Source organism: Bubalus kerabau, chromosome 21 (assembly GCF_029407905.1).
Source record: "Bubalus kerabau isolate K-KA32 ecotype Philippines breed swamp buffalo chromosome 21, PCC_UOA_SB_1v2, whole genome shotgun sequence".
Lineage (NCBI taxonomy): Eukaryota > Metazoa > Chordata > Mammalia > Artiodactyla > Bovidae > Bubalus > Bubalus kerabau.
In genome coordinates this window covers 53,605,840-53,750,018 of record NC_073644.1, presented here as the reverse complement: position 1 = coordinate 53,750,018, position 144,179 = coordinate 53,605,840, and the positions used below count along the sequence as shown (strand labels likewise).

The 144,179-nt window shown below is 41.7% G+C and overlaps 1 protein-coding gene and 1 non-coding gene across 5 annotated transcripts; both read right to left on the bottom strand.

Moving 5' to 3' along the window:
- Positions 1 to 59,626: 59,626 nt before the first annotated feature.
- SMAD4 (SMAD family member 4) lies at positions 59,627 to 116,310 on the bottom strand. 4 transcript variants are annotated; one of them, XM_055559631.1, is made up of 14 exons: positions 116,001 to 116,310; positions 113,396 to 113,474; positions 112,570 to 112,788; positions 91,697 to 92,075; positions 90,669 to 90,843; positions 90,209 to 90,238; positions 85,212 to 85,424; positions 81,862 to 81,981; positions 81,649 to 81,765; positions 80,164 to 80,217; positions 73,823 to 74,006; positions 72,455 to 72,623; positions 62,679 to 62,817; positions 59,627 to 61,168 (listed from the first exon to the last, which is right to left on the bottom strand). In XM_055559631.1, exons 4-14 carry the CDS (start codon positions 91,943 to 91,945, stop codon positions 60,957 to 60,959), a joined length of 1,662 nt encoding a protein of 553 aa, XP_055415606.1. In that variant the 5' UTR covers positions 91,946 to 92,075; positions 112,570 to 112,788; positions 113,396 to 113,474; positions 116,001 to 116,310; the 3' UTR covers positions 59,627 to 60,956. The 4 variants fall into 4 exon arrangements, 3 of the variants coding, with proteins under 3 accessions (XP_055415606.1, XP_055415605.1, XP_055415607.1); XR_008706827.1 differs by lacking the exons at positions 112,570 to 112,788; positions 113,396 to 113,474; positions 116,001 to 116,310 and adding exons at positions 62,026 to 62,138; positions 111,674 to 112,092 and having other exon boundaries at positions 61,032 to 61,168; XM_055559630.1 differs by lacking the exons at positions 112,570 to 112,788; positions 113,396 to 113,474; positions 116,001 to 116,310 and adding an exon at positions 111,674 to 112,092.
- On the bottom strand, positions 73,617 to 73,780 carry LOC129636342 (U1 spliceosomal RNA). The gene has a single exon (XR_008706887.1). It is a non-coding gene; the product is annotated as a U1 spliceosomal RNA (small nuclear RNA).
- Positions 116,311 to 144,179: the final 27,869 nt, after the last annotated feature.

The window sequence follows — 144,179 nt, the reverse complement described above, 5'->3', positions numbered from 1 at the left end:
AAGCAGGAGCTGTTTATTGCCATCATCGTTACTCGGGCCTGAAATCTTAGTTTCTAGCGCTTTGTGGTTAATGAGTAAAGAGTGAATTTTGTGTGTGTGTTGTTGCCAAATGAAGCACGTGCAATGTGATTTGAACACTCACAAATCTCTGGAGAGCAGTTGCAGGCAGGTGAGGTCACCACCCAGGGGTGAAGCCAGCGCCTTGCCTCCACCCTGGGAACTGAAACCTCAAGGGCTCCCTCCGCCTCCTCCGCTGCTGGGTCGAGGGTTACCAGGTCAGGTCTGGTTGTCAGGGCCAGGAGAGCCAGGGCCACAGCTTGGTTCGGTTCATTCTCAGACTTCCCAAGGGTCCCGGTGTTCACAAGAGCAAAACAAGAAATGCAGCCGTGCGGGGGGCGCTAACGAAGGAGCCCATAAGGCAGCTGCGTCACCGCCACTGCGGTGTGGCGGCCCCAAGGGCGTCCAACCAGCGGCCCTGCTGGTGCTCCCCGCACAGCCAGGATCGCAGATCCCAGGTCCCCTGGGGTCGGAACTCCAGCGATCGGGGCTCTTGGCCCCTGAGACAAGAACTTGATAGAGTCTCCTCACTGGGAAGCGGGTGGTTGGTAAAGGAAGATGAAATAAGTAGAGGGAAGGAAGCCCAAGACTGCAGGACCAGGTAGGGGTGGGGGTGTTTCCCAGGAGGACAGAGGTTCTCAGCATCACCTTCCCATCAACCAAGAGAGGCTGTGACCCCAAGAGTATTTGTTGGCTAAGGCTGCCATATCAAAGACCCACAGCCTGAGGGCTTGATAGGAATTTGTTCCCAGTCCTGGGGGGCTGGAAGTCCAAGATCGAGGCTTGGGCAGGTTTGGGTCTGAGGCCCCTCCCCTTGGCTTGCAGCTGGCTGTCAGCTTCCCTTTCCTCTGTGCATCTGCATCTCTGCTGTCTCTCCACCTTCTCATACGGACCCCAGTCCTACTGAATGAGGGACCACCCATCCGACCCCGTTCACTTAATTACACCTTATCTCCAAATATAATTGCATTCTCTGGTATTGGAGTTCAGACTTCAACATACAAACTTTGGGGGGACACCATTCAGTTCGTGGGCTTCCCAGATGGTGCTAGTAGTAAAGAACCCTCCTGACAAGGCAGGAGACGTAAGAGACACAGCTTCGATCCCTGGGTTGGAAAGATGTCCTGGAGGAGGGCATGGTAACCCGCTCCAGTATTCTTGCCTGGGAAATCCCACAGACAGTGGAGCCTGGCAGGCTTCAGTCCATAGGGTCGCAAAGATTTGGACACGATTGAAGTGACTTAGCATGGACAGACTCAGTTCACACCACCAAGAAATGGCTTTGTGTGAGGTGTGGAGTCAGACCCGAGCTATGCCCTTGCCAGCAAGAGTCCTGCAGAGCACCCAGCTTCATTCAGTCCCAAGAAGATGATGCCAGAGCTCGAGGAATGGCCGGTCCCTCACCTTGCCTCAGCCCCGGCAAGGACAGCCTGACTCTCACCCTTGGCCCAGGTCTTTTAACATGCACTGAGCACTTGCTGTTTCCATCTTTGTGAAAGTGGAACAAAGAGTCTATTTTCGTATTGACCTGTAGAGGCCAGGGAGGCCCCCGTGGCACCAGGCCCTGGGCTCTGAGCCCAAATCTGCTCAGGACCGCGCCGGCCACCTCGGGTGCCCTTTTGGATTGTGTTTATTCAGGGAGATAAGCATTACGTGCAGCTCCTAGGACCGGCAGACACACACCCCCGCCCCAGAACAGCGTCCCCTGCTGGGCCTGTGGGTCACCTTTCCCAGACACCAGGGGTGTCTAAAGCTGCTCTGCAGGCAGTGTGCTGTGCGCTTAGTCAGGCAGTCCTGTCTGACTCTTTGTGACCCCATGGACTTTAGCCCCGCCAGGCTCCTCTGTCCATGGGATTCACCCAGGCAAGAATCCTGGGGTGGACTGCCATGCCCTCCTCTCTATAGGCAACAGCTGCCCTCATACTTGCCCAGTGGGTCTTCTTTGAGTACAGTATAGTTAACAGCACCACCTCCATGGCCGTTAAGGACAAAACATGTAAATCAGACCAGTTGTTTCATCAAGGACAACTAGAAAAGCAGGATTAGATATAAAAATCAATGAAGGCATCAGAGAGCTAACATGAGAGTGAAAAATTACTGGGCCAAGAGCTCAAGGAGACCAGAAACTCCCTGGGTGAGAGGCGTCCAGAGCCTGGGTGCATCTGCTGATCCACAGAGAGCAGATGAGAGACTGAACAAAGCTTTTCAAAACGTATAGGCTGTTGGGCGGGCCACCCTGGTGGCTCAGACAGTAAAGAAACTGCCTGCAGTGCAGGAGACCCAGGCTCGATCCCTGTGCCGGGGGATCCCCTGGAGGAGGGCATGGCAACCCACTCCAGGATTCTTGCCTGGAGAATCCCATGGACAGAGGAATGTGGTGGGCTACAATCCATGGGGTCACACAGAGTGGGACAGGACTGAAGCGACTTGAACAGCACAGAACAAACTGAAGGGCAGGGATCCATAAAAATAGTGAATCTCAGAAACGGAATAACTGGAATTGAGGTTTTTCTAAGGTATTCATATTGTCTAAAAAAGGTAAAAGTACTAATTTCTTTTAGAATTTGATAGCGCAAAAGAAGTATTGTAATCTCTAAGTTTGACCACTAAAAACCATGTATTATTTTAAAGAACTATAACTACCAAACTAAGAAATGAACAAAAAAATAATAATTTATAAAAAAGTAAAGAAGGCAAGAAAGTCAAAGGAAACATAGAGTAATTGGGACAAAGCAGAGCAAATAATAACATTTAAGCCCAAGTGAACTAGTAATTACATTAAATGGAAATGCACTAAATGCTCCAATTAAACTTGATAAAAACAAAACCCAGTTAAAAGCTGCTCATAAGAAGCACACCTAAAATAAAAGATACAGAAAGGTTAAAAGTTAAAGTACTATAAAAGATAGAGCAATCAAAAAACCTAAAGAAAGTCAGAGTACCCATATTAATATCAGAAAAAACAGATTTAAAATCAAGTGACCCAGTGTTTCATAATAATAAAAATGTTGACTCACCAGAAAGATCTATCAGTAACAAATCTAAATTTGTATGTATATGATAAAATACCCTTAAAATGTAGAAAGAAAATTTGACAAGTTAAAAAAAAAAAAAAGGCAAATCCAAAATTGTAACTACAGTTAGGAGATGGTAACATATTTCTCCCAAAAATTTTGGAGAAGTCTGAAAGGAATTAAAAGGATAACCACTTAAATGACCCCAGATAACCAATACCAAGACATATTCTAGTAAAATATTGGACTTTAAAAGTAAAAAGGAGAAAATAAAAGGAGTATAATATGTATTAACTATTTGTCGTTGTTCAGTTGCTAAGTTGTGTCCAACTGTTTGCGACCCCATAGACGGTAACACACCAGGCTCCTCTGTCCTCCACTGTCTCCCAGAGTTTGCTCAAATTCATGTCTAGTGAGTCAGGCCAATGATGCTACCTTGTCATACAGGATGGAAAAGAAGCTACAAAGACTCAGAGGCTTAGTAGAATTCCAAATGGCCAAATATGGGACAATGTGAGCATTCAGGATAATTAATGGATGAAACACATCAACTAGATTTTATTCTCTGAATAGCACTAATTTGATTTATACCTGAATGGTCTAGTGGTTTTCCCTACTTTCTTCAATTTAAGTCTAAATTTGGTAATCAGGAGTTCATGATCTGAGCCACAGTCAGCTCCCCGTCTTGTTTTTGTTGACTGTATAGAGCTTCTCCATTTTTGGCTGAAAAGAATATAATCAATCTGATTTCGGTGTTGACCATCTGGTGATGTCCATGTGTAGAGTCTTCTCTTGTGTTGTTGGAAGAGGGTGTTTGCTATGACCAGTGCATTTTCTTGGCAAAACTCTATTAGTCTTTGCCCTGCTTCATTCCATATTCCAAGGCCAAATTTGCCTGTTACTCCAGGTGTTTCTTGATTTCCTACTTTTGCATTCCAGTCCCCTATAATGAAAAGGACATCTTTTTTGGGGTGTTAGTTCTAAAAGGTCTTGTAGGTCTTCATAGAACCGTTCAACTTCAGCTTCTTCAGCGTTACTGGTTGGGGCATAGACTTGGATTACTGTGATATTGAATGGTTTGCCTTGGAAACGAACAGAGATCATTCTGTCATTTTTGAGATTGCATCCAAGTACTGCATTTCGGACTCTTTTGTTAGAAATGCAAAAAAGCAAAATGGCTGTCTGGGGAGGCCTTACAAATAGCCTGTGAAAAGAAGAGAAGCAAAAAGCAAAGGAGAAAAGGAAAGATATAAGCATCTGAATGCAGAGTTCCAAAGAATAGCAAGAAGAGATAAGAAAGCCTTCCCCAGCGATCAATGCAAAGAAATAGAGGAAAACAACAGAATGGGAAAGATTAGAGATCTCTTCAAGAAAATCAGAGATACCAAGGGAACATTTCATGCAAAGATGGGCTCAATAAAGGACAGAAATGGTATGGACCTAACAGAAGCAGAAGATATTAAGAAGAGGTGGCAAGGATACACAGAAGAACTGTACAAAAAAGATCTTCACGACCCAGATAATCATGATGGTGTGATCACTGACCTAGAGCCAGACATCCTGGAATGTGAAGTCAAGTGGGCCTTAGAAAGCATCACTATAAACAAAGCTAGTGGAGGTGATGGAATTCCAGTTGAGCTCTTTCAAATCCTGAAAGATGATGCTGTGAAAGTGCTGCACTCAATATGCCAGCAAATTTGGAAAACTCAGCAGTGGCCACACGACTGGAAAAGGTCAGTTTTCATTCCAATCCCAAGGAAAGGCAATGCCAAAGAATGCTCAAACTACCGCACAATTGCATTCATCTCACATGCTAGTAAAGTAATGCTCAAAATTCTCCAAGCCAGGCTTCAGCAATACGTGAACCACGAACTTCCAGAAGTTCAAGCTGGTTTTAGAAAAGACAGAGGAACTAGAGATCAAATTGCCAACATCTGCTGGATCATGGAAAAAGTAAGAGAGTTCCAGAAAAACATCTATTTCTGCTTTATTGACTATGACAAAGCCTTTGTGTGGATCACAATAAACTGGAAAATTCTGAAAGAGATGGGAATACCAGACCACCTGACCTGCCTCTTGAGAAATCTGTATGCAGGTCAGGAAGCAACAGTTAGAACTGGACATGGAACAACAGACTGGTTCCAAATAGGAAAAGGAGTACGTCAAGGCTGTATATTGTTACCCTGCTTATTTAACTTCTATGCAGAGTACATCATGAGAAATGCTGGACTGGAAGAAACACAAGCTGGAATCAAGATTGCCGGGAGAAATATCAATCACCTCAGATATGCAGATGACACCACCCTTATGGCAGAAAGTGAAGAGGAACTAAAAAGTCTCTTGATGAAAGTGAAAGTGGAGAGTGAAAAAGTTGGCTTAAAGCTCAACATTCAGAAAACGAAGATCATGGCATCCAGTCCCATCATTTCATGGGAAATAGATGGAGAAACAGTGGAAACAGTGTCAGACTTTATTTTGGGGGGGCTGCAAAATCACTGCAGATGGTGACTGCAGCCATGAGATTAAAAGATGCTTACTCCTTGGAAGGAAAGTTATGAGCAACCTAGATAGCATATTCAAAAGCAGAGACATTACTTTGCCAACAAAGGTCCGGCTAGTCAAGGCTATGGTTTTTCCTGTGGTCATGTATGGATGTGAGAGTTGGACTGTGAAGAAGGCTGAGCGCCGAAGAATTGATGCTTTTCAACTGTGGTGTTGGAGAAGACTCTTGAGAGTCCCTTGGACTGCAAGGAGATCCAACCAGTCCGTTCTGAAAGAGATCTGCCCTGGGATTTCTTTGGAGGGAATGATGCTGAAGCTGAAACTCCAGTACTTTGGCCACCTCATGCGAAGAGTTGACTCCTTGGAAAAGACTCTGATGCTGGGAGGGATTGGGGGCAGGAGGAGAAGGGGACGACAGAGGATGAGATGGCTGGATGGCATCACTGACTCAATGGACGAGAGTCTGAGTGAACTCCGGGAGTTGGTGATGGACAGGGAGGCCTGGCGTGCTGCGATTCATGGGGTCGCAAAGAGTCGGACACAGCTGAGCGACTGAACTGAACTGAGCACTAATTTATATACACAAATGAGCAACCCCAAAATGTGGGGAGATCTTGATGTGCAAGTCCACATAAGGCGCCAGTGAGAAGGAGTTTTTGGACACGGAAACCTTAGCCTAGACCCCTCCCTAACTGTTAGGGGAGGGGTGGGTGTGAGGGAGTAGTAGGAATTAGGAGATTTAAGGAAAAGGTCCTGCCCAGGGACAATATATACTTTCTGGTTTGGGGGGCTCTGCCTGCTCGCCATGTTTTATTAGTTTGTTTGTTTTATAATACGTTGAGCTGATTCAAAGGGCTCCGAGTTCAGCTGGGGATTATGTTTGTGAATAAAGATCTAACGATTCCTCAGTGACAGGTGAATCTTAAACAGACACTACTGGCAGTAGAATTAGAGAGGGCGGGTGACTGGAGTGGAAAGACTCTGGACTCAGACAATTCAGGTTCACATCCTGCTCTGTGGGACCTCGGAGAAGTGCATTCCTCTCTTCTGCCTCATCAGCAGGTTGGCAAAGCAAGACTTGGAGGTTTGTATTGAAGGTCCAGGTGAACAGGAAAGCAGGCCCCTGAGAGAGGACTGCCAAGTTTCCAAGCAGCTGGCAGCGGGCAGGGGAGGGGCAGAGGCCATGGAGACCCAGCAGAGGAGGAGAAGAAAGGCCAAAGAACCAAAAGCTCCAAGAAACGAGAAAGCAGCAGACAGGGCTTCCTGCCTTTCGAAAGGGGGTGTCTCTTTGCCCCTGGCTCCCACTGGGAGCCAAGATAATCTTGTGGCTGGCAAGTCACAAGCCCTCCCCACTCTACCCATCTCCCCACTCCACCCACGTCCCCACTCCACCTACCTCCCCACTATGATCTTCCTCAGCCTCTAAAGAAGGAGGCCGCAATGAATTCTGTGTTCCTGTGATGGATCTAAGTATTCCAAGAAAATTCCAATTTAATTAGCTCTAAATTATCATCCAGCCGGGCATTGTCTACCTTTATTGAAATCTGGACCTGGAAGCCTGCTCATCCAGACGGATGCTTGCACAGTCTGATGAATCCAGCTCTCACGCTGCCCTCATTTTCCAAAGTGAGTGACGATAAAGAGTTTTGTGTACTCATCGGCAAGAAGGCCTGGGAGGAGGGAGGGAAGGTATATGCTTGACCAGAAACCCTGAAGACACACAGGGCGGTTGTACACAATCCCTTCAGTCTGGCATCTCCTTTCCCATTCCTTTTTCTTCTTTTTTAAACTGGAAAATCTAATTTTGAATTTGTGGTTTGAGTCCTGGCTATGTTGCCAGGCAGGAGCTCTGGCCACCACAGGCTTCTGCTTCCTAATCTCTCTAGAGGTCTGAAAGGCTATATCATGGAGAGGGAGGCAAGACGGTGTTAGAAAGCATTTTGTAAACTCAAAAAGTGTTAAACAATCTTAGTTCACATATCAGAGTTTATGTTATTGGCCTCCAAAATCACTGAGGATGGTGACTGAAGCCATGAAATTAAAAGCCAAGTGCCCTTTGGAAGAAAAGCTATGACAAACCTAGACAGCATCACTTTGCCAACAAAGGTCCCCATAGTCAAAGCTATGGTTTTTCTTTTCTTTTTTTTTTTTTTTTAATTTTATTTTATTTTTAAACTTTACATAACTGTATTAGATTTGCCAAATATCAAAATGAATCCGCCACAGGTATACATGTGTTCCCCATCCTGAACCCTCCTCCCTCCTCCCTCCCCATTCCATCCCTCTGGGTCGTCCCAGTGCACCAGCCCCAAGCATCCAGTATCGTGCATCGAACCTGGACTGGCAACTCATTTCATACATGATATTTACATGTTTCAATGCCATTCTCCCAAATCTTCCCACCCTCTCCCTCTCCCACAGAGTCCATAAGACTGTTCTATACATCAGTGTCTCTTTTGCTGTCTCGTACACAGGGTTATTGTTACCATCTTTCTAAATTCCATATATATGCGTTAGTATACTGTATTGGTGTTTTTCTTTCTGGCTTACTTCACTCTGTATAATAGGCTCCAGTTTCATCCACCTCATTAGAACTGATTCAAATGTATTCTTTTTAATGGCTGAATAATACTCCATTGTGTATATGTACCACAGCTTTCTTATCCATTCATCTGCTGATGGACATCTAGGTTGCTTCCATGTCCTGGCTATTATAAACAGTGCTGCGATGAACATTGGGGTACTCGTGTCTCTTTCCCTTCTGGTTTTCTCAGTGTGTATGCCCAGCAGTGGGATTGCTGGATCATAAGGCATGTCTATTTCCAGTTTTTTAAGGAATCTCCACACTGTTCTCCATAGTGGCTGCACTAGTTTGCATTCCCACCAACAGTGGAAGAGGGTTCCCTTTTCTCCACACCCTCTCCAGCATTTATTACTTGTAGACTTTTGGATTGCAGTCATTCTGACTGGTGTGAAATGGTACCTCATAGTGGTTTTGATTTGCATTTCTCTGATAATGAGTGATGTTGAGCATCTTTTCATGTGTTTGTTAGCCATCTTTATGTCTTCTTTGGAGAAATGTCTATTTAGTTCTTTGGCCCATTTTTTGATTGGGTCATTTATTTTTCTGGAGTTGAGCTGTAGGAGTTGCTTGTATATTCTCGAGATTAGTTGTTTGTCAGTTGCTTCATTTGCTATTATCTTCTCCCATTCTGAAGGCTGTCTTTTCACCTTGCTAATAGTTTCCTTTGATGTGCAGAAGCTTTTAAGGTTAATTAGGTCCCATTTGTTTATTTTTGCTTTTATTTCCAATATTCTGGGAGGTGGGTCATAGAGGATCCTGCTGTGATGTATGTCAGAGAGTGTTTTGCCTATGTTCTCCTCTAGGAGTTTTATAGTTTCTGGTCTTACGTTGAGATCTTTAATCCATTTTGAGTTTATTTTTGTGTATGGTGTTAGAAAGTGTTCTAGTTTCATTCTTTTACAAGTGGTTGACCAGAGTTCCCAGCACCACTTGTTAAAGAGATTGTCTTTAATCCATTGTATATTCTTGCCTCCTTTGTCGAAGATAAGGTGTCCATATGTGCGTGGATTTATCTCTGGGCTTTCTATTTTGTTCCATTGATCTATATTTCTGTCTTTGTGCCAGTACCATACTGTCTTGATAACTGTGGCTTTGTAGTAGAGCCTGAAGTCAGGTAGGTTGATTCCTCCAGTTCCATTCTTCTTTCTCAAGATCGCTTTGGCTATTCGAGGTTTTTTGTTTTTCCATACAAATTGTGAAATTATTTGTTCTAGCTCTGTGAAGAATGCTGTTGGTAGCTTGATAGGGATTGCATTGAATCTATAGATTGCTTTGGGTAGTATACTCATTTTCACTACATTGATTCTTCCAATCCATGAACATGGTATATTTCTCCATCTGATAGTGTCCTCTTTGATTTCTTTCACCAGTGTTTTATAGTTTTCTATATATAGGTCTTTAGATTCTTTAGGTAGATATATTCCTAAGTATTTTATTCTTTCCGTTGCAATGGTGAATGGAATTGTTTCCTTAATTTCTCTTTCTGTTTTCTCATTATTAGTGTATAGGAATGCAAGGGATTTCTGTGTGTTGATTTTATATCCTGCAACTTTACTATAGTCATTGATTAGTTCTAGTAATTTTCTGGTGGAGTCTTTAGGGTTTTCTATGTAGAGGATCATGTCATCTGCAAACAGTGAGAGCTTTACTTCTTCTTTTCCAATTTGGATTCCTTTTATTTCTTTTTCTGCTCTGATTGCTGTGGCCAAAACTTCCAAAACTATGTTGAATAGTAATGGTGAAAGTGGGCACCCTTGTCTTGTTCCTGACTTTAGAGGAAATGCTTTCAATTTTTCACCATTGAGGATAATGTTTGCTGTGGGTTTGTCATATATAGCTTTGATTATGTTGAGGTAGGTTCCTTCTATTCCTGCTTTCTGGAGAGTTTTGATCATAAATGGATGTTGAATTTTGTCAAAGGCTTTCTCTGCATCTATTGAGATAATCATATGGTTTTTATTTTTCAATTTGTTAATGTGGTGTATTACATTGATTGATTTGCGGATATTGAAGAATCCTTGCATCCCTGGGATAAAGCCCACTTGGTCATGGTGTATGATCTTTTTAATGTGTTGTTGGATTCTGATTGCTAGAATTTTGTTAAGGATTTTTGCATCTATGTTCATCAGTGATATTGGCCTGTAGTTTTCTTTTTTTGTGGGATCTTTGTCAGGTTTTGGTATTAGGGTGATGGTGGCCTCATAGAATGAGTTTGGAAGTTTACCATCCTCTGCAATTTTCTGGAAGAGTTTGAGCAGGATAGGTGTTAGCTCTTCTCTAAATTTTTGGTAGAATTCAGCTGTGAAGCCGTCTGGACCTGGGCTTTTGTTTGCTGAAAGATTTTTGATTACAGTTTCAATTTCCGTGCTTGTGATGGGTCTGTTAAGATTTTCTATTTCTTCCTGATCGAGTTTTGGAAAGTTGTACTTTTCTAAGAATTTGTCCATTTCTTCCACGTTGTCCATTTTATTGGCATATAATTGTTGATAGTAGTCTCTTATGATCCTTTGTATTTCTGTGTTGTCTGTTGTGATCTCTCCATTTTCATTTCTAATTTTATTGATTTGATTTTTCTCCCTTTGTTTCTTGATGAGTCTGGCTAATGGTTTGTCAATTTTATTTATCTTTTCAAAGAACCAGCTTTTGGTTTTGTTGATTTTTGCTATGGTCTCTTTTGTTTCTTTTGCATTTATTTCTGCTCTAATTTTTAAGATTTCTTTCCTTCTACTAACCCTGGGGTTCTTCATTTCTTCCTTTTCTAGTTGCTTTAGGTGTAGAGTTAGGTTATTTATTTGACTTTTTTCTTGTTTCTTGAGGTGTGCCTGTATTGCTATGAACTTTCCCCTTAGGACTGCTTTTACCGTGTCCCACAGGTTTTGGGTTGTTGTGTTTTCATTTTCATTCGTTTCTATGCAAATTTTGATTTCTTCTGTGATTTGTTGGTTATTCAGCAGCGTGTTGTTCAGCCTCCATATGTTGGATTTTTTAATAGTTTTTCTCCTGTAATTGAGATCTAATCTTACTGCATTGTGGTCAGAAAAGATGCTTGGAATGATTTCTATTTTTTTGAATTTACCAAGGCTAGCTTTATGGCCCAGGATGTGATCTATCCTGGAGAAGGTTCCATGTGCGCTTGAGAAGAAGGTGAAATTCATTGTTTTGGGATGAAATGTCCTATAGATATCAATTAGGTCTAACTGGTCTATTGTATCATTTAAAGTTTGTGTTTCCTTGTTAATTTTCTGTTTAGTTGATCTATCCATAGGTGTGAGTGGGGTATTCAAGTCTCCCACTATTATTGTGTTATTGTTAATTTCTTCTTTCATACTTGTTAGCATTTGTCTTACATACTGCGGTGCTCCCGTGTTGGGTGCATATATATTTATAATTGTTATATCTTCTTCTTGGATTGATCCTTTGATCATTATGTAGTGACCATCTTTGTCTCTTTTCACAGTCTTTGTTTTAAAGTCTATTTTATCTGATATGAGTATTGCTACTCCTGCTTTCTTTTGGTCCCTATTCGCATGGAAAATCTTTTTCCAGCCCTTCACTTTCAGTCTGTATGTGTCCCCTGTTTTGAGGTGGGTCTCTTGTAGACAACATATGCAGGGGTCTTGTTTTTGTATCCATTCAGCCAGTCTTTGTCTTTTGGTTGGGGCATTCAACCCATTTACGTTTAAGGTAATTACTGATAAGTATGACCCCGTTGCCATTTACTTTATTGTTTTGGGTTCGAATTTATACACAATTTTTGTGTTTCCTGTCTAGAGAATATCCTTTAGTATTTGTTGGAGAGCTGGTTTGGTGGTGCAGAATTCTCTCAGCTTTTGCTTGTCTGAAAAGCTTTTGATTTCTCCTTCATACTTGAATGAGATCCTTGCTGGGTACAATAATCTGGGCTGTAGATTATTTTCTTTCATCATTTTAAGTATGTCTTGCCATTCCCTCCTGGCTTGAAGAGTTTCTATTGAAAGATCAGCTGTTATCCTTATGGGAATTCCCTTGTGTGTTATTTGTTGTTTTTCCCTTGCTGCTTTTAATATTTGTTCTTTGTGTTTGATCTTTGTTAATTTGATTACTATGTGTCTTGGGGTGTTTCGCCTTGGGTTTATCTTATTTGGGACTCTCTGGGTTTCTTGGACTTGGGTGATTATTTCCTTCCCCATTTTAGGGAAGTTTTCAACTATTATCTCCTCAAGTATTTTCTCATGGTCTTTCTTTTTGTCTTCTTCTTCTGGGACCCCTATGATTCGAATGTTGTAGCGTTTAATATTGTCCTGGAGGTCTCTGAGATTGTCCTCATTTCTTTTAATTCGTTTTTCTTTTATCCTCTCTGATTCATTTATTTCTACCATTCTATCTTCTAATTCACTAATCCTATCTTCTGCCTCTGTTATTCTACTATTTGTTGCCTCCAGAGTGTTTTTAATTTCACTTATTGCATTCTTCATTATATATTGACTCTTTTTTATTTCTTCTAAGTCCTTGTTAAACCTTTCTTGCATCTTCTCAATCCTTGCCTCCAGGCTATTTATCTGTGATTCCATTTTAATTTCAAGATTTTGGATCAATTTCACTATCATTATTCGGAATTCTTTATCAGGTAGATTCCCTATCTCTTCCTCTTTGGTTTGGTTTGGTGGGCATTTATCCTGTTCCTTTATCTGCTGGCTATTCCTCTGTCTCTTCATCTTGTTTAAATTGCTGAGTTTGGGGTGTCCTTTCTGTATTCTGGCAGTTTGTGGAGTTCTCTTTATTGTGGCGTTTCCTCGCTGTGTGTGGGTTTGTACAGGTGGCTTGTCAAGGTTTCCTGGTTAGGGAAGCTTGTGTCGATGTTCTGGTGGATGGAGCTGTATTTCTTCTCTCTGGAGTGTAATGAAATGTCCAGTAATGAGTTATGAGATGTCTATGGTTTTGGGGTGACTTTGGGCAGCCTGTATCTTGAAGCTCAGGGCTGTGTTCCTTTGTTGCTGGAGAATTTGCTTGTTATGTCTTTCCCTGGAACTTGTTGGCCCTTGTGTGGTGCTTGGTTTCAGTGTCGGTATGGAGGCGTTTGATGAGCTCCTGTCAATTAATGTTCCTTGGAGTCAGGAGTTCCCTGGAGTCAGGGATTGGACTTAAGCCTCCTACTTCCAGTTATCGGTCTTAATTTTACAGTAGTTTCAAAACTTCTCCTTCTATACAGCACCACTGATAAAACATCTACGTTAAAGATGAAAAGTTTCTCTACTGTGAGGGTCACTCAGAGAGGTTCACAGCGTTACATGGAGAAGAGAAGAGGGAGGAGGGAGTTAGAGGTGACCCAAATGAGATGAGGTGGAATCAATAGTGGAGAGAGTGGGCTAGCCAGTAGTCACTTCCTTATGTGCACTCCACAACTGGACCACTCAGAGATGTTCACGGAGTTATACAGGGAAGAGAAGAAGGAGGCAGGAGACAGAGGTGGCCAGAAGGATAAAAGGGGGAAATGAAAAGGCGGGAGACAGATCCAGCCAGTAATCAGTTCCTTAAGTGTTCTCCACCGTCTGGAACACACAGAAATTCACAGAGTTGGGTAGAGTAGAGAGGGGTTAGGGAGGAGATACAGGTGACCTGGTGGAGAAAATGGAGAGTCCAAAGGGAGAGAGAGCAGTCAAGCCAGTAATCTCGTACACTAGTGAAAAATGGGTCCTGAAGATTGGGTTCTTAAAGGTACAAAATTGGTAACAAATACATAAAAACAAAAATTAGAAATTAGAGTAGAGTTTGGAATTTCAAAAATGCGATGTTAATGAAAAGGAGAAGGAAAAGAAAGAGAGAAAAAACGAACAAAGAAAAACAAACAAGGTCGTGAAAGTAATAAAGAAACTACAGGTACAAAATTGATAACTAATACCAAACAGCAAAAATTAAAAATCCAGAGTAGAGTTTGGAATTTCAAAAATACAACGTTAAAAAAAAAAAAAAAAAAAAAAAGAAGAAGAAGAAAAATAAAGAGAGAAAACAAACAAACCAACAAAAACAATGTCGCAAAAATTATAAAGAAAATACAGGTACAAAATTGATATCAAATACCAAAAAGCATAAATTAAAAATCTTGAGTAGAGTTTGGAATTGCAGATATACGATGTTATATAAAAGAAGAAGAGAAAGAAACAGAGGAAAAAAAAAAAGTCACAGCAATTATGAAAAAAACTATAGGTACAAAATTGATAACATATATCAAAAGGCTAAAATTAAAAATCTAGAGTAGAGTTTGGAATTTCAAAAATGCAATGTTAAAGAAAAGAAGAAAAAGAAAAAAGAAAAAGAAAAAAAAAAAAAAAAACCACGGTCAAAAAATTATAAAATATATATATGAAGTTTGCTGAAGAAGAAAAAAAAAAAAAAAAATAGGGTCTTTTTTTTTTTTTTTGCAAAGTAATAGTTATAAAAGTGAAAATTAAAGGACAATAGAGGACTTAAAAAAATTTTTTTTTTAATTAAAAAAAAAAAGAAAGAAAGAAAGATTGATCGTAAAAATAGTAAAAATATATCTAGGTCTTTCTCTGGTTTTGTTGTGAGTATTGTGGGTTCAGTTCATTTTTGGCAGTTCCTTAGTCCGACTTATATTTCTCAAGATCTATAGGCCCCTTCCTATGTAATCCGTAGTAACCACAGGGTTTTAATCTATGGCCTGTAGCTTCCAAGGCGTTTCCCTCTGTTAGAGCTTCTTCTGTTTGCTGGTCTCTTCAGTGTCTGGTTCCCGCCCTGACACAAAGGGGACGGTGGAGGACCCTATTTTTTTTTTTTTTTTTTTTTTTTTTAAATTTAGGCTCACTTGTTCAGCCGCGCTGTGGGGAGGGAGGGAGGGATGCTGCAAACAGATAACACTGGTGTGCGCTCGAAGTGCCTCAGCCACACTGGGTCTGCCCCCGCTCACGGCGTGTGTAACCTCCCTGCCCACACTGCTTGGGCTCTAGGTTGTTCCGCCGGGAACAATCAGAGGCCGGCCCTGGACTGAGCTCCCAGGTCCAAGCCGCTCAGGTTCAGGCACTCGGGTAGTCCTCAGAGGCGCAGACTCGGTTGGGCCTGCGTTTTGTGTTCTTCCCAGGTCGAGCAGCTCAGGCGATGAGGTGCTTGGCGGGCGCCAATGCTGCGACTTATCGCCTCCCCGCCACTCGGTTATCTGGGTGTAAAACCGGCGCACCTTCTCAGGCAGATGTTGACCGTCCAGACCCCCAAGAAGTTTTAGTTAGCAAAGAAGCCTGCTTACAGTTTTATAGATAGTGTCTCTCTGGGGCTGCGATTGCCCCCTTCCGGCTCTGGTTGCCTGTCACCGGAGGGGGAGGTCTGCAGCCGGCTATCTCTGTTCAGTCCTTTGTTCTGTGCGCGGGCCTGGCGGTGTCTTAGGTTAGGGCTGGCTTTTCGCGTGGTAGATATCCCACAGTCTGGTTTGCTAGCCCAAATTATTTCGCTCAGATAGCGCTCAGGACATTCGGCCCGATTCTTACTCTAAGGGACACAGCCCGCGCCGCACTTCCCTGCCCAGCCCCCGCTTGCTAATGCCGTGTGCAGGCGTCTGCGCTGCTTCTCCGCTGGGGGAGTTCCCGTAGGGCTCACAGTCCGCGATTTTTAATTGTTTATTTTTTTTTTCCCCCTCCCTTTTATGTTGCCCTCTGTGCTTCCAAAGCTCGGCACAGATTCGGCAGTGAGAGGGTTTCCTGGTGTTTGGAAACTTCTCTCTTTTTAAGACTCCCTTCCCGGGACGGAACTCCGTCCCTCCCTCTTTTGTCTCTTTTTTTGTCTTTTATATTTTTTCCTACCTCCTTTCGAAGAGTTGGGCTACTTTTCTGGGTGCCTGATGTCCTCTGCCGGCATTCGGAAGTTGTTTTGTGGAATTTACTCGATGTTTAAATGCTCTTTTGATGAATTTGTGGGGGAGAAAGTGTTCTCCCCGTCCTACTCCTCCGCCATCTTGGCTCCTCCCCCCTCTATGGTTTTTCTAGTAGTTACTTACGGCTGTGAGAGTTGGTCCATAAAGAAAGCTGATTGCTAAAGAATTGATGCTTTTGAACCGTGGTGTGCTGGAGAAGACGCTTGAGAATTTCTTGAACAGCAAGATCAAACCAGTCAATCCGAAAGGAAATCAACCTTGAATATTTACTGGAAGGACTGAGGCTGAAGTTGAAGCTCCAGTACTTTGGCCACCTGATGCGAAGAGCGATTCATTGGAAAAGACCCTCATGCTGGGAAAATTGAAGGTGAAAGGAGAAGGGGATGACAGAGGATGAGATGGCTGGATGGCATCACCGACTCAGTGGACATGAGTTTGAGCAAACTCCGGGAGATAGTCCACGACAGGGAAGCCTGGCATGCTGCAGTCCATGGGGTCACAAAGAGTCAGACGGGACTCAGTGACTGAACAACAACAAAGCTCATGTCTCTGATGGACTCTGCAGGGCCACCGAAGGAAAGATTTGCTAAGCCAACGAAGAGTGTGGCCGCGCGGGCCGGGAGGAGAGACGGGTTACACAGAAAAACATCCTCTCCCACTTTGAAAGATCTGACCTCATCACAAGTCATTCTTACTCAGGGCTTCCCTGGAGGTCCAGTGGTTAAAAAATCCACCTGCCAAAAATCCCACATGCTATGGAGCAACTAAGCCTACACGCAACAATTACTGAGCTGGAGCTCCCTGGGGTCCAGGCTCCACAGCAAGAGAAGCCACCGCTACACTCCTACTATAGAGAAGGGCACACACAGCAACGAAGATCTGGCACAGCCAGAAATAAACAACCAATCTTTAAAAGCAATTAATTAATTCTTAATCAATTCTTCTCCCAGGTCACCCAAGACCCCCTGGTTGGCAGGGGTCACACGTCACCGGACATGTATCGGAATGTCCCGTAAGAACTGCCCTGCGACTAAACTCTTCCACGACCTCAGCTGGGAGCCTCACCCCAGAGTCTTCCCACGCATCCGGCACTTTTTGGTCTGTCTGTGTAATGAGCCTGGTTTCCTGACGCTCCCTGAAAGGCGGGCTTCCACAGTGGTTGCTGGGCTGTGTGGTCACAACTCACTCCCTTTTTGTCCTGGGACAAGTCACTCACCAGAAACCTCTGGGCGCTCCTATTTGTCATCTATGCAGCGTGCGTGCATGCAAAGTCACTTCAGTCGTGTCTGACCCCAGGGACAGTAGCCAGCCTGGCTCCTCTATCCATGCGATTCTCCAGGCAAGGATCCTGGAGTGGGTTGCCATGCCCTCCTCCAGGAGATCTTCCCGACCCGGGGATCAAACCTGAGGTTTTCACATCTCCTGCATCGGCAGGTGGGTTCTTTACCACTAGTGCCACCTGGGAAGCAGGGAAATGATAATCCCCTCCTCACAGTGTTCCTCTGCAGATGAAATAATTCACACAAAGCACTGGACAAGGCCTAACACTCAGGATGTCTTCACAAAGTATTAGCTATAACATTCAGGAACAAAAGTCAAACACTAAGTAAAGTTTCTTTCTCAGAGAGGCGGAGAAGTCCACAGAGGCCCGGGCTGTGGGTTTCAGGGACAGGTGCTCCAAACGGAGGGAACTTTGTGCACCAGGCTGCTCACTTTACACGCATTTAGACATTTTATCAAGCGTCCCAGAGCACTTCAGCTGACCTCTAGCCACCACCTCCCCGCTCCAGGCGTGATTCGGTGTTTGAGCTTATTTATGGGAGAGCGTTGAGTTCATTTCAAAATGTCAAATGCTCCCTGGTGACTAATGGCCCCTGCTGTGCTCAATATCTTCACAGGGGTTGTCCTTCCGTGACCCAAGGGCCTCTGCACTTCAGGAACATCCATCTGAGTGTCTGCCACAGGAACTACTGTGTCACAAAACCATCCAAAATATTGGGGAGCCCAGGCCAGCTGGGGTGAGCACTCGGGGAGTCAGCCAGAAGGCACAACCTCAGGAGTGGGGATGGTTGGAGGGCGAGGACCTATAAATTCCACCAGCCCACTGGACAAGTGGACCTCATGAGATGTGCCCAGAAAACAATTTTATTATTTTACAATTCTGGCTCATGTTTTTCACCCATTGAAACCTGCTCTGATCTGACCCCATTAAGTGAGTCTCCAGTAGATTCTGTGCCTATCCTGTTCATTCCCAATTTCAAAAAGTCCTCTGATCACCTCTAAAAATTTATATTATGGAGGGACTCCCCTGGTGGCCCAGTGATTGAGAATCTGCCTTGCAAGGCAGAGGACTCGGGTTCGATCACGGCTCAGGGAACTAAGATCCCACATGCTTCAGGGCAATGACGCCCAAGTGCGGTAAGTCCAGAGTCTGTGAGTCACAATGAAAGGATCCCTCGTTAGCGCAACTAAGACCCGATACAACCAAATAAATAAATACTTTTTAAAAAATTGTATTTTGGAAATTTTCACACACCTCCCAAACTAAGGAAAATGGTCTTACGAATCCCCACATACCCAATCACCCTGCTTCAACAATTATCAACAGTCCTACTTGCTTTATCAATTCCCATTTCCCCACCCCACCCCTCCCACTGCCAACACACACACTTTGTCTTTGCTGAAATATTTAAAGCAAATCCTCTGATTACTTTCAGAAACAAAAGTAGCCTTATTTCAGGAAATAGTACCCCGTGCAGTGGAACAATCAAGGACTTCAAAACTCCATTTCAATTTCAAGCTCACTCTCCTATCCAGTCAATCCTAAGGGAAAATCAGTCCTGAATATTCATTGGAAAGACTGATGCTGAAGCTGAAACTCCAATACTTTGGCCACCTGATGCGAAGAACTGACTCCTTGGAAAAGACCCTGATGCTGGGAAAGATTGAAGGCAGGAGGAGAAGGGGATGACAGAGGATAAGATTGTTGGCTGGCATCACTGACTTGATGGACATGAGTTTGAGCAAGCTCTGGGAGTTGGTGATGGACAGGGAGGCCTGGTGTGCTGCAGTCCGTGGGGTCGCAAAGAGTCAGACACAACTGAGCGATTGAATTGAACTGAACTGAACTCCCATCCAGGGTTGCTGCTGGCTGGGAGACTGTTTTTGGGAAGGAGGTGTGGTGGGGGTCTTCTCTGTTCCCCATCTCAAGTTTCTTCTCCTCCCACTCGGAGCTGCCTCTGGCTCCTTCAGGGTTCACACTGGTGGGGTAAGGGATGGGGGAGAGGTTCCCAGTGGCTCTCAAGGCTAGAGGTGGTGGAAGGCTAAACACCCTGAAGTGGACACTCCGGCTCTTCTCTGCAGGGCTTGCCTTCCCAGAACTAGTCCCAGAGCTGATGGACAGATGGTGGAAACAGACCCCTGCCTGGGTTGCAGAGCACTGCATGCTGGGTAGACTGAACATGGTGTGTCTGCCCGGCACTGTGAAGACTGTTTTTCATTGGGAAGGAAAAATCTTGTCAGAGGAGGGGAGGGTATGCGCTGTCTTCCCTCTCCCTTAGGTGACCTGGCATCTCACTTGGGAATGGGGATGAATAGTTGGCACGTCTTGCCTCAACGCCTCGCTGTCCAGTATGGCAGCCACTGGTCACATGTGGCTACCGGGCACATGAGACGTGCCCTAAGCATGAAACACTGGCTCTCCACGACTCAGTATGAAAAAGAATGCAAAATATCTCGTTAACAATGTAAAATGACAAAAAATATCTTATTTGCTATATTAATTACATGTTGAACTGATAATATTTTTATATTGCATTAAGTAAAATGTATTATTAAAATTGATTTCAACTCTTTCTTTTCATTTTTTAATGTGGTTATTCAGTTCAGTTCAGTCGCTCAGTCGTGTCTGACTCTTTGTGACCCCATGGGCTACAGCCCGCCAGGCTTCCCTGTCCATCACCAACTCCAGGAGTTTAATCAAATTCAAGTCCATTGAGTCAATGAATCTATTAGAAAATGTTAAATTATATCCATGGTTCACCTTATATTTCTGTTAGACGTAGCAGCCTCAAGGACTCGGCTAAAACCATGAGTGAGATTTGTTGCATTTTAATTTTGTGTTACGAAAACTCCTACTCCTCCCCCGCCCCACCAAAAAAATTGGTCCTAAAGCGAACAGAGAGGTTTGATCTGGATAAGTCTCTAGGTGAGGGTCTGTTCTTCATTCTACAGATGGTGAGACTGGGGCCTAGAGGGAGTGACAGGCCTGGCTGGAGGTCACCAAGTGTCACTGCAGAGCACATCCGCCATTTCAAGCGGCTCCTGTGAAACCGTGGGAAAGACAGGCACCAGCCTTCCAGAAAATCCTTTAAACACGTGTGCCTCAAAGGGCTTTCCCCAATGGCTCAGCAGGGAAGAGTCTGCCTCCTATGCAGGGGACACAGGAGACTCGGGCTCGATCCCTGGGTTGGGAAGATCCCCTGGAGGAGGGCATGGCAGCCCACTCCAGTATTCTTGCCTGAAAAATCCCATGGACAGAGGAGCCCAGCGGGCTATAGTCTACAGGGTCACAAAGAGTTGGACACAGCTGAAGTCACTTAGCACACATGCCTCAGAATGGAGTATTTCATAAGTCAGACTGAGAAGCACAAACCCTGGGTGATATCATTTATATGTGGAATCTAAAAATACAACAAATTGGGAATATAACGAATATAACCAAAAAAAAGAGGCAGACTCACAGATACGGAGAACTAATGGTTACCTGCAGGGAGACGGAAGCGGGGAGGGGCAATGCAGTGGTTGGGGGATCGAGCAGTACAAACTGTCAGGTGTAACATAAGCTCCAGGGAATATTGCCAATACTTTATAATAACTATAAATGGAGCATGGCCTTTAAAAAGTGTAAACCACTGTGAAGACCTCACTGTATTGGGCACCTGTAGCTTATATAATATTGTATAGCAGCTAGACTTCAACAAAAGTAAGTAAACTTTTTTAATAGTAATAAATAAATAAAATGCAATATTTCAGTGTCTCATAGCTCAGAGTGGGGAGCACAAGGCCGCGGACCTTTGCCCACTGCCGGGGGGAGAAGGCTGGGTTCCTGCCCGCAGACATGCAGAGCCTGAAGAGGTCTGGGTCTGAGGTCGATGAACTGGTGGCCTGAGGCCTAAATCTGGCCCTCTGACCTGTTTTTTTGCTTTTTTTTTAAATATTTGCAAATCATTTAATGTGATATACCATGTTAACAACAGGAAGGATAAAAATCACATACTCATCTCAATACACAGAAAAAGGATTTTCCAAAATTCTACATCCATTTAAGATAAAAATTCTTATTAAAATTGGTTTAGAGGGATGAAAAGTTGGTATAGAAGTTGAAATACATATTTTAACACAACAAAGGCCACTTATGAAAAACCCATGCTAACATTATATTTACTGCTGAAAAGGTAAAAACTTTTTCTTTTCTTTTTTATTTTATTTTTAAACTTTACATAATTGTATTAGTTTTGCCAAATATCAAAATGAATCCACCACAGGTATACATGTGTTCCCCATCCTGAACCCTCCTCCCTCCTCCCTCCCCATACCATCCCTCTGAGTCGTCCCAGTGCACTAGCCCCAAGCATCCAGTATCGTGCATCGAACCTGGACTGGCAACTCGTTTCATACATGATATTTTACATGTTTCAATGCCATTCTCCCAAATCTTCCCACCCTCTCCCTCTCCCACAGAGTCCATAAGCCTGTTCTATACATCAGTGTCTCTTTTGCTGTCTCGTACACAGGGTTATTGTTACCATCTTTCTAAATTCCATATATATGCGTTAGTTTACTGTATTGGTGTTTTTCTTTCTGGCTTACTTCACTCTATATAATAGGCTCCAGTTTCATCCACCTCATTAGAACTGATTCAAACGTATTCTTTGTAATGGCTGAGTAATACTCCATTGTGTATATGTACCACCGCTTTCTTATCCATTCATCTGCTGATGGACATCTAAGTTGCTTCCATGTCCTGGCTATTATAAACAGTGCTGCGATGAACATTGGGGTACACGTGTCTCTTTCCCTTCTGGTTTCCTCAGTGTGTATGCCCAGCAGTGGCATTGCTGGATCATAAGGCAGTTCTATTTCCAGTTTTTTAAGGAATCATCCACTCCATAGTGGCTGTACTAGTTTGCATTCCCACCAACAGTGTAAGAGGGTTCCCTTTTCTCCACACCCTCTCCAGCATTTATGTAGACTTTTGGATCGCAGCCATTCTGACTGGTGTGAAATGGTACCTCATAGTGGTTTTGATTTGCATTTCTCTGATGATGAGTGATGTTGAGCATCTTTTCATGTGTTTATTAGCCATCTGTATGTCTTCTTTGGAGAAATGTCTATTTAGTTCTTTGGCCCATTTTTTGATTGGGTCATTTATTTTTCTGGAGTTGAGCTGTATGAGTTGCTTGTATATTTTTGAGATTAGTTGTTTTTCAGTTGCTTCATTTGCTATTATTTTCTCCCATTCTGAAGGCTGCCTTTTCACCTTGCTAATAGTTTCCTTTGTTGTGCAGAAGCTTTTAAGGTTAATTAGGTCCCATTTGTTTATTTTTGCTTTTATTTCCAATATTCTGGGAGGTGGGTCATAGAGGATCCTGCTGTGATGTATGTCGGAGAGTGTTTTGCCTATGTTCTCCTCTAGGAGTTTTATAGTTTCTGGTCTTACGTTTAGATCTTTAATCCATTTTGAGTTTATTTTTGTGTATGGTGTTAGAAAGTGTTCTAGTTTCATTCTTTTACAAGTGGTTGACCAGTTTTCCCAGCACCACTTGTTAAAGAGATTGTCTTTAATCTATTGTATATTCTTGCCTCCTTTGTCAAAGATAAGGTGTCCATATGTGCGTGGATTTATCTCTGGGCTTTCTATTTTGTTCCATTGATCTATATTTCTGTCTTTGTGCCAGTACCATACTCTGACCTATTTTGATTGGCCTGCAATGTTTGACAGTTTTTTAAATCATTTGCCAATGTTCCAACTTTAGGAAACATCAACAGAAATGGGGTTCCAACGTCACCTAAAAACTTAGATCTGGCGACAGTGGGCTCGTGGTCCTGCTTAGCAGCCGCCTGCCAGCCCCATAGCCGCGGCCCCTTCGGGTGTGGGGTCACACGCTCCGTTCCCCATGGTCTTCGTGCCCCCCGGAGGCCCAGCTGTAATCACTGTGACCTCTGCTTTCCTTAGGGCAGAGGTAAGAAGCAAGTGGGGCTTCCCAGTGGCACTAGTGGTAAAGGACCCGCCTGCCAGTGCAGGAGACCTAAGAACTGCGGGTTCAATCCCTGGGTTGGGAAGATTCCCTGGAGAAGGGAGTGGCAACCCATGCCAGTATTCTTGCCTGGAGAGTCCCATGGACAGAGGAGCCTGATGGGCTCCCGTCCATGGGGTCACACAGAGCCTCACACGACTGAAATGACTTAGCACACCTGCACACAAGACGAAAGTGCTGTGCTGTACTTAGTCACTCAGTCACATCCAACTCTTTGTAACCCCATGGACTATAGACCTCCAGGCTCCTCTGTCCATGGGATTCTCCAGACAAGAATACTGGAGTGGGTTGCCATGCCTTCCTCCAGGAAATCTCCCCCGACCCAGGGATCGAACCCAGGTCTCCTGCTTTGCAGGTGGATTCTTTACCATCTGAGCCACAGAGGAAGAAATAAAAGCCAGGTCAAGATGGCATCATGTGAATGGATAAGAAAGCTGTGGTACATCTACACAATGGAGTATTACTCAGCCATTAAAAAGAATACATTTGAATCAGTTCTAATGAGGTGGATGAAACTGGAGCCTATTATACAGAGTGAAGTAAGCCAGAAAGAAAAACACCAATACAGTATACTAACGCATATATATGGAATTTAGAAAGATGGTAAAAATAACCCTGTGTACGAGACAGCAAAAGAGACACTGATGTATAGAACAGGCTTATGGACTCTGTGGGAGAGGGAGAGGGTGGGAAGATTTGGGAGAATGGCATTGAAACATGTAAAATATCATGTATGAAACGAGTTGCCAGTCCAGGTTCGATGCACGATACTGGATGCTTGGGGCTAGTGCACTGGGACGACCCAGAGGGATGGTATGGGGAGGGAGGAGGGAGGAGGGTTCAGGGTGGGCCACACATGTATACCTGTGGTGGATTCATTTTGATATTTGGCAAAACTAATACAATTTTGCAAAGTTTAAAAATAAAATAAAATTTAAAAAAAAAAAAAAAAGACGGCATCATGTTTCAGAGGGGATAATATCTTTTTTTACGGACTGTTGCCCCCATTTGCATCACCTCCCTCCTCAGCAGGAATACATGAGTTTGCCATCTGATCTGATCTACTTCTGCTGCGCCCTAGGACAAAAGGGAAGGCGGCTGTTTCACCCACTTTCCAGGAGGAAACAGAGGAACCATCCACTGAATACAAGCAGCTGGCTGCAGAGCCCAGCCCCTGAGGGGCTTCTTTCCAGCTGGCCAGCATTCCAAGGCCAACTTATCCGGGTCTGTCAGCCCCAGGCCGCAGGTGCCTCCTGTCCTGAGGACATATAATGTACCTCTAGGGGCAAATTCTGTATAGTCAGCCTCCCCAGGGCTCCTCCCCAGAGCCAGATCCTGGCACAGGAAAGAGAAAGACACAGCGGTGCTGAGGTCGGGAAACAACAGAGAGGCTGTCCCTGCTGGCATTTCTGCTGCTTTTGGGCAGCAGTATTCTTGCCCGGAGAATCCCCATAGACAGAGGAGCCTGGAGGGCTACAATCCGCAGGGTCGCAAAGAGTCGGACACGATTGAGCGACTAACACCGTTCCTGGTATCAGGCCGCCTCCCTCCGTCCCTGATGGCATCCTGCTGTCAGCATCCTGGAGCCCACACCTGTCCCAGGGTGTGGGACCAGCCATGCCCAGACTCCCCCGGCATTCAGAACCTAGATCCAGACAAGGCCTGCGCTGGGGGGCTTGGCACCCTGACCGGAACAGGGCGGCCAGGGGTGCCTCTCAGCTTCCCCACCAAAGGGCTTGGAAGCCCTTACCTGTCCCAGGAGACCGATGGATTGGGATCGTTTCTTTACCATGGGCACAGGCAGGAGGGGGCAGGCTGCCTTGGTAGGAGAGGAGAAGCGGGGGAGAAGGGGGTGCTAGCTATAATTAAGGCCGCTCTTGTGGTTCAAAATTTGGGGGGATGGGGGCAAGACAGTAATGACAAGGCCACGGCAGAAAGATGCACCGGCAGCTGGCAGAAACCCATTCACCTCTGTCCCCAAACCTCACAAAGCAACATGGCCACAGATACCTGCCCAGCTCTGTGGACTGGGCCCAACACCTCCAGGTAAATGGGAGAGAATGGGAGTCCTTCGTTTCCCTAGGAAAGGAGGGGGAGAAAGATGGGGAGTGGAGGGAGGTGGCCTGGACTCTGCCAACCAAGGCAGCCGCTAAGGGCCTGACCCAAGTCTGCTCGCTGTGTTAGCAGTCACAGCGCTGACACGTGTATGCTTGTTCGGGTTTTCCCCTTTGTTCATTTGTTTGTTTTGATAAAAAGGTAACATGCAGGGATTCAGAAAGATTGCTAAGTGGAAAAAAAAAAAAACAGAAACAATTCATTTAGCTCCATTTCTACAGTAGAGGGTAGAAAAATAAGACTCTTCCTCAGGCTTGCTTGGATTGACCCCAAGAAAACATGCAAGGAGACACTAGAAGCAAACAAAAGTGGCTCCTGGGGGGGAGGTGCAAGGAATGTATCTCAGATCGTATGTTTAGAAAATAAAATGAAATTTAAAATGAATACAACCACAAACAACTTCAGACTTTAAAAAGCAGAAGAAGGACACGTGCCCTTAACTCTACTGCCGTCAAAGCACAGATGCATGCGTTCATTTGTGCCTGTCTCCTTCCTGCTGTTATCCACATGCATTTACGTTTTACATAAAAGACACAACCACAAGACCCAGAAATTTGTCTCCTAATTATCTCATTGTCCATCATCAGTGTTTTCCAGGTTGCCGGGTAGGATTCATTTGGGTTGGACACGGAAAATTCCATCACCTTGGGACTTCCCTGGCAGTTCAGAGGTTAAGACTCAGGCTTCCACTGGAAGGGGCTTGGGTTCGATCCCTGGTTGGGGAACTAAGAGCCCACACACCTAGTGGTGTGGCAAAAAAAAATTATTTTTATTAAAAAAAAAAAAGAAAATTCCATCACCATTCTTGCTTCTAAAGACCCACAGTGTCTATTTCTCTATTTCTAAAGTTCACCGGGTTGATTAGCTGAAGTTCATCACCCGGCACAATTATGGCTGCAAGTAATGGAGCTAGTGGTGAAGAACCCGTCTTCCAATGCAGGAGACATAAAATACGTAGGTTCAATCCCTGAGTCAGGAGGATCCCTTGGAGGAGGGCATGGCAACCCTCTCCAATATTCTTGCCTGGAGAATCCCATGGACAGAGGGGTCTGGCGGGCTATGGTCCACACGGTCGCAAAGAGTCAGAAACGACTAAAGCGACAGCATGTAATGTTGATGGGAGAGCAAAACAGAGGCTTCCTTCTCCCAGGACACAGGCAGGAAAACACAGCCAGGACCCATGCCTCCGCCTCAAGGCAACGATGACTGTTCATTGACTTAAAACCGGAGGCCCCACAAAGACTGCTTTTGTCCTCTCAAAGCAAAAAGCTCTTTAAGATCTGCTTACTCTTTATTTTGAAATAATTACAGACTCACAGGAAGCTGGAAAAATAAGACAGAGAGGTCCCAGGTACACTTCACCCAGTTCCCCCCAATGGTGATGTCTTACGTAACTATGTGCTAAGTCGCTTCAGTCCTTTCTGACTCTTTGCTACCCTATGGACCATAGCCCACCAGGCTTCACTGTCCATGGGATTCTCCAGGCAAAAATACTGGAGTGGGTTGCCATTTCCTTCTCCAGTGGATCTTCCCAACCCAGGGATTGAACCTGCATCTCTTATGTCTCCTGCATTGGTAGGCGGGTTCTTTACCATGAGCGCCACCTGGGAAGCCCTATACGTATCCAGACATAGCTATCAGTCAGTTTACTTCAGTTCAGTCGCTCAGTTGTGTCTAACTCTTTTTGACCCCATGGACTGCAGCACACAAGGCTTCCCTGTCCATCACCAACTCCCAGAGCTTGCTTAAACTCATGTCCATCGAGTCGGTGATGCCATCCAACCATCTCATCCTCTGTTGTCCCCTTCTCCTCCTGCCTTCAATCTTTCCCAGCATCAGGGTCTTTTCCAAGGAGTCAGTTCTTCATATCAGGTGGCCAAAGTATTGGAGTTTCAGCTTCCGCATCAGTCTTTCCAATGAATATTCAGGACTGATTTCCTTTAGGATGGACTGGTTGGATCTCCTTGCAGTCCAAAGGACTCTCAACAGTCTTCTCCAACACCACAGTTCAAAAGCATCAATTCTTCGGCACTCAGCTTTCTTTATAGTCCAACTCTCATGTCCATACATGTCTACTGGAAAAGTCATAGCTTTGACTAGATGGACATTTGTCGGCAAAGGTAATATCTCTGCTTTTCAATATGTTGTCTAAGTTGGTTATAGCTTTTCTTCCAATGAACAAATGTCTTTAAATTTCATGGCTGCAGTCACCATCTGCAGTGATTTCGGAGCCCAAGAAAATAAAGTCTGTGCTATAGCTATAGTAGACCAAATACATAGCTACAGAAGATCAAATACATCAACGCCAGGAAATTGACATTGAGACAACATGTGTGTAGTGCGATGCCATTCACCATGTGGACTGGTTCCCATAACCACCACCCCATCAAGATAAGGACTCCAGCATCACAGAGGTTTCCCTCGTGGTACCACTCCCACCCACCTTCGTCCCTAGCCCCAGGCAACCAGCAATCTCTTCTCTATCTCCCTAATTTTCTCATCCAAGAATGTTGTAAAATTGAACAGTGTGTATTTGAGACTGGCTTTTGGGGACTATTCCAAATAAACTGTTGTGAATATTCATGTACAGGTTTGTGTGTGGGCATACACCTTCATTTCTCTAGGATAAATGTCCCTTTGCTGGGTCATAGGCTAAGTGCTTGCTTACATGCGTGCTCAGTCATGTCCAACTCTTTGTGACCCCATGGAGCCTGCCAGGCTCTTCTGTCTATGGGATTCTCCAGGCAAGAATTCTAGAATGGGTTGCCATTTCATTCTCCAGGGGATCTTCCCAAACCAGGGTTTGAACCTGCGGTTCTTACATCTCCTGCATTGGCAGGCAGATTCTTTACCATTGAACCAATGTGGGAAGCTTAAGTGCTTAGTGTTTTGAGAAATTGCCAAACCATTTTCAGAGCTTCTGTACTATTTTGTATTCCCATCAAGAAAGGATGAGAAACCCAGGTTTTCCCTGTCCTTCCCATGCTGTGGGTCTACGCGCATCACAAGAGTGGGCCAATCAGAAACCCTCCCAGATGCCAGTCAGTGATGTTGAGAGAGGCAAGTCTTTTGTGGGGAGGCTAACTGTCAGCTGTACTCATTAGAGTTTTTTTTCCTTTTCATATTTCTGATGCTTTGACATCTGGGGCCTTGCTGACCCTGACATGACTGCCTCTCCCAGGGCTAGCCAGTTCCGAGAGATGGTAAACCGGTGTGCCTTTCATATGCAAATTAACCAGAGCCCACCCTACCCCCACCTCCTTCACTGGCTCTTACACTCCGGGGCCTTGTGGTCCCTCTTCTAATCATCCCAAGGATAGGTGTCAGACATCCAGGGGCAGCCCCTCTGAAGTTATTCAAACTAGCCAGTGCTTGCTTAGCCTGCTCACCCCGGTTATCCATTCGTTCCCACAAACACCAGAATACAGGCTCTTGTTCTCATGTTTGTTTTCCGGCTACAAACAGGGTAGACACTGCAAAGGTGTCTTCCTGACCCACGTGATTCTTCCCCACATGGTCCTGTATGATGCAGGAAGCTCCTCTTAGGAGCTGTGAGAAACAACGTATCTTTTCAACAGTGATTGTGGCGGGATCTGTTGCCTCCCCATATCCAATAATAAATCCTACATATTTTATTTTTCTTATTGGCGTATATATGCTCCACAATGTTGTGTTAGCTTCTGCTGTACAATGAAGTGAATCAGCTCTGTGTATACACATACCCCTTCCCTCCCACGCATACCACCCTCTCCAGCCCTCTAGGTCACCGCAGAGCATCGAGCTGAGCTTCCTGGGCTTTATGGCAGGTTCCCACTAGCTAGCTATTTTATACACAGGAGTGTATATGTTCAGTCCTAATATCCCAATCCGTCCCATCCTCCCCCACGTCCATGGGTCTGTTGTCTAAAGCTGCATCTCTGTTCCTGCAAATACCTTCATCTGTTCCATTCTTCTAGATTCCACATATATGTGTTAATAGACATGAATGGACCTAGAGTCTGTCATACAGAGTGAAGTAAGTCAGAAAGAAAAAAACAAAGCCTACCTTTTAAACGCAAGGACAATGTGAGCTTAGAGTTGCAGGTGGTCCCCCATACCTCCCACACGGAAAGCCCACCTGAGGAGGAAGCCCCCCTACAGAAACACAAAGGAGAGACAGCGGCCGATGGGATCTCTTCACACCCAGGTTCCCCTGTGCCTGAAAGGTACCTCAGACTCCTTGGTACAGGAGCAATCATCTCTTTTTCTTTTTTTCCTTAACCTGTTTTGAGTTGGATTGTCCATCCCAAGTCTTCCCAGCTGGCACTAGTGGTAAAGAACCCGCCTGCCAATGTAGGAGATCTAAGAGACTCTTGATTTGAAGACTGGATCAGGAAGACCCCCTGGAGGGGGAAATGGCGACCCACTCCAGTATTCTTGCCTGGAGAATCCCATGGACAGGGTGTCCATCATAAGCACCGTGACTGATTCACAGCAGGCCACGGTGACCCTGCCCAGGTGCTGCGTTTCAGCAAGACCCAGTCCCCCAGAGTGCTGTGGAGGCAAACCTAGCGGTTCAGCAAAGAAGGAGCTGGTGGTGGGCGTGAGGCTGGAGCATCCACACAGGGGCCGTGGGGAGAGCAGCTCTCTGGGCTCAGATTGCTCACCTGTAGAAGAGATGGTTAGGCTCGGGGTCTCTGTGGCCGCTCTGTTCACGTTCCCTAATTCTCTAAGTATTCATTCCAAAGGAAAGATAACACTAGCTAGCACTCACAGAGCCCTCAGCACAAGTCAGGCACTGCTCGGCGATTCACACACATGAACTCATTTCATCCTTGTAACAGCTCTCCGAGGGGTATGACCATCCCCAGATGAAGAAACTGAGGCACAGATGCTTGAAGGCCAAGCTTGTAAGTGCAAGAGCTGGGATGAGACCTGGGTTTCCCTGATGGCTCAAGAGGTAAAGAATCTGCCCTCAATGCAAGAGACTCAGGAGACTCGGGTTCGATACCCGGAAGATGTCCTGGAGGAGGAATTGGCAACTCACTCCAGTATTCTTGCCTGGGAAATCCCATGGACAGAGGAGATTAAAAAAAAAGTAAAATAGTGGCAAAATATACATAAAATTTAGGGACTTCCCTGGTTGTCCAGGGCTTCCAGGTGGCACTAGTGGTAAAGAACCCACCTGCCAATGCTGGAGACATAAGAGATGCAGGTTCAATCCCCGTATGGGGAAAATCCCCTGGAGGCGGGCACGGCAACCCACTCTAGTATTCTTGACTGTAGCTTGGCGGGGGCTACTGTCCATAGGGTCACAGAGTCAGACAGGACTGAAGTGACTTAGCATGCACACACTGGTGGTCCAGTGGTTAAAAGACTTCACCTTAAAAAAATGGTCCACATCAAAATACATATTAAAAAAAAAAGAGCTGGGATGAGATCCAAGCAGTCTGGCTGCAGAGCTCTTGCTGATGACCACTGCTGAGCGCCTTGACCCCCTCCTCTGATGCTTCGATTCACAGGAAATTCTCCTGTGTCTGACTTGATCTCTCAGTCTCTTTATTCAGTTCTTCCTAGTCTTTTCCTCCCCAGACTTAACTGTCTGACTTTTTTTAGATTTCCATCAACTATATGAGCTGTCATTACTTTAAAATCTTCTTTTCCCTCTAAATTGCCTCCCACGCAGCCCCCTGTGTAAATCCCATACAGCTGAGGGCCTTTGTTCTGGAACCAGGTCAGGCGGAGGCCTGCGGCAATGGGGTATCACAGAGTGTTTCCAAGACCAAAAGCCCTGCAGGGGAGGGGGCTGTTAGGGGGCAGAATCCGAAATCCTGCGGGAGACACCGTCCCTGAAGACTTGGACACCTGGATTGCCCCCATCTCCTGTTTGCAAAATCCCACCATGGGTGTTCATTTCATCTTCTCAATGTTCCGTCAGACAGTTTTCATTGCTCCCCATCACCACTGCCACCATTTAGAGATGAGGAAACTTGCTCTGATATTCTAGCTGATAAACAGTAAGATTTACAATCACATCTGACTTCAAAGCTCACGCTCTTTCAACTAGGTTACAAATAGACATTTTCAAATACCACCCAGTGCTGGACACTGCATGGCTGATGACTAGCTTCGAGGGTGGGAACTGGCCCCAAACAAGGCAGCTTCTTTGGGCAGAAGCTGGAGTCAACACGTGGTTGGGTGAGAACCATACCAGGTGGTCTGAATAGAGATTCCCCAACCATTAGGGCAGCAGCATGAGATGGGACCCCTGTGCCCCGGAGCTGGCAATCATATTAGGGGGCCTGCTCTTCTGTAACAGCCTTGAATGTCCCTTCATCCTACCACGGGGGCACGTCAGTCTCAAGGGCAAGTGGTTGTTGTTTAGTCGTCCAGTTGTGTCCAACTCTTTGTGACCCCATGGTCTGCAGCATGCCAGCCCTCCCTGTCCCTCACCATCTCTCGAAGTTTGCCCAAGTTCATGTCCATTGCATTTGTGATGCCGTCCAGCCATCTCACCCTCTGACGCCCTCTTCTCCTTCTGCCCTCAATCTTTCCCTATAAGTGGACCCAACAGCTCTTTGACAGGGGTGTGAGGACTCCTGCAACAGTGCTCCCACGGCCACACCCAAGGCAGGAGCTGGGGAGGGTTTGAGCTCTCACTACAGAGGCAGCTCTGAAACAGGTCAGCACCCCTCTCCGGCTGTCCCAGGGGTCCCCCCAGCCGCACCCTAGAAGGTATCCAATGAGCTCATCCCTCCTGGGGCATTAGATGCCCTCTCTGTGGAAGCAGGGCTCTGGGCCTGCGAGGCAGTTTCTGGGAGTCAAGCCTTGTCTCAGCACCGGGAAGAATTTTCTAGGTTCAAAGGGGGGCAAAATTGGGACCCAGCCTTGTGCCACCTCCAGGGCTGGAGCTTCTGACAGCATTAGCAGCTCTGGGACGGCTGTGGAGCTTCAAGCCGCTGCTTACCACCCCCTCCAGGTCCACCTCTGCAGGGACATGGCCTCTGCCACATGGTTCACATGCCACAAATAAGGGGCCCAGTCCTTCATTCAGCCCCGAGCTGGTTGTCCGTAGCTGCTCCCTCTCAATGGGCCATCAGTCAGCACAGTGACTCAGTGACCGTCCCCTCCAGCTTCACGTCAGCCTGCCCTTTTCCCACACCGTGAGGCTCTCACACTCGGGGCAAAACTGGTTACTTCCATCAACATCCCTTCAAGGGCCGACCTCCAAGGAACCTTGTCAAGGTGGTGGCCTTGCCCGCCTTTTCCACCAGGTGGTTGCCTTAAGAGAAAAATTCAGGGGTGGCTCATTTCCAAGCCGTTTCTCCTCTGGGCCCTTCAGCAATTTTTCTAGCCCCATTGTCCCCCAGCGGTGCATTCAGAAAACACATTCTCCTGGTCTCACCCCTACACTTTGCCACTTACCATGAATTGGCTGCTATTTCAGTAAAAATAATTGATGACTAACCTGGTGGGCCACTTTGTTTCACAAATGTTGAAGTTTCAGGAAACTGAGACCCAGAGAGATTGAAGATTCCGGGCCTCACTTTCCCCATCTGTAAACCAGCGATGATACTCCCATGGAAAATGCTTGTCAGGATGAAATGAGTAACTGCAGGTAAGGAGCTCAGAACTTTGCCTGACACGTAGTAAGTGCTGACTCAGTGTCATTAGCTATTACTATTATTACTGTTGCTGTTATGTTCATGCCTCTGGGGCCTGGCCCTAGAATTTCCTCTTCGGCTCCCTGGGCTGGGGGCGGGGTGGCGGCGGGGAAGGGGGGGGCGGTGTGGCGGTCCCTAACCTTTCAGTAACGGGAACGTTTTGGGGGGTGGCGATGAGTACCAACTTTCCTTCCGATGTTCAAGAGTCCAGCAAGCCATCAGCATGGGGGATGGGGGGGGGGGCTCCATTCGGGAAGGGACCGAAGAAGGGAAGGGGCTCAGACCTCCAAGGTGGCCCGTGCCCTGCGCGCTCAGGCTGCAGCTTCCCAGCGAACCAGGGCCTGGTCCAAGCAAGCCCAGCAAGACCGAGGCTCCGGCGGAGGAAAACGAGAGCCATCCCACGCTGGCTCCCACGCTGGCTCCCAGAGTCCCTGCGCCATCGAATTAAAGATTCCTAATGCCCGAAACTTAGGGGCGGACGCGCCGGGGTTCGTCCGGTTCCCGGCTCCGTCGTCGGGCTCGGGTATCGGGCGAGCGGCTCGGGACTGGGACCCGCGCGTCCTCCCCGCGTTCCGCCCGGGAGGAGCCGGGAGGAGCCGGGGCGCTGCGCGGGGCGATGGCGGCCCCTGGCGGTGTCCCAGGGAGGCGGCCTCCCGGCCCGGGGCCCCGGGGGCCCCGCGGCTCCGGCCCGCCTCGGCCCCGCCTTCCCGCGAATGCGCGCCCCTCCCGGGCCCGGTCCGGACGGCCCGCGGGCCAGGACTCACCGCACCGGGACGCCAGTCCTCCCCCGGGACGCCTGTCCCCGGCCACCTGCCGGCCTCCTGGTGCGCGCGGCTTCTGGTGACCGTTCTGGGCACGCGGCGCGAGACTGATGGAGAGCCTCCCAGGGGGACCGCAGTGTCCTCGGCCCCACGTCGTCGCCTGCGGACCCGAAATTCTGCCTCCCCGGACTGTGAACCCCGCTGAGGCCGGAGCAGGGTCACTCCCGGGACACCCCTCGAAATGGCAGGGCATACGCGGGGGAAGACGGGAGTCCCCCGGGGCCGAATGACGACCCTCAACAGCCCACCTCCCGCGGTGGGCATTTCAATGGTGAGGGGCAGCCCCCAGACACAGATTTTGCGTCAAGGCTCTGATGATGGTGATGGTGATGGTGATGGCTAAGCTCCAGCAACCCCTTCCTGGCAGCGGGCGCTCTGTTAAGTACTTCACATGAGTTTTCTCAATGTATCCTCACATCAAACCTAAGACCCTCACTATGCTTGTCAGTGTTTCACCGATAAAGAGACTGATGCTTAAGTTAGAGAAGTTGCCAAAGGTGCGATGGTGAGTAACCGCGGGCCTGATGATGCCAAAGACCCTCGAAGCACCACCTCCCGGCCTGCGGGTGTCCGCCAGCCACGAGTGCACCGAGTACCGGGTACCGCCGCCGGAGTGTTCTCACCCTCGGCGGGAGATTGGCACGTCCTCCGCTCCTTTCTGAGTTCTCCTCTTTGCAGGTCCTCTTCGTACCAAGGAAAGGCGCCTCCAGGACCCCAGGCGGCGATCAGCAGCCTGCCCGCCCCCAGCCCTAACCCTGAACTGGGAGATGCGCAAATGTGCTATCGTTCAGAGTTTGCCTCTCAGACTTTGTCCTCCAGACTGAGTCTCCGGTTCTCAGAGGGCCCCCCTAGGGACACTGCTACCTGTCCTGGACTGGCCTCCAGCTGACTCCTCCCTGGAGAATCCACTGGTCCTGTGCTGCCCCCATCTCACCCATCCAAGAGCCATGAGGCCCCAGCACGGCCGGTGAGTGGATACTTGTTACCTGTTTCAAGAATCTAGAAATGAATGTTGCCTTATTTCCTGAACCTGCTGTAATGAAGTGTCACAAACCAAGTGGCTTAAAACAGCAGAAACTTCTCTCGTGGCTCTGGGGGCTGGAAGTTTAAAATCAAGGTGTGGGCACAGCCATGCTCCCACCTCCCAAGGAGGAGGGTCCTTCCCCACCTCTTCCAGCTTCTGGTGGTGGAGGGGCAGTGGGGGTGACCCTTGGCTGGTCTCTACAGAGCACCACCCCCTACCTCACCTTAAATGCCCTATTTCCAAATTAGGTCATGTCTACAGGTAAGGGGATTAGAACTATAGCATATCTTTATGGAAGACACAGTTCAGTTCAGTTCCATTCAGTTGCTCAGTCGTGTCCGACTCTTTGCGACCCCATGAATCACAGCACGCCAGGCCTCCCTGTCCATCACCAACTCCCGGAGTTCACTCAGACTCATGTCCATCGAGTCAGTGATGCCATCCAGCCATCTCATCCTCTGTCGTCCCCTTCTCCTCCTGCCCCCAATCCCTCCCAGCATCAGTCTTTTCCAATTAGTCAACTCTTCGCATGAGGTGGCCAAAGTACTGGAGTTTCAGCTTTAGCATCATTCCTTCCAAAGAAATCCCAGGGCTGATCTCCTTCAGAATGGACTGGTTGGATCTCCTTGCAGTCCAAGGGACTCTCAAGAGTCTTCTCCAACACCACAGTTCAAAAGCATCAATTCTTCGGCACTCAGCTTTCTTCACAGTCCAACTCTCACATCCATACATGACCACAGGAAAAACCATAGCCTTGACTAGACGAACCTTTGTTGGCAAAGTAATGTCTCTGGTTTTGAATATGCTGCAACCCCAAAGAACTGTGAAGGGCAATTTTCTTGTGGTCTGATTTTCCAGGAAAACTAAAGCTCTTGGGGTTTGGCTTGCCACAGCCAGTAAGAGGCCACTGGTGTCTGTGAGCGGGTGCTGCCCTGCACACTGCCGAGAGGCACCTGTTTCACGCGTGATTCCTTTCCCTTTTTTATTAGTCCGTCTGCGATGCTTTTGTGGTCAAGTGTGACTGTGTTGGGGCTTCCCTGGTGGCTCAGACGGTAAAGAATCCACCTGCAAGGTGGGAGATGTTTGATCCCTGGGTCGTGAAGATCCCCTGGAGGAGGGCATGGCAACCCACTCCAGTATTCTTGCCTGGAGAATCCCATGGACAGAGGAGCCTGGCGGGCCACAGTCCATGGAGTCACAAAAGAGTCAGACACGACTGAGTAACTAAACACACGGCACAGTGACTGTGTTTACTCCAGGCTTAAATGCCTGTTTCACTTTCACGTTAGGTGTTACAATGGAATATTAATTTAGAATATAGCCTCTCCCTCCCCAGCCGTGGCAAGAAGCATTCTGATGTCCAAATAGGTCAGACTGACCTCGGGCACTCACTGAAGTCCAGAGGCCTCTGCTGGTCCTTAAGGCTCTGTGCAGTCCAGCCCCAGCTCCCCTTTGATGGAGCTCCCTGCACATGGCTGCTTGCCCTTCCCAGAAATGCCTCTCGGGCCTCCACATCCATGGCTTTGCTGTCCTTCCCAGAATCCCCTTCCCATATCCAGATTTTATGTTGACATTCCCCCGGTCTCTCTTTTATTTAATATTTATTCTTATTTATTTATTTGGCTGCACCAGGTCTTAATTGCAGCATGCAGAATCTTTTTTCAGTTGTGGCAGGTGGGATCTAGTTCCCTGACCAGGGATTGAACCAGGGCACCCTGCATTGGAAAACAAAGTCTTAGCCAGTGGACCATCAGGGAAGTCTGCTTCCCCCTAGCCTTAAAGGCAAAGTTCAAAGGCGACCTCCTCCAGGAAGCTTTCTTGACCTTCCAGCTCCTCCTCAGTTGGCCCTCAGTTAAGGCACTGCTTTGAAGCAAATTTATGTATTTCCTTCACTCCCCCTACTCCTACTAAGCAGTCATGGAGAGGCGTCTAGAGACCATATCATACAAGGAATAAACTGAAGTTGTTGTTTTCCTTGGAAAAGAGTAGACTTCCCTGGGTCATGTGCCCCAAGTTTCTTTCAGCTGCTAAGATTCTATCAGACCATGAGATCCTTGTAGAACCTATACCTGGACTTCTTCGGAGGTCCTTTATACACACACACACACACACCTGTGTCCAGCACAGACCAGTGCTCAAATATAACCTCCTACCCAATATAAAAGGTCTCTCTTTTGTGTCCCCCTTTTTTGGGCTTCCCTTGTGGCTCAGCTGGTAAAGAACCTGCCTGCAATGTGGGAGACATGGCTTTGATCCCTGGGTTGGGAAGATCCCCTGGAGGGGGGAAAGGCTACCCACTCCAGTATTCCAGCCTGGAGAATTCCATGGACTGTATAGTCCATGGGGTTGCAAAGAGTTGGACGTGATTGAGTGACTTTCACTTTAGGTGGTGTGGTAAGCAGAGTTCTAAGATGGCCCCCAAGATTTCCTGCACCCCAGGAAATTCGTGCACTGAATATCCCCAGGGCTGTGACATGCCGCTCTCACTCCTGTGATGAGGCTGTGTTCTATGGCACAGCTGACCTTAAAATAGGGAAGTTATCTGGGTGGAGGCAGCCCTCATCACATGAGTCCTTTAAACGCAGAGTCTTCCTCAGCTGGTCACACAACAAGAAGTCCGAGAGCCCTCAAAGTGTGAGAAGGATTTGACTCGAGACCAGAGGGGCCCCGTGGCAGTGAGCTGAGAGCAGCCTCTGGGGGCCGAGAGCCGTCCACACCAACTGCCAGCAAGACGGGGGGAACCTCAGTCCTACAGCCACCAGGGAGTTAGTTCTTTGGAAGCTGGGAAGCCACTCGTTCCCTCCTGGAGCCTGCAGATGTGGATGCAGCTGGTGAGGCCCTGGTCTCAGCCTCAGAGACCCTGGGCAGAGGGCCAGCTAAAATGTGCTGGACTCGTGGGAACCGTGAGCCAATGAAAGCTGCCGTGTCCTCTGTTCTGGTGAGGTCATCTGTCGCACGGCAGTGGAAAACTGATCTGACCCCTGGGCCCCTCCCAGGGCAGAGCTTCTCGACTCTGCTGCAGGTAGGGAGCACTAGTGGATGGAGGCACTTTCTCCTCACAACTTAAAAAAAGAAAAGCAATCAGGAGAAATTTTGCCCTATGAGGTATTTAAAGTATATTTTAAAGCCAGAAGAATCAAAATTGCCTGGCGTTGGGCTCGGGGATAGGGGTAGATTAATCCAATCATGCAATACAATGGACCCAGAACTAAATATGAAATCTTTTGTTCTTGATAAAAGAGGCATATCAAGAACTAAATTAGTGAATAAATAATGTTTAATTAATGCTGTTGGACCACTGATGTATCCATTGAAATAAATTAGTGAATAAATAATGTTTAATTAATGGTGTTGGACTGCTGATGTATCCACTGAACTAAATTAGCAAATAAATAATATTTAATTAATGGTGTTGGATCACTGATGTATCCATTGAACCAAGTTAGTGAATAAATAATGTTTAATTAATGGCGTTGGACCACTAAGGTATCCATTTGGAAAAATTAAGTTAGATCCTTCAACCACAGATCACATAATTTAAAACTGGATTAAATGACTAAAATAAAGAATTTAACTACCATACAATCTGTAAAATACTACAGTGTTACAAAACTGTAGAAGAATATTTTTATAATCTTTGAGTAAGGAAGGCTTTCCTATGCAAAACATAAAACACAGAAGCTGTAAAGGAAATATCTGAAAAATTTAACTACATCAATTCAAACCCTCATGTAGACACTGGGACCAATAACGCAACTAAAAGCAAGAATCAGGCTGGAAGAAATCGTTTATACATACATAAAAGACAAAGTAAGGCTTCCCAGCTGGCTCTGTGGTAAAGAATCTGCCTGCCAATGCAGGAGATGCAGGAGACACAGGTTCGATCCCTGCGTTGGGAAGATCTCCTGGAGGAGCAAATGGCGACCCACTGCAGTATTCTTGCCTGGACAGTCACACGGACAGAGGAGCCTGGTGGCCTATTTTCCATGAGGTCGCAAAGAGCTGGACACAACTGGGTGACTGAGCACGCATGCAACAAAGGATAAATATCTAGGTCCAGAATATATAAAAGCTTACACTGATAAACTTAAAAAATTGCAATTCACCAAGGAAGTAAATAAGTCATAAACATATGAAAAGCTTCTAAACTTACTAGTTATCAGGAAAAGCCAAACTTAAATAACAGTAAGACATCACTCTTGACTCAGTGTGACTGGCACAATTTCTAAGTTGATAATATCCAAAGTGGGCAAGGGTGAGGGAATACAGATACACTAATGCTCATTTGTTGGGACTACAAAATGATAAGGCCTTCTAGGGGACAATTTAAAAATTTAAATTGGCAAATTCTTTAATCCAACAATTCTACTCCAAATGTCTATCCTAGAGAAATATTTTAAAAGGCATTTTTATTTATTGTAGTATTTTCATAATATCGAGAAAAGTCAAATATCCAATAATAGAACAGTGGTTAGATAAATTGTGGGACATCCACATAGTGGAATACTGCAGTTATTATGTTAAAATAAGGCAGGTCTATAGAGACTAACATAAAAAGATGTGTATATATCAGTAGATGAAAACAGGGGCTTTCAGAATACCGACATATATTTTCTATTGTTTCTGAGACCCACATTTTATCACGTTTCAGCATCTCTGAAAATGAGAAGTCACCTCACGATCAACCGCATGTACAGCGCTGCTGGCCCAGCGGCCATGCGCCTGAGTACACGAGAGCTCTCAGAATTTCCGTCACGTCATTAAAGGGCTGTTGGGCGAAGAAACAAGAATCGTGTCTGTTGTCTGAAAACTTTCTGTTAAACATCTCATAAGATTAAGAGAGTGACAGCTTCAAAAACTGCAGAATGGGTGTCAACAACTTAGAAGAAACTCCCTGAGACAGTAGTGAGGTGGTCTTTTAAGAAATGCTGCATCCAAGACTCTTGATGGTGTGAAGAGGACACAGTATATGTATTGATAGTCATGGGCCATTGGGGTCAGAAGAGATTCCTAAGAGTCAGATTCTGAACACTCAGAAATTTTAGCAGACACCTGAACCAACTTATTTATATTTAAAATATGTATTTCAGGTAAAATATGTATTTCAGGTATTAACATGGAATACAATACCAAAAAAAAAACCCTTTGTGTAAATAAGTCTAAGATTCTTCCAATAAATGTAAAAGAAAAATTATAAAGTGAAAAGAAAGCATGTGGTAAAATTTTTGTTTAGATTTACAAAAGGTTTGTGAAGTTAGTTCAAAGAGCTCCCATGTACTCCACCCCAGTTTGCTTTATTATTCAGTCACTCAGTCCTGTCTGACTCTTTGCAACCCCATGGACTGCAGCACACCAGGACTCTCTGTCCGTCACCAACTCCCGGAGCTTGCTCAAACTCACGTCCATCGCGTCAATGATGCCATCCAACCATCCCACCCTCCATCGTCCCCCTCTCCTTTATTATTAGCATCTTATATTAGAATGGTACATTCGTTGCAATTAATGATATTGATATGTTATTATTAACTAAAGCCCATACTTTATTCAGATTTCCTTTTTTAAAGTTATTTATTTTGGCTGTGCTGGGTCTTCGCTGCTCACATGGGCTTACTAAGCAGGGGCTGCTCTGTGGTTGCGGTGCACAGGCTTCTTGTTGCAGGGGCTTTTCTTGTTGCGGGGCATGGACTCCAGGGCACATGGGCTTCAGTAGTTGTGGCCCACGGGCTCAGTTGCTCCAAGGCATGTGGGATCTTCCGGGACCAGGGATTGAACCAGAGTCCCCTGCATTGCAAGGCAGACTGCCAACCACTGGGCTACCAGGGAAAGTGAAATTGCTCAGTCGTGTCCAACTCTTTGTGACCCCATGGACTATACAGTCCCTGGAATCCTCCAGGCCAGAATACTGGAGTGGGTAGCCCTTCCCTTCTCCAGGGGATCTTCCCAACCCAGGGATCAAACCCAGGTCTCCCGCATTGCAGGCGGATTCTTCACCAGCTGAACCATCAGGGAAGTCCTATTCAAATCTCCTAGGTTTTTATCCAATGTCCCTTTTCTGTCCCAGGAGCACACCCAGGCTCCCACCCAGGATCCCACATTCTATTTACTTGTGATGTATCCTTAGGCTCCTCTTGGCTGTGACTTCTTACAGACTTTTCTTGGTTTTGGTGACCTTCGCAGTTTTGCAGAGTACTGGTATTTTGTAGAATGTCCCTCAACTGAGATTTTTGATGTTTTTCTCTTAACGAGACTAGGAAGATCAAAGGTGTAAAGTCCCATTTTCATCACGTTACATCAAGGGCACATGATTTTATCAATATTTATGTGAACTTTGATCATACGGCTGAGGTAAATTTTGTCGAGTTTCTCTATTGTAAAAGTCAATTAATTTTTTACAAAGATGTCAAAATAATTTAATGGGTGAAACAGAAAGACTTTTCAATAAATGGTGCTTGGACAGTTGGATATTCTTATAAGAAAAAACTTTGACCCTTACCTCACAGCACACATAAAAATCAATTTGAAATGGATCCTACACCTTAATGTAAAACCGGCAAATACGACACTTCTGTAAGAAAACACAGGAGAACATCTTCATGACAAGGTAGGCAAAGAATTCTTAGGACACAAAGAGCATAAATAATAAATGAAAAACTTGATACATTTGACTTAATCAGAATTTTAAAATGCTCTTTGAAAGACACTAATAAGGACATGGTGGGCTTCCCTGGTGACTCAGTGGTAAAGGATCCACCTGCCAATGCAGGAGGCACCAGCTCAATCCCTGATCCCACAAGATCCCACATGCCGTGGATCAACAAACCCCGTGTGCCACAACCATTGAGCCTGTGCTCTAGATCCTGAGCCAAAACTACTGAAGCCCGTGTGCCCTAGAACCCATGCTCTGCAACAAGAAAGCCATCACGAGAAGCCCGAACATGGCAACTAGGGAGTAAGCCCTGCTTGCCGCAACTAGAGAAAAAGCCCGATACAGCAACAAAGACAAACAGCCAAAAATAAATAAATAGATCAAATCATTTTAAAAAATACATTCCCTTTGGGAAAAAAGAACACGAAAAGGCAAGTCACAGGTTGAGAGAAAATAGTCACCATATGTATATCTGATCTAGATCTTTCTATAGAATGTATTTTAGAATATTATAGTTCAGTCTGAAGGCAAACAATCTGAAGATTTAAACAGACTCACCAAAAAAAAAATATATATATATATATAAATGGCCAATAGCACATGAAAAGATGTTCAACATCATTAGTCATCAAGGAAATGCAAACTAAAACCACAATGAGATACCACCCCATACTCACTAGCATGGGTAAAATGAAAAAGACTCACAATACCAAATGTTGGTGAGGATGTGAAGCAACTGGAATTTTCATACTTTTCTGGTAGGAAAGTAAAATGATGCAATCACTTTGAAAAAGAGTTTGGTATTTTCTAAAACTATGTATATTGTTGCGGTGGTTCAGTCGCTAAGCTGTGTCCAACTCTTTGCATCTCCATGGACTGCAGCACGCCAGGCTTCCCTGTTCTCCACCATCTCCCGGAGTTTGCTCAAATTCATTTCCACTGAGTCGGTGATGCCATGCAACCATCTCATCCTCTGCCGCCCTCTTCTCCTTTTGCCTTCGATCTTTCCCAGCATCAGGGTTTTTTCCAAGGAGTTGGCTCTTCCCATAAGGGTTTTCTGGTGTTTTTTTGGTTTGTTTGTTTTTCTTTTTTGTGGTACAAAAAGGCAACAAAAAAATTATGTATATACAAGCTATCAATTTCACTCTGAGGTGTTCACTTGAGAGAAATAAAAACAGATATCCATTCAAAAACTTGTACATCAATGTTCATAGCAGCTGATGCGTAATAGTGAAAAACTAAGACAATCTTGATATTATGCCAAAATATTAGGCTTCTAACATTCTTAAATACCTCCAGGTGGGCTGGTTCAATTAAGTCAAAAACCACAAATAGTGACAAATGCCATGCTCCCTCTATTACTTTATGATTCATTCCTGGGCAAGGGTTTAGTTGAGTCCTGCCCTGATCACAAGTTGGGAACAACCTACCGACTACATATGACAGGTACATTCTAGGCACAAAGCAGTGCAAAGTAGGGTCCCTGTCTTAGCCTCTAAACGCTCTATCTAGTCTTGGGGAACTCCCACCTGCCAGGCAGAGCCCACCTCCCACTATCGAATCAGAACCTGACAAATAACTGCTCTCCCAGCTTCTCCTGCAGCCAAGACATGGACACAGTGATCTAGGCTCTCCAATCATGTGATCTCGATGCAGACGTGGTGGGCCACCCACAGTAGATGTGGGAAAGGTGCAGGATCCGTGCCGGTGAGGGGGGCTGTGGCAGGGGCAGATCGCTCCAGGATCCAGGGCCAGCGACAACGTTAGAGGCCAGTGTGTACAGTACAGGCAAAGCTTGCTGCCCTTGCAGGACCCAGCAGACTGGCTCTGCCATGTGACGAGGGCAGTGCCTGGCTCTGTGGGCTCCAAGCTCGCATCTCCTGCTCTAGTGCTAAGTCACTTCTGTCGTGTCCGACTCCTTGCGACCCCATGGACTGTAGCCCACCAGGTTCCTCTGCCCATGGGACTTCCCTGGCAATAATACTGCAGGGGGTTGCCATTCCCTGCTCCAGGGGATTTTCCTAACCCAGGCATCCAGGTCTCCCACATTGCAGGCAGATTCTTTATGGACCTGAGCCACCAGGGAAGCCTTCTCTAGCCAGGATTCTACTTACTAAGCCACATCTTTTTAATATATTCATTTTCTACTCAGCCAGAGTTGGTTTCTTTGCTTACTAGATAAACCAGGTCCTTAAGAATTTCACGCTGTAGACAAGACATTTACACAGTCTTCCTGAAACAAGAGGGAACAAAGATAGTGAAACAAAGACAGTATTACACAAGGGTTAAACTGAGTAGAATAAGCTAGAAGCTCAGAGCCAGGGCGATTGCTCAGGGATTGGGAAGGGCATGGATGACGGCATGGAAGAGCCACCATAATGTGGGAAGTGAGGGGTGCCCTGCCCCAGGGCCTCGGAGCTGTGAGACCTGTGGGTTCCAGAATGCTCTGTTCCCCAGGGTTGTTTCCAGTCTGGAGGGATGGATCAGAGCACCCCTTTCTCTTCAGAGCCATACCCCTGGGCAGCACGGTGACAAGCTGGGGTTGACTTCAAGAGCGTTTCTCTGGGCTCACTCCCGAGTAGTCCTAGGGTGTCCTGGAGAACCCGCTGACGACATCATCTGGGGAGTACAGCCCAACGGGAGCAAGTCCTAGCTCCTAGAGATCAGCCTCCAATGTAAGCAGCAGATTTCCAGTCCTCCCATCGGCACATCAGATTGAGCATCTAAAACAAGAGATTTCGTGTGCGGAACCCAGCATAAGCTGTGAGGACCTGGAGAGACTGCCGGCTCGCAGGACAGTCTCCTCTAGCAGACGGGAGGGCTGAAGGGACCCTCACAGCCTACGTGGGCTTCCCTGAGCTGTGTCCTACGGGAACCCCAGAGGGGACAGCGGTGCTCACAGGTGTCCTGGCCCCCCTCACCCCGCGTTTCTGTGACCCGCGCTGTCTAGGGTGGCAGCTGTGTGCCACGGCCATTCTGCAGGGTTGTCTCAACGAAGAAAGGTTTCCCCCAAGGTCCCAGCAGCTCTGGGCGTTCAAACCCACATGAGACATGTAAAAGGTTGTTCATGCCACAAGTGTGCTAGTTCTGAAGAGGGGGAGTGAGTTTGTGGGTGTTCATTTTCTCATTATAATCCATACATCCTGTGTATTATGGTCATTCATTTTCATTGGGTTTAATTTGGTTAAAAGTTTTACAGGCAAACACTATAGCAAATGGAGCTTCCCACACAGCGCTGGTGGTAAAGGATCCACCTGCCAACAGGAGATGTGGCTTCAATCCCCGGGAGAAGGAAGTGGCAACCCACTCCAGTATTCTTGCCTGCCAAGTCCCATGGACAGAGGAGCGTGGGACAGTCCATCGGGTTGCAAAGAGTCGGACATGACTGAAGCAACTTAGCACACACGCACTAGAGCAAATGGGATGTCTGCAAAGTTCTAAGGTATCTTGGGACACACACGAGTCGCAGGCACTGGACAGTGTGCTCTTGACTCCTGGAGAGATTCCCCAACAGTAACATCTTGCTAAATGATACAGCAATTCCACACCAAGTTGTCCACATTAATACAGCTGACCGTTGATCAACACAGGTTGACCTGTGCTGGTCCACTTATATACAGTTGATTGAAACCGCAGATGTGGAACCCAGGGGAACAATAATGTGATGCACAAATCTTCCACTGCTCAAAGGTCGTAACCCCTCACCCCCGGGTTGTTCAAGGTCCACTGTACAGTCAAGGTATGCATTTCCATCACTACAAGGATCCCTCTGTTACCTTCGACTTTCTACCCCTTAACCTCCCACCTTGGCCTCTGGAAACCACTCCTCTGCTCTCCATTTCTGTAATTTTGTCATTTCAGGAATGTTCTACAATTGGAATAATTTGTAATCTGGGGGAATTGTCTTTTTTCACTCAGCAGCATGCTCTGGAGTTTCCCCCAGATGCGCATGTATCAACTGTTTGCTCCCTTTTATGGCTGAGTCGGGGCTTCCCAGGTGGTGCTAGCGGTAAAGAACCCGCCTGCCACTGCAGGAGACATAAGAGATATGGGTTCAATCCCTGGGGGAGAAAGACCCCCTGGAGGAGGACACAGCAATACACTCCAGAATTCACGCCTAGAAAATCCCATGGATAGAGGAGCCTAGCAGGCTGCAGTCCATAGGGTCACACAGAGTTGGACACGACTGAAGCGACTTAGCACGCACACACAGTATTCCATGATGTAGCTACATCCCAGTTTGTTTAACCTATTCGTCTGTTGAAGGACATCTGGGTTGTTTCCAGTTTTCATCTATTACAAATAAAGCTGCTATAAACGTTCAGGTACGACAGGTTTTGTGTGTGAACATAAGTTTTCAGTTCTCTGAGATAAATCCCCAGGAGTGCAGTTGGTGAGCTCTGTGATCATTGCATATTTTTTGTTTGTTTAAGAAACTGCCCAAGTGTTTTCCAGAGCCAGCCGTAACATTTTACATCCCCACCAGCAATGTACGCGTGGCCATTCTCTGTATTCCCTTGGCATATGATGTCACTGTTTTTTATTTTACCCATTACAGGTATATAACGATATCTCATTGTGGTTTTAATTTAGATCCAGTGATATTGAATATGTTTTCATGTATTAATACTTAAATGCCACCTTTAGTGGCATTCTTTAGTGAAATGTCTCTTCATGTCTTACGCCCATTTTCTAATGGGATTATTTGTGGGGTTTTTTTTTTTTTTTTTTTTACTCTTTTGAGACTTCTTTATCTATTCTAGATATTGTCATTTCATTCTCTTAACAGGGTCTTTCAAAGAGCAAATATTTTTAATTTTGACAGAATCAAATGTATCAAATTTTCCACTTATGGATCTTGATTTTGGTGCCAAGTCTAAGAACTTCTTTTAGGGGGAAAAAAAAAAAACTTTAGGATTTAAGAACTTCTTGCTTGATCTTAAATGCTAAATTTTTTTTCCTAAAAGTTTTATAACTTAAGGTTCCACATGTAAGTCTATGATTCATCTTAATTTATGTGTAAAGGGTAAAACTTAGGTCAAAGTTTCTTTCTTTGTGTGTATCAAACTTCTCCATCACCACGTGGTAAAAAAAACTATCATTTCTCCATTGAATGGCTTTTGCACCTTCATCAAAAGTCAGTTGCGCATATTTCTGTGGGTCTATTTCAGGGTTATTTGCGTGTGTACTACGTTACTTCAGTCATGTCCAACTCTGTGCGACCCTATGGACTGCAGCCCACCAGGCTCCTCCATCCATGGGATTCTCCAGGCAAGAACATTTGCCTGCAGCGGGTTGCCATGCCCGCCTCCAGGGGTCTTTCCGACCTAGGGACCAAACTCGTGTCTCTTACATCTACCTGCATTGACAGGCAGGTTCTTTACCGCTAGTGCCACCTGGAAATCCCCATCCATCATATTGATTTGTGTGTCTGTCCTCCAATACCACAGTCTCGATTACAGTAATCATGTCCGACTCTTTGTGACCCCATAGACTGTAGCCTGCCAGGCTCCTCTGTCCATGGAATTCTTCAGGCAACAGTACTAGAATGGGTGGCCATTTCCTTCTACAGGGGATCTTCCTGGCCCAGAGATGGAACCGAGGGCTCCTGTATTGCAGGTAGATTCTTTATCATCTGAGCCAGCAGGGAAGCCCTCTCTCTCTGTGTCTCTCTCTATACACACACACACACACACACACACACACATTCAGTACACACACACACATATATATGCTATATTTATATTATCTTGATTTGAGTAAACTAACTCTTCCTACTTCTTTGTCAAAACTGTCTTACCTTCTGTTTGCCTTCCCATGTACATTTTAGAATCATCTTGTCTATATATACAAAAAACAATCTTGCTTGGATTCTGACAGGATGTGTATTAAATCTCTACCAGTCTAGGGAGAATTGACATGTTTACTATGTACAGCGTTCCAATCCATGAACACACAGCATGGTTTTCCATTTATTAATATTTAGATGTTCTTCGACTTATTTCATAGCATTTGTAGTTTTCACCATACAAGTCCTTTACATGTTTTGTTCGATTATATCTGTTTCTTTTTCAAGTGATTGTAAATAGTATTGTATTTTAAATTCAGTGTCAACATGTTCATTGTTTATGATAAAACTACAGTTGACTTTTGTATGTAAGTCTTATATTCAGTGACCTCACTGGACTCACTTATTAGTTCTGAGAATTTTTAAATACATCCCTTGGGAATCTCTACATAGACAATCATGTCATTTACATATAAGGACTGTTTTACTCCCTCCTTTCCAGTCTGTAGGGCTTCCCTGATAGCTCAGCTGGTACAGAATCCGCCTGCAATGCTGGAGACCCCTGTTCGATTCCTGGGTCGGGAAGATCTGCAGGAAAAGGGATAGGCTACCCACTTCAGTATACTTGAGCTTCTCTTGTGGCTAGGTGGTAAAGAAACGGCCTGCAATGCAGGAGACTGGTTCAATCCCTGGGTTGGGAAGATCCCCTGGAGAAGGGAAAAGCTACCAACTCCACATTTCACGGAATGTATAGTCCATGGGGTCACAAAGAGTCGGACACGACTGAAAGACTTTCACTTTTCCAACCTGTATGCCTTTTATTTCCTTTTCTTGCTTTATTACACTGGCAAAAACTTTCCGCACTCTATTGAATAAGTAGTGAGAGTAGACATCCTTGACTTGTTCCTGATCTAAGATGGACAGCATTCATTTTTTCACCATTAAATATTGTTAGTTGTAGGTTTTCTATAGATGTGCTTTATTGCATTGAGGAATTTCCCCTCCATGCTTATTTTCTGAGTTTATTGTGAATGGGTGTAGAATTTTGTCACATGCTTTGTCTGCATCAATTGCTAGAACAATGAGACTTTTTTTTCTTCTTTAGTCTGATAATGTGGTAGTTAGACTAATTGACTTTCAAATATTGAACCAGTCTGGAATTCCTAGAAAAAACTCTACTTGGTTGTGTATAATTTTTTGTATATTTCTGAATTCTACTTGCTAATATTTTGTTAAGGATTATTGTATATCTATTCATGAAGGTTATTGGTCTATTATTTTCTTTTTCTTTTGGTATTGTCTTTGGTTTTGTATCAGGGTAATACTTGCTTCATAAGATGAATTAGAAAGTGTTCTCTTCTATTTTCTGGATAAGATTGTGTAATTGGTATTAATTCTTCTGTAGTAGAATCTTCAGTGAAACTCTGGGGATTGGAGATTTCTTTTCAGGGATTTTAAAATTAATCTTATTTCCTTAATAGCTGTCAAATAACCTATCTCATATTGGGTGAGTTCTAATAATTTGTGACTTCAGCAAATTGGTCAGTTTCATCTAAGTTGTCAAACTTACAAGTGTAAAGTTGTTTGCAGTATTCACTTGTTATCCTTTTGATGTCTATAGTGGCTGCAGTAATATCCCATTTTATTCCCTAAAAAAGAGCTTTTGAACTGCGGTGTTAGAGAAGACTCCTGAGACTCCCCTGGACAGCAAGGAGATCAAACCAGTCAATCCTAAAGGAAATCAGTCATGAATATTCATTGGAAGGACTGATGCTGAGGCTCTAATACTTTGGCCACCTGACGCAAAGAGCCAACTCACTGGAAAAGACCCTGATGCTGGGAAAGACTGAAGGCAGGAGAAGGGGGCAACAGAGGATGAGATGGTTGGATGGCATCACCAACACAATGGACATGAGTTTGAGCAAACCCCAGGAGATGGTGAAGGACAGGGAAGCCTGGCATGCTGCAATCCATGAGGATGAAGAGTCAGACACGACTGAGTGATTGAACAATTCCCTATATTGGTAATTTGTGTCTTGTCTTTTTCTGTCAGTCTTGCTAGAGGTTTGTTGATTTTACTGACTTTTCCAAAGAATCAGCTTTTGTTTCATTGATTTTTCTGTTGGTTTTGTTTCAATTTTATTGATTCCTGCTCCAACTTTATTTTCTTCCTCTGCTTGCTTTGAGTTTTTCTAGGTGTTTGATGTGGAAGCTTTAGAGTATTGAGATTTTTTTCCTCTTCTTCTCTAATGTTTGCGTTTAGTGCTATAAATTTCCCCTTCAGTACTGCTTTAGCTGAATCCTACAGATATAAACATTCTAGTTTCATTTCTCATTCAGTTCAGTGTTGTTGGTGAGTCACTAAGTCATGTCCAACTCTTTGCAACCCCATGAATTGCAGCACACCAGGCCTCCCTGTCCTTCACTATCTCCTGGAGTTTGCTCAAACTCATGTCCATTGAGTCGGTGATGCCGTCCAACCATCTCATCCTCTGTTGTCCCCTTCTCCTCCTGCCTTCGATCTTTCCCAGCATCAGGGTCTTTTCCAATGAGTTGGTTCTTCACATGAGATGGCCAAAGTATTGGAGTTTCAGCAACAGTCATTCCAATGAACACCCAGGACTGATTTCCTTTAGGATTGCCTGGTTTCATCTCCTTGCTGTCCATAGGACTCTCAAGAGTCTTCTCCAACACCACAGTTCAAAGTATCAATTCTTCAGTGCTCAGCTTTCTTTATAGTCCAACTCTCACATCCATACATGACTACCGGAAAAACCACAGCTTTGACTATATAGACCTTTGTTGGCAAAGTTATGTCTCTTAATAGGTTGTCTGGGTTTGTAATAGCTTTTCTTCCAAAGAGCAAGCATCTTTTAACTTCATGGCTACAGTCACCATCCACAGTGATTTTGGAGCCGAAGAAAATAAAATCTGTCACTGCTTCTACTTTTTCCCCTTCTATTTGCATGAAGTGATGGGACCGTATACCACGATCTTAGTTTTTTGAATGTTGAGTTTTAAGCCAGTTTTTTTTCCCTCTCCTCTTTCACCCTCATCAAGATGTTCTTTAGTTCCTCTTTGCTTTCTGCCATTAGAGTTATCACCTGCATATCTGAGGTTGGTATTTCTTCCAGCAATCTTGACTCCAGCCTTTGATTCATCCAGCCTGGCATTTTGCATAATATACTCTGCATAGAAGTTAAGTAAGCAAGGTGACAATACAGCTTTTACGTACTCCTTTCCCAATTTTGAACTAGTCTGTTATTTCATGTTTGGTTCTGTTGCTTCTTGACCTGCATACAGGTTTCTCAGGAGACAAGGTGGTCTGGTATTCCCATCTCTTTAAGAATTTTCCACAATTTGTTGTGATCCACACAAAGACTTCCACATAGCCAACAAAGTAGAAGTAGATGGTTTTTTGGAATTCCCTTGCTTTCTTTATGATCCAGTGGGTGTTGGCGATTTGATCTCTGGATTCTCTGCCTTTTCTAAATCCAGCTTGGACATCTGGAATTTCTCAAGCTAGCTTAAAAGCATTTCGAGCATTACCTTGTTAACATGTGAAATGAGCACAATTATACAGTAGTTTGAGCATACTTTGGCATTGCCTTTCTTTGGGATTGGCATGAAAACTGATCTTTTCCAGTCCTGTGACCACCGCTGTGTTTTCCAAATTTGCTGGCATATTGAGAGCAGCACTTTAATAGTATCATCTTTTGGATTTGAAAGATCTCAGCTGGAATTTCATCACCTCCACTAACTCTGTTCGTAATAATGCTGCCTAAGGCCCTCTTGCGGAGAAGGCAATGGCATCCCACTCCAGTACTCTTGCCTGGGAAATCCCATGGACGGAGGAGCCTGGTGGGCTGCAGTCCATGGGGTCACGAAGAGTCGGACACGACTGAGCAACTTCACTTTCACTTTTCACTTTCCTGCATTGGAGAAGGAAATGGCAACCCACTCTAGTGTTCTTGCCTGGAGAATCCCAGGGACGGCAGAGCCTGGTGGGCTACCGTCTATGGGGTTGCACCGAGTTGGACACGACTGAGCAACTTAGCAGCAGCAGCAGCAGCAAGACCCTCTTGACTTCACACTCCAGCATGTCTGGCTCTAGGTGAGTGACCACACCATTGTGGTTATCTGGGTCATTAAAATCTTTTTCATACAGTTCTGTGTATCCCTGCCACCTCTTCGTAATCTCTTCTGCTTCTGTTAGGTCTTTGCTGTTTCTGTCCTTTATTGTGGAGAAGGCAATGGCACCCCACTCCAGTACTCTTGCCTGAAAAATCCCATGGACAGAAGAGCCTGGTAGGCTGCAGTCCATAGGGTCGCTAAGAGTCGGACATGACTGAGCGACTTCACTTTCACTTTTCATTTTCATGCATTGGAGAGGGAAATGGCAACCCGCTCCAGTGTTCTTGCCTGGAGAATCCCAGGGACGGGGGAGCCTGGTGGGCTGCTGTCTATGGGGTCACACAGAGTCGGACACGACTGAAGCAACTTAGCAGCAGCAGCAGTCCTTTATTGTGCTCATCTTTGCATGAAATGTTCCCTTGGTATCTCCAATTTTCCTGAAGCGATCTATAGTCTTTCCCATTTTATTGTTTCCCTCTATTTCTTTGCGTTGTTCACTTAAGAAGGCTTTCCTATTTCTCCTTGCTATTCTCTGGAACTCTGCACTCAGTTGGGTATATTTTTCCCTTTCTCCTTTGCCTTTCGCTTCTCTTTTCTCAGCTATTTGTAAGGCCACCTCAGACAACCAGTTTTGTTCAGTTCAGTGCATTATTTTTAATTTCCCTCAGGACTTCCTCTTAATCCCATGGTTTAGAAATATTTTGTTTAGTTTATAAGGGCTTGGAGATTTTCCTGTTATCTTTCTACTATTGATTTCCAGTTTGATTCCCCTGTGGTTGGAGAACATTCATGATTTAATTTTTGCTGGGCTTTGAGACTATCCAGGATATGGTTTGTGTATGTTCTGTTTGCATTAAAAAAGCAAAATAGTATATTTGGGTACTATGTTGTTGGATGACTTGTTCTATAAATCATATTGGTTGATGGTGGTGTTCACTTCTTCTATACCCTCGATGATTTTATGTGTGGTTGTTCTATCAATTGTTTAAAAAGCTGTGTTGAAGTCCCCAACTATGGTAGTGGCTATATTTCTCCATTCAATTCTTTAAAATTTGCTTCTCATATTTTCCTCACACTTAGGATTAACTGTCTTGATGAATCAAACTCTTTTTATCATTATATAATGTCCCTATCTCTGGTATTTTTCTTTGCTCTGATATCTTCATCTGATATTAATATAGCCATTCCTGCTTTTGTTTACCTAATATGTATTTTCCTATAAACTTTCTTTCAGATTTTGTTTCAGATATTATTATATTTGAAGTTTCTTGTAGATACATAGTTTGGTCATGTTTCTCAATACATGCTACTAATATCTGCCTTTTAATTGGTATATTTAGACCATTTATTAATATGTTAGAGCTTGTCTGATTTTTTAAAAAATATTTCTTTGTTCTGTTTTTGCTTGTTTTATTCCACCTGACCACCCCCTTCACCCGCCTCATTGTGAGTTACCTGAACATACTTTAGAGTTCCATCTTGATTTATCTATTAGTACTCTGAGTTCATCTCTTTGTTTCATTTTTTCAGCAATTTTAAATATTTACTCTGTATACATTTAGAATCACCTTAGGTAGTGTTACAATTTTGCTTCAACTATCAAACTCAAGATTTATACATTTTTCCTTACTGTATGTATTTTTTTGCTTACCATATTTTAAATTTCTTCTTTTATAATTTCCTGTTTGAAGAAACTCTTTTGCCATTCTTTTAGGGTAGATCTGCTGATGAAAATTCTCTGAACCCATTCTGTCCATCTGTCTGAGCCTGAGCAATGGCCCAAAAGGACTACATCAAAATACCATCCCCATAGCAGGGCCAGAACAAAAAGAATTGCTCATTTTGAACAGAAAGGGCTGAGGGGTAAAGAGCACTACAATTTATCACAGAAGATGGAGTGAGAAGGGTTTGAGAGGAGCTGGGACTTTTCAGGTTGTCATTTTTGGGGAGCCGTGGTAAGGCAGGAGATGGAATAAAGCACAAAGAGTCAAGGGTCAAAAGCACGGGGCAGAAAGAGACAAATACATAAAACTGCCCTTTCTCCTGAAGTGTTCCACAAAGAAAGGCTTTTCTTGCCCTCAAGAGAATGCCAACTGACAACCCTCTTCAAGTTCTGGCTTAAAATACTATAAACTTTAGGTCAGGTGAGGACAAGTCTCTTGCCCTGATAAACACCTCTAGAACTTACATCAGCAAGTTCAGAAAGAAAATCCTGATTTGGTCATACATTTTTTTTTTTTTTACAAGTCACTGCCAAAGGATCACCTTACCTGACCACCCCCTGCCCCATACGGACCCTTCATTTCATAGAGGAGGCAGCTAGAGGGGAATAGCTTTCCTTGCCTTTAGATAGGCAATGATAGGGTTCCCAATTTCCGTCTCTCCTTTAAGCATCTTGGGTTTCCCTTGTGGCTCAGCTGGAAAAGAATCCACCTGCGATGCAGGAGACCGTTGGGAAGATCCCCTGGAGAAGGGAAAGGCTACCCACTCCAGTATTCTGGCCTGGAGAATTCCATGGACTATAGCCCATGGGGTCACAAAGAGACACACACAGCTGAGTGACTTTCACTTTAAGCATCTTGGTTCTAATTCCCTAGCAGCCACCTCTTCAAGCACCACCACTTCACTCTCTCCTTTTAGAAATAAGAATGGGGCTTCTTCTCCCATGGTCTTATTTGAAATGCTTCAGTTTCCATTTCAATGGTCACAAAGCAATAAAGTAAAATGTTGTCCTCAAGTCTAAGAATTGACTCAGTGATTAGGAATTATTTTTAGATCTAAAACACCCACAAGCTTAAGAAAAAGAATGAGCACATAATGATTTAATTGGCTTTCTCTTTTAATCAAAAACATACTTTGTTACAGAGTTCTCAGGAAAGGTTCAACTGTTTTTTAGCCACAGACTTCAACCAGGCACAAGCATACAGAAAGCCACAAAGGACCTACCAGAGCCCTTAGCTGATCAGTTTTCCCCAAAGCAGAAGCTAAGTGTGGCTCATCTCTTGAGTTACGGCATGGCTCCTCTGACTTCAGGAGAGGAGACAGAATTGGCAGATACTACCGCCAAATCTGTCCCCAACCCCTAGTCGCCTCTTCCAAATGGTTCTGCAGCCCACCAGGTTTTCATCATCTACAAGCTTTCACACTTTTCCCTTAAATCACACGTCCAAGGCATTGGCCAGAACCCAATACTTGGAAGAAGTTTGTTGAATCCGTGTTTAGCCTTTTAACCGATCCAAGCCCTGAGTCCTTCTATCAATGACAAGCAGCCATAGCAACAGCAGCTGGTTTCATCCGTTCCTTTCCAGCTACCACTGAGCTGGCCTCTACCAGGACTCCCCAACCCCCTACCCTTGACCCACCCCCAAAGAAGGCTTGATCCTTGAAATAGCCAAGTCCATTAATTATACTAATCCAAGGATGGGCTGGAAGAGAACTCTGAAAGGAATGCTCCAGCCAAGTTTTCTGATCAAAATGGACCTAACAAGAGCCAAAAATAAAGTGAATAATCATCCACTGGTATTGTTTTCTTGAGTCATATAAACCATTTTAATTGATACAGTTCAAGGGAATTTCCCTATTTTGAGAAGAGTTAAGAAACCAAAGACCCAAAGCAATGACCTCTAATATAACTAGGCATTTACAGTAAGTTTTCACCTCATTTTAGTTTTAAAAATTTTTACCAGCACACAGCACTAAGATGATGGTGTCACACACATACCCAAAAGGTAAAAATATCATGACTCAAAAGAAGCCTTAATACACCATGAAAACAGATGATGGGAAAATAAAATGAAGGCTTTTCTCCCTCTTTTTTAAGTATTTATTGCAGCCCCCAAGGTGGTGCTAGGCCTTTGGTTGAATTTAAGTCTAAAGGACATATTATGTAACTTCTTGTCCACAGAACAGTAATAAAATATCAAGCCTAGTCTCATTTGAATAACATGGAAATAAGTAAAAAGCCCCCTCAAACAGCAGACCAAAGTAAGGAAGAACTCCCAAACTGCTGCAAGGTAGGCAAGGTCACTTAAACTTCAGAGCTGGAAGAACTCATCTAGTCCAACTCCCTCATTTTACAGATGAGGCAACTGAGGCCCAAAGAAGGGAAACGACTTGCCCAAGGTCATATACATCAAGTTTCAGTGGCAGAGCGCAAACTAGAGGGTGCAGCTTCTGGCCCCAGCCCAGAGCCACCAGTTTCAGGCTGAGCAAGAACACTGGTTCTGAGACCTATTTGAGAAAGCATCTGAGATAAACTGAAAATTATCCACATCAGTAAAGAGAAATGATTGTCTTCACCAGTTTTCTCCTTAGTTCTTCCTACATTAAAAAAAAAAAAAAATGATGATGAAAGGGGAAGAAAAAAGGTTCATTCAATCATTCAAAGCTGATGTTAAAATCCCTGAAAACATCAGCAATCACTTTAGCTACTCCTTGGGGCAGGTTATCAGACCCTCAATTCTCATAAAGGCACCTAAAGGTCAAAAATATCCACAAGGAGGAAGGCCAGAAGACAGGACTCGAAAAGGGACACCAAAACAAAACAGAAATAACCCTCTCATTTTCCAAGCTTTCGTTTTTTGCTGTTTTTTTTCTTTTTTTGCTGGTGTCCTCCAGGCAGTGATGCTGCCTTTGACTATTGATGCTCATTTCGTAACCAACCAACACTTGTAACCCCAGTTTTTGTTTTGAGCAGCACTCAAGTGGAAGCAACAAAACCTTTCAAAGGGGAAAAAATATATGAATATGACTCACTTCTCTCTATTCTCAACTACCTGAAACTCAGCAAGGATCAGGAAGCACTCAGTAGTCAAACTGATATCAAATGCCAAAGCCCTAAAGTCCTTTCAACACTTTACAGGAAAATTTCTTGGGTCCTGTCCCAGTTTGCCCGTGTTTTAAAGAAAGTTCTAGTAAGTATGGTTATCGGGTTTTCTTGCCTAAGCAGTCAGGAAAATCAATCAGAAAGGGGAGAAGGAAAGGGGAGGTATACTGACAACACACAGGAAGTGGCTGCTGTCATTAACTGGCGGGAGGAAGGGGTCTGTGTGTAACAAAACCAAACATTCCAAACCACAGCAGCCTGCGACCATTTAGTGAAGGTAAAACTGTCCCACATGTCTCAGCAGCCCCTCAAGTCTACAAGCCAGGAGGCCCAAGAGAAACACCGTATCCAATATGTTCTCTGACACACATATCAAATAACTCCACCCCAGAAAATGAGCACAGTAAAAAAAAGTTTTACTGCTTAAACAAGGTAAATTTTGATTATGCAAAAATTTCCATTCTGTGGTGATAGCAGAAGAGTAAGATAAACACTCTAGCAACACTGGGGCAAGTGCTTAGGGACAAGGCTGGGCTTGAGGATGCTATGAATAAGGTCACTAGCTTTTTACGTCCTTCCTAATGTATCTTAGGAGAAAAGAAATTACCTAGTTGTCCAAAGGAAAAAATGGAAAGGTTGCACACAAGGTTCTCATATCCCATTTTCTATCATATTGCAAAGGAGGGTTTAGGCAATTATTTTACAGATAGCTTATCTGCAACAAGAGGGGTCCTGCCTTTAGGAAGGAAAAAAAGCATTTCTTCCATCTGCAAGTCTTAGCCAAGCCCATCCACAGGAGTTGTTAACTGACTTTACAGGTAATTACTTTCATATTCTCATTTACCCCAGTAACTTAAACACTCCATTTTCCCAATCTGCTGTCATTAAACACAAAGCCAGTAAAATGACTCAGTGATGGTGCGAACAACCTTTAGAAACTATCAACAAAAAGGATTCTGCCTTACTCAGAATAACACTGTTTCTTCCAAAAGGCTCTCAAAAAGGTTCAGAACTAATCTGATTTTGTATAATCGCTAGTAACTATTAACTAGTTAACACCAAATCAAGAATAGAAATACTTTACCATATATTCTTTAACCTTCACAGATACTTAAGGAACACCATGGGAAAAATGCAAAATTTCCCTTCTTTAGGTGGGCATGGTCAAGAAGACAACTGCAATTAAGCTTTTAAAATAAGATATTTATCATCTGGAAGACAGGACATTTTATTCTGCCGTCAAATGTTCTATCACAAATACCCGTTCTTTACACTACACCCTTCCTCATGAAAGCGGATTTTTTACTTTGAAATGCAACACAACTAATACGTGTTCAGTTTATCTGGATATTTTGAGTATGGTTCTCCTTAAGCCAGGTCACCTAAACTGTAAACCTACAATGTTTACAAGAGGAATGGGATAGGCAACCTATTTAGTGGTTAGGTCAATACAAATGAGCCATGCTTCTAGAAAAAAAAGGTTATATGGCAGTGATTTACTATCATTATCTTTGTATAACAGGGGTAGTATACTATAAAAAATGAGATAAGACTATATCCCACAAAAGAACCTACCCCCTGGAAAATAAAGGCAACAACACCGTTTTGGATTTAAGGATTTCCTTTTGATAATGCACTGAAAGGCACTAGACAAAGTGGAAGGGGCCTCGTACTGGATTATAAAGGTACATACTTGGTTCAACTCTCACTCAGTTCTCACCAAAACTCAACATTCTGAGCATTTTTGAGATATGAACTAGCTAGAGAAAACCCACCCAGAACCCTATCCTCATAACAATCAGATTCCAAGAAATGTGGAAACTCTTCTACTCTTAAAATAGCCATAAAATCTTAAACCTAGTGGTTCTTTTAGTCTTACTCATCAAAGATGACTACCTCTAAGAAATGTAAATACTGTTCAACAACTAAGACCTCAGAAATAACTGATTATAATATACTAAATGTTTTCTTAAAAGCATGTGACTGAACCTAGGCACAAATATAAAGCAATTAATAACTAGAAGTACTTCTATGTACTTGTAGGATTTTTATGGCTCTTTGCAAAAAGCAATCAAGGTGTGTGGCCTGGCCTCAAAGACAGACTGCTGCTGCTGCTGCTGCTGCTGCTGCTAAGTCGCTTCAGTCATGTCTGACTCTGTGCGACCCCATAGACGGCAGCCCACCAGGCTCCCCCGTCCCTGGGATTCTCCAGGCAAGAACACTGGAGTGGGTTGCCATTTCCTTCTCCAATGCATGAAAGTGAAAAGTGAAAGTGAAGTCACTCAGTCGTGTCTGACTCTTAGTGACCCCATGGACTGCAGCCCACCAGGCCCTCCGTCCATGGGATTTTCCAGGCAAGAGTACTGGAGTGGGGTGCCACTGCCTTCTCCGCAAAGACAGACTACTTAGCAAATATTTTCCACAATACTTCCCCCAGATGATTAAACACGCAAACTTTCTTTAAAGTAGAAAAGGAGGCAATGTATTATATCATAGCATGCTTATAGTTCTAATCAAATAACCTGTTTTTAAAATATGTTACTCTTAAAAAAAAAAAAAAAAAACTGTTACTCTAAAACTCTCCTCTCACTCCTACTCTTCATTCACAGTAAAACAGACCTAAAGTCAAAAATTCCTAGAGAATGAAGATACCTTTCTAGAAAATCTGCCAATAAAGCATAAAATCACCACATTTTTACAGGTTAGAACTAGGTCTTTAACAGAAGTGTTTGTAAGAACTCAAGAATATAAATGAGTTGGTAGAAATGTTATTTTAAAAAGCAAAAGACATGTAGCTTGGATCAAGATATGTTTAAATCACAGAAATAAGCAAACTCAGTGGTTTCTAAGATGGTCTTATTAAGAAGACCTAAGCAAGGAAGTAGAAGATTTGTTGATTTAAACTGGTATAAGGATGACTATCATGCCTAAGTATTTCTCAAGTCTCAAACTTATAACACACCTGAAATAATCTTATTACACTAAGAAAGGCCCTCCACGAAAAAAGCAAAAACACCTGAAAGATCATCTTTGATTTCACACTATTTATCCTGCAGATAACCTATTTATCTTATAGACAATCAGGCCTAGCTTTGCTACAGTAAAATAAAAGTGAAAAAAGTAACCACCCCTACACTTGATACGTAACATCCGTGGGGAGTCCTAGTAGAGTGGAGAAGAAAGCCAGAGCTGCCTGAGAGCACCAGCTGTTGCCTGCCATTTAGTAGAAGGTGTCTCACCATTAAGGCTGGACTCAAAAGTGCAAAAGAAAAAAAAATTAAAAATCAAACCTAGAATTCAACTTTGCATGTTGAGATTCAGTTTTATTTATGCTACTAGCTAAGTAAAAAGCATACATATTGTGTCTGTGGTACAGTCAATACATTTGCAACTTTTCTACTTAAATTCTCTATACAAAGTCACTGCCAATTGATATGATCATTGATGGCAAAGGGCTTAGAATAACCAAAAGGTATAAAAAAGTTTGCAGTCTTGCCCCAAGATACAAAAACTGAATTTTAAACACTGTCATAACATACATGATTTAAACAGTATACGAAAAAAAAAAAAAAGTCACACATCAAATCAAGTACAAAAATATCCAAACTACCTATCAATGAATGGTAATGTTTCTATTATTCTGCACAGTACTTAACACAGAATTTAGCAGTTTCCAAAATACTCATTATTTAGCTTAGCATTGCCACCTGTGCAGAACGGTAAGATATTAGATGGAGTGACACTGCTTTTAGTGTTTTTAAAAATATAAAATCTTTCCCTATGTTAAGGAAGGAAAGAAATTCCTTTTCTAGGCTCCTTAGTAACCAACCCTGTGCCTAGAAATACAGAATACATCTACTGTTTAACAGGGCAAAAGTATATTTATTGATAAATAGTTATCCAACAAAAATAACAAATGTAATTTTAAATGATACTCCTTTGTCTGGTAATTTTAAGGAATTCTCAATATACACAGATTAGTGTTTTGCCTTGGCAAAATAAAAATTGGGTTGCAAGACAATCTGAGTTAAAATCATCTTCACTAGTTTAACTTGAAAAAAAAATATTTTGGATAAAAGGTTATAATACATTACTATCTTTTTTAAACACAGAGTAAAGTTGCTCTTGGTAAAATTAACTCACCCACATGGCACAATATTTCGGAGTAAAGTATGTTCAACAGTAACAACTCACACACAAGATAACATAGGTGAATTAACTTTGAGAACTTCTCTGCCTTTAAAATCAGCAATATTAAATTTATTCTGTAGAGTAACACACATATTGATGTTCTGCATATAAAAGGCTCTAAAACATTTCAAAGGGCTAAATTTTCCAGCATTGGAATGATTCCTTCAAACATAACTGGTGAAGATTTAATAAGAATGTATTTGTCCCAATCTTCAAGCTCTGAGCCATGCCTGAAAAGTTCTAAGTAGGAAAAAGAAAATTGTTTTAATCCAGTTTCTGTCTGCTAGGAGCAAGGCAGCAAACACATTTTCCAACCCTTTATGAAAAGATAAAGCAGAACAAAAGTGAAATATATCTTCAGATTATAAACAGGATTGCATCTTATAGTCCACCATCCTGATAATGGTAAGGGCCCCAACGTTAAGTTAAAAGACCTCAGTCTAAAGGCTGTGGGTCGGCAATAGGCATGGTGTGAAGGACTTCATCGAGGAGCTGGAGGGCCCGGTGTAAGTGAATCTCAATCCAACAAGGTGTTTCCTTGATGCTCTGTCTTGGGTAATCAGGTCCCCAGCCTTTCACAAAACTCATCCTGAGTATGCATAAACGACGGAGGTCATCCACACCGATCCCGGCGGCAGCCGACAAACCTATCAGAAAAGATTTGGAAGACGTCAGCGGGACAGGCTGACCCCTTCCATCCCCCCTAAATCTTACATTAACAAGGTGACCAGCTTTCTTTACTGCATTCTCCCCAGCACAAGACTTCTCTGCCAAAGTGCCAAAAAGTAAGCATAGATCTATACTTTGTCAACAGGGACTGAAAACTTTTGGTTAAGACAATGTATATTCCACATGGGTCTTCTAGCTACCATCAATTATAAATTACCATAATCCACCAACACCCCATCTGTTTTTTCTCTTTAGAAGTGGAGGTGAAGGGATAAGAAATAACTTGTTTTTAAGAGGCAGTGCATGTCTACACGTTGGTTCTAAGAACTTTACTCTCTGTCTAAACTATCTAGTTCAGGGTAAAACATGACTAACAATGAGACAGAAAATAGTCCTGGTTCCACTAAGACTTCTTGGATGACCCAGACGATGTCTGTCTCTCAGTTTCACAATGTAACAGAGATAGTATGTAATTACTCGATGGGGTGGGGATGGGCAGTAGACGAGAAGGAGAAATTTAGTAACAGCTCTGGATTCTTCAGTAAAAGCATATTTGTAACATCAAAACTAGCAAATTAATGGTTTAGATGCCCAAATTAAAAAAAAAAAAAATCAAATTCTATAAATGAGTATGCCTTATCTACCTCGAAATTGTAAACTCCTGAGCATAAGTCACAACGGAGACTCTGCATCTAATTCTCCAGTCAGAACATACAGTCATATAGTCAATCTGCATTCATCAATATTACAATGAAACTAATGGGAGGAATTTGCATGTACTGTAGAGAAACCTGCAGGGCCACTGCAGTTTTCTTAGCCAGTGTGATTTGCTTACCACACTGAAGAGGTTAAGAACAGGGGTTGAATGAATCACTAGTTATGCCTTCAGACGTGGAAGATGGGTGCCACGTGTTTCCATCATAAAAGTCTATAGTCAGGAGTTTAACTCTGCAGTAAAAAATTCCCCATCAGTGTGAAACCTGGCACACAGTTCAATTTTACCCCAAAATTAAACACAAGTCTACACGCTATCCAAACGCCACCCTCGCTTGGTTTTCTCTCCGTGCTCAGTACACTTAAAAAAAAGTTGGAGAGACGTCCAATTCTGAAATTGAAATATGCTTTCCTTCTAGAACGAAGCAAAGCACATCGGTGATTACAACCCACCCTGGCTGGTGAGGCAAGAATTAAAAGCATCAACAAAAACAGGGGAGACTGATCAATATAATAATAACAACCCCCTTTCTTCTTTATCCCACAGTCCCTTTTTTGATACAAAAAGAATGAACACAGGGCCATAAACAAAGGGCAACTATTATAGATGAACAGGTTTTTAAATTTTTTTTGTACAAATTCAAAAATGTTATTATCCCAGTAAAAAGAACTTCACTTTCTATTACTGGTTAAAGTAACTAATTAACTGAGTCAATCAAGATAAAGCACCAACTACTACACTTGAAAAACAAAAAAAATCAAAAGCATACTTACTGATGGCTGGGGCTATTCCACCTACTGACCCTGGGCCCGGGATGTTTCCTGCCACGGCCGCTGCCTGGGCAGCTGCTGCAGCTTGTGCCGTGGCTGCCTGCTGCTGCATCTGACGGTGACACTGACGCAAATCAAAGACCTTAGAGAAAAAATTAAGTGTAAGTTTCATGCCATGAGTCCAGCAGAAATATTCCGTATGTCAAAAACCAATGCACAATCTACTTAAAACTACCAGCTTGACTTAGCTCTCAGGATTAAAGAATTAATTCAATTGTTTAATTTTTTTATGTAGATGGTAAGTTCTTAGGAAAGCTGGCTTGAATGAAGCTCACCAAAGAGGCACAGCTCACTATTAGGACAGTTTTGGTTGCCACTGGCCTCTGTATCCTTCATCTGAGTTCAGTGTGGGTCAGCCATTGTGCCTCTGTGAAAAACCACACCACTGTGTGAAACGAAGATAAGAAATCATCCCACCCTTTCATAACTAAATGAAGAGTTTTCTGTAGGTTGAATTGACGGCCTAGGTCATATGGTCAGCTTCTTTTCTTTATCATTCTAACTATTTGGAGGAATGAATAAAAGGCATTGTCACTATGTAACAAAATAAGGGCATATCTCAGAGATGCACAGAAGCAATCTAACAAGATATTTAGGTCTTGTTTAAATACTTTAGAAACAAAGGAAAAAGAACTGATCAGCTAAATGTAAAATCTTAACTACTGAATCTCAGTGATGGATATACGGGATTCCATTAACTAGTTTCTCGTTAATTTAAAAAATGCTCATGATTTTTAAAAAATTGCTTAGCTTTGAATCCTATCATTGATATCTGCTACTTACATGGGTTAAATTTCTTAACCTTTCTGAAGCCTCAACTTTCTTATCTATAAAACGGGAATGCTAAGTATGCAATGCTTTTTCATATTATTGTAAACTTGGCATAGTATATAGTAAGCTCTCAATAAACATTATTTATTATTTTTTATTTTGTTTTGGTCTCCCAGGTAGCCACCAACCTTGCAAGATGAGTTAAGCAGCTTATAAGTAATTTCAATGCTCTTTACCAACCATGCCAAGGGCTGGCATTTTTTAAAGCATTGGAAGGTTACACAAGTAGAGTGGTCACCTTGAGAAGTTAGTTGCAGGAAAGGAAGACAAGGACAGAGTAGAAGCTCAAGACTGCTCAACGCACATTTTAAACAGCATTTTAATTTCTGAACCACGTGACTATACTCCTTCAACAAAAGTAAAGTACAATTTAAAACAATCCAACTATGCACAAAACCCAAATATGAGTGAGGATAATTATCTTTAACAATAAAAGAAATAGAAGAATGCGTAACACAGAACTTTATCAGATAAAGAACAGGTTTGAAACCCATGCCAGTAATTTTCAGATTCCTGAAAAAATTCTGATTGTCTTTAGTCACAGTCTTTACATGAACCATAAGAGCATACAACAATAATAAACAAAAGAATCCTCTCCAAATGGCAAACCAAATTCCTATTTATTATTTTTCTACTCAGTGCCTATCCTCTAGCATCAACAATGGACAAAACTTAAGACTACCTCAGTCTCTGGATCGAAGTTTGTCAAATATGGATGTACTTATTACCTAACCAAGCTACTGGTCCTAAAAGGGACAGGAAGCATGATGAAGGTCTGGAAATCAGAAATCCCACAACACCCAGAACAAAAACTGCTGTTTTTTCAAGAGTCCATTAGATTCTGATCTTTTCCACTGTGCTCTGACCTCTTAGAATGCCTTACCCAGCACAGCACAAAATAGGGATGCAAATATCTAAAAAGCCAATTAGCTCCACAATGACTTTTTTTTAAAGAAGGAAACTGACAAACTTTATCTCTTAGAGGAGTTTTAGGTTCATGATAAAATTAAGCAAAAAAGTAAAGAGTTCTCTATTTCTACACAGATACAGCCTCTCCCACTGCCATATCCCACACCACAGAGGCACACCTGTTATCAATGAGCCTACACTGACACAACATTATCACCAAAAGTCACAGTTTACATTAGGTCTCACTCTTGGTTTTATGATTCTATGGGTTTAGACAAATGTATAGTGATATGTGGGCTTCCCTGGAGGCTCAGATGGTAAAGAAGCTGCTTGCAATGCAGGAGAGTCAGGTTTGAACCTTGCATCAGGAAGATCCCTTGGAGAAGAGAATGGCAACCCGCTCCAGTATTCTTGCCTGGAGAACTCCATGGACAGATGAACCTGGTGGACACACACACACACACACACACGGACAGATGAACTTGGTGGACACACACACACACACACACACGGACAGATGAACCTGGTGGACACACACAAACACACACACACACGGACAGATGAACCTGGTGGACACACACACACACACACACACACACATGGACAGATGAACCTGGTGGACACACACACACACACACACACACACACACACGTGATACAGTATTTTCGCTGCCCTAAAAATCCTCTGAAAACTACCTATCCATCCGTTTTTTCCCTCCTCTCTATGCCTGGAAACAACTCATGTTCTCACTGTCTCCATAGTTTTACCTCTTTCAGAATGTCAGTTAGAATCATATAGACTATATGTAGCCTTTTCAGATTGGCTTCTTCCACTTAGTAATACGCATTTAAGGTTGCTCGGTGTCTTTTCATGACTTAATAGCTCATTTCTTTTCAGTACTGAGTAACATTCCACTCTGTGATGTGTTGGTTGCTTCTAAGTTTTTGGCAGCTGTGAATAAAGCTGCTATATAAACATCCAGGTGCAGGTTTTTCTGTGGACATAAACTTTGAGATCATTTGGGTAAATGTTAAGGAGTGTTGACGGATGGATCATATGGTTAGAAAATGTGTGGGAATGTAAGAAACTACCAAAGTGTCTTCCAAAGTGTCCCACTAGTAAGGAATCAGTGTCTGATGCTCCCCACCCTGGCCAGCACCTGGTGGTGTCAGTTTTCTGGATTTTGGCCATTCTTCAAGTATGCAGTGGTGTCCCAGTGCTGTTTTAATTCACAATTCCATAATGGCATATGAAGCTGAAAGTCTATTCATATGCTTACTTGCTATCATTATATCCTCTTTCCTGAAGCACTGATTTGGGTCTTTTGCCCCTTTTTAATTAGGTTTGTTTGTTTTCTTATTGCTAAATTTAAGTATTTTCTATACTTTTGATAACAGTCCTTTATCAGATGTGTCTTTTGCAAATATATTCTCCCAGTCTGTGGCTAATCTTCTCATTCTCTTGACACCATCTTTCATGGAGCAGACAGTTTAAATCTTAATGAAGTCTAGTCTATCAACTGTTTCTTTCATGGATTCTGCCTTTGACGTTATGTCTAAAAAGTCATTGCCATACCCCAGGTCATGTACATTTTCTCCTATATTATCCTCTAGGAGTTTTACATTTTACATTTAGGTTAAGTACAACCACTTAAAAAAAATTTTTTTTACCCATCATTAACCTGTTGCTGTTGCTGTTAAGTCACTTCAGTCATGTCCAACTCTGTGTGACCCCATAGATGGCAGCCCACCAGGCTCCCCCGTCCCTGGGATTCTCCAGGCAAGAACACTGGAGTGGGTTGCCATTTCCTTCTCCAATGCATGAAAGTGAAAAGTGAAAGTGAAGTTGCTCAGTCGTGTCCGACTGTGTGTGACCCCATGGACTACAGCCTACCAGGCTCCTCCGTCCATGGGATTTTCCACGCAAGAGTACTGGAATGGGGTGCCATTGCCTTCTCCATCATTAACCTAGTATGGCCCATATATAATCTTATGTCCTCTGGGAGGAGGGAATACAACTTACTTATAATTTCCTGGGTTCAAATATGTTCTCAACATACCCCCAACTCCACCAAGAGTAATTAAAAATTAACCAAGAGATCTTCAGACACCGGTTCTTTACAATATGTTATAAACAATCGTAATTATGATGGTCTTTAGATCTATGCTAACACCAGGAGCACATATCACAGATAACCACAAAGATGAAACTTTAAAACACAGTGACTCTTATCTACAGACGTAGTAAACATGATTCATTAAACACCTCAGCAAATCTCCTTTCCACATGGGTTATTTATGTAATTACAGCACTCACACCAAAAGACTTACTGTTGACTACACTGCTAAACTGAAGCCCGGGCTGCCTCCTCACTGTGTGCTGTCTATACCATAACAGGTTGCATCTGTTATACTGGATGGTAAAATTAAGGCTTCCACTGAAAAGGAAGCGTCTTCCTTTCAGAATCTGAGCTGTTGATAAAGACAATTCAAAGTAACCAAAGGTTTTAAATATTCTTTTTGGCTCAGATCCAAAAGATACTCCTGATCTCCATCCCTGGGTTAATCAACAATTTACCTCCGATTTCATCTGTTTAAACATATTTCCTTACTCTCTTCTAAGTTTATTACAAACCCATTACTTAACAAAGGTGTCTTATAAAGATCACTGTCAACACCTTCAGGATATTCTCTTTCAACCAGTAGTCAAATTCTGGCATTCTTTTTTCATAAGGCTCAATTATAGTACACTGTTTATATCAACACCAAGAAACAGTAATCCAGGAAGAGAAACAGGTCACTGTTTTGATGGTATATTGGACACCTGAACAGAAGACTGCACTAAAGACCTGCTAAGTTATCTGACCTGGGGACGTAAGAGACATAATATCTAGTGACTGGGAATAAATTTAAGTGGATCATCAGATCAGATCAGTCACTCAGTCGTGTCCAACTCTTTGCGACCCCATGAATCGCAGCACGCCAGGCCTCCCTGTCTATCACCAACTCCCAGAGTTCACTCAGACTCACGTCCATCGAGTCAGTGATGCCATCCAGCCATCTCATCCTCTGTCGTCCCCTTCTCCTCTTGCCCCCAATCCCTCCCAGCATCAGTCTTTTCCAATGAGTCAACTCTTCGCATGAGGTGGCCAAAGTACTGTTGTGATTTAGAAGCACTGCCTGCCCTATCCCTTACATATATGTGTGCAACAACAAACCTGACACAGCGTCAGAGAATACAAATCAAAACCCACCATAAATGAGATACCACGTCACATGCCCTTAGGAAGGCTAACATGGAAAAGACAGATAATAATAAATATTCATGAGACTGTAAAGAAATCAGAAATTTCATACACTGCTGCTGGAAATATCAAATGGTACAGCCACTTTGGAAAACAGTTTGGCGGTCTCTTAAAAAGTTACACACAGTTACATTATGATCCAGAAATTCCACTCCTTGGTATTTGTAAGAGAAATGAAGATGTACATTCACACAAAAATCTGTACATGAATGTTCACAGTGGTATTATTCATAATACAGCCAAAACTCAGATGTCCATCAACTGATGAACAAATAAACAAAATGCAATGCTTGGAATGTTATTCAGCCCTAAAAAGAATGAAGTACAGATATATGCTACATGAATGAAGCTTCAAAACATGAGGCTTAGTGAAAGAAGTCACAGAAGACCAAATTGGATGATTCCATTTACAAAAACTGTTCTGAGTGGGCAAATCCATAAAGAGAAAAAGTAGATTAGTAGCTGGCTAGGGCTGGAGGGTACAGGGGGTTGGGAGGTAGCACGTAACGGGTGCAAGATTTCTTTCTAGGGTAATGAAAATGTTCTAAAACTGACTGTGGTGACGGTTGCAGCTCTGTGAATATACTACAAATCACTGTACTGTACACGTCTAACGGGAGAATTATATGGTATGTGAATTATTTCTGTATCTCAATAAAGCTCTTAACCTGAGTGTCCAGTGCTTAAGCAACACAAAGGAACAGATCTTACTTCTGAAAGCAAAAGAGCAATGACACTTGAAAAGAATTCAAACATCTGCTCCATTTAAAGCTTGTAAAATGCTATTTTATTACATCAAATTTTCATAAATGTAAGGTGACTGCTATGTCATGAGAGAAGTAGGGGAAAAAATCAGTATCATAGAAGAAAAAAAAAATGCAATTTAGTCCTAGCTTCTTAAGTTTATAAAATGAAAGAATGGCTCTCCAAACCTTTGTTTTCTTCATTTTAACTGAAAAGAGAAAAAATATGTTTGTGTATATGTGTGTGATTGGGCCTGGACTGGATTCCCCCATGTAAAGGCACTCTTTCCACGGGTTCATATATATGCACTCACCCCAGTAACATCACCTCTGGTAAAAGTCTATGTGACAATCTAAAACACTGAAATACAGATCCTTTAGGTTACTGCTACTGCTGCTGCTGCTAAGTCGCTTCAGTCGTGTCCGATTCTGTGCCACCCCATGGATGGCAGCCCACCAGGCTCCCCTGTCCCTGGGATTCTCCAGACAAGAACACTGAAGTGGGTTGCCATTTCCTTCTCCAATGCATGAAAGTGAAAAATGAAAATGAAGTCACTCAGTCGTGTCCGACTCTAGCAACCCCACGGACTGCAGCCTACCAGGCTCCTCTGTCCAAGGGATTTTCCAGGCAAGAGTACTGGAGTGGGGTGCCATTACCTTCTCCGCTTTAGGTTACTGGTGCCCCCTAAATTAGTAAGTGAAGAAAATGCCAAGGGCCAGATTTAGGATATACTTGAATCTCCTTCTGGCTAATAAGACTCTTCTAAAGAATAATATACTTAATAAACAGTAAATTAAAAATAACTATTTCAAAATCTTAGTTAAGAAAACAAAATTGGGATTTCTTTTATGCCACGAAAATGTACCAGAAGATAATTTATTGTTCAAGGCAAAAGTCTGAGTTTTCTATTAAAATCTATCCACGATATAGTGGTTTATCAAGTGATGACAAGTCTCATATCTGGGGGACTTTTCAAGCACCATTTGTACCAGAATAGAGATATTACATTATTTGACAATCCTAAAAAATAAATTATACAAGATAGCACATTTTTAAAGCTTAAATGTTTTCAATACTACCTCATATCTGATAAGTTCATAATTACTGTCTGGCACAAAGTATATATTCAACACTGTAGCCCTCTGTCCATCGACTTCTAATTGTACAAATAATCTAGAGACTTCTAGTCAAGATGGATACACAGGTACAAACATGTTAAAAGGCTAAAAAAAACTATTAAAAGTAAGTATCTTCTAAACCAATCATAAAATTCACATGGAAATCCAAGGGGATGGCAATAGCCAAAAGAATCCTGAAAAATAACAAAGCTGGAGGGCTAACACTCGCCAATTTCAAAACCCCCTACAAAGCTACAGCAATCAAGACAGGGTAGTGCTATCCCAAGGACAGATATATAGATCAATGAAATAAACTGATGACCCAGAAATAAATCTTTACCATTTAAGGTCAACTGAATTTTCAACAAAGGTGTCAAGATAATTCAGTAAGGGGAAAAAAACAGTCTTTTAGATAAATGGTTACTCAAACAACTGGTTCTCATGACAAAAAACAGAGTGGGATCCTTTCCTCACAGCACACACAAAAATGCACTCAAAATGGATCACAGACCTAAATGCAAAACCTAAAACTATACAATGCTTAGAAGAAAAAAAATAATAATAAAATAAAATGCTTAGAAGAAAACACAGGTGTAAATCTTCATAACCTTGGATTAGGCAACAATTTCTTAGACATGACACAAAAAACACAAGCAACCAAAGAATAGACTACAACAAAATTTAAAACTTTTGTGCTGCAGTATCTGATATAGGACTGATACCCAGAATATACAAAGAACTCTTACAACAATAATAAGACTAAAAAACCCAATTAAAAAATGGGAAAGGATGGGAACAGACCTTCTCCAAAGAAGAGACACATATGGCCAAAAAAGAAGTGCAATGTTATTAGCCACTGGGGAAATGCAAATCAAAACCACAATGAGGTAGATACCACTTCACATCCAATAGGATGGCTAAAATAAAAAAGACAGATGAGAACAAGTGTTGATGAGTATATAGAGAAACTGAAGCCCTCCGTGTACATTGCTGGTGGAAAGGTAAAACGGCACTGCCATTTACAAAACAAGTCTGGCAGTCCCTCAAGTAGACAGACATAAGAGTCATCTTTTGATTCAGGAATTCCACTCCTAGGTATACATTCAGGAAGACAGAAACATACATCTACCTAAAAACTTAGGAATATTCACAGCTGCATTATTCGTAACAGCCAAAAAAAGTAGAGCACAACCCGTGGATCCCTTAACTGATGATGGATAAACACAATCCCCAGTGGACAGCAGGGTCTAAAGACAGAAGCTACTTAAGGTACCAGCACCACACAGCAGGTGTACAGGACAGGAAGTGACAAGGAAAGAGAAAGCAGGCAGGCTCTATGAGGGCTGCACTGGATGCCTGACCATGAATCAAGTGCTGGTGAGACAGTCTGACAGCTAACTCAGAAATGCATCCAGGAATAAAACTCTTGTCCATGGCACGGGTAAGCATCAGAGAAATCTATGCAACAGGATTTAGCCCTGAGCATACCTGGGGAAAATTTAACTCAATTTTCTCAAGGGACAAAATCCCTCTGCCTTGTAAATATAAGAATTGGTTCTGAGATGTGTATCTCAATGCGTGCCAGACTAAGGCAGAACTGCCCTACAGGGAGAAACAATGACAAGGAGGAAAAAACAAAACCTCTTGAGACAAACTTGCCAACAAATACTAAATAGATTACTAAGTATATGAGGAAATCCAGCACCACTTAAAAATAATAACAAAGCACAAATAACTAAAATTCCTTGTGGAAAAATGAGAAAATGCAAATAAAGAGAATTTTATTTGTGTGCTAAGCAATTTCCTAAGGACTAAGTAGTGAGAGTTAAATCTACTAACTTACAACTGCTTTTTAACTAACCTTAAAGACACTTTAGGACTTTAAAAAAATGTGAAAAATCTAAATTAGAAATACAGGACTTCCCTAGTGGCCCAGGGGTTAAGAATCCACCTTGTAATGAGAGAACACTGGTTGGATCCCTGGTCCAGGAAGATCCCACATGCCATGGGACAACAAAGCCTGTGTGCCACAGCTACTGAACCTGCGCTCAGAGCCCGGGAGCCGGACCCCCTCAGCCTATGTGCGGTAACAACTGAAGCCCGCCCGTCTAGAGCCCGCGCTCCGCAACGAGAGAAGCCGCCACAATGAGAAGCCTGCACACTGCAACTGGAGAGCAGCCCCCACTCCGCACAACGAAAGAAAGCCAGCGCGCAGCAACAAAGACCCAGCACAGTCAAATAAATACATAAAGTTCTTTATTGAAAAGAAAAGAAAATGTTTTTGTTTTCTTTAAAGAAATATATTTAGGCTATCTAATTACAACTCTTTCTCTTTCAAAAACAGTGTATGTTATAAATTCAAACTGAAATGGGTTGAACATGAAACAAGTAATGAAAAATACCTCAGGTTTAATTTGCAAAATGATATAGCAAATAACACTCATTCAAAGAACAAAATAACTAACCTTTAAAAAAACATAGTTTTGAAGAATTTTTCATTTCTCAGTTCTTAAGTCAAAAAGCTTTTACTTTTAGAATTTTCTTCCATAAAATCCTGAAGATTGGCTAAGATGAAATTTCAGAGGCTTATTTTTACATATTTTAAACATCAAAGGAACACAAATTTGGAGGTTTCACTCAGTATTTCCAAGAACTTGTGTATTTCTCTAAAACATTTAACAAATTTTCTAATACAAACATAATTTCTTTAATACATAAGACATTTTTACATCTCTCCCACATCCATCTCAATTCCTTAAATAACAAATAGAGCTTTCCAAATCTAAAATGTTTGGGTAAAATTACAACTAACCTTTATATATGCACTTGGGTAGATCTTATGAACAGCATCTCCAGGTGCACGCCCAGCTTCTCTGTCCAGGTAGTAGCTCTGCACAAAGACCGCGTGGTCGCTAAGGCACCTGACCCAAACATCACCTTCACCTTTACACTCCAGCTGCACACCTTTGCCTATGTGCAACCTTAGGAAGAAAAAGTGAGTCATATTTCATTTTGATAGGTATTTAAAAATAAATTTTAGTTCAGACTATACAGCATACCCAATACTGAAAATTTTTAAAGAATAAAGGACATTATATTTTGGTTATAAACCATAGCCAAAAGATAGATAGCCACTGTTAACATTTTTCTGTTTCTTTTTTTAGTATCCTAGTCACATTTAATAATGATGAGCATTCACATAATGCTTATTATGTGTCAGAAACATTTAATATAAATTCTCATTTAACCTTCACATTCAATTAAAATTAATTTTACAATTCAGTTAATCATATGAACCAAATGCTCAATAGCTACGTGTGGCCAGTAGTTACTATACTGGACAATACAGGTAAACCACTTCCTTTGTCACAGAAAATTCTACTCGACAGCACTGGCTTGGAGAGCAGATAATTTGCCAAAGGCACACAAACAGTGACCGAGTCAAGATTATCTGCTTATACACACACATATGTCCTTAAAGAGTTGAGATCACACAATACTTAAAATTGTGTAAGTTTTCCTGTAATATTTCATAAGTATTTAATTTGATTATATAAATTTTTTCTATTTTAATGGCTGCATAAAAACAAAGGTTTATTAACATTTACTTAAGCATTTTTCTTTTTTTATCAGTCTTTCATTATAAATAACACTTGCAGAAACATGTCTTCATTTTATGTTATTTCCTCTCAGTAAATTTGTAGAAATACTATACAATCAGAGGAAATAAAAACTAGTTTTCAAACTGGGTTCCATAGGGTCCAGTTACTATTCAAAACATAGAAACCTCATGAACTTTTAAAAAGAGACTGCATTTATCAAATAACAAACATCTACACTTAAAATGAAATGCTTACAAGTTCTAAATGTTTAAAATCATCTTTATTCCTTTATATTCAAAAACATAATTTACACTAAAAAATATAGCTTCAAATAGAAGTTCAGTTTTTAATTTTTTTTTTCTTTTTTTTAAATAGGGGAAAGCGCAAATGTAGTCCCCCACTACCACAAATTACACAGTCGAGTTTCCCACATTTGGGGAAATTGCAAGGGTCAGCACATCTGGAGTGCAATGGATAAGCCTCGCTCTAGGAAAACCACCTTCGCGATCATGGTATCTCCCTTGCCAGGTAAGTATTAGAAGTTCAGTATTTAAAATGAACTAACTATACTGCAATACCTTGCTCTCTCAATGGCTTCTGTCCTGTGGACATTGGAGAGTTGACCCAAGCAAAAGCGATCTCCTCCAGAAGGGTCTACATATCCATCAACAGTAACAATAGGACAGCTTGAAGGAACCTTAAATGTCTCTCCTACTTGAACATCCATCTCAAAGTAAGCAATGGAACACCAATACTCAGGAGCTACAGGAGACAAATGGGAGAAGACAGTCACTCATGTGAGAAAGGTACAAGGCTCTCATTTTCACTGCATATGACAAAGCTTTTCTTAAAGGCTAAAGGAAGGGGAGAACATCCAGAAGAACTGACAATGCATTACAAAGTAAGCACGGCCAGGTCTTCTATTTTTCAGCTTATTACCTAGCATTCTTAAAGTTAATAAAACATATCATTTTTAAACTCCGGAATTTTGTTCTTACTTCAAAGTACTCAGGGAATTTAAAGAATGGAAACAATTAGAATCATAAAATTTTTCCCATGATGTTTCATCTGACTGCACATAATTTTTTCTATATAGTCTGAACTTTAAAAAAAAAACAAACAACACACAGATTCTAATACGTATTTCAGAGAAGTGTTGTTGAGTAACATCAGTCTATGGTATATATTTATAGATCCCTAAATGAGAGAAGGTACATAACCAAGTTAGACATTCAACGCTACCGAGTCCAAGTTAATTACACTCCAACTACATAGCTTCTGTGAGCACGAATTTTCAACTGTCTCTGGGATGAAAGGTCATTTGTCCCATCTGTATTTTTGGTGAAGTCCATTCATAACTACTACAATTTTACCTTTGAGAATGTGTGTAGTGTATTCATTTAACAACAATAAATGATTTTAAATAATTTTAAATGATTGGGGGGAAAGAAAGCCACTATCTAGTTTGGTATGTAAATATAGCTAACCAAGTATTTCTAATTTTTGTTAGAATACAATTATTACATAGAGCCCACATACATGGAAATTATTTTATTTTCCTTTTTGAAATAACAAGTATTTATGGGGTACATGGGAATTGCTGTAGGCACTACATATACAGCAGTGAACAAGGCAGCTATTGTTAGCTACTGTCCTTATTTTCATGGAGGTGCAGCAGACAAATAGGTGAATAAATTAGCAAGATAACTCAGGTAATGACAAACACTATGAAGAAAATTTAGAAGGGTATGGGACAGAAGAGTGGGAAGGTCCTTCAAACTAGACACCAGGGGTACACCCTGTCTGAAGAAGTCAGACCTGGAAGACCATGTGCATATGTGGAGACTGCAAATGTAACTCTCAAGAGGAAAGCAAAAGTCTAGAGAGTAGAAAGGAGTCTGACACAAGGCGGGAAAAGGCCAGTGCCACCAACGAGAGGATTAAAGTTTTCTATGATAAACCAATTATTTATCTGCATATTACTGTGCCATTTATTTATGAACTTTGGCTGAACTAGAATATGAATAAAACTTTCAACAAGATGAAAAGATACTCAGAATGACCAAAAAAAAAAAAAAAAAAAAATTTTAAACCTTCCAAAAGATCTTAAAATGAAATATGATAAATGCTTAAAATGTATTAAAAACAAAGTTCTTATCAAGTCTATAAGTATCTAATTGCTTTTCAAAATGTTGTCAAGGAAAAAAGTACTTCCCAATGAAGTATTAATAAAAACAACCACATGAAAACTGGGTAATTCAAAATCTGAATAATGCAAATGTTCTGCCATACAGAAGAACCAACTAGTCACAAACACTCCTTTAAATATTTTTTATTATAATAACATGAAAACTAGCAATATATTAAAGTGTCTTCTTAAAAAGCTAGTTTTGAAATATTTATAAAGTGAAACTTTATAAATATTTATATAGTAAAACTTTATAAATATTTATATAGTAAATATTTACTGATGTATAGAACAGTCTTTTGGACTCAGTGGGAGAGGGAGAGGGTGGTATGATTTGGGAGAATGGCATTGAAACATGTATAATATCATATATGAAACGAGTCGCCAGTCCAGGTTCGATGCACGATACTGGATGCTTGGAGTTGGTGCACTGGGACAACCCAGAGGGATGGTATGGGGAGGGAGGAGGGAGGAGGGTTCAGGATGGGGAACACATGTATACCTATGGCGGATTCATTTTGATATATGGCAAAACCAATATAATATTGTAAAGTTTAAAAAATTAAATTAAATTAAAAAAAACTATTTACTAAAAGCATTATATTATGCTATAGACAAAGAAGCTTCATCAAACATAACAGGTAGATATACTGGTTGAAGCTAAAACTAAAGAGGTAGTCTAAGACAACATAAAAATTACCCAATGTTTTGGCAGCAAAAAATGGTAACAGCACTTAAAAAAGATCTTTAAATAATCAGCTCAAAGAGTAAATTTTGTTACAAATAATATCCTGAAGTCATGAATGTTTTCAATGGTACTTAAAAAATGAGATCCAAGAACATGCATTTCCTAGTTCCTACTAAAGAACACTATTGCAAGGAAAGTGCCATAGCAAGCAGTCTTTTTTCCATGAGAGCCAACTGAGGGGGGAAAAGAGAGTTGTATTATCTTCATGTTTAAATAAGAAAAATATACTTTCATCATCATAAATTACAACATCTGCAACTACACTTAAACCTTACTTTACTATTTCCAAGTCACCAAAGGGATTTTTGTTTGCTTAATATTTCACACCACATATTTCCCAGTGGCTCAGCAGTAAAGAACCTGCCTGCCAACGCAGGAGACGTGGGTTTGATCCCTGGGTTGGGAAGATCCCCTGGAGAAGGGCATGGCAACCCACTCCAGTATTCTTGCCTGTAGAATCCCATGAGCCTGGTGGGCTATGGTCCGTGGGGTCGCAAAGAGATGGACAAAACTGAAGCGACCGAGCTCAATACAACGACACCAGACAATAAAGCTGCATTTTGGCTGTTGTGAGGCTCAAATGAAACTGACATCAGAGTTGCATCATAGACCAGGGATAAAAACAACCATCTAATTAACAGGATTATTAAGGCCCAGGAAAGCAAGAGCAAAAGGGTTATCTGTGAGGAGGGAGGGTGCTAGAGGTAACCTAAAAGGCAATCCAGAGAATTTGGTGGCGTGAGGATATAAAATACCATGTGAAAACATTTTCTAGTCCACTTAAACCTACTATACAACTGGGAGCGAACATTCTTATTTTTAAAACAGGAGAAGGTAATAGGAAACACGCATTAAGCCTTTCTGGATCTCTCTGTGCTCTTTTGCTCCAAGAACCAAATGCCATATAGGTGACAAGCCTGCAGCCTCTCAAAGCTAACAGCAATAGCAAGACAGAATTTATTCAGCTCCAAGAGAGCATTCTTAATGTCCCAAATCACCTAAAAGGGAGAGAGACTGTTAGTATCTGCTGACATAGCTATTTTTAGTTTCTTGTTCCTTAAATTAGTGAGGCTGAACTGGTCTCGTGAAGTCTATAGGCTGCTCATCACTGACCAGGGGAAAGGTTTTGAAAGACTGACTTAACAACATGAATTTCTTTAACACTATATTAAAAACTCAGCTAAGTATTTTTTTGTAATGGGGAAATGTATTACAAAGCACAGCTTTATCAAAAAAATGTTGTTCAATTATAATAGAAAATATAAGTCTCCAAGACATTATCTTTAATTTCTTAAACAAAAGTTATTCAAGAGAAAGTTAATCATTTGGTTAAAGAACCTAAGTGGCTCATTATGAATTACTTTTTGTTATTTAGATCTGAATGAGATGTCCTGTGAGAATCTTTTATGAACACATAAAATCACTCTCTTAAATGGTAGTTCCAGAGTACTAGAATACAATCTGGATCTGCAAATCGGTGAATTCTGTATCCATGTATCAATGACTAAAACCACCTCAAGACACTGAGGAAAACTCTTCACTTTAATTTGCAATCAATATTTAATAAGTATTATCTCAGTTTCATAAAAAAGGAAAAGAGCATCAGTCAAAAGAAATTAGAAATGAAAGATCAGCTTTTTCCAAAAATATTCTTCAACTTAGCCATCAAAGTCAAAGCACATAACTCACCAAGCAGATGTCCTGTTTGATACCCTTTACACCAATACTAATTGGTCATTTCCCATTCTACTCATAAAATAGAAGCTTTAATGCCAGTGCAGGGCACTACAGATGCATATCCTAGTAACTAATGAATGTTATTCCCTAATCATCAGGAAGTGTTAAGTCTCAACATCAGTTCTACAATGAGAAAAATGAAGTAAATCCATCAAGAGGCCAAAGCAATTGATGAATCCAAAATTGAACCCAAATAACTAGCTCCATGCCACCATTCCCAGCTCCCTGCCACCGCCCCTCCAGGGTAGGCTCTGTTCAGGGCCCTCGTTACCCTTTCCCCTGTAGACCGCCGGTCACCAAGCCCTGTGAACACTGAGACCCCCCAAGCTGCCAGGGCCACAACTGACTCTCAGTGATGCTGCCTGAAACCAGCAACATTCTCATTCTTAAGCCTCTAGATTTTCCTGGCTTCTCACAATATATTTATTAACACGAAGTAAGATTCTGATACAATGATTGCATTTATGTAATTTCAAAAAGCGGTAAAACCAAACTACTAAACTGGATTGTCTAGGGATGCATTCATCGTAAATGAAATACAAATCCATAAAAAGCAAGACAACAGTTACCTCCAGAGGAGGGGAGAGAAAGCCTTTGACTGAGGCAACGGGCAGGGTAGGGCGATTTCTGGCGCTGCAGTGTGTTAATTTTCAGTCTGGGTGCTGGTTACACAGGCGCTGGCTTACACATTATTCATTAGACTATATGTATACTGGTTGTATGTGCTTCTCTGTTTATTACATTTCTTAATTAAATGTTTACAGAAAGGCAAGACCCCTTGACTCACAAAAATGTGAAAATAAGATTAGAAATCCACTAAAAAGGATAATTCAGTAAATATATATGGTTAAAAAATGTATATATGTAACTACTAAATCATTGCTGTTGTTCAGTCGCTATTCGTGTCTGACTGTTCGTGACCCCATGGAGACTATAGCACGCCAAGCTCCCCTATCCTCCACCATCTCCTGGAGTTTGCTCAACTAGTAAATACGTATGTTTAAAAAATACTTCTGTCCCGCCAGCAGCGTTCTTCTCCTTATCAAAACAAACATGTGCCTCTCAAAAATCAGTAAAAGTTAATGCAAGTATCACATCTACTACTGGTGAGCATGGTAAAATGGTTCTCATACTCTGATGTGATCACTAAAGCAACTTGACCTTTTGAGATAGAAATTCTTTAAATCTCCTAAACTGAAATATGAGACTAATTAAAGAAATTTTCAGTCTGGGTGCTGGTTGTTTTTTTAATAGCTAGAAGTCAGAACCAACAAAAAAATAGAAAATAATGTAGATCTATTTGAGAAACTATGAGTTACCCTTTAATTTGATCTTACGGTTACTGTAGTTATATTTTTAAAAAATCTTCACTGAAAATAAATATGGAAATATTTATGTATCAAATGATTATATAGGATTTCTACCCTAATAACAGGTAAGGGTATGAAAAGTAGGTGAGGGTATGAAAGAAACAAGACTGGCCAGTAGTTAATACCAGCTGAAACTGAGGAATGAGAATTTTCTATACTGGTATTTGGTATATGTTGAAATTCTTCATAATTAAACAAAACTTTTTTAACTGGGGAAAAACTAAGGTGATGAAATTATGTATCTGCATCTTTCTAAGCAAAGAAAAACAGATACAATAGGACAGAGGGAAGAAAAACAAATCAAAATCCTATGTTTATGTTAAGAAGCCTTCAGTATTTTATTTCCAAACTTTCTGTTTTATTATGTTTATAGTTGAAATCTACTGAGCTATTTAATCTACTATTTTGAACATAATTTAATGCAAATAGTTTCTAAATTCCAGTTAAGAAGAGATTCCTGAGTCTACCTAAGACAGATACAGTGAATTATTTTTCTGTTCAGCATCTACTTAAGAGTCTTCCTGGCTTTTTAAGCTACAGTGTTACAGCTGTTCTATTTTGAAACCTGGTTTCTTCCACTGCACATTTATGTATCAAATGTTTGTCTTAAAAGCAGAATTTTGGTACTTTATATTTTAGCCAAAAACAGAAATCTTGTCATTTCTTTCAGACAATTAAAAAAAAATCAAATGTGAACAGTTTATGTGTGATTATATCCGTTACTCATAAACTGTCAATTAACTAATGCCATAATGAATATCATACTTATCTGAAAAGTTAAGTTATTCTGCAGTTATATTAAAATCTGTGTGCATATATGTCTCATTGTCATTAAGAAAAACTAAATGTAGGTAATTTATTTTGAAATACACTTACCAGGATGATTAGAAATAGGAGGCTGGAATGCAAGCTCATTGTGAACTGGTGGCCCTAAAGAAAAGACAGTAAAAAAAATCCCATTTTTATTTATTAAAAGTTTTCCAGTGCCAAAACTTTTAATAAACCTTTAAATATAACTATTATACCTTAGGAATTGTTTAGATCAAGTTTATACAATGTCTAAGAACTTAAAAACTTGGTTTATTTTAAAATTATAGTATGCAAATACTCTTGAATCACTTTTTTCTTGAATTGCTTTTGTAGACATTTAATAGCCAACATTTTAATGCCATATGCCAACTATTAATTTATAATACCTATACATGCAGTTTAAATATATGCAAACTTCAATGCAAATTATTAAGTAAATTATTCATGTAACATGTAATACAGTATATTTCATACTGTAAGATATAATTATAATCCAAACCATTAGATCCATTTTAAAATAAGTGTTTATGATTTATTAAATTAAGAATATTTACAAACTGGCAATAACTGTGAGATTATGTGTTAAGACATTGTGTTAAACGAATCACATGAATTAATACATTTACTTCTTACAGCGTCCCTTGAGACATATACTACTGTTAATATCCTTAAGGCTTAGGGAGGTTAAATAACTTGCCAATGGTCACACAGGTAGTTAAGCATCCACACTCAGCACCCTTAACAACTATGCTGGCCACGCAGCCAGTAAAAGTTACACTCTCATAAGACAGGGAAACATAGTAACATAACTATAAAAAAGCAAGGTACAGTAACATATTCACAGTCTGATAGCCTCCTCCCCCTAAATTAACACATATACCAATTATATGACTGGAAAGAAAAATGTGACAAAATATTAGGAGTAGATATCTCTGGGTAGTAGAATTCTGGGTAATTTTTATTTTCTTATTCACTCCTCTGTGTTATTTTCCAAGTTTCCTTTGGTACTACTGCTCTTATAATGGAGGAAAAGGGTTAAATATATATGAAAGATTTATACTTTTGATTTTATTAAGCCAAATGAACAATGTTCCTATTCTGCCTGAAACTACAAGCTACGGTTGGTTATCAGTAGGGTACCCCAATCAAGCCTGCACAGAATAATGACAGATTTAACATCCGTGTGTCTACGGTATGCTGAACTCTACAGTGAGAGAAACCTTGAGACCGTGACTCTCAAGGAGTTTCAGTCCACTCAGGATGGATATACAAATACACATGAGATCTAAGAACATATACAAAACAAACAAATGAATGGCAATCAATGTGGTGTTAATGAAACATCAGCAAGGAAGAAATAAAAGTGTTTTGTAAATATCAATCTTCTAAAACAAAGGTATGATAACATAACTATGAAAAACTGAAAAGCATTAATCATTTAATGAAACTAAATTGTAAGATGAACAAAAGATGTAAAAACATTTTTTAAAAAACAGAAAGAAAACAAACTTCAAAAAAGAAAAGGCCCTTACAACAAAAACAAGAGCTTACAGTAATGTCCGGGATGGGGCGGCATAGGCGGGTGGTGCTGGAGATGGCCGTTTTGGTGGTGAGGCAAATTAGGTGTGTATGGTGCAGTCCTACTTCCCGTCCAGGTGGTAGTGCTGTCTAAAAATTAAGGCCCACATGGATTAATTTGCTTTTATATAAAGTCTGCCTATTTTTTCTCAACTACTTAAAAGATTTTAAAAAGCATGTACATACTATGATGATAAGTAGCTGGCTGACCAGTAAATCCATTCTGCTGCTGTCCTGGCTGAGGCCCTGAAGCTATCTGCAACAATCCTTCACTATGGCTGCCTGCCAGTATACTGGCGGGCTGACCTAGAGGAACAAGAAGACATTAATATGGTACATTTATAGATGCAATTCTATGGCTTTATACAGTAAATGAAGGATTAATTACACCTGAAAGTCACAACTATAAAGATGAGCAAAGAGTGGAACTCGCCCATGGCCTATCAAATAAAAACCCTACAGTCATCCATAAAGGCAAATCATCACTTGAAGAAGTTCAAAATTATTCTAATATCTAGCTAATTTTAGTGGCCCACTCTTCACAAATATTCTCCAAATGCCAGCAAAACCCCAGTACAGGTCCAGCCTATCCTGATAACTTCTTCAGAAGTACATTAGCTCACCCACAGCCACTCCATCTAGCTTTTGCATCTTTCTGTTAGGATTCCAAAAGTCCAGGCTCAAGGAAATGTTGAAAATTGTAAAGTTCATTAGTATCAGCAATGGTACTAGTAATGGCAGAATGCTAAAGTTCAATAAAAAAGCAGAGCAGGCAAGTATTTTAAATGGAATGTAATGGGTAAGGTGAGAAAGTTAAAGGAAAAAAGGTAAGCTCCACTGTCCAGTCAACGCAGCATCTGCAAGTTTTAATAAATAAAACAAACCAAAAAAAAAAAAAAAAAACTCAGTCTATTTTGAAATTTTCTCATGTACTTTTAAAAATCAAGAATTGCCTCTAAGAACACTATCATATTCCTGGATTTACAGGAAATTAGTTGCCCTCTCATATGTAATAAAACAGGAAAACTATTCTATTCAAAACCATTCTATGAAATTGCTTACATTTTTAAGGCTTTATCTTTTGTGTGGAAAAAGCTAAATTTCTTCAATCAAGTATTAAGTCAACTGTGCATCTCACTTGGAAAGCACTAAAATTCCATAATTATTGTTACTGGCATTACCTCAATCTTTTCTCATCCATATGGGAGTATAATCAGATAGAAGAGAGTAAATGACACCATTGCCCAAATATGCAAACAGCTCAATGTATCAAGAAAAAGAAAATTTTTCTTCCTGCTACAAATCAGATTTCTGTAAGGCTAAGATTATAAAATTAAAAGCTAAAGAGACTATTTCAATACTCCCTAAACTGTTTATTTTTTAAAGATGATGTTTTCAGCAACCTCCGTTCCTACTCATCCCCCTCAAATTTTTACAGGTTATCTTTAAAGGTTAATTACATATTTGCTCTTATTTTTAGCAACTGTACATGTTATATACTCTTAGCTATCTTATAAAAATTGTCACTACACAGGAGAAATTGAACTGTTTTAATTTAGAAAGAATCCCTGAAGATATTCAGGTTCCAACTGAACCTAACGCCCACTACAGTTATCTATACTGAATACTTTCATTACACAATTCCAAGTATAGAAAATGAAATTAAACAACTCATGAAGTCTTTCAATTCCTCTATTTTAGTCATTTCTTTTCCTTTTTCTAATTTTATCAATATACTTTTTAAGATCTAAGGAAACATTCTGCAACAAATTCTAAAACTTACAGTTAATTACTACTCATTGTGAAAACACATCCAAAAAACACCAAGACAAAATTACCCATATTTCATTCATACCACTTTTTCTGATCTTGACTAGGACTTGGTCCCAGGAAACATTAATGGTTAAAATGAAGTTGCATGAGCAATCATCAACAAAGGCATGCCAATTCAATCCTCAGATAGTATCAACAGAGGTAAGTGGTACTCATCTATGCTCAAGCGGCTATAATGTACCTTCTTTTATTTTCCTTCCCTACCCACTTGTTTATCAACTATATTCCCAAACTGGTTAATACAGAGATAACAGAAGCACCAAGTGATTAAAGGTTCAGGCTCTAAAGTATGTGTTTAACCTATATGGTCCAACCTATTTGGAATATACTGTCTGTATGAAGACTGTCATCTTGTGTAGGAAATACAAAGGATATTATCTGAAAAGGTAAAATAAATTAAACCAGGGGAAATTTGGTGTACTTATCTAAAATTCAACTGTAGAAATAAATCCTCCATTTGTTCCAAAGATCAAATTTCTATGTTGAACTTGATCTGATATTAAAATAAACAGAATATGCTTCCTTTGATATCAATATATGAAGTATCAGTCCAGATGCATCAACAATTCACTGCTGCTGTGGGCTGAGATACGATCTCCTTAGCACCGACATACAAATAACACAGTACTACAAATGCCAAAAGACCCTTTTCTATGATTAATTTTAAAAAAGGAACGATGCGGGGTGGGGACGAATTGGGAGACTGGGACTAACACACATGCACTACAATGTATAAAACTGAGAACCAGTGAGAAACTACTGTGCAGCACAGGGACCTCCGCTCAGTGCTCTGCGGTGACTTCAGTGGGAAGCAAATCCAAGGAAGAGGAGATAGACATACATATGGCTGACTCACTCTGCTACACAGCAGAAACTGACACAGCGGCGTAAAGCAACTATACCCCCATTTTCTTTTTTTTTTTAAAAAGGCCACTCCACTTGCCAAGCTGAAAACTGTCCAACATAAGGTCATTATTGCCTTGACCAGGCCCCAAGAAAAGCTGAACCTAATAGCCCTCTGCTTCCATGACACGGCAGAGAAGGCAGTACCTCTAAGCTGGAAACAATCTTTTTAAAATACACTTCTTGTTAGGAAAAAAAAAGATACATATAATTTAGCTTTATTCCAAAATCGACCAGAACACTTAACATCTATCTTGAGGGTCCTATGCTACAAACAAATTTGTCAAGATCCTTTTTTCTAATAAGCTTGTACAACTGGAGACTGAGATGACAATTATAAAGTAATCTGCCAGATAAAGCAAAATAAAACACTGATTAGAGGAAAGTTTGCAATTCCATTAATACAGATTTCTATAAACATCTTGGTTCAAAACTATTTGTTCTCTACTTAAACATTTCTCAAAAATTTATGTGAAAGCTCAAAAGACTTCTTCTGCATGTAATAAAGTACAAATTAGACCACTAATTTAAAGCATTACTTAAATTCCAAGGGACTATACATCAATATAAGACGGTTTATGTTCTGTTACATTAATATAAATTTAAATTTTTTAAAATTACATATATCTTTTTTTTTCCAGGACAACTCAAAAACCTATCTGATGCTTGTTAACCCATGAAAGATAACCACAGTACTTTTAATATTCACTTACTCGGAGATCCCCTCCAAGTAACTACCTATAAATATTCAATGGTTAGGAAAATTCATGTTGCTGACTACATCTGACTCTACAACTCACTTGTGGAAGCCACAGGAATGTTGGGAAAATTGGTGGTGCTGGTAGCATTAGACTCAGATGGAGCTAAGAGAGCTGGGGTGCTGTATGTCTCCGTCGATGCACGATTACTTGGTGGATGCTGGATGGTTTGAATTGAATGCCCTTCAGTGGATAATGATGGCTGTCCCTCAAAGTCATGAACATATTCATCCTTCACCAACATACTTGGTGGAGCTACACAGAAAAACAAACATATTTTAAAATCTTATAAGCTTTTATTCCCAGGAAAAAAAAATTTTGTAAGTAACATAACAACACCTAAAATCAACTAGAGTGTAACTCAGAATTTTCTCATACTACTTTAAAAGCATTCTACTTTATCAGCGAAAGCTATTTATTTAGAGATAGTGGCATCAGATCAATCTGATTAATGCCTTGAAATTTGAAGGCTACTAAATTCCAACAACCTCCAGCTATGGTCCTGAAAAGGTATTTCTGAGCTTCCCAATTAATAATCTAAACGTAATTATCACCTTAAATATATAACATAGGCAAAAATCAAGTGGCTAAAGAAAGTGTTTACCTCATTAAGAAGACCAAATTTGAGATCGAGTAATTAATTTTTTTCATCTTTTTGCTAATTTCACAGTGTAAAAATATAAGTGGGATCTGACAGCTATCCAATGCCAGGATCTAGCATTTTTAGTAATGTATTCTTTGAAAGTGAAGTATACTAAATGTCCCCTAAAAAATTAGAAGGAGCAGAAAAATCTCAAATGGTAAGTCAAACTGAAATTTCCTTCTAGAAACGCAACCCAAATTATGATGCTTTATAAATATGTAGTGTGGAAAAACTCAATATAACAACATCTTTCTCCTACATAGTTACACCTTAATGTAACCCTGTAAACTGACCCTACTTGATACAACATCTTTTTCTTGAACAAACCAGGAATAGTTAGTCGGCTTTACTGTGAGGAAAAAAAGAAAACTGAAATTGCATTTATAGTATCAGTGGCTCTGCCCAGAACTTTCCACTTCTTTTTAGGTAATAGTTTTGGGGTTTGCTTTTTATCTTTAGCAAGCAACCCTTTACTGCACCTGAACACTACCCTAGAATTTTACAATCTACTGAACTCTTAACACTAGGTTCTGTTCCTAGAGCAGTCAACAGTCCACAAATAGCCATTCTCTTTTCCATTAAGAATCAGCATGTAATGCTCCTTATCTTTCTCTACGTCAATCTTTGAAAAAATCTATTACACATAAATACTAATTCATTACAACGTGGCTATTTTTATTAAATTAGAACATTTCAAAGAGGTAAGAATAATCTATTGTTCAAATGTTGACATATAATCTCTTAAAGGACTTTGTCATGCATCATAATGAAGACATTGGTATTTTTAAGACCCATAAATTCTACTCCAAAGGGTTTCTGTTTAGAAAATTGTATGGAAACAAAAAGACAACCAAAAGGAGCTTAACATATCATTGTATGTCAGTTAAAAAAAAAAAAAAAAAGAGTGGATCTAACCATTCATCACTAACGTTGGCTAAATTATAAAAATGCAAAGAAAAAACCATGTGGATATGACTGTATTTATTCAATTTTTAAAAATTACACTTGTCAACAAAGTCCTATAATTTTCTCCATAAGATCCTAATATCTCTATTTAATTTTTGGAAATTTTAGGGCTTTTGTTGTTTACAGTGACTGGAATCTTTTTATCAAGATATTGTTATTGCTAGTACCTAAGGAGAAAGTTACTAATTTGAAGATACAGCTGGTTAACTTGATATTCATCGCTTCTGCTTTCCAACTGACACTTTGGCTTACTGTGTAATTTTAACACTTGAATTACGGGAATTCCCTGATGGTCCACTGGTTGGGACTAGGTGCTCTCACTGCCATAGCCCAGGTTCAATTCCTGGTTGGGGAACTAAGAGCCTACAAGCCACACAGCGCAGCCAAAAAAAAAAGATATGAAAATAATTGAATTCTGCTTTTAAAAAGTTACATCTCATAACTTCTTCTTGCCTAACACATTGACTAAACCTTCCCAAGTGTAAGTTCGGAACTTCTACCAGTCTACAAGTCTCTTTAATCAAGTAATTTAAAACTAGTTTCTTAGGTAAAACTGGGTATCAACAAGGAGCGATGTCTGTAACACATTTTTTCAAAGAGCAAAAAAGTTGGTTAAAAAACACTACTGTACACTATAATCATACTTACGTTTCAAAAAATCATATACTCTAAGTAAAAAAGCAAGGTCCAGAAAAGTGCACAATATGTTTTTGTGTAAGAAAGGAGGGAAATAATACATGTATTTTTGCGCAAAGAAACCCTGGAAGGAAACACCAGAAACTAATAAAAGTGATTACCTGAGGTAGGGGGGAATGGGGACAGGGGTGGGAGCACTTCTTTTCACTGTATACCTTTTTATAGTATTTTGATTTTATGGACCATGTATTGCCTATTCAAAAAAAAATTAAAAAAACATATAGTATATATTTTTAAAGTCCAGGAAACAGACATCAAACTACTAAGTATTTCTCTTTATGGACTAGCAGTCAACAAATTAATTCATTGAAAAAAATATTTACTGAGCACCTATGTTCCAGGTACTGTTCTAATACTTGGGATACATCAATAAACAAAAGAAAGCTCACTGCCTTAGCAGGGCTTACAGTCTTTTATGACACTTAGGTATTTAAACAATAGTGAGCCCCTCCCAGCTGCCTTAATCTTGGGCAAGTTCCCTGACCTCCCTAGGAACCAGTTTCTTCGCATCTGATGAATGTGGGTAACGCCACCTACCATGTAGGAGTGTCATGACAACGACGACACAGTATCTGCGGATCATTCTGACACAGAGTAAGTACCCAGCAAGTGTTAGCTATTATGATTTAGCCGTAAGAGCAGTCATACACGTATATAGATTGTAAAATGCTCTGTGAGGAGTAAAGAACTCACAGCAGACAGAAGAGCTGAAGACACTGAGCTCATCCTAGGCCTCTGCTCTTTAACACCACTAGCAAGCAGGGCACAGCCTGTCTGATGGAACTGCCACTGTCTTATTTACCTTTTCTTTCCTCCATTAGACTATGTGCTTCCTCGAGTGGAAAAAACATACCTATTTATCCTATCGCCCCTGGAACCTAACACAGTACCAGGCAATACATGCTCATTAAATATTTGTTAAAATCAATACAAGTGGATGTGGTCATGGAAAGTTTCATAAAAGAGATGAGACAGGCTGGAAATAATTACCACCAAGATCCCAACTCAAAAGTGAAGGAATTATCCCATTTGCTTAACTTTTAGCTACCTGGCCTTATAAACTTTGTCCAAAGTCCAAATCTAAAAGGACCTTGTGAGAAACACCTGTCATTTTCTGAGGAAAGTCACTGAGGCCAGCCTTTTTTTATAGACAGCCACCACTAGGGGGATCCATAAGGCTGATTACAGGGCTAGAGCACCTGAAAAGGGGCCATCAACCCACGCAAGTCCATCAATGACAAGAACTCATAACAGCAATACTTTAGGACAGGAAGCAGTGTAATGAGTCTTCAGAATTAGATCGCATCACAACCGCTCCCTAGGGGGATTCTAATACAGTTATCACCGCTAACACCCACTGAGTTAAAAGCTTCCATTCTCCAAAAATGCAGATGGAGAATAGTGAATATCTAAAGTGTGTTTACTTTCAAAAAGAGGTGACATGATATCAATGTCTGGGTGATGAATAAGCTGGGCTTTACCCAATTAATCTTAAAGCTACCCTTTCAGACCACAACAGCTTCCATTATTAACCCACTGTTCTCAGAAACCAACTAACCCTTAACAAATACCAAAAGGCACTCGTCTTCCTTTATTATTATTGACATGGAAGAGAAGTGGAGAATAAAAACAAGTAGCCTTTCATGCTCTTCCCAAATTTTAAGGTCAGGTGATACTTCTGACACATTTCTAGGATTCTGTAGCAAAAGTACTGCTGAACCACTGATTACACTTCAGAACAACGGCACACCTTTCTACGGTGACACACTACTGGTTTAGTTGCTCAGTCGTGTCTGACTCTTTGCGACCCCAGACTGTAGCCCACCAGGCTCCTCTGTCCACGGGATTTTCCAGGCAAGAACACTGGAGTGGTTTGCCATTTCCTCCTCCAGGGGATCTTCCTGACCCAGGGTTCAAACCCAGGTCTCCCGTATTCCAGACAGATTCTTTACCATTTGAGCCACCAGGGAAGCCTTCTAAGGTGATGGTGGCTTTTTATCAGTTTCTGTTCAAAGTAACTAGTTCTTACAGAAATTTTAGCTCCTTAACATGTTCCAAGAAACAGAGCTCAAGTTTTAACAGATCTCTGTTCTCAAATACTACACAAAAAATAAAAAACACCCTCTTATTTGTTTCATTTTCCTATCTCAAAACTTTCTCCTTTTAAAAATAGGCTTAGAACATCTGTGATTGCCATATACTTTAAAGTAGCCTTGTTTTATTTACTCAAAATATAACAAGACTGAAAAAAATTAATACAGTATACAGTTTTAAGTCACTCACAAAATTATCAATCATAAAAATAAGTTCAGCTGAAATGAAGAAAAATGAGAATTTGGGTGTTTTTAAACTATGTTACACATGATTCTAAATTATCAAACACATTATTTATACCCACTGAAACTGGTTCTGTGAGATTTACTTCTAAAATAGCCAGTTTTTACCAATTCAAAAGTTACTCTTTCTGTGTATGTTTTATGTTCCCCATCACATTTTTTAGACTACTTGCAGTCATAAATAGCAGTTCAAATTCAAAGAGTCAACAGCCTACTAAATCCAGTTTTAAATCCTGATGCATGCCCCCCACCCCTGCAAAATGTACATTTTCAAAGCAGTAAGTACTTTTCTTGTAAATATTACCAGCACCCAGCCATACAGACTAGTTCTAGGTCAATAAGAAATAAAGGGGATGGAATAAAAGAAGAGAGAAAGTTAAAAGAAAGGGATTACCTACCATTACTCTGCAGTGTTAATCCTGAGAGATCTTAAATTTTTAAAGGGGGAAAAAAATAAAATATTAATCATTATCATGAAAATAATTTCCATCATATTTAAAATTAAAGAATATAAATTTAAGCCAGGGATTCAAAACTTCCATGAACCATTTCAATTCAAGCATAGTAATATAAATGCTATCTAACAATGCAAAAGTGCTTTCCATCTTATTTTTCAAGAACAGTGTTCTAAGCAGGCAAAATACCAAGTATGTACACTTAGTTTTAGTAGTCAAAATATAAGTTTGCTCAAAATTCAAATTTAAATAAACATATTTCATTAAAAATGTCTGACTTTTAACATTAGTTGAAATCCTGGGCTATCTCCAAATTTACAATTTAACTTAGAAAAATTAAAACACTATTGATATCTTTTCCCTTTATTTTATGCTTCTAAGCATAAAAGTCAAGTTTACTTACCAATTCCAGGTGATACAACTCGTTCATAGTGATATGGATTCACACAGACACTATCACATTTTAAGTCAAATGCATACTGACAATATTTAACATGTTTTAGTTCATTTTTGTGAAGGTCAGGCCACCTCCAGAGACGGGCATAGATCACATGAGGAAATCCCTTCCGACCAGCCACCTAAGAAAAGTAAATGACCATTTAATGAGCATCAATTATGCATCACACATTATACAAGGCACTTGATACATTCTCATTTAATCCTTGCAATACTACAAAGTCAGTATTATGATTCCTATTTCTTAAACGAGAAAACTAAAGTTCAAAATAACTTAATTGGACAAGATCACAAAGTAGTAAACTTAAGAATGATTTCAAGGCTTAGGCTCAGGTTTTAAAAATAAACAAAAAAGTATGCATTTAATGAAGAAACAATACCCAAAATCTAGCAATAAAAAATTTTAAACCTAACAATATGTTTTCTATGTGTTTCTTTAAAAATATCAAACACATGAGATTATGTAATTCTACATGAAAAATCTGATCCCTGAAAACAAAAGGTAAAGACTTGTAAATTTAAGTTAACTCCATAAGTTTTAAAAATATTGTTGAATTCTTCTGGATTGTTTTTCACATAAAAGTACCAGACATACAATACCAGATTTCTAAATTACAAAAAAAAAAAAGCTGAGTTGTACATATAATACCAAAAAAGAAAAAAAAGGCTACAAGGAGGAATACCAAAGGGCTAAAGATGTAGGTTTTCTTCTGATTTTTATTTTCCAAATTTTCTATACCGAACATTTTTTTTAGTCAAAACATTTTTAAAAACTTTTAAGCTATACCTCTATTGTAAAGAGGATACATCCTTCCATTTATTTCCACATAATGGAAATATCTGTGCTATAGGATGTACTACAGTATCTAAAGACACGGAGCAAGCATGAAATTTCCGTAGTAACTTGAGAGGAAACAAGCATCGGTAGAAACCTGCCACTACAGAGTACAGAAGAGACCCTGGAACAAGACCAACCTGAAGCCTTCCATCCAATGTTCTCTGTATGGTAACACACTTGCTAGGGTGAGCTCCATTTGTAGTTATAGCTGTTATTAAAGAATCCAATTCATCTTTTTTCTCCTTCAGCTTTTTAACTAAACTTTCAATTGCTCTTTTGGCAAATGTTTCACTCTCTCCACCTTGTCTATGGCACATCAAACTATGTACAATGCTCAGACAGGCATCATTACTTGTTGGTGTATTCGTAATAGACATATTGTCCATTTGTTAAAGTTATTTCTTTTAAATCAAATATGTCTCCAATTTCCGGAGCAATTTTGATCTTTCGGAGGCAGCGAAAAACAACAGTTAACGTTGCAAGGAAAATTGTTAGACATGTAGTATTCAGGATAATCTAAAAAAAAAAAAAAGAGACACAGATATCAGAACACATTTCATAAAGCAGATTCAATTACTTTGGAAAAGATGGAATTGCTTCAGTTGAGTCAAAGACTCAATGCACATAATTAAACGTGGTGCTTAGAGTTTTAAATGACTTAATTTAAAATGTTGCCATTTTTGACATTCCCAAAATATTAAAGTTAGACCTTATTATTATAGAGGCATGTTCAATCTAGTCTTGTTGACTGTACTAGTCACCCTAAAGTAAAATCTTAACAGAACTTTCAAAATGGATTACTTCTGACGAGCAGCACTTTAAAACATTCTTGATTAACAACTAGCTAAAGCTAAAAGTCAACCACTAATACACATGAAAAATTCGCCATCACCTGGCACCAAACGCTGTTTATCCATCAGCAACAGCCATCTTTGTTATGAGACCACCGACAACAACAGAAAGATGAATAATTTTTAAATGGGCAAAGAATTCTAATACTCATTTCTCCAAAGAATGGCCAATAAGCACATGAAAGATACTCAATATCATTCATCATTACTGAACTGCAAATCAAAACTACAAAGAGATACCACTTAACATTCATTAGGCTGGATAAGTCTAAAGAATAGACAAAAAGCATTCATAAGAAAATGGAACCCTCATACACTGCCCGTGGGACTGCAAAATGGTACAGCCACCTTGGAAAAGGACTCTGACCATTCCTCAAAATGTTAAACACAAAGTTACCATATAATCCAGCAATCATACCCTCAGCAATCCATCCAAAATTACCAAAAACCTATGTCCACACAAAAATATGTACATAAATGTTCATAGCAGTATCATTTCTAATAGCCAAAACAACTCAAATGCCCATCAACTGATGAATGTATAAATATATACAATGTAATATTATCTAGTCATAAAAAAGAATGAAGTACTGGTACATGCTTCAACATGGATGAACTTGGAAAACATGCTAAGTGAAAGTCACAGAAGGCCACTTGCTATATAACCCCATTTATATGAAACATCCAGAACAGGCAAAGCACCAAAAAAAAAAAAAGTGGATTAGTGGTTGCCAAAGGTTTAGGGGGGGAGAGTGAGTACTGATTGCTAATACGTATGGAGTTTCCTTTGTGTCAGTCGCTCAGCCCTGACTCTTTTCGACTCCATGAACTATACAGCATGCCAGGCTCCTCTGTCCATGGAATTCTCCAGCAAGAATACTGGAGTGAGTAACCATGTCCTTCTCCAGGAGATCTTCCCAACCCAGGGATCGAACCCACATCTCCGGTGTCTCCTACACTGCAGGCAGATTCTTAACCACTGAGCCACTAGTCTTTCAGGAGTAATGAAAATGTTCTAAAATTGATACTTGTGGTGGCTGCATAACTCTATCACTACAGGGAAAACCATCAAATCATACACCTTAAAAGGGAGACTTTTATAGTATATGAATTAACACATCAACAGTTATTATTAAAAAAGAGACACCACTAAACTCCTCAGAAGATTTTTTACCCATAAAAGCAACAAGGTAAATTCCTTTCAAAAGAAATTAAAGTATAGGAAATTAATATTCATTAAAAATCCATTCAACATTTATAACACAAACTAACTTATCTAACCTCAAAATCTCACGTGAAATAAGAAAAGGCCATCAGCCTAAGAACAAAGGCAATGAAGCAGGAGCAGAGGCTGTTCTCACGCCGGGTTGTTCTGCACGCGTTTGCTAATGTTGCTGTGTCCCATGCTTGTTTTACTTTTATTTTCTTTGGCTGTTTACTTGAATTTTAAAAACTCATTCTCCACTACCAAATTAATAAAACTAACTCATCAGTCTGCCAAAATCGATTCCTCTTCTGACAACCTTTACTTGCACAGCTTGCTGATGTGCTCAATCGTGGCCAACTCTGCGATCCCCTGGACTGTAGCCTGCCAGGTTCCTCTGTCTGTGCAATTTTTCAGGCAAGAATACGGGAGTGGGTTGCCATTTCCTTCTCCATGTACAGCTTGACCACCACTCAATTACACAGCTCTGGAAAGCCTGGTAAATCATCTTTGACCTATCTGTCTCCGACCTCCCCTACATTCTCTCATAAAGTTACATGATTCTTTACGTTGGTCATTTCCACCAATTCCTATTCTATCAGACACTGATGTAGTTCTGGGCTTCCTTTAAATTTATATTACTTGATATTTAACACATGCTCCCTCCTTTTGTTATCTATTTTATATAAACACCTAACCCAGGCAAACAGAAACACATTTTTCGTGTATCTTTGGTTACTGAGCTACTTGCCCACATTCAATAAATACATGTTGAAGGTGTACTTTTCAGATAACCAGAGATTACCTGCCTGGTGGGTTCTGAAGTTAAGAGATATGGATTAGAATCCCAAGTCTTACACTAAATAGTGGGACAGATTAAGTTACTTAAACTCTCTCCCCAAACCTGGATTAAAAGGAGAATATACAGAGCTCAAAGTGGAAAAATCTATATAAAGGTGTCTAGCACGTAATGCTGAGTAAAAAGGAGAACTTTCTGAATACCAAAATGTTTAATTGTTTTAAAGAGAGTTTCCTACATTATGCATTTTTCTGCATTTTCTCTTATTAAAATTTGTCCAAGAAAATTTAGTAGGGCAGGAACAGCAGTAAACCACCCATCCAGGACTCACAACACAAAGGAATACAGGAGTCAGGCAATTATATAAATGAATAAAATGTGGCAGGTGTAAAGAAAAGTACTAGGCAAGCAAGTGCACGTCCATCTAAAGTGAGCAGCCGATACTCCCAGCAGAAGTAGCATTTGAGTTGCCACATTTTCAAAGCCCATCTGTATGTCAAAAATAAGTACTGGCAACTTACTTGCAGGGAAAGGGGAGGAAGGAATGAGAAAGAGAAACTACTGTGAATGCCAAACCAAACACACCTTCAACTCAAATCTGTCCCAAGAGAATCATTAGTTTGAAAACTCAGAAAACCAACCTCATAACAATTTTAATTTCTAGACTGAAAGCTCTCAGGGACAGGGAGTAATACTTGTCTTACTAATCATTATATGCCCACAGGACATATAAGTGCTTCTTCTTATTAAACGAATGCAGTCATGTCCAGGCTATTTCTTTTGCCTAACAGTCCCATATCCAGTCCCACTTTATCTACTCGGTAAATTCCTAGCCACCTTTCAAAGCACAGTGCAAATGTCTCAATGCCTCCAAGAGTTTCCCCTAACACACTGTCTCCTCTCACCGCAATCCTGAAGGAGAACTACTTCCCTGGTATGTTTACTGTGTGCCCTATTATATCACTTCACACCACTCTCAAAACCACACCCCAATTACAACTCAACACATTATATTGTAGTTATTTGATTATGTATTTGCTTCACACCGTGTTGCCAAAATTTAGAAAACGGCAGTACTTTCTCATCTTAGAAATTCCCAGTACAATGCCCTGTTCCTTTCATATACTAGGCAAATGCTTACAAGCTGACTATAGTTTTTTAATTCAGTATCATTACCTTGCAACAAATTTGGAAGAATGCAAACACTTACGTCGCTGAATTCATTCTGCCATTACACCCAAAAGACTTGTTCCACCTTATAATGTAATTAAGGATAAATTAAATTCAGATGACCATCAGATCTACTACTGTGGGCAAGAATCCCTTAGAAGAAACAGAATAGCCCTCACAGTCAACAAAAGTCCAAAATGCAGTACTTGTGTGCGATCTCAAAAACAACAGAATGATCTCGATTCATTTCCAAGGCAAACCATTCAACATCACAGTAATCCAAGTCTATGCCTCAATCACTTATGCCAAAGAATCTGAAGTTGAAAGATTCTATGAAGACCTACAAGACATTCCACAACCAACACCAAAAAAAAGTTGTTCTTTTCATCACACTGGAGTGCAAAAGTAGGAAGTCAAGAGACACCTGGAGTAACAGGCAAGTTTGGCCTTGGAGTACAGAGTGAAGCAGGGCAAAGGATAACAGAGCTTTGCCAAGAGAACACATTGGTCACAGCAAACACCCTCTTCCAACAACACAAGAGAAAACTCTACACATGCACATCACCAGATGGTCAATATCGAAATCAGACTGATTATAGTTTTTTCAGCCAAAGATGGAGAAGCTCTACACAGTAAGAAAAAAACAAGACCTGGAGTTGACTATGGCTCAGATCATGAGCTCCTTATTGCAAAATTCAGACCTAAACTGAAGAAAGTGGAGAAAACCACTAGGCCATTCAGGTATGATCTAAATCAAATCCCTGATGATTACAGTGGAGGTTGACCAACAGATTCAAGGGATTAGATCTGGTAGACAGAGTGCCTAAAGAACTATGGGTGGAGGTTTGTAACACTGTACAGGAGGCGATGACCAAAACCACCCCAAAGAAAAATAAATGAAAGAAGGCAAAGTGGTTGTCTGACAAGGCTTTACAAACAGTTGAGAAAAGAACAGAGGTGAAAGGTAGAGGACAAAGGGAAAGATATACCCAACTGATTGCAGAGTTTCAGAGAACAACAAGGAAAGATCAGAAAGTCTTAAGTGAACAATGCAAAGAAATAGAGGGAAACAACAGAATGGGAAAGACAAGAGATCTCAAGAAAATTGGAGATACCAAGGGAACATTTCATGCAAAGATGGGCACAATAAAGGACAGAAACAGCAAAGACCTAACAGAAGCAGAAGAGATTAAGAAGAGGTAGCAAGAATACACAGAAAAACTATACAAAAAAGATCTTAATGACCCAGATAATCACGATGGTGTGGTCAATCACCTAGAGTCAAACATTCTGGAGTGTGAAGTCAAGTGGGCCCTTCTAAGAACCATTACTACAAATAAAGCTAGTGCAGGTGATGAAATTGCAGCTGAGCTATTTCAAATCCTAAAAGATGATGCTGTTAAAATGCTACACTCAATATGTCAGCAAATTTGGAAAACTTCAGCCTTGGCCACAGGGCTGGAAAAGGTCTGTGTTCATTCCAATCCTAAAGAACATTCTAACTATCATACAATTGCACTCATTTCACATGCTATGAAGGTAATGCTCCAAATCCTTTAAGCTAGGCTTCAGCAGCATATGAACTGAGAACTTAGAGATGCACAAGCTGGATTTAGAAAAGAGAGAGGAACCAGAGATCAAATTGCTAACATCTGTCGGATCACAGAAAGAGCAAGGGAATTCCAGAAAAATATCTACTACTGCTTCATTGACTATGCTGAAGTCTTTGACTATGTGGATCACAACAAACTGTGGAAAAATTCTTAAAGAGGTGAGAATACCACACCACTTTATCTGTCTCCAGAGACACCTGAATGGAGGTCAAGAAGCAACAATTAAAACTGGACATGGAACAACAGACCAGTTCAAAATTGGGAAAGGAGTACATCAAGGATATACAATGTCACCCTGCTTATTTAACTTATATGCAGAGTACAGCATGCAAAATGCCGGGCTGGATGAAGCACAAGCTGGAATCAAGACTGCCGGGAGAAATATCAATAACCTCAGATATGCAGATGATACCACTCTAACGGTAGGAAGTGAAGGGGAACTAAAGAGTCCCTTGATGGGAGTGAAAGAGGAGTAAAAAGCTGGCTTAAAATTCAACACTCAAAAACTAAGATCATAGCATCTGGTCCCATCAGTTCAGTTCAGTCGCTCAGTCGTGTCCGACTCTCTGCGACCCCATGAATCGCAGCACGCCAGGCCTCCCTGTCCATCACCAACTCCCGGAGTTCACTGAGACTCACATCCATCAAGTCAGTGATGCCATCTAGCCATCTCATCCTCTGTCATCCTCTTCTCCTCCTGCTCCCAATCCCTCCCAGCATCAGTCTTTTCCAATGAGTCAACTCTTCCCATGAGGTGGCCTAAGTACTAGAGTTTCAGCTTTAGCATCATTCCTTCCAAAGAACACCCAGGGCTAATCTCCTTTAGAATGGACTGGTTGGATTTCCTTGCAGTCCAAGGGACTCTCAAGAGTCTTCTCCAACAGCAAATAGATGGGGGAAAGTGAAAACAGTGACATTTTATTTTCTCAGGCTCCAAAATCACTGTGGACAGTGACTGCAGCCATGAAATTAAAAGATGCATGTTTCTTGGTGGGGGCGGGGGCTGGTGTTAGCTATGATAAACCTAGACAGTGGATTAAAAAGCAGAGACATCACTTTGCCAAGAAAGGTCTGTATAGTCAAAGCTACGGTTTTTCCAGCAGTCATGTACAGATGTGAGAGCTGGACCATAAAGAAGGCTGAGCGCCAAGAATTGATGTTTTTGAACTGTGGTGCTGGAGAAAACACTTGAGAGTCCCTTGGACTGCAAGGAGAGCAAACCAGTCAACCCTAAAGGAACTCAACCCCGAGTATTCACTGGAAGGACAGATGCTAAAACTGAAGCACTAATAATCTGGCCACCTGATGTGAAGAGCGGACTCACTGGAAAAGACCCTGATGCTGGGAAGATTGAGGGCAGGAGGAGAAGGGAACAGAGACTGAGATGGTTGGATGGCATGACTGACTCAATGGACATGAATCTGAGCAAATTCAGGGATATAGTGAACAACACGGAAGTGATCAACCTGGCGTAATGCAGTCAATGGGGCAGCAGCGTCAGATACACTGAAAAACAACAACCAAGCACCTGAGTGCAACTATTTCATCACAATCTCACTATCAGAGATGTAACCACCTCTAAAATTTAAGCTATTTTTGGCCCTAACAATATCTCAGAAAACGTTTTAATTGCACATTTCTCTGAAAAGTAGTAGAAATATTCCTATGACCACAAGTGTCTGAAACATAATGTAAAAGCTGCTAGTATAAAAAAATAGTACCAGCAGGGGCATACAGGTGTTTTCTTAAAAACAGTTCTAGATTACAATTTTTTAAAGAGTGATATGGAATGACAGTAGATAAGAGCATTTAAGAGGTATAAACAAATGCATAGATTTTAACCAAAGTTCTAGTAGCATGACTATAAGTTAACATCTCTCTAAATTCTCTAGTCTATAAAATGGAAACAGTATCTGCCTTGCCAAGTTTACAGACTGGCTATGGTAATCAAATGCAACAGTGTATACATCAAAGCAACCTGGGGACCATAAATTGGCCAATTCAACAAACACTGTATCCCCTCTGAACAAAGCACTTACAGATTCAGAAACAAGTAACAGGTAGTCAGAAAATGGTGCTCTACCGAGAACATCCCATTTTTGTAACAATTTATATCACCTCATTAGTTATCCTGAAACAAAGTTCTAACCTACTTATGATTTTTAAAATAAACAATACCCTAATATAAAAGGGGGAAAAGATTAATATATAATGCAGTATGTATTTCAGTAAAAATGCTCAAGCATATCAACAAAATTAGAAAGTATAATCAAGAGGTTAGATGCTAGGACATATATGGTAAATCACCATAAATATGACAGCTATGAATTTAGACCTTCCAAGACAGGTATGTTGTTTTGACACAATGGCATTGTAGTCAGTGACATGGATTTTCCAAATGTTAACTGCTGATAAAGTTCCAAACAACTTCAGTTAAGAAACTGAATTAACAGGACTGACATGTATACACTACTTTATATAAAATAGATAACTAGTAAGAACTGACTGTTCAGCACAGGGAACTCTATGTAATACTCTGTAATGATCTATATGGGAAAAGAATCTAAAAGAGAGTATATATATGTATAACTGATTCACTTTGCTCTATAGCAGAAACATGACATTGTAAACCAACAATACTCCAATAAAAAGTAAACAATAACAGAGAAACTTAATTCCCCAAAACTGAATATATATTAAGATGGAGCTAGGGTCCAGACTAATTGTTTTCCTTCTGCATGAATATTCTGGGCTTTTGAAAGCACTGTGGAAAGCAAAGGGTTCTTTACAGTCTCCCCTATGCAGAATGTCATGCTCATTCCCCATGCACCAAAGTTCCTCCCACTAACTTCCACAACATCTCTTAAACAACAGTTGTTGTTGTTGTTCAGTCCTTCAGTCATGTCCAACTCTTTGTGACCCCATGGACTGCAGCACACCAGGCTTCCCTGTCCTTCACCATCTCCCAGAGTTTGCTCAAACTCATGTCCATGCAGTCAGTGATGCCATCCAACGATGTCATCTTCTGTCACCCCCTTCTCCTCCTGCCCTCAATCTTTCTCAACATCAGGGTCTTTTAAAATGAGTCAGCTCTTTGCATCAGGTGGCCAAAGTGTTGGAGTTTCAGCATTTATTCCACTGAGAACCACTGACTGAGACAATCCAAACATATCATTATACTAAGTAACAGATGCCTAAAAGAGGTAGAAATTAAAATGATCTGGAAATAGGAAAACATGGAAAATCCACAAGTTAGCTAAGTCTTAGCATGATGTATCAGTCAGGCGAGGCTAGTCTATGTCACAGTGACAACCAACTCCCCAAAATCAGCAGCCTAAAACAAAGCTTTGTTTTCTGCATAAACTAAACGTCAATCACAAACATATGCCCAGAATAGTAATGTTCATCTCTCACAGATTAGGCTAAGAAAGCTCCATTTCTACATGTCCTTAAATGACAGGCGGAAAGATCAGTTCAGTTCAGTTCGGTTGCTCAGTTGTGTCCAACTCTTTGCAACCCCATGGAGTGCAGCACGCCAGGCCTCCCTGTCCATCATCAACTCCCGGAGTTTACCCAAACTCATGTCCACTGAGTTGGTGATGCCATCCAACCATCTCATCCTCTGTTGTCCCCCTCTCCTCCCAACTTGAATCTTTCCCAGCATCAGGGTCTTTTTCAATGAGTCGGTTCTTCACGTCAGGTGGCCAAAGTATTGGAGTTTCAGCTTCAGCATCAGTCCTTCCAATGAACATTCAGGACTAATTTCCTTTAGGATGGACTGACTGACTGGATATCCTTGCAGTCCAAGGGACTCTCAAGAGTCTTCTCCAACACCACAGTTCAAAAGCATCAATTCTTTGGCGCTCAGCTTTCTTTATAGTCCAACTCTCACATCCATACATGACTACTGGAAAGACCACAGCCTTGACTAGATGGACCTTTGTTGGCAAAGTAATGTCTCTGCTTTTTAATATGCTGTCTAGGTTGTTCATAACTTTTCTTCCAAGGAGTAAGCGTCTTTTAATTTCAAGGCTGCAGTCACCATCTGCAGTGATTTTTGGAGCCCAAAAGAATAAAGTCAGTCACCCATGAAGTGATGGGACCGGATGCCATGATCTTAGTTTTCTGAATGTTGAGCTTTAAGCCAACTTTTTCACTCTCCTCTTCCACTTTCATCAAGAGGCTCTTTAGTTCTTCTTCACTTTCTGCCTTAAGGGTGGTGTGTCACCTGCATACCTGAGGTTACTGATATTTCTCCCGGCAATCTTGATTCCAGCTTGCACTTCATCCAGCCCAGCGTTTCTCATGATGTACTCTTCATATAAGTTAAATAAGCAGGATGAAAGATAGGATAACTCATACTCTGGCTTTTATTTTTTTTTATACTCTGGCTTTTAAAGGCTGACTATTGCTTCTGCTCACACTTGATGGGCAGTCATATGGCCGTGCCAGTGCTTCTCAACCAGAGCAACTCAGTCCTTCCAGGAACATTTGGAAATGTCTAGACACATTTTTGATTGCCACAACTGGAATGGGGGAGGTGGGGGCAGTGGCGGTGGTGGAGGGCAGAGTACTACTGGGTATCTAGTGGGTCAAGACCAGGGCTACTGCTAAACATCATGCAATGCACAGTACAGCACCCCGTAAGAAAAATTTACCAAGCCCAAAATGTCAATAGGGCTGACAAACCCAGGACCAAGGCTAATTTCAAGGTCGGGGAGGGAGATAGAAAGAAATACAATATTACCAGGCACCAGAAGAGCCTTGAGAATATTGATGAAATAGTACTACCACATGTGAATACGAATTTGCCAGGCTGAAGGAAAATCATTGGAAAAAGCAGAGGGACAGGAGTGTAGATGTTCCACCTTGAGCAGGTTTATGGTAGGAAGGGTAGGGGGAGGAGAAACAGCATTGGATCTGCATTAAAGAAAACCTTCGTGGCAGCAAGAAGATAGCTTTGCAAAGAGGAAAAGAAAACCAGTTAAGAGACAGTGATGAGTGGGCCTAGACTAGGGGCATGGGCAATGGAAACCAACAGGACACTTCTATGCAGAACAAACGAGAATTTTTTTAGTCAACTGCATACAAGGAGTGAAAAGAAGAAAACAGTCAAAAGATGGCCCATTTCCTAGATAGGTTTACTGAAAGATGAATAAAAGATTTAAAAGTGGTTAAGTAACAAAATCAGCTTTAAATATGCTATATTAACAGCCCATTAAAGATGTTAAGCCTATGTGAAAGTCTCTAACACACAGATATTAGATAGTCACTGTAGTAGAACAACAATCCCATTGCAATGGGGTAATTAATGGGAAGCAGGAAGTCAGCAAATGGGACAGAGGTATGTTCTTACATCTACCTATTTTCTGTTTTGTCCCTAGCCTTGCTATTAAACATAAGGTGCCACCTGAAGTTGACCACAGATCCAGAAGCAACTCCATGAAGTATAAACCCACAATAATTAAAATACTCAGTAAAATTAAACAGGCTGAGTGCTGCCTGGAGAGGCTCTCATGGAGATTCATGAACTGTGATTAATGAATGTGCCATTTTTTAATTTCTCAGAAGTCTGTTTACTTTTGGATGATTACATTTGTAAAACAAACACAGAGGCATATTTTCTAGAAGTTATACATATCTTAGTCAAGGATCAAGTATGGGAATATTTGAGAAACTGCTTAAGTTTAACAAGAAAAAAAAAACAGCCTAGCCTGGTGAAGTATCATTAGAAAGAATTCTAAACAAGCGTGCACCAGGGGTGGGGCGGGAGAGGGCGCAAGCTTAATTCAATTACCTGAAGACCCAAGTTACCTGAAGCACAAGTTACAGCCTAGACTGAGCCTCATCAAAATGAGGGCAGCTGGAGGAAAACCTCCAAGAGTACAAGGACTTATATGCACAATATTAATTGGCTCAGAAGGTAAAGAATCTGCCTGCAATGCAGGAGACCCAGGTTCAATCCCTGCATCCAGAAGATCCCCTGGAAAAGGGCATGACAACCCACTCCATTCTTGCCTGGAAAATCCCATGGACAGAGGAACCTGGCAGGCTACAGTCCATGGGTCACAAAGTGTTGGACACAACTGAGTGACTAACCCTTTTCAATGATTATAAAGATTTAAGATAAGAATAATACAAAGAAACAAAAAGAACATTTTTGTGATAACTTTTAAGATGAACTACAAGGGACAAATTTTAAAATGTTTGCTGTTCACCCTCTGGGCTTAGGTTTAAATGTCATACTGGTGTACCAATTTCCTAAATAATTTAATAATTAATAATCTTATTGTAAAATTAAATTTTCTGAATGAATATATTAAAGGTTGCTAAAAGAAGTATCAATAAAGTCCTCTAGCTGACATGCTTTTTTGTCTGCCAGCATATATTTTCCTTTCTGTAACAGTACTCTGATTTCCCAAGGAGAATCTACCTGGGCAGGTAGGATAATCCCACTTGTGCCGAACCAGAGTCACCTCCATGACGTATCAGCTGTTTCAAAAAATGGGAGAGGACCCAAGTCAGGCTAACGACAGCTCTAGGACTTCTGCTGGAACTACAGACAGAAAAAAGAAGAAAAGGCCTTTCTTTGCTGGACCTGAACTTGAAGCTGGGAGTAGTCAGTCTGGAGCCTGCCTGCCTGCTAAGTCACTGCAGTCGTGTCTGACTCTTTGAAACCACAAGGACTGTAACCCACCAGGCTCCTCTGTCCTTGGGATTCTCCAGGCAAGAATACTGGAGTGGGTTTCCATTTCCTACTCCAGGGGATCTTCTTGATCCAGGGATCAAACCCACTTTTCTTATGTCTCCTGCACTGGCTGATGGATTCCTTACCACTAGCACCACCTGGGACCCTGCCTGAGACTTAAACTAACAGAAAGGGAAGCACAGCCAGAAGACAGAATCCTGAAGATACTGGCTCCTTGTGACCCCAGATCCAGCACTCTGAGCCCAGCTCTGCTTCAGACCAAATCAATGAATTCCCTTTTCACTTGACTGCAACATATTTCCCAAATTAACTGAACAAAAATTGACTTGAGGACCTACTGTATAGCACAGAAAACTATACTCAATATTTTATGATAATTTATAAGTGAAAAAGACCTGAAAAAACATATATGTATCTGAATTACTGCATTGTCCACTTGAAACTAACACGATATTGTAAATCAACTCTATGCTTCAATTTTTTTTTAAACTGAGTTAATAACATTCTCAGAGATAAGAGTAATATAATACAAACCACATATATCAACAATAATAACCAATAATTTTGTCAGTAACATAGATAACGAGTTACTTTAAAATAGCAGTTGCCAAACTGGTCTCCAGTCCACTTACTTACACACTTAATTATTGAGAATTCCAAACAACCTTTGTTTACATGGGTTACACCTATTAATATTTACCATATCACAAATTAAAAATGTTTACTCTATCCAATTAACTTAATAAACCCATTACATATTAATATAAATGTTATGAAAAATAAGTATTTTCTTAAAAAAGTCAATATTCAGAATGACATCATTTTTGTTTTGGCAAATTTCTTTAATGTCTAGCTTAAGAGAAGACAGCTGGATTCTCATAAGTGCTGCTGCATTCAATCTATTGTGATGTTTAATGTTTATGAAGAAAATACACCTCACACAGATAAGTAACTAGAAAAGATAGGAATATTTTAATGGCCCTTTTATATAATGATGGCTGTTCATCTTTTATTCAACGCAAAATGCAACAAATGGCAATTCCTAAAAGTTAGTTGCAATGTGGAATCTGAAACTGTATCAGTGAATTTCTTGGCTCTGTTACACAAAAATCCACTGGTCCATATTACCCTTTGAATGGCTCTCCTACCCACACATGATTTGTAACATCATGCATTGGTCATCCAGAAAAATACTGGTTCAATGAGTTATACAGACCTTCCCAGGGTTGACACATTTCTTATAGAATATATTTTTTAAAAATCACATTCCTAAATATCATCACCAATCTCATCAGAAAAATCTTTTAAGTATGGGGAAGCTGGCAAGCCCACGGTGACAGGTACATGTTTTCCAGAAATCTAATTTTCACTTAAAAGACTAGATTCTTATCACTGGTAGCAACCAGTTATTATCCTTGAATGGCAGGCTCATTTCACTCACTTTCAAGGAAAATGCCTGCCAAATATCCAAGTCTAAGTACTGACAGTTTATTATTTTTTTAAGTAAAAATAAAAGTGGTGTTCCATTTAAAAAGTGGCGAGTGGTTTTCCTAGAGATGAACTTTGTACATAGATGTGCAGAAAAACTTTATGTACACCCCAATTTTTTAAATATTTATTTATTTATTGATGTTGTTAAGTGGCTAAGTTATGTCCGACTGTTTGCGACCCCATGGACTGTAGCCCCACCAGGCTCCTGTGTCCGTGGGATTTCTCCAAAAAGAATACTGGAGTGGGTTGCCATTTCCTTCTCCTGGGGATCTTGCCCACCCAGGGATTGAATTCTATAGTCTCCTACATTGGAAGGCGGATTCTTTATCACTGACCAGAGAAGCCCAATTTATTAACTTATTTAACATTTATGTGGCTGTGTTGGGTCTTAGTTGCGTCATGCAGGATCTGCTGCGGCGAACAGACTCGTGGCGCGTGGGCTCAGCAGCCACAGCAGGTGGGTTTTACTTGCTCTGTGCACAGCATGCAGCACGGTGGATTTTAGTTTCCTCTCCAGGGAATCGAACCCGTGTCCCCTGCAGTGCAAGGCAGATTTTTAACCACCGGACCACCAGGGAAGTCTCCACACATTTATTTAATCATACTGAAAAGACATGCACTCCAGGGTAGAGATTTTAAAAATTAAAACATTTTACTGCTTTACCAAGGAAATTTTTAACTGAAATTGGCATTTTTTTTTCAAATGCTTAACATGTGTTTGGTACCACTGCCTTGATTCAAACTAAGGTGCCAGAAGTTTACCCACAACTGCTTCCTCATTATCAGTGCAAATGCCAACACAGCAACAGTGCACATAATGTCTGTTTTATTATAAGAATGATTTTGGTTTCATGAACCCCTAGAAGGGACATGGAGATCCCCGGGAGTCTGTCAATCACACTTTGGAAAACACTGTTTTAAAAGACTGTAAAGTAGGGTGGATTTTAATAACTGGAAACTGAAAAATACATTTCATAAAACCTCATAATTGAAGACTATCAAGTCATCAAGCTTATTCTTTCAAACAGGGGCTATATCAGAATTCCCCCGCAGGTCACACCAGCCCTACTAAATCTATACTGAGTGGGGCCCTAACTTTAAAAGCACCCAGAGTCTGAGGTGCTATCAATTTCACAAAGCACTGATGTAGTCTGTACTAGTCTACATGCTTCACTTTACAAATTACCAGAAAGACAGTGGAACAAACTGCAATGTCACGGATATATGAAACTAGTAAAAAGACTAATTACACAGAAATTGTGCCATTTTTCTTATTATTAGCCAGCTGCTTGATTTCAACATCTGTACACATAAAATTCTTCCTTCATCTAGTTTTAGTAGACCTGTATGACATAGATGCACTGAGTGTTACTTTAAACAATAATTCCTCTTTATCTCATCACATTAAGCACTACTTTCAGTTGTCCTCTCATCAGATGATTCAATTATTACAATGACTGGCCACCTACTGATATCAGATGCTCCAGAATTCACTAGTGAATACCACAGATAAATAACCTTAACCCAGTCTTACACTGAGAAATACATTTTGAAAAATGTAAAAGATCTGAATTACACACATTCATCTACATTAAGATTTAAAAAAATTATGCCTTACTCATACCAAAGACAAATATTCAGTAGAAGTCCTTTTTTTTTAAAACATCATAAAGAAGATTGGGGTTTGATGAATTTTAAGTAAATTACTCCAGTGCATCAAGGACTGCAAAATAAAGCTTATACTGCATCAAAACAGATGAAGCAATGAAGATAAGCATACTAACATATCCAAACACTTTAAAATCAAGAGGTTCTTTTATTTTTTTTTAAACAATATAGATTCCCATGCCTCCTCCACTCCATTCTCATCCTGAATCCGTGTGTTTGGGGGATGGGACGTACAGAAGGGACAGAGAATATTCTGTTTTATTTTTTTAAAATAGCTCGTCCAGATGCAACTACTGGTAAACCAGCACTTGTGAACTACTTCAGGTAATGTAAATGGAGAACTGATCATGCCCTCCTGGATGATCTCTAAAAAACTGCTAATGGGGCTTCCCTGATGGCCCAGTGGTTAAATAAGAATCTGCCTTGCAATGCAGGGAACACTGTTTGACCCCTGATCCAGGAAGATCCCACAAGCTGCAGGGCAACTAAGCCCATGTGCCACTGCTACCGAAGCCCAGGCCTAGAGCCTGAGCTCAGCCACAAGAGGAGCCCCGGCCACGAGAAGCCCTTGCACTACAACCAGAGAAGGCCTGGGCCCCGCAACAAAGACCCAGCGCAGCCAAAACTAAATAATTCATTTTTTTAAAAGAAGAACTCACTAGTTGGGCTTGTTGAACAACCGTCTCATAGTGTGTAAGTTAACCTCTGACAGTAAAATCTAAATCAATGCAACTCCCTTCTCAGGAACCAATGAAGTGACCAGTTAATTGTTGCCTACAAAATGCAATGGTTTCCAAGCAGATCAACCCCCTATGAAGACCAAATTCCCACTGGGAGTTTAGATGCAAAGTTCAGCACCTAACCCAAGTCATTAGTCTTTAAAAGGAGCCCAAGTAAGCATTTTAGAATATGTTAAAACATCAACTTCCTATTTAGGATAGCAATGATAAACCAACTTCTCAGCAGGGGAAATACAGTTTCCTAAAACTTGCTACCAGACAACTCAAATGAATTGAAAAATGAAGAAAGGTTCAAACAGGAGACAGAGGGACAGACTTGGAAGCTAAAGAAATATGGCAATACCTTCAAGGAACCATGTGAATGTGTATATCACTGTATTAAAGAATGTAAAGCTGACACAGTGAAAGTTAAAAATTTTAAAAAAGAAGTCAGAGGACCCTATAGCTCAACCATTTTGGAACTCTGATCTGGCTGCACCCCAAACCAACTGAGTCACAATTTCTGGAAGTGCGATCCAGCCATCAGTATTTTGCAAAACTCCCCAAGAGACATCAAAACACAACCAAGGTTGAGAATCACTGTCTTAAACCTTAAGAGTAAAAAACAACAACAACAACAAAAAGATGAATGCCACACAGTAACAAGTTTTCCAAAATGCAAACAATTCTCATTTAAAATGTAAATAATGAAGTATACACTTTAAATTTAAAGGTATTTAGAATTATCACCAACTTTAAATTAAGATGTAAAAACAGACTCTTTACAGTATGTAGTAGCTATCTGACCCATGATATAATTCACAGTAGTAAATAATCAAAACTTAAGTTTTAAGATTCTAATGATCTACCATCTCAGTTCTACATAGGTAAGTGCTACCCTAGTTTTTTATCCACTCTCACGGTTAAAACAAATTTTCCTGGATGCCAAGTACACCATGTAATAGTGTCAAGGTGACACAACCTAAAATACTTTGTTCCTGAGAAGCTGGAATCTAGCCACATTTCCTATCACCAAAATTACACATTTTAGGATGAGGGGGGAAAAAATCCAAAAATTCTAAATATGACTCAGTACTAAGCATATGTTTTGGCATATTATCTGTGCTAACAGTACTGAAAGTTGCTCAAATGAATAATATCTAGACATATTTGTCAACTGCTTGAACTTTTCTTTTTTGATGTTTTTTTAATTTCTTTTTTTAAAACAATTAAATCTTCATCAACTGTGGAGCAAAAAATCCAAAATTTAATAATTTAACAAAATGGTATTAAATTCTGGGTTAGGTTTATCTAACTCCTTTAACTTTGGTGTAGAAAACAATGAAATCAATTGAAACCATTTCCATCAGATTAGTTTTACACATAATAGTCACTTTTAATCATCACTAAAGCAAAACAAAAATTTCTGCCTAACTACACAATCTTGTAGGGTACAAAAATAAAGGAAATCCAAACATGTACAAAGAGCACTAAAATGACTAACATGTTCACTGAATGAAAAAAACGGGGGGAAAAAAAAAAGAAAGAAGCATAAACTAGAGAGGGACACAATAGAACTAAGTTTACACATAAGAAAAATAATGTATGTTCTCACCAAAATGGACAAAATTTTAGATGAGACTAAATATGCATTTTACATATAATGAGGCAGATCCTGTAGGGTTAACTGCCCTAGTAGAGGCTTCAGCAATTCACGGCTCAATTAGAACAGTGTCTAATGATGTTACTATAACACCAGCTCAATCAGAAAAAAAAACAACTTCCAAGCCAGAGAGCCGGAGTGTGACTGGACAGCATAAATTAGTTTAACACTTGGGCAAGGGGTGGGGGGTGGAGGGGAGGATCTGAAGGGGAATGCAGAAAAATAAATTAACACACAAATAATGAAACAGCTCAACTAAAATGTAGCTTAAGAAAGTGAAGCACAGGTTTTTATAAGCATGTAAGACTTGCTGCTTCCCAGTATAAGCAGAATTGCTTCGAACAGCAAAGCCATCGAAAAAGGTCAATGATGCATATAAAACTTATTTCAAAAAACTTCACAGTGACTTTCTCAGCACAGGTTTTCATTAAATCTGAAACCGTCTTGCAGTTTTTTCTAAGCTTAAGATATACAACTAAGGAACTTAACTAAACAAAGAAGTTTCTACACAGGCATTTAATTAAAAAATTAAGATGCAATATCTCTTTAAAGCAAGTTCCCCCCAAAACCTGGAAAGCAAAGAAAAAGCCACTTCTATTAACAGACTCACAAAATGTTATATCAATTTTCTCTAGAAAGGGTTTTAGTTTTAACTCCAACAACTTAAACCTACATAATTCATCACCACCCTTAGACCTAAACAGACTCCAAATTTTAAACACCTGGCCTACCTTTATTATATTTGTACTGTAACAAACCCAAAGTAAAACCATAACATTAAGGAAGAAACATTAATTTAAAAAATCATACTTTAAGATGATAATGGTATCAATCATTTACAACTTGAAATGTCAAATACTAATATCCGAGCTTTCCAAAAGAGAAAATAAATCCTTTAGCAGAAAAAGAAAAGCTGCACACTAGCACTCCCCAAGCTGAAATAAATTTGGTCTAAGTACAACAGAGCAAAGACAACGTATGAAAACTGCAATAAAAATCACTGAAATGCAATTGACTAAATCTAGTAAAGTTCGTAAACGTCTTTATTTCTGTATTTTCTATTAGGACTAAATAGTTTCTACCAGGAAAAAAAGTACTGAACCTTCTTTTTAAGCACTCTGAAACTGAAAGGATGCTAAGTCTTGCAAAAGTCAAAGGCTGTTAAAATCAGCCAAGACAACGTGCTTTTAGAAAGTCAATTCAGACTAATTAAAATGACTCCCCATTATATTTACTATTCCTAAATAAACTAGCAGTTTCACCTTTAAACTACAGCCCCAAAACTAAAGGCATCAAGAAACTAAATTCAAAATAAACTATTTGGAAACAGGCACATATACTTATTTTCAAAATTTTTACTACGGTTTTCAAGGGGGAAATATTAATAATCATCAATTTTCAGTAGTTTTTTTTTTTTAAACCTCTCTATATTGCCCCCCCCCCAAATCTTTCAAGTTAACGAAACACACCCACTTCTACGAAAATCTCAAACTCAGCTTGAGAAATCATAAGAGCAGTTTGGGGCTTGAGATGGAGCCACCGCCCTACACAGCCTACACCGATTTCGCGCTCGGTACTTGCAGTCGGAGCAATAAAATAAGTTGGCTCTTATTTTTCATTACGAGTGCGGGGCGGGGGGGGTGGAAGCGGGCTGGTCAGTTAGGTGCTAATAATGTTTCCTGCACGCCGCCATCACCCACGGTACTCAAAAAAGTAAAGTCAACAAACCAAAGCCAGAAACACGAACTGGAGTGACACAACCAGGAAGAGAAAATAAGGGACAAAGAGAAAAAAAAACAACTGCTCGAGAAAAGAAATGAAGAAGAGACCATTCACAACTTTCATTCAGACCGAAGGCAGCCCACTCCCGCCGGGGCCAACACGCTCCGCCGTGAGGGACGGGGGAACTACCTCAGAACAACAAAGAGCGGCGACGGCCGCGGCAGCACGCCCAGCGCGGGCTCCACTCGGTTCCGCCGCGGACCCCGCGGGCAGCTCGGGGCCGCAGGACCGACTACAGAGCCCGAGAGATGCGAGGCGCCGCGGCCCGGCTCGGCTCGGCCCGGCCCGGCCCGTCAGGCGGCCGCGCCGGCTCTCCGGGCCGGGCCCGCCGGCTTCCCGCGCGCGCTCCCCGCCGCCGCCGGGAGCCCGCCCCGGGGCGGGGAAGCCGCGGGCGGGGGCGCGCGGGCCCAGCCCGGGAGAAGGGGAGGGGGACATGGCGCGTTACCTGGGCCCGGGCGACGGCGAGGGGCTTCCGCTCTCCCGCCGCGGCTCGTCCCTCCGCCCGGCGGGCCCCGGCGCGCTCCTCGCCCCGCGCCCCGAGGCGTCCGGGCCAGGCCGCCCGCTCCTCGGCGCCGCGCCGCTGCCCGCGCGGGCCGGGCCGCCTCCGAGCTCCCGGGCCGCCCCGCGGCAGGGCCGGGGCAGGGGGATTGCCCCTCTCTCGGGGCGCCCGGCTCCCCTCACCCGCTCCCGCCCCTTTGGGCGGCCGCGGAGCCGAGGGGAGGGCGGGAAGGGAGCCTCCGGAGGACAGCGGGCGCGTACGAACGCGGGCTCCGCCACTCGAGCCGCTCCGTTACCGCGGCGGTGGCGGCGGCGACGACGACCAGGGCCGTGTTGTTGCTGCCAACTTGTCGGGAGGACACTGAGCATGCGCGCGGGGAGACCACATCCGGGTAATTTCAGGGTTTGGCCCTCTTCTCCCCCCTCCCCGCCTCCCCGCGCTGCTTTCCTTTCTCTTCGCTGCCCCCGCCCCGCACCCTCCGCCGGAGTGACGGGAGGGTCGCTCTGCGCAGGCGCCCGCGGGCCAGTGCCGGCGGCCGGGAGCTCCGAATCCTGGCCTGGTCCCGGACCCCGGCGGGGTGCGCTGCCCGCAGAGATCGCGGGAACTGCTGCTTCCTGGGCGTCCCTTTGCCACAAAGTACCCAAACAGCGCCGGAGAGCTCGGCGTGTTAGTGGGTTTCTAGTAAGTTTATAAACAACGATCAGGAGGGCCTCGGGTTTTTTTGTGTGTTTTTTTATTTGAGGACGTGCGTGGCCGCAAAAAAATGAGTCTTTTTAACAGCTTGCTTTGGGGAGAACGTAGCTGTAGCGGGTTATTTGGGAAAGAAACTGGAGTGACCGTACCTTCCCTCTCCGCCATTCCTGGGTCCCTGGATCCAGAGGTGTTTAAACTCACGAGATGCCTTCTTCGGTTGAGCAGGACAGATCATGGAACCACAGATTTGAGAGCCTGAACAGGTATTGTAGTTCCTGAATGGTTCCTGTTGGAAGAGGTTTAGGCGGAACCTCGGAGTTGGATGGGACTTTCGGGTCCTTCAGCACACCTGTTAAGTAGGTTACCTGCTGGGTAAAGGAAAGGTGTAAACTCCACTTTTGACCTTATACTTGTGCTTTTTGAAAAGTTTACAAGATGAATGCATTTACTCGATGTTTTTAAAGTTTCAGAAAACACATACTATTTACATATTTTTTTTTCTCACCAACCAGGAAATATTTCTGTTGGGGGTCCCACCAAGATTACTATCGGAAGGGAAGTCTTGTCGCTCAGAATCTGTCTTCTCCCCCAACCACGTTTTACTCCCAGGCCCCTAACCCCATCCTGTGCTCTTTCCTTTTCTGTCCAACAGCCTCTAAAACTGTCATCTTCAAACTGGTGTTCCCTGGGCTTTATGAAGGCTTTCCAAGACTAGTTTTAAGGTGTTCATTTCCAGATGCCTCACTAGCGTGTGTTCTGTGGTCTAAAACTGCTCAGCTTGGGACTTCCCTGGCCATCCAGTGGTTAAGCCTCCAGGACACAGGTTCAATTCCTGGTGAGGGAACTAAGATCCTGCATGCGACCAGAGATTTTTTTATTATTATTAATTGCTCAGCTTAAGAAAGCACCTGAAGACACAGCATCCCCTTTCAAAACTGTTCAACTCCCACCATACAAACCCAAGTAAAAACTCACCCATTACTCAGACGCATAGATGCAAGATGTAGAAAACCTCTAGGACAATTCAGAGGAACGTTCAGAAATTTGTGTCCTGCTGAAAATGACTCAGAACAAATGGGTTATAAGTTGTACAAGTCAGGTGGCTTCCAATTCTTTGCTATCAACAACATTGAAGGAAACTTTACGTGACTTGATAACAGATCACCATGTGATTCTTGGGCAGTATACTTGGAAGAACTTAGAGAATTGAGTAATATTGCTAAATCTAAACTTCTTCCATTCCTATCTCTAGTAGTTATCTATACACATGCATCTTGTCACCTTTGCCATACTCTATTGGAAGCAAATCACCAGTCCCACCCCCATCCAAGGGAAGGAGACCACACGGGGCATGTATTCCTGGAGGCCAGATCCTGTGGGGCCACATTAGAGTCTGTCTGTTCACTCATGCAAGGGACAGTTCCTATAAGCTCAACCTCCCCAGAATTTCTTCGGATTCCTTTCAGGTCCTGGTTTAAGGAAAACCTGACTTCCCTGGGGCACCGTTTCCCCTTCCCCCCTCAAGTAGTAGGTCCTGTTTTTTCACCCCTGAGCCTCCTAGACTTGGCCTTGGAGGTGAGGTAAGCATCCTGCTTGCACTGGCACAGTGTTTCGAGACCATCCTCTCTCCTCCCGATTCACCTGCAGCTTTAAGTCTTGTCATCCAGTGTCCCTCATCCTTGCTCACATTCCCCCTCATTTTTTCATCATTTGCTCTCATCAGGCCCTCCAACACCATTTCAGTCCTAATCTCAGCCAGTTATCCTATAGCATGTATACTCCGATGATCATCCGCCTTCCCTAAACTCTCAGTTCCTTGGCCTCTCCTCCGAGGATCTAGTCCTACCCTCACTGTGCCTCTCGTTCCCTTGGCATAATCACGGGAGCCTCATCAAACTTGGCAACTTTCTTCATCATCACAATTTCAAACACCTCACTCTGAACACTACCTCCCGTTTCCATATTTCCCTGTAGTACTCTAACCCCAACAGTTCTGCAACCCACTTACCACTCTTTCCCATCCTTAAAAGTGAGTCGCTCAGTCACTCGCTCACTCTTTGAGACCCCATGGACTATACAGTCCATGGAATTCTCCAGGCCAGAATAGTGGAGTGGGTAGCCATTCCCTTCTCCAGGGGGTCTTCCCAACCCAGGGATCGAACCCAGGTGTCCCGCATTGCAGGCAGACTCTTTATCAGCTGAGCCAGTCCCGTCCTTGCCCAACTTAAATCCTGGCCAGTCATCCCACAGTCGCTCTCTTGCACACACTCTCAACCCTCTCCCCTCTTCCTGCCTCATCGTGCTTACTGGGCAAAACCACAGCCCTGATTCAAGCCCACTCTCCATCTGTTTCATGTCGGCCCTGTGCATCTGAATGTGGCTAAAGAACACAGTCACTAACCGGCTTCACTTTGATTTCATCACCGTGAACTGCACGTGGGCCTTTAGTGCTTGCTGCCCGGGAATCCTCCTTCCCTCCTCTGTTCTTCTAGATGTCAGACCTTCTCTGTCCTCCAACCTGTACCCTCTTCCCTCCCATCCTCACTGATTCACGACCTTGCTTCCTACTCCACTGAGAACGTTGAACCAATGACACAAAAACTTCCACAGAATCTATCTCATCTACCCATAAACCTCATGCTAGCCTCTGTAACCTCTTCTCCGCCCTCCCTTCCATTACACAGGTGAATTTTCCATGCTCCGAACTAAAGCTAGTGCCCTCGCTAAAGGCAGGAGACCCCAATATTTGTCTTGTTTGATCAAGATTATCACCATGACTCCACCAATTGTCCCCCCTCCTCTTTTATCAGTGTTTCCCTCTCTACTGGCTGATTCCCATAAGCTTATAAACAGCTCTTATCTCTCCGGTCCTACAAAATCTTCTATTTGATTCACTTCCACTAGCAATAACCTTCCCATTTTTCTGCTTCCTTTAAAACAAAACTCCTAAGAGTTTCCTGTGCTGTCTCTTGTTCTTCTCCCACTCTAGAGCAACATAACATATACCGTATGGTACAATTAATATAAATTAATATAAAGATCAAAAGCATGCCAAATATAATGTTATGACTGTACACATATGTAATAGACTCATATCAACACACATGAGATTACATACGTGTGTATTTTATGTTTTGAGCCAAGAGGGTCTCCCACACGCTCTTAAACCCCCTCCATTCATGCTTTCATCCTTATCACTGTTCTTACTGAGGTCAACAGTGAACTTCACATTGCCTAAGTCCAATGACCTATTCTCAATTATCATCTTAAATTGACCTGTCTGTAACAGCTGACACAGCTAACCACTTGATTCACCTTAAAAAAAAAAAAAAAAAAAAACCTGCCCCCTCTTGCTTCTCCTCATCACTTCATCAGATCCTTCATTCCCTGACTTCTTTCTTTTTTGTTGATTCTGTCTCTTCTCCCAGACCTCGTAATGGCCCAGGGCTCATTCCTTGGATTTCTTCTGTTGTCTTTATCTACTCACATTTCACTAGTGATCTAATCAGGTCTCCTGACTTGCAGTACCCTGTAAGATATATGATATCATCATATAGGATGACAACTCCCAAATTTATACCTTTATCTCCAACTCCTCATCTGAACTCCAGATGATGATACCAGCAGCCTGCTACAGGTCTTCTCCCTCAGATCTCTTCAGCCCAACAACTTCCCTATCTCTGCTGATGACACGTCCATCCTTGAAGTTGCTTAGACCAAAGGCCCTGGAGTCGTGCTAGACTTCCCTCTTTCTTATCCATCCCATGTCCAGTCCAGAGCCAAAGTATCCCTTAGCACCTCCACTGGCCCCTGGTCCGTTCCACCATCACCTAATGCTATAGTTAGTCTTCTCAAAGCTCTCTCTGCTTTCATGCTTGCCCCTTAGAGTCTATTCTCAGCATAACAGCCAGAGTGATCCTCCTAAAATATACGTCTGCTTAAATCCCTCCTGTGGCTCCTCATTTTGTTCAGCCTAAAAGTCTATATCCTGTACCACGGCCACGCTTCTGATCCTCACCTCTCTGATCTCATCTTCTGTTCCTCCTCTCCTGGATGACTCTGCTGTGGCCTTACTGACCTCCTGCCTGACCTCAGAAGACACCAGCCAAGCTCTCAAGGTAGGACTTTGCATTACCTGTTCCCTCTTCTTGCCACCCACTTCCCCAGGTATCTGCACTGCTAACTCCCTCACCTACTTTAGTCAAATGCCATCTTCTCCCTGAGGCCCACCCTGACCTTTTTAAAATCACAACCTATTCTGAACCCTCACCCTAAACCCCAGGTCCCCCTTCCCCTGCTCAGTCCTCCCATAGCTCTTATCTTCTAACAGACTGTACTGTCTACTTATGTGTTACGTGTACTGCTTATTGTCTATCATTTCCCCTGGAATGTAGGCTCCACAAGAGCAGAGATTTGTCTGTAGTGTTTACTAGTTTATCCCAAGTGCCTAGAGTTCCTATTGCCATGTAGGAGGCGCTCAATAAAAATTTGTTGAATGAATGAACAAACTGTTTCATGCTTCTATCCTTACAAGTGTAAACTAGAAATAGAGTTGACTCTGAACCCTATTTTATTCCAGCAAAAATATTTTACACTTTAACAGTTGTTTTTTTTTTAATTGGAGGATAATTGCTTTACAAAATTGGGTTCCTTTCTGCTGTGATTTTAACAGTTGATCAAAATTCATGATATGTAATTTAGATAAATTAGATATTCAAAATTGAACCAAAAATAACAAAATTGTATTGGTAATATGATCAAGATAAATGTTTTAAACTTAGGGACTCAGAGCTTTTTTCAATTTTTTATAAGGAAATACAATAGGCTGATCAATAAAAGACTTTGCAGCCTAAAATATCACATTAAAACGTTCAGGGGCAAGTGGAATAGAAATACAAGATAAGGAGAAAAAGAATTGTGTTAAATTTCTCTTAAAGAATTGCTTGTTCATGTTTTTTTAAATGGACGCTAGATGCATCATGGTATTTAGAGTCCTTTGGATACATTTAAAGAATGATGTAACAAGCTTATTTTTAATGGCAATACCTATAATATGCCAGAAATTATTTAAACTTAAGATGAAACATTTTACATATGACCTTTAAAAATACAAGAAGAAACATAATTTGTCAAATTTCTTTTGGGAGGTAAGTAAGAAATTTTGAAGACCACAGCCGCAGAGGAGCTAAGCTGCCACCTTTCCTGAAACCTCCCTGAATGAAACGTCTCATTTCCCAGATCCATCCTGTCCTGGGCAGACAAAGGCTTGAAAGCTTTCTTCCTCTTTTGTCTTTTTTGATGGCTCCACCTCCTGTGAAATGGAACTTCCCCAAAGACCCTGATGGTGGGAAAGATTGAAGGCAGGAGGAGAAGGGGGCAACAGAGGACAAGATGGTTGGTTGGCATCACCGACTCAACGGACAGGAGTTTGAGCAAACTCCGGGAGATGGTGAAGGACAGGGAACCCTGGCATACTGCAGTCCACGGGGTACCAAAGAGTCAGACACAACTTAACATCTGAACAACGACAGGGTAAGGAGAATCCAGAGCTTTAACTTTTTCATCCCAGAAGTGGAGACAGAGAGCTCTCACCTCTTGCACTGCCCACCTAGGAAGGAATAGGATAATACAGTATTCCTCTGGAAATGGCCTAGCAGTTAACAGCTCACAGCTCCAGGCAAGAGTTAGTACATAGAGATTTTAGAGTTAACCCAGCGTTTTGTTTTATTTTTACAGTTATCCAAGTTGCTTTTGCAAAATCACTTGACTTTGATTAACCTAAATACTATAAGTGATTCCCACATTCCTAAAAGCACTATAGTAAACCCTGTCATCTCCTTTGACTTAAAGTATGACTGACGTGCATTTGACTTTTCAAGTGATTTGTTCTTTTAGCTTTGTTTTGTTTAGTCCCTAAGTCAAGTCTGACTCTTTTGTGACCCCTGGGCTGCAGCCCACCAGGCTCCTCTATCCTTGGGGATTTTCCAGGTAAGAATATTGGAGTGGGTTGCCATTTCCTTCTTTGGGGTCTCTTCCCAGCCCAGGGATCGAACCTGTGTCTCCTGCATTGCAGGCAAATTCTTTATACTGAGCCACCAGGGAAGCCCTCTTTTAGCTTTCTAGGTGGCCAAAGCCAGGTTCAATGAGGAAGAGAGTAGACGGATGGAGCCAAGGCTCCATTCCCTTCCTTCCTCTGTCCCTCCCTCTCTCTTTTTTCTTTCCTTAGTAAATGCCTGTAAGAGCCAGATCCATCAAGGGCCACAAGAGCAGCTGTGAACAGAAGCTGACAGAATCCCAGAGTGGAGCATGGGGATGGGGTGGGGAGGGGAATGTGAATGGAGTGTGAATCCATAGTCTCTGTTCAAAAGATTAAATTGAAACTTGAAATTCAGAGTGACTAGAATGTATCTTCTTCTTTGTCTCCTTTAAGACTCAGTGATCCTCTAGGATCCCTGGTGTTTATCTGGGTTGGGCACCCTTTGTTTCTGCTCCTAGACTGGACTGTGAGTTCCCTGAGGACAGAGGTTGTCTTTTCTGGCCCTCTGCAGAACGTCTAACGCTGGGCCATTCATGGAATGTTCGAATGTTTGTTGAGTGAATGCGCAGAGGGGAGAGGTGGGAGCTAAGACTGGGAAGATAGGTTTGGAGCCAGGCTATGAAGGAAGACACGCTCATGAGTTGAACTCCAGAGGAAGACGGATACATTTGGGTTTTGTTTACAGTTTTATTGAGGCATAATCTGCATTAGACTATAATCTACATTAACTTTTTTTAAGTAGAGAATGAATTTAGGTAAATGTATACATCGTGCAGTTACCACAATGACCCAGTTTTAGAACACTCCCATCACTCCAGAATGTTCCCTTCTACCCCTCTGCAGTCAGTCCTCACCTCCATACTCCAGACCGCAGGTAACCACTGACATGCCTCCTATTGCTAAGGTTTTGGTTTTTCTAGAATTTCACATAAATAAAATCTTACAGTATGCGGTTTTTGTAACTGGGTTCTTTCACTCAGCATGTTGTTTTTGAGATCCAAAATATTATTGTGTGTATCAGTACCTAGTTCCTTTTTATTGTTTTGTAGTAGTATATTGTGCTGTCATTGTTTAGTTGCTAAGTTGTGTCCTACTGTTTTGCAACCCCATGGACTATAGCTCGCCAGGCTCCTTTGTCCATGGGATTCTCCAGGCAAGAATACTGGAGTGGGTTGCCATTGCCTTCTCCAGGGGATCTTCCCAACCCAGGGATTGAGCTTACATCAGCGGATTCTTCAAAATGTTAATAATCGGTGAATAGGGATAAAGGCTATATGGAAGTCCTTTGTACTATTCTTGCAAGTTTTCTGTAAGATTAAAAATTTTTAAGCCACTTGCCCATGTGATAAAGTTCCTTCAGCAGTACCACTGGGATTTGAACCCTCTGTAGCCTCCAGCCCTCCACACACTGCTTTGTGGAGCTACCCAGTGACCCTAATAGCTGTTTGCTGAAGCCAGGGCCCAGCAGGGCCTCCTGACCTGATGCCTCAGGAAGGAGGGGGCCCAGGTGCCTTGGAGCAGTGTTTCTCCAACTTTGAACGCGCACAAATCACTCGGAGGTCTTGTTACAATGCAGACTCTCCTTCAGTGGATCCAAGGTGGAGATGGAGTGTCTGTGCTTCTAACAAGTTTCCAGATGAGGCAGATACTGCTGGTCCCTGGATCAGAGTTCCAAAGGTGAGGCCCAGAACTCTAGGGCCTAAAATGCAAAATTTATGGGGGAGGGGAGGAATAGAAAGGAACGTTTAGGAGATTGTCCACGGTTGTGATTCTATGTACTTTAAATGCTCTTCAACCAAAAGCTTTCATTTTTCAAACATTCTGTCATTCAATAAAGACACAGAGTGAGCCTACTAGGGCGCCATACTTTAGAGTAAGGAACTGAATGATGATTAACATTAACTGAAAGAGTTATAATTTATCCAGTCTTTCCTTGTCCTAGGAGAGTCCAAATCAGCCTTAAATCTAGACAGCTTTTAGCCCAACAAGTGAACTTGTCATCCAACAGTCTCACTTCGCCTCAAAGGCACAAGAGAGAACTTTGCAGGCAGGGAGCCCTGTAAATGATGATTTCATCAAAAGCAAAAACAAAACATTTAAAAAACATTTGGCATTTGTGCTGTGGCGTCATTTTAGTGACGTAAGAATTTTATAATGAGTGTTTGTACAAAGGAATTTTAGCTTTCAGCCCTGAGGGGGAAGGTATCTTACCTTAACATCGCCAACATCTTTTATTATTTTTAAAACATTTTTATTGGGAGACAACCTTGAGGGAAACAACTGACCTTACCTAGGACCAAAATTATAGTTACTACCTTTTTAGAGGTTTGAGGATAATCAAGTGTCACCTTTTAGGGAAGAGGCATTTGAAGAAGGATCTTCCCTAGTGGCTCAGTGGTAAAGAATCCGCCTGCCAATTCAGGAGCCATAATGCGGGTTCGATCCCTGGGTCACGAAGATCCTCTGGAGGAGGAAATGGCAACCCATTCCAGTATTCTTGCCTGGGAAATCCCATGGACAGAGGAGTCTGGCGGGCTACAGTCCGTGGGGTCGCAAAGTGTCGGACTCAACTTAGCGACTAAACAACAATTTGAAGAAGAAGGATGCTGTGAGCATTTGAGCAGCATACACCTCACATCTACCTTTCAGGAAGGAACCCTGAAAAGGATAAGGATACCTGGTTCCAAGACTCAGCCTTTCAGTCCCCTTCTTCCAAGAAAACCTTTGGCCAGGGACCTCCCTGGTGGTCCAGTGTTTGGGAATCCGCCTGACAATGCAGGGGATACAGGTTCGATCCCTGGTCCAGGAAGATTCTGCTTGCTGTGGGGCAACTGAGCCTATGCACACAACTGCTCTAGAGCCCGCTGCACCCTAGAACCCATGCTCTGCAACAAGAGAAGCCGCTGCAATGAGGAGCCTGCAGACTGCAACTGAAGCATGGCTCATGCTCTCTGCAACTAGAGAAAAGCCTGCACCCAGCAACGAAGACCCAGGGTAGCCAATAGATAATTAAAATTAAAATTAAAAAAAAGAAGTGGCCAGCAGGACCCTCACTCTCTGAGGCTCCCAGAACACTTTGAGCCCACTGAGAGTTTTTTTTCCCTTTCTCCCAGTGGTGGCTGATGCCTCTCTGCTTTTGCTTCTTCCCTTTTCCTTTGCCTGGCTGACTTTCACTTCCCAAGCACAGCTGATAAGCTGCCCCCAGCTGCTGCCTTTGAACTGTCCCTACACGCTTCCTGCCCTCTGCTCTCTCCTTGCCTTGGTTATCCAGAACTGGCTGGAGCCTGGCCCACAAGGTGACCCCCATGAGGAAGCGTGGCAGGAGCCACAGTCTACTCCTAAGACGTCCGGGGGCCACAGCCCTCTCCCAGGCCAAGCGAACCTCCTCCATCGCTGGAAATGAGAAGGCCCTGGACGCCACTGTGGTCAAAGCTGTTTCCTCACCCTCATCCTTTCTGGGGGAGGCTGATTATCAGGTTAGCTCCTACCCGGTTCAACAGTAACCCCTATCTTCTCTAAATAAGACACCCTGGGACTTCCCTGGTGGCCCCATGGTTAAGAATCTGCATGCCAGTGCAGGGGACACAGGTTGGATGCCTGAGCTGGAAATATTCCATATGCTGCAGGACAACTAAGCCCATGGGCCACCATTACTGAGCTGGTGCGCCATAGCTGCTGAAGCCCTTACAGCTGGAGCCTGTGCTCCACAAGAGAAGCTGCTGCAATGAGAAGTCCATGCCCCGCAGCCAGAGAGTAGCCCTGCTTGCTGCCACTAGAGAAAGCTCCCATGGAGCAACAAGGACCTAGCACAGCCAAAAATAATAAATTAATAAATAAAAGCTCTGGCTCAGAAGCCCCCTCCAGCCTGGATGCCCGCCCCCTGCCCCTCAACCGCTCCCCCACAACACAGATAATCGGCTTCAAAGGGGAGTTTAGACTTGATCTGAATTTAAACCGAGGCTGCACTTGTTAGAATTCGCATCTGTTCCACCCTCCTAACCACAGTCCACAAAGCTCCTTGGTAAGGGTTCTTTGTTGAAGTGTTTGACCCAAAGGCCCCGGAAGGCAGGCTCATGCCTTCTCCCCTCCAGCCTACCCTCTAACCTCCCTGCTCCCCCAAGGAGCAAATCAGAACCGATTCTTTAGCCAAGGAAAAGGCTACGGTGGGCAATCATGGACCGAGCCAGGGATTTGCCCTCACTCCCGTCCCTACCTTTCCAACTCTCAGTCATCCAAAGCGCCCAGCCCTCTGCCGAGCAGTGACTTCATCCCAGCTGATCTCATCAGAAAAACCACAATCCCCCAGCTCGCACTTGATTCCCTACGGTCTTGTGTGTTTGCATCTCCTTCATTAGGAGACAGTAACACGGTGGTGGGGATTATGGATGGGCTGTGGAGTCAAAGGGACCTACGTTCACATCCTCCTCCATCGCTGTGTTCCTGCAAGTTACTGAAACTTCTCAGCTTTATTTTCGGAGAAGGCAATGGCAACCCACTCCAGTACTCTTGCCTGGAAAATCCCATGGACGGAGGAGCCTGGTGGGCTGCAGTCCATGCGGTCGCACAGAGTCTGACGACTGAAGCAACTTAGCAGCAGCAGCTGCAGCTTTATTTACTTCATCCGTAAAAATAGGTATCCTCACAATTCTTTAAAGCTTTTTCCTTTAGAATTAACTGAAAATTCTCTCAACAAAAATTTAGTGAGTGTCTACTCTTTGCTAGGCACTGCTCTAGATGTCTTTAAAGAGCTTACATTCTAGAGACAATAAGCATGTAGCCAAACAAATAATGTAATATTATACAGTAATAACAGTTACTTAAAAAGAAAAAAACGACCACAGAGAATGACTAGATTGGGAGAGAGGGTAGTATTTTAAATAGGATGATTAGGGAAGGTTGTCTGAAGATATGCCATCCAAGCAGACCTGAAGTGTAAAGGATTGAGCTATGAAAAGTCGGGGGAGAGCAGGTATAAATATCCTGAAGCAGAAATGAGCGTGGTAAATGCAACAACAGTAGGATCAGTGCAGAGAGAACAGAGTCAGAGGGAAGGGGAAGGTTGGAGATGAGATCAGAGAGGGGATATGTGTGGGAAAGATTTCACAGATAGTAAGTGTTCCATCAATTATTCTTAAAGGGATCTTATTTCCCTAACAAGGCTGTATGTTCTTTGAGGGCATACATACTGAACAAATATTTACTGAGTGCCTACTAAACATCAGGTACAGTGCTACAACATAGGAATATAATAATGAACAAGACCGTTGTGGGAGAAAAAAATGATGAGAAAATTAGCAGGGTAGAGTGCAGGATCAGAGACAGCTGAGGCTACCTGTTGCAACTTGAGGAGCTGAACTTGGACTCGGGGGCATCCTGATGTTTGTCATGCTATTGTATGACACTGCCAAAGAGAGTGCCCAGTGAATCATTATTCGAATATTAAGAGATGGAAAAAGAGATACAGGATAAATATGAATCAAAAGAAACCATTTAATATCACTCAAAATAGGCATTAAAGTAGAAACCTTCATAGGGGACAAAGAGGACTTCATATGCGGTACAAGACTGAGAAGCTATAAAGATTACAAACTATATGCACCCAACAATATCACCTCAAAAAATAGAAAGCAACAACTGATAGAAGAATCAACAAGCATAATTGGACACTTAATATAGAGATCTTCTTTGACTTACGAAGGAGTTTTATCTTGAAAACACTTGACAACATTGAAACGTTAAAACACTGAGAACACTTAATACACTTAATCTACTAATCGTAACTTAGCCTAGCCTACCTTAAACATGCTCAGAATACTTACATTAGCCAACAGTTGGGTAAGATTATCTAACTCAAAGCCTCTTTTATAATAAAGTGTTGACTATTTCATGTAATTTATTAAATACTGTGTGCTGTATGCTAAGTCGCTTCAGTTGTGTCGGACTCTTTGCGACCCTGTGGACTGTAGCCCACCGGGCTCCTCTGTCCATGGGGTTCTCCAGGCATGACAATACTGGAATGGGTTGCCATGCCCTCCTCCAGGGGATCTTCCCAACCCAGGGATTGAACCCACATCTCTTATGTCTCCTGCATTGGCAAGCGGGTTCTTTACCACTAGCGCCACCTTGGAAACCCATTGAATACTGTACTGAAAGTGAAAAGCAAAGCAGTTGTTTGGGTACAGCATGGTTGTAAATGCATCGGTTGTGCACCCTGGTGATCTTGTGACTGACTAGGAACTGTGACTCACTGCACAGCCCAGCATCAGGAGAGAATACTGTACTGAATACTGATAGCCCAGGTAAAGATCAAAGATCAAAATTCAAGGTACAGTTTCTACTGAAAGTGTATCACTTTCCCATCACCATATAGCCGAATAATCTCAAGTTGAACCATCGTAAGTCAAGAACTGTGTATATGGACTTAGAAGCTGATAGACTGAATAGTTTATATTTAAAAAGTGAAGATAAAATATATTTTAATAACTCAGTTAGTCAGTTCACTCTAATAGAGAGCTTTATACTCAACAAATAAAGGATACATATTCTTTCCAAGGAATATAAGGAATACTCACAAAGATCAGTCATGTACTGGTCATGCCCTTCAATAAATTCCAGAGAATTAACATCATGTAGGCCATGCTCTCTGACCATAATGCAATAAATTTAGAAATCAATAATAAAAGGGTAGCTTAAAATTCCTAAAAATCTGAAAATGTAAAAAATACTATTACATACTAGAATAGAGAAATTGTAATGCAAAATACGATGAGAACACCAAGTGTCAAAGTGTGTGTAAGATAGTACTTAAAAGGGATTTATAGCACCACACACATTTATTTGACAAACAAGATATATTGAAACCAAAGAGCTAAGTGTTCAATGCAAAAGATAAGAGAAAAAAATCAATGATATTTGATGATGGTGGGCGAGAGGGAAGAAAAGCAATAAATACGAATAACAATAAAAAACAATTTGTTGAAAAGACTAGATGATTCTGTAGTAAGACCAAGAAAAAGTAGAAAGGTATACAAGTAAACAATGCAAAAAATAATGAGGAAATAATTTACAGTCAAAATAGTTTTAGAAAGATTATGAACTGCTGCTGCTGCTGTGCTAAGTCGCTTCAGTCGTGTCCGACTCTGTGCAACCCCATAGACGGCAGCCCACCAGGCTCCCCCGTCCCTGGGATTCTCCAGGCAAGAACACTGGAGTGGTTGCCATTTCCTTCTCCAATGCATGAAAGGGAAAAGTGAAAGTGAAGTCGCTCAGTCATGCCCAACTCTAAGCAACCCCATGAACTGCAGCCTACCAGGCTCCTCCATCCATGGGATTTTCCAGGCAAGAGTACTGGAGTGGGCATGCTAATAAATTGGAAAATCTAAATGAAAGGAATTCAAAGCTGGAAAAACATAAAATACTTAATGACACAAGGAGAAACAAGTTTGAATAGAAAAATAACCATTAAAAATTGTGCAATCATAATGTGATTCCCTCACTCCATCAGATACAAACATATATACATATTTGCTTATATTAATGGCAACCCACTCCAGTGTTCTTGCCTAGAGGATCCGAGGGATGGGGGAGCCTGGTGGGCTGTCGTCTCTGGGGTCGCACAGAGTCGGACATGACTGAAGCAACTTAGCAGCAGCTGCAGCTTATATTAAAAAATAATGGGAGACTAAATCATAAAAAAAAATACTTAAAAGCTGCCTATGAGGAAGAGCCAATAATAGAGAAGCTAGAATTCTCTAAATATATCTGTTCTGCAGATTTTATTGTAGAACTATGTAAACATTTAACATAAAAAAATTCAATTTATATTGAAAGGCAATCCCTAAAAAGTGAAAACAAATTAAAACAAATAAAACCTAACTGTGCATCAAGTTGATTACTCACAGGGAGCTGCTATTTCAAGTGACTTTATAACAAATAATTGGACTCTACATGCCTGGTGGGATATACCCAAAGGATGAAAGAATGGTAACACGTGCATATACACACACACACAAACACAAACACACATATAAAGTCTTAAACATTTCCAAGTAATTTTACTTATTTTATCTTATTAACTTATTGGCCATACCACAGGGCATGTGGGATCTTAGTTCCTCAACCAGGGATGGAACACACTCCCCCTTCATTGGAAGCACAGCTTTAGCCATTGGACCACCAAGTAAGTCCTTAAAAAATTTTTTGGAATCACATTGGTGGTGAAGTTTTGGTTTTATTATCATTCTGAGACTGTTAGTGTGTATTGCAAGATAAAGGAAATAAGTGTATTGGTGTTACTGAGAACTGAGATTTTAACATGCAGAAAAGAGATAATGGTGGAAGATGGAAGAAGTTAGGTAGTCCTGAATTTGAATTGAAAGTATGTGGTAGGCAGAATTCTAAGATGATTCCCATTGGGACAAGCCTTTGTATAATTGCTTTCTCTTAAGCGTGGGCAGGACCTGTGACTTGACGAGATGCAATTCTTGTGATTAGGTTTTATTATAGCTAAGGGATAGGATAGGAAAGGATTTGGCAGATATAATTAAAGTTCCTAATCAGTTGACTTTAAATAAATCAAGAGCGATTATCCTATGTGAGTCTGACCTAATCAAGCAGCTCTTTAAAAGAGGATCTAGAAGTCAGAGACTATACACAGTGAGCCCTTAGATTGATCTCTTTTAATTCAGAAAGAAAACAGAGGAATCTGCTACCACCACTGCCGTTTATCATAGCTGCTGCTGCTAAGTCGCTTCAGTCGTGTCCGACTCTGTGCGATCCCATAGATGGCAGCCCACCAGGCTCCCCTGTCCCTGGGATTCTCCAGGCAAGAATACTGGAGTGGGTTGCCATTTCCTTCTCCAATGCATGAAAGTGAAAAGTGAAAAGTGAAAGTGAAGTCGCTCAGTCATGTCCAACTCCTAGCAACCCCATGGACTGCAGCCCACCAGGCTCCTCCATCCATGGGATTTTCCAGGCAAGAGTACTGGAGTGGGGTGCCATTGCCTTCTCTGGTTTATAATAGAGGACTACCAATATATTGCCATGCGAAAGAGAGACTAAGAACTGGAGGAAACTGGAGAAGTTGTTTTTGACATTTAAATGTCATTTCCATTTATCTGGAAAACCCAAGAGAATTAACAAATTATTATGTCTAAATAAAGTTCACTTTCACTCATGGCTCAAATCAGTAAAGAATATGCCTGAAGTGCAGGAGACCCTGGTTCAATCTCTGGGTCAGGAAGATCCCCTGGAGAAGGATATGGGAACTCACTCTAGTATTCTTGCCTGGAAAATCCTATGGACAGTGGAACCTGGTAGACTACAGTCCAAGGGATCGCAAGAGTCAGACACGACTCAGTAACTAAACCACCACCAAAGTTCCGGAAGGTTGCTAGATAGCAAGGTAATATACAAAAATCAGTAGTATTCCCATACACCTTTAAAACCCAGTAAATAAGATACTACATTTAATAGCCATAAAACTATAGCATATGTTGAAATTAAACATACTTTGACCTGGAGAAGGAAATGGCAACCCCCTCCAATGTCCTTGCCTGAAAAAGTCCATGGACAGAGGAGCCTGGCAGGCTGCAGTCCATGGGGTTACACGACTGAGCCTGCATGCAAGAGGGTGGAGGGAGATGGGTTGGTAGCAATAAACTAGTAGAACTAAAAAAAAAAAAAAAATGTTGAATGCCCATGAAATATGGGTTCCACATCCTCTGATTCAACCAACTCTGGATCAAAAATACTTGGGGGAAAAAGTCCAGAAAGATCCAAAATACAAAACTTGAATTTGCCACATGCTGGCAACTATTTACATAACTTTGACATGGTATTAGGTATTATAAGTAATTTAGAAAGAATTAAAAGTATACAGGAGGATGCACATAGGTTATAGGCAAATACTACACCATGTGATATAAGACACTTGAGCAGCTGCAGTTTTGCTATCTGAGGGGCTTCTGAAATCAGTCTCCCATGAATACTGAAGGATGACTATATCTGGATTAAAAATGTAAAAGCCTATTAAAATGCATAAAAGAAAACCTGAATAATCGAGAGCGCATTTTATGTTGGTAGAAGAGCTTAACATTATAAAAATAGTAATTCTCACAGTAATTAATCTACAAATTAAATGTAATTGCATCAAAATCCTAGTTGAAGAGATTCTGATTTTAAACTATATGTGGGAAAAGCACATCTATTGATAGTTAAGACACTTCTCAAAAGAAGGGCAGAAGGGGTATCTGCCCTTCCAAATAACGGGATATACTGCAAAGCTAGAATCATCAGGACAGTACTGATGCAAGAACAGCAAGTAGAGCAGTGAACCAAAGGAGGTCAGAAGCAAAACCTTGGTAACAAAGGGGACTGAGACATCACTCCTCAGTGGGAAATCAGTGAATTATTCAGTGCACAGTTGGGACAGTTGCCTCACTTTAAGGAGAAAAATCAAGTTCAATCTCACAACATAGGTATAATAAAAACCCTCAAGATTAAAGTCCTAACTTTGAAAAGCAATATTATAACACCAGGAGAAGGAAATATAGAAGAATATTACTGGAAATTTTGGAGTAGGAACATTTTCTCTAAAAAGGGGGTTATTGTATGTAATAGATCCTTTACGTTGTCTGGCTTTCTCTTCACCCATTTCCACGTCTCACATCAAATGCTCAGCACCAGTCTACGCCAGTTTGATCTTCACTGCCTCATAAGATCTTTCGTTGCAGTGCACAGATTCTCTGGTTGTGACTCATGGGCTTAGTTACTCCTAGGCATGTGGGATCTTAGTTCCCCAACCAGGGATAAAACCCGCATCCCAGCCACTGCATTGCAAGGCAGATTCTTAACCGCTGGACCACCAGGGAAGTCCCTCTTTCTACTTCTAACCCTGCTGCCTCCCATGTATTTAGTGACAAAAAATTCTACTGTGGTGGCTCTCTCTTTTAATGAAAACAGACTCTGCAAAACTATGATTGCTTTTGTTCAAAAGTTCTGTTTCCAAAAATACCTTCTGCTGCTACATTATGTGGGGTTTTATGGGCTGCTTTAGCTTAAAGTAAGGAGCAAAAAGGTTGAGTACTTGACTAGAAGATTCTCCACCATGATTCAAGTTATTTCTTTGATGATTGTTTTTGATCTTTCAATTCCAGAGTTCCTCAGTTCTAGCAGATGGAGTTAAATACTGTTGGGACTTCCATGGTGGTCCAATGGTTAAGACTTTGCTTTCAATGCAGGAGGTGTGGGTTTGATCCCTGGTCAGGGAGCTAGGGGGTTTCCCTGATGGCTCAGCTGGTAAACAATCCACCTGCAATGTGGGAGACCTGGATTCAAATCCACCTGCAATGTGGGAGACCTGGATTCGATCCCTGGGTTGGGAAGATCCCCTGAAGAAGGCGACAGCTACCCTCTCCAGTATTCTGGTCTGGAGAATTCCATGGACTGTATAGTCCCTGGGGTAGCAGAGAGTCAGACACAACTGAGCGAGTTTCACTTTCACTTTCAGGGAGCTAGGATCCCATGTGCTTCATGGCTAAAAAAAAAACAAAACGTGAAATAGAAGCATTATTGTAACAAATTCAGTAAAGACTTTAAAAATGGTCCACATTAAAAAATAAATCTTTCAAAACAAAACAAACAAACCAACAAAAACAGTTATCTGCAACATTTGCCTCGGATAAATCCTTGTTGTCAAGGGGCTGGGACCTACTGGGGCTAAGCAGAGGAAGCCCAGGATTTACTAAGGCTCACACACAGGCCACGCTTGGCAAGTGCTGCCAGGTCCTTTGTACAGTTGGCTGTAAAACTTGGTGGAAGAGTTCCTAACTTTTCCCTCTGCCAGCAGAGTAGAAAAGGGCGCTGGCTGGTGGTTAGAAAACAGCACAGTCTTGGCTCTGCCACTTGTTACCACTTAGTAAACCTGGGATTGTAGAATTGTGACTATTGTACTTCTAAGAGTGAAAAAGTGAATTGCCAAGTAACAAACTTAGGCAGGTCTGTTAACACCTCTTGGTTCGAATTTCTTCATCTATGAAATGACACTCCCCTCTTGCCTACCTCACTGACTGACTGTAACCATTAAACAAGGTATAATACGGACATAAGACATTGTTATGCACCAAAAAAATGTAAAGTTTAATCTCGGGACCCTACTCCTGGACATCTGTATTCAAACCTGGGATTGTAGAATTGTGACTATTCTAAGAGTGAAAAAGTGTACAGCTTCTCATAAATCAACTTGATTTAACATCCATAGCTTATAAAGAGTTGGGAACTATGTGCAGGCTCATACATAGAGTAGCATCAAATTTGGAACATCAGTTAGGATATTACCGTATGTAAACGGTTGAATATTCCAAGTATGGATGCACATAACAATATAAGTAGATGCTACAAATTCTGCAAAATATGCCTAAAAACAGTCTTCAGCAGATGCTTCTAAATTCTCTCTAGATTACAGCTTTCGAACAAAACAAAAGCCCAATGGATTTGGACCAGAGATGTCTAAAACCTTCTCCACCCCACAACTGTTTTTATTTAGTAATAAACTTTGAGCAGATGGAGAAACCAACAAGCAAGACAATGCCTGCATCTGCTAATAAATTAATGTCACTGAGCCAAAGCAGTGGAAGAATCTTGAGTGGGCTCTACATGTTAGTTGAGCACAAAGAATGCCAGGGCTTCTGCTTTCCAGGAGTTTATAATCTATATCGTTTACATATATTATTGTTTGCTAACATTTTTTGAGGACTTAGTATATACCAGGTACTATTCTTAGTGTTTTACTCATGTTAACCCATTTAATCTTCCCATCAACCTGTGGGATAGATACTGTTATATTATCCAGTTTACAGAGGAGGACACTGAATCTCAGAGAAACAGTGTCTTTGCCCAGGGTTGCATGCTAGAGACAGAGCAAAGATTCTAAAAATTATACTCTTAGCCACCATGCTAAACTGGTCTTTTACAAACACACAGATAGGAAGGAATAAAACATCCTATGACTTCACTTCATATTTACTATATATTCTTTTTTAAACGAATTTATTTTTAATTGAAGGATAATAACTTTACAATATTCTGCTGGTTTCTGCCATACGTCAACATGAATCAGCCATGCTGCTGCTGCTAAGTCGCTTCAGTCGTGTCCGACTCTGTGCGACCCCACAGATGGCAGCCCGCCAGGCTCCGCCATCCCTGGGAATCAGCCATAGATATACATATATCCCCTTCTTCCTGAACCTCCTCTACTATATATGCTTTATTGTTTTTGCAAATGCACCTTCCTAACCCTCTTAGAGTGCTTTCTAAGCCTGTATTGCAGCACTTCACGCTGAGCTTGCATATAGTAGGGGCTCGGGTGGTATTTATTGATTTGATCATGGGCTTTATTATCTTAGATACCTAGATTGCTTTGAACATAAAATCATCCTAAGAACTTAAGGATCTGACCAATGTCATGAAAGATGTGTCCAAGCCTTGAATTCTGGTGAGTTCCAATCCCATGATGTTTGCACTTCTTTGCAAGTTGTTTTCCCACCTTGTCTCTCTCTGGAGGCTGTAAGCCTCTTGAGGACAAATATAGTGTCCAAATCGTGGTTGCATCCTCAGCCAGCAGCCCAGCGCCTGATGCACTGTGTTATTGAGGAGGTTTAATTGTGAGTGACAGAGCCCAACTGGCATTTGTTAAAGCAGAAAGAAATGTGTTGCAAGGATGCTGGGGGAGCTTGTGGGTTGAAGACAGAGGAAAGCAAGAGCTGCAGAAAGTAGAAGATCACCCAGGACTCCGTGCTGCCAGAGCTCACTTCCTTTCAATTCATCTCTTCTCTGCCTGGGGAGAGAATATAGCGTCCAGGGCCCTTACTTCACAGCCTTCTAGCAGAACTAAGAGACACAACAATCTGGGCTTCTTTACTTCCTCTCCCTCAGCTCCAGTAAGAGCAATCTTGAGGAAGACTCCGATTGGCTGAGCTCAGGTCACAAACTCATCTCTGACCAATCATTCTGGAGCACTCCCATTGGCCAGACCTAGGATGTGTGCTTATCCTTGGATGCTGGGGAGTAGGCTACCAAGTAGACGCTGAATGTAGCACTTGGAGTAGGATGATGTGAGTAGGAAGCATGCCAGGTAAACAAAAAAAACAAAAGCTACCATATACCTAGTAGGTCCTAAGTAATGATGATTGAGGGGCTTTCCTGGAGGCTCAGACGATAAAGAATCTGCCTGCAATGCAGGAGACCTGGGTTCCATTCCTGGGTTGGGAAGATCCCCTGGAGAAGGAAATGGCAACCCACTCCAGTATTCTTGCTTGGGAAATCCCATGGACAGAGGAGCTTGGCAGGGTACAATCCATGGGTTCACAAGAGGCAGACATGACTTAGTGACTAAACCACCACCACCACCAGTGATGATTGAGGATATGAGTTAGGAGTGCAGAGTTAATTATTTCCTGGAAGAAATTATTTCATATTGAAAAATGATAGGGCTTCCCTGTCATTCGATTTATATATGTTCATTCATTCATCAAAATTTTTTGAGTGTCTATCAAAGACCAGGTACTCTTCTCGGTGCTCAGTATACCTATCAGAAACAAAGTTCCTGTTCTCTTGGATTTTCCTTTCTCTAGGAGGGAGACTGATAACAAATAAACACGTAAATACATGTTATGTCAGTTGGTGATAGTATTTTGGAGACAAAGCAGGGTGAAGAGAAGAGGAAGTGAGGAGAGCAGCGTGGGGCCAGGCTGCTCGGAAGAGATGACATCTGAGCAGAGACCTGACGGATATGAGAGGGCAAGCTCCGAGGGCAGTTGGTGATGGAATGTCTCAGGCTCAGGAAACAGCAAGTGGAGGAGCCCTAAGGTGGACACACGCTTGGTGTGAGGGACAGCAAGGAGGCAGAGAGAGAGTGGCGGATATGAGGAGATGAGATTGGAGCAAAGTGGCCTTTACCGTGAGGCCAATAACACTTGCCTGGACCTCTGCTCCTGTGGGGGATTTTGGAGTTGCGGGGAGTTTTAGGTGGGGTGGTGAGCCAGGCTGCAATCTGGAAGCATTTCCGTGTACATGTGTCTGATAAATCGCCTAAAGGAATATCAAAGGAGAGGGACTTACTGTTGAGATTTATTCTCACTCTAAATTAGCTCTCAATTCTGTACTTAGTTTTATATTTGTAGTTTGTATTCTTTTCCTTATTGAAGACCCGAGTCCCTCTTGACCTTCCCTCCTGTTCACCTATGGTGGAAGCTTCACGTTCGGCAAAACCTGGGTCTCACCCAAGACCAGAGGGATTGGAGGTGGCAGTGGGTAAAGCTGGTCACTGAGGACCTAGTCGACCTTGGCTGAGATTTTGACATTTACTCTTAAGTGAGATGCAGTATTATTGGGAATTTTTAAACAGAGTAGTAATGTGACCTGAATTATCTTTCTAAAGGATCACTCTGATTGCTGACCTTGAGGCAGACTGTGTGAAGAAGCACTATCCAGTTGAAATGCAATGAGCACCACATATGTTATTTTAAATTGCTTATTGTGGCTGTGGCTTAGTTGCTAAGTTGTGTCCGACTCTTTGTAACCCCATGGACTTTGGCCCACGAGGCTCCTCTGTCTATGGGATTTCCCAGGCAAGAATACTAATATGGGTTGCCATTTCCTTCTCCAGGGGAACTTCCCAACCCAGATCTCCTGTGCTGCAGGTGGTCTCCTGCTTTGCAGGCAGATTCTTTACTGATTGAGCTACGAGGGAAGCCCCTACACATATAAAACAGTCAAAAGAGACAGGTGAAATTAACTTTAATAATGTACTTTATTTATATTTAACCTAATATGTCCAAAATATCATTTCAACACATAATCAAAATGACTGAAATATTTCACATTCTTTTTCTCATTTTGTCTGAAATCCAGGGAATATTTTCAGACAAAATGAACTAGTAATTTTGGACTAGTCACATTTCAGGTACTCACTAGCACATACGGCTCGTGGCCTAAACAGGTCCAAAGCAACGTGCCCTGGCCCCAACCTTCCCAAACTAGGGGCTTGTCGGCACTTCCTTGCCACCCTCTGGGCTGGTGAAGCACTCGGAGGGCAATTTCCAAACTCCTTGGGAATTAAGACTGAAGTGAATGATAAGGGAACACCCCGGGCTCAGATTGGAGGTTTCACAATGATAACTTACATGTAACACTTTGAGTTCTAATTGTTTATCTATGTTAAATCATTTCATCTTAATAACAATTTATTCATGGTAATCCTATTACTATTTCAGATTCGCAGATGAAGAAACTAGGGCCAAAGAGAGATGAAATAATTTATCCAAGCCCACGCTACAGTCTGATTTCAGAGTTTGTGTTCCAATCTACTATACCAGTACTGGTCCTCCCTGTGAAATGTTTCACTCTTCCTTTTCTCCCTCACTTGTTTTCCATTCTACTTCCCTTTATTGATAGTATTCTTTCCTTTTGTCATACTTTTATTGATCACTCTATCATATTTTTCTGTAACAAAAAGTTTTTATATGTACTTTACAATCCACTGACTTGGGACTTTAATTCCATTTGCAAAATCCATTTTAGCCTAAGTTCGGTGCTAGACTGCATAGCCAGAGAATAAGAGTCTTTAGAATTCTGCCTGAGTTTTTCAACAAAAATGTTTTCTTTTTTTACCACCTTTGTTGGATATAGTTGACATATAATTCAAAAATGTTCTTATAATTCAAATGTTCATTAATGTATAACCTACATACAGAAAAATTCCCAAGTCACAACTGAATAGCTCGATTATTTTCACTCCAGAAACATATCCATATAACCTCCGTCTAAGACAAGACTTCAAAGAGTTTCATAATGTATTGTTGTCATAGGCAGCCTCTAAGATGGCCCCCCACAATGACCCCTGCCTCCTGGTATTTTTGCCCTGCGTAATGCCTTTCCCTTGAGTGTGGACTTGACTGATTTACTTCTACTGAATAGAATATGGAAGAAGTGATAGGATATCATCTTCAAAGCTGAATTGTAAAAAAGACCATGCTTCTGTGTTGAGTGCTTGCTTTCTCTTAGGTTGCTTGCCCTGTAGGGAAACAGCTGCTCTGTCATGAGGCAGCCCGTGGGGAGGCCCACGAGGCAGGGGACCAAGGTCTGCTGACAAGCTTCCTTGTGTAGGAACTATGGACCCCGTCAGCTGTCTTTAGATGAACCCGCAACTCTAACTGGCAGCTTGACTACAACCCCATGAGAGATCAGGAATCAGGAGCACGTACCTGAGCTGTGCTCAGATTCCTGACCTACCAAACTGTGAGATACTAAATAACAATGTTTGGGGGTAATTGGTTATGTAGCAACATATAACCTCTATTAAATCCTAGATCCAAACCCTTTATCAGCTATGAATGTGAAAGTGAAGTCGCTCAGTCGTGACTGACTCTTTGCAACCCCATGGACAGTAGCCTGCACCAGGCTCCTCCGTCCATGGGATTTTCTAGGCAGGAGTACTGGAGTGGGGTGCCATTTCCTTCTCCAGGGAATCTTCCCGACCCAGGGATGGAACCCAGGTCTCCCGCATTGTAGACAGACGCTTTGCCATCTGAGCCACCAAGGAAGTCCTTATCAGCTATCAGATCAGATCAGATCAGATCAGTCACTCAATCATGTCCGACTCTTTGCGACCCCAGGAATCGCAGCACGCCAGGCCTCCCTGTCCATCACCAACTCCCGGAGTTCACTGAGACTCACATTCTTCGAGTCAGTGATGCCATCCAACCATCTCCTCCTCTGTCATCCCCTTCTCCTCCTGCCCCCAATCCCTCCCAGCATCAGAGTCTTTTCCAATGAGTCAACTCTTCGCATGAGGTGGCCAAAGTACTGGAGTTTCAGCTTTAGCATCATTCCTTCCAAAGAAATCCCAGGACTGATCTCCTTCAGAATGGACTGGTTGGATCTCCTTGCTGTCCAAGGGACTCTCAAGAGTCTTCTCCAACACCACAGTTCAAAAGCATCAATTCTTTGGCGTTCAGCTTTCTTCGCAGTCCAGCTCTCACATCCATACATGACCACTGGAAAAACCATCACCTTGACTAGACAGACCTTTGTTGGCAAAGTAATGTCTCTGCTTTTGAATATGCTATCTAGGTTGGTCATAACTTTCCTTCCAAGGAGTATGCGTCTTTTAATTTCATGGCTGGTATCAGTAAATATTCTATCATTCCGTGGCTTGCCTTTTCACTTTTTTGATAATATTGTTTATAATTACAAGTTCCTAATTTTAAGGTCCAGTTTAACAATCTTTTTCTTTATTGTTAGTGCTTGTATTCTGTTTAAGAAATCTTTGCTTTTCCCAGGTCAAGGAGCTATTCTATGCTATCTTCACATTTATATAGAAAATCCATCTGTAATTGATTTTTGTATAGAGTGGTTTAATGTAGGTACCAAAGGTAACTTTTTCATTACAGATATCTGATTGATTCTCCATTTATTGAGAAGACAATCCTCTCCCCATTGCACAGGAATTCCATATTTGTCATGAGTAAAATGACCATATATGTGAGGAGTTTTTTTTGCTTGGCTTTATACTATTAATACTCCTTTGGTTGATTTGTCCTCCTTAAAGCAATATCACATTGTCTTAATGATTGCAATTTTACAATAAATCTTGATATCTGCTAGTGTTAAGTCTTAAATTTTCTTTCTTCTTTCAAGATTTTTCTGGCTATTTTTGGTCCTCTGCATGTCCATATAGACTTCAGAAATAACTTATCAATTCCATCATATATATATCCACATAAAATGCTGTGGATCTTTTGACTGGAATTATTACAGTTAAATTTAGGAATAAATGACATCTTTCCAATACTGAATCTTCCAAATTCATTAAGATGGTATGCCTTTCTGTGTATTTGAGTCTTCTTTAATAAATATCAATGTTTTGTAGTTTTCAGTGGGGGAGTTTCACATACCTCTCATTAGATTTATTCCTAGCTTTTTGATGGTTTCAATGTTCCTGCAAATGGTGTTACGTTAAAAAATGTCAATCTGTTTATTGCTGAAACATAGAAATAAAATTGATTTTCTTTTTTTAAAAGTATGTGTTTATTTTTGGTTGCATGGGGTCTTCGCTGCTGCACTCAGGCTGTGTCTAGTTGCGGGGAGAGGGGGCTACTCTCCAGGTGCAGGGCCCAGGCATCTCTTTCTGGTGGCTTCTCCCGTTGCAGAGCACAGGCCCGAGGCTCGCTGGCTCAGGAGTTGCAGCTCGTGGGCTCAGTAAATGTAGCACACTGGCTTAGTCGCCCTGAGGCAGATGGAATCTTCCCAGAGCAGGAATCAAACTTGCATTGTCATGTAGATTTTTAAGCTCTGGACCACCAGAGAAGTCCCCTTCTGTTCTTAATATACTAAGTGTCCTTATTATATTAACACATGAGTAATCAATTTTACCAAAGAAAATTTTGCACCTATGTAGATTATTTTACCACTTTCCCCCATTTATTTTGTTAACATAGTGAATAACATTGATTTTCAAGTGTTAAACAAAACTCCCTTTGTCAAAATGTTTTATTCTTTTTCTATGTCACTGGATTCAACTAGCTATTTACTTTGGGGTTTTTGTGAGGGAAATTAGCCTGTGATTTTCCTGTCCTTAAGTTTTGGCATCAAGGTTATGCTGATCCGATAAAATGAGTTGGGAAGTGGTCCCTCTGTTTCTATTTTCTGGACGTATCTGTGGAAGAAAGGTATATTTCTTCTTTAATTGTTTAGACTGATTCACGAGTGAAACCATCTGGGCCTGGAGTTTTGTTTGTTGTTTTTGTAAGGAGGGTTTAATTACAAATTCAATTTCCTTAATAAATAGAAAACATGAATAGTCCTATACTTTTTTCTTGTGTCAGTCAGTCATAGAAAGTTGTGTTTTTAAGGAAGTTGTTTTAGTAATTTTATTTAAAATTATTTATATTATCTTCTTTTGACTTATTAAAAGATCTGTAGCAATGTCTCCTTTTGCATTCTTTTATAGGCATATTGTAAACAAATACTTTTATAATCTATTATTGGATTGACTGATGGATAAATAAACGTTGGTGTGTCCATACAATAACATATTATTTGGCCATAAAAAGGACAAACTAGTGATCTAAGTTATACCATGGAAACATCTTGAGAACATTAAGTGAAAAAAGCCAGTCACAAAGGACCACATACCATATGATTCAATTTGTATGAAAAGTACAGAATAGACAAATTCCCTGGTGGCTCAGACAGTGAAGAATCTACCTGCGATGTGGGAGACCCCAGTTCAGTCCCTGGGTCAGGAAGATTCCCTGGAGAAGGGGATGACTATCCACTCCAGTGTTCTTGCCTGGAGAGCTCCATGGGCAGAGGAGCCTGGCAGGCTATCGTCCATGGGATCACAAAGATTCGGACATGACTGAGCAACTAACAATTACACTTTCTCTTTCTTTCATAGAGACAGAAAGTACATTCAGTTCAGTTCAGTTCAGTTCAGTTGTGTCCGACTCTTTGCGACCCCAGGAATCGCAGCACGCCAGGCCTCCCTGTCCATCACCAACTCCCGGAGTTCACTCAGACTCACGTCCATCAAGTCAGTGATGCCATCCAGCCATCTCATCCTCTGTCGTCCCCTTCTCCTCCTGCCCCCAATCCCTCCCAGCATCAGAGTCTTTTCCAATGAGTTAACTCCTCGCATGAGGTGGCCAAAGTACTGGAGTTTCAGCTTCAGCATCATTCCTTCCAAAGAAATGCCAGGGCTGATCTCCTTCAGAATGGACTGGTTGGATCTCCTTGCAGTCCAAGGGACTCTCAAGAGTCTTCTTCAACACCACAGCTCAAAAGCATCAATTCTTCGGCGCTCAGCCTTCTTCACAGTCCAACTCTCACATCCATCAATAAACTGTGGAAAATTCTGAAAGAGATAGGAATACCAGACCGCCTGACCTGCCTCTTGAGAAATCTGTATGCAGGTCAGGAAACAACAGTTAGAACTGGACATGGAACAACAGACTGGTCCCAAATAGAAAAAGGAGTACGTCAAGGCTGTATATTGTCACCCTGCTTATTTAACTTATATGCAGAGTACATCATGAGAAACGCTGGGCTGGAAGAAGCACAACCTGGAATCAAGATTGCCGGGAGAAATATCAATAACCTCAGATATGCAGATGACACCACCTTTATGGCAGAAAGTGAAGAGGAACTCAAAAGCCTCTTGATGAAAGTGAAAGTGGAGAGTGAAAAAGTTGGGTTAAAGCTCAACATTCAAAAAATGAAGATCATGGCATCCGGTCCCATCACTCCATGGGAAATAGATGGGGAAACAGTGGAAACAGTGTCAGACTTTATTTTTTTGGGCTCCAAAATCACTGCAGATGGTGATAGCAGCCATGAAATTAAAAGATGCTTACTCCTTGGAAGAAAGTACATTAGCAGGTAGAAAGCAGCTTAAGACCCTGGGGTTTGGATGAAAGTGAGAGTGACTGCCAAAGGGTATGGAGTTTCTTTTTCCCTTTTTTGGCTGGCACAGCACACATGACATTCAGGATCTTAGTTCTCCAACTAGGGATGGAACCTGTGCCCCCTGCATTTGGAGCTCAGAGTCTTAACCACTGGACCACCAGGGATGTCACCATAGTTTCTTTTGGGGATAAAGTAAGTGTTCTAAAATTGATAGTGGTGATAGTTGCCTGACTCCATGAATATGTGAAAACCCATTGAATTGTGTAGCATGTGAATTATATCTCAAGAAAGCAATTAAAATCTATTATTGGACAGAGTAACTACTCCTTGATCTGAACTTGGTTAGATCCTCCTTCAATTCTATCAAAGTAACATACTGGAAACTACCCAACTTGAAAAGAATTTATTACCTCATCATCCATGTTTTCACCCCAATACCAGTATTTCAATTATCCCCTTCTTTGGTATCCTGGAGCAGGGTACAATGGAACCAATAAGATACTTTGCCTATGCTAGTGCTCAGGGAGATTGGTTTTAGGAAACATTTCATGTGAAAGCATGCCTGTATATCCTTAGAAAAGTCTTTGCGGCTATTCAGGGGCACAAATAGGCTTGTTTGAAGATTACTGCTGTAGGCTATACTGCCTCTCAGTGTAGGCACGTGAGGGAGGGGATCAATCACATTCCAGTGTCTACTCGCTGTATGACAGTGTGTTCCACGCAAGCCCCTTTGTAAGCCAGTCAGGAACAGCATTTGGGTTGCTGCCCCAGACATGGGTACGTCTACAAGGTCAGCTCCAGTCCAGGACGTTTGATGGAGATACGGCGTCATTCAGACAGGCCTATCTGGCAGTCACAACAATGAGCTAGACAAAATAGCCGCGGTTTCATTTCGTGACACCGAGCTCGGTGTGCCTTAGCTCTACCTGAGTCTGCCTCACGGTTTTGTCAGTTACGGGGGGATTTATATAGCAGGGAAACTTGATCCTTCGCCTTTCCCCTTTTACTTTCTCATGGGTGAATTTAATCTTTGTACCTGCCATGTCTGCTGAGTATAATTAGCATGCTGACATCAGAGCGACAGTGTTTCTCAGCTAGCTTTATTTTGGAGTGGAAATATTTGTTACTTGGGATAAACTTAGGCACCCCACTTCAACTTCCTTATCCTGAATATGACAGCTTTTTAATCCTTAAAAATATGTCAAGGGCACATAAATATCTGTGTCGAGACGTCACCTAGAGTTACTCTGTCCTTATTACCTCCCCATTTGGTGGGTGACATGGGGTCAGTGCCCTCCTTACAGACTCCCGTAACTTCCTGGGAGACGGGTCCTTGTGGTCACCTGACTCCACAGCTCTGAACCGTATCGGTTTGGGGCTGTCTCATTCTTTCACTCCTGCTGCCCATTTCCCAACCAGGTCAACCCAGTGGTGGAGTTCAGGACCTCCTCTTGTCTGGTGGTGTCAAGGGTTGAGGAGAGATCCTGAAATCCTAAGTGTCCAGCAGACTTCAAAGAAAATTTGAGGGAAATAGAGGGACTCACTTTCAATCCACACAGCCACCGCAAGATTGAACATCAGACATCTGTGTTCTGAAGGCTATCCCCCCATTTCCCTACCCTGCACAGGGCTCCAGACTCCTGCATGGGCTTGCTTGGCCTTCTCCTCTCATTCTTTATTTCCTGACTTTCTTATGAAGGAGGAAACAGACAGAACAGGTTCCATCTTGAAAGCAGGACTCCATCTAGGGCCAGACTGTGGACTTTGAGCTCTATGCCCAGTACCTATGGAAACAACATACCAACTGGAAAGCCAGGCCCCCGGAAGGAAGAGCCTAGGCTCTTAGTGTAGGCTCATACCTAGTCTAGGCTCATATCTAGACTCTCCACCTAAAAGAAAACCCTAATTTTTATCTGTGTAACTGAATAGAGCCATGTTTATTGGGGTATGACCACAGGCCTATTGATAATTGTCCACTGTTAACTACCTAGGCTTAAGGCATATGAATCACAGGTTAACTTTGATTGTATCTTTCTTTTCCTTTGTTCAGACTAGTTTCAGGGAATTTGGGGAGGTGGGTTTGGCCACGTACACTTAGGGTATATAAGGTTTTCACAAAAACTGGTCAGGGTCCTTGGCTAAGAAGAGACTCTGCCTTGGGCCCGCCGGTGTAATAGACTGCACTCCACTATCTGCATTGTCCTTCTGAGTGAGTTTGCTTCCCGGAACACGTGGCTATAACACTTCTGCATAGTGAAAGCCAACATCCCACTTTCTTAGAGAAACTCCTTTTTCCAGCCCTTTCCAATTCTAGGCATCTGCCTGCATTCCTTAGGACACCAAGCTAAAGCTTTAAAATTAGTATTTACAAAAATTTGCCTCATTTGGAGACGTGGGCTCGATCCCAGAGTTGGGAGGATCCCCTGGAGAAGGAAATGGCAACCCACTCCAGTATTCTTGCCTAGAGAATCCCATGGACAGAAGGGCCTGGCAGGCTACAGTCCATGGGGTCGCAAAAGTTGGATATAACTTAGCAACTAAACCACCATCACGAAGGTTATAGGCAACCATTCTCTTCCTCCTGGTTTTTAGTTTAGAGATTAAGGGGAGGATTTTTGCTTTTTTGTTTTTAATATTAATCAGGAAAAATCCCTAGGAGAGCACGGTATAGAATAATAGGAAGGCAAGGAAAATGGAACCAGTCACCACTACTTATTGAGTGCCTAATACATTCCAGGCACTGACCTAGGAGCTGGGGCCCAAAGGGAAGCACAGGCAGACACAGTTCTGCTCTTGTGAAGCTTACGGTGCTGGAGGCAAAGAGAAACATCAGCTGGATATTCACAGGAACAAAATGAGAATACGAAGTGACAAGCAACAGGAATGTGGGGTGCAGTCACACGCTACCTAGTGGGGAAGTCTGGGAAGGCTTCCAGGAGGATGTGGCTGCAGAGCTGTGAGCAGAAGGCTCAGAAAGGGTTAACCTGGGGAGAGGAGAAAGCATTCCAGGCCCAGGGAGCAGGGTCCAGGCCCCGGGAGCGGTCCGTGCCAAGACTGGGCAACAACAGAAACCTCTGACAAAGGACTAAAAGGCCCACATGGCTGGGGCTGCAAAAATAAGCAGAATAAGATTAGCTTGGAAAGGGGGGTAGGGCAAGGTCATTCAGATCTGGGTACTAGGTTCAGATTTGCATTTTGAAAAAACCTCTTTGCAGTATGGGGACTGGATTGGAATGTTAAAAAGTCTTGAAAGGAACAGTTAACTGCCTGGAGCACCCATAAGGAAACCCCAATTGACATACTTATTTGGAGCAGCATTTCATCTGTTGTGTAGGTATTTTAATGTAATTTTTAAACTAAATGAACATGCACACACACACACACACACACACACACAAATAGTTCAAAATACCGCATGTGTTAGTTGCTCAATTGTGTCCAATTCTTCGCAATCTCATGGACTGTAGCCTGCCAAGCTCCTCTGTCCACGGGATTTTGCAGGCAAGAATACTGGACTGGGTGACCATTCCCTTCTCCAGGGGATCTTGAGGACTCAGGGATCCAACCCAGGTCTCCAGCATTGCAGGCAGATTCTTTACTGTCTGAGCCTCCAGGGAAGCCGCTAGCGCCATTAGGCTTGTGTAAGACAGTCCTCGTCACTGTTCTTCCCATAGCCCTTGCTAAGGATCCCTTCTTCCACTCTTAACCATTCATCTGGTATTCACTATCATCCCCCACCTCACCCCCTTTAAAAACGTAGTGTGGTTAATGTACTATTTTTTAGTTTTTAAGCACTGTTTAAAAGAATTCCTCAATCTTACCTCACATCCCACCACAGCCCCCTCAAATTCTATCCTTGTCCTGCCAAAGAATGAGCATCACCTGCATTTCCTTTTTATTTTTCCCATGTTAAAAAAAAAAAAAATACTCTGACTCATTCAGTACCTAAAAAATCCATCAATCAGTGATGACAGGATCAATATATTTCACCATAATATATAACTTTGTGAAGACAAAAGTACCTTCACTGTACATCTATCATGAGCATATTTGAAGCAGTAGGGATTTTTACCTTTTACGTAAGAACTGCATTTTTAAGGTGACATAAGAATATTCAAGGAAATCACAGTTGAATTATACGTGCTAGTTGCAAGACATAATAAAATTGTTTTCACTAGCAGGCAAGAATAATCTTTATAAGACAAATGTCTGGGAAGAGAAGTGTTAGAAAGGTCATTAATCGAAGATATTCAATAT

Bases quoted from the DNA above. Each gene is read 5' to 3' on its own strand.
- SMAD4 (XM_055559631.1), bottom strand. From the start codon at position 91,945: ATGGACAATATGTCTATTACGAATACACCAACAAGTAATGATGCCTGT. The intron at 81,766-81,861 runs GTATGTACATGC...CTTAATTTTTAG, and splicing joins GCCAGCTACTTATCATCATA to ACAGCACTACCACCTGGACG. The intron at 80,218-81,648 runs GTAAGCTCTTGT...TCTTTTCTTTAG, and splicing joins GCCCCATCCCGGACATTACT to GGCCACCAGTTCACAATGAG.